General features: G+C 41.0%; 3 protein-coding genes across 8 annotated transcripts; 1 reads left to right on the forward strand and 2 right to left on the reverse strand.

Moving 5' to 3' along the window:
* Positions 1 to 1,063: 1,063 nt before the first annotated feature.
* Positions 1,064 to 31,178, reverse strand: ttl (tubulin tyrosine ligase). 2 transcript variants are annotated; one of them, XM_063040688.1, is made up of 7 exons: positions 28,891 to 31,178; positions 24,997 to 25,075; positions 22,498 to 22,730; positions 17,308 to 17,443; positions 13,956 to 14,225; positions 7,848 to 7,991; positions 1,064 to 2,913 (listed from the first exon to the last, which is right to left on the reverse strand). In XM_063040688.1, the coding sequence occupies exons 1-7, from the start codon at positions 29,045 to 29,047 to the stop codon at positions 2,793 to 2,795; spliced, it is 1,140 nt and encodes a 379-aa protein (XP_062896758.1). In that variant the 5' UTR covers positions 29,048 to 31,178; the 3' UTR covers positions 1,064 to 2,792. The 2 variants fall into 2 exon arrangements, with proteins under 2 accessions (XP_062896758.1, XP_062896759.1); XM_063040689.1 differs by lacking the exon at positions 28,891 to 31,178 and adding an exon at positions 28,134 to 28,302.
* Positions 31,179 to 53,501: 22,323 nt separating this feature from the next.
* Positions 53,502 to 91,749, reverse strand: LOC134342492 (zinc finger CCCH domain-containing protein 6). Its single transcript, XM_063040690.1, has 12 exons — positions 91,300 to 91,749; positions 72,719 to 72,905; positions 71,785 to 71,901; positions 70,683 to 70,926; positions 69,153 to 69,283; positions 66,576 to 66,704; positions 62,922 to 63,033; positions 61,778 to 61,887; positions 60,833 to 61,176; positions 59,220 to 59,842; positions 58,308 to 58,550; positions 53,502 to 55,986 (listed from the first exon to the last, which is right to left on the reverse strand). The coding sequence occupies exons 1-12, from the start codon at positions 91,392 to 91,394 to the stop codon at positions 54,500 to 54,502; spliced, it is 3,822 nt and encodes a 1,273-aa protein (XP_062896760.1). The 5' UTR covers positions 91,395 to 91,749; the 3' UTR covers positions 53,502 to 54,499.
* A 307-nt stretch (positions 91,750 to 92,056) lies between these two features.
* Positions 92,057 to 107,934, forward strand: LOC134342493 (ADP-ribose glycohydrolase OARD1-like). Of its 5 annotated transcripts, none has more exons than XM_063040693.1 (6): positions 92,057 to 92,127; positions 101,862 to 101,925; positions 102,599 to 102,758; positions 104,676 to 104,734; positions 105,542 to 105,654; positions 107,393 to 107,934. In XM_063040693.1, the coding sequence occupies exons 2-6, from the start codon at positions 101,890 to 101,892 to the stop codon at positions 107,493 to 107,495; spliced, it is 471 nt and encodes a 156-aa protein (XP_062896763.1). In that variant the 5' UTR covers positions 92,057 to 92,127; positions 101,862 to 101,889; the 3' UTR covers positions 107,496 to 107,934. The 5 variants fall into 5 exon arrangements, with proteins under 5 accessions (XP_062896763.1, XP_062896762.1, XP_062896761.1 ...); XM_063040692.1 differs by lacking the exon at positions 92,057 to 92,127 and adding an exon at positions 92,191 to 92,622 and having other exon boundaries at positions 102,605 to 102,758; XM_063040691.1 differs by lacking the exon at positions 92,057 to 92,127 and adding an exon at positions 92,192 to 92,622.
* The last annotated feature ends 36,245 nt before the right edge of the window (positions 107,935 to 144,179 follow it).

Raw genomic sequence — 144,179 nt, forward strand, 5'->3', positions numbered from 1 at the left:
TCCACTTTTAATCAGGGTAGGTCTTACACAGTGAACAGTCGGGCACTGAGGAGTTTGGTTGAACAAAGGGATCTGGAAATACAGGTCCACAATTCATTGAAACTGGCATCACGAGAAACCAAAGGAAGCTTTCGGCATACTGGCCTTCATCTTTCAAAGTATTGAGAGCAGAAGATGGGATGTTATGTTGTACAAGACATTGGTGAGGCCTAATTTGGAGTAGTGTATGCAGTGTTAGGTCACCTACTTACAAGAAAGACATAAATAAGGTTGAAAGAGTACAGAGAAAATTTGCAAGGATGTTGCCAGCTCTAGAGGACGTGACTTATAAGGAAAGTCTGAATAGGTTAGGACTTTATTCCTTGAAACGTAGATTGAGAGGAGATTTGATAGAAGTATACAAAATTATGAAGGGCACAGATAGGGTAAAATTTAAGCAGGCTTTTTCCACTGAGGTCATAGGGTAAGGGTGAAAGGTGATAAGTTTAAGGGGAACATAAGGGGGAACTTCTTCACTCAGAGGGTCGTGAGAGTGTGGAATGAGCTGCCGGCACTACTGGTGCACGTGAGCTCAATTTCAATGCTTAAGATTAGTTTGGATATGTATATGGATGGTAGGGGTACGGAGGGTAGTGATCCTGGTGCAGATCAATGGGAGTAGGCAGTTTAAATGGCTCAGCATGGACTAGATGGACCAAATAGCCTGTTTCTGTGTTGTACTTTTCTATGACTCTACAGCCCTCACTTTACTTCCAGTGATCTGCTGATGAAAGGGGACATCAAACAAAAGAACCAAACTCTTGCCTACATTTCTCCTCCCCAGCCTGATAATATTCCTGCTGCTGCCACATTTGGCAAAGGTAACACAGTAGATCAGAGATGTGAACAGGTACTCCTCTAGTTTTCATTTCTTCACTACACCAAGCTTCAATCTGATTTGCAAAGGTACTTGCAATATTGGTTGGTAATACTCAAAAATTGAGTTTTGCTTTGCAAGATTATTTTTTAATAACTGTAAATGCTGAACCTAAAAGCAGTCAGAAGGTTTGAAAAAAAAGAACAGCCATTGGAAAACAGGTTAAGCACAGGGTACAATTTAATCTCTGGTATCTTGTTCACAACCTGATGAATAGAAGCCTCATTTGGTTGTGTTGCTTATTTGTCTACTGAAATTTCTGTGCAAGCTTGCTGTGTTTAAACCCACATTAAAGTTTTAGTACACCAACCCATTGGCACTTGGCTCTCAAAATATTACCTTACGAATAATCACTCAAGAGATTCACAGATGCAAGGAAGTGTCGGCTATTCTGTTTATTCCTCATGATTGTGTTCTGAAGTTAGATACCATACCAAAAACATGCACTAATTGTAACATGTTGTTACAAGAACCTGTCCACAGTATACAGTGCATATTATATACTCCATAGGGAATATTCCAGGGGTAAACTCAATTTGAATGGCACTCCATAATAACAATGGAGTGATAATCAGCTCATTCCCTGCTGAAGGTTAACACTTTAGACAGGAATGTGCCTCCATCTTCAGTACTGGACAGAATTTTACTCTCAGACAGGAAGTGGATGCATAAATAATGAAGTAAAATAATAACTGACTTATAAACACACTCGAGCATTTGGCATGACATAATAAAATTATAGTGATGATCTGGACACACAGGTGTTCAATTTGGCAAGAAAACAAAACAGAAAGCCATAAACAGAAAATAATAGGTCGTAAGAAGCTTACTAAAAAGACCAATTACTTTCAGAGGCCATTCTTGTTATGATCATTAAAACCTGCAAATTATGACAAATGCATTTCATGCATGCTACCAATTTATCTCGTATTAAGCTTCATCAGTTTTGTAAATGCTTCTGTAGGGTGCAAGCAGAATGAATTGGAACTTGTGCAGTACACTTCATTTTGCAGAGTTCTGAACACAAACAGCAACACTTGGACACAGACAAAAAGCAGAAAAGGATTTTCATTCCTTTCCCTTCATAAAACTTGCTTAAAATTCCACTCCCACCCTATCCCAACTCCTCTCAGAGGATCAAGTATTTGCAAAATAAAAACAATACAAGCAGAGCCCCTTGCTTTCGTTTCAGGTGCATTTCAGAAAGCACCACAGTGTAGATAATTTGAATGATAGTAGTGCATGATGTCCTCCGTGGGTTCCAAGGCATTTACAACTGCTGAAACAGTACGACTGTATACACAGAGTGAGATGTGCATTAAGGAGTTAGTTTCGGCCATGTGTGATCACAGTGACATCCATCTCTATGCATCACATTATGAATGATCTTGGTAGAATATGGACATTATGAAAGATGCCTCCACTTCACTCGCCAATATTGCAGCATTCAAGCTGAAGTACTATCGAGTACTTCAATAAAACCTCTCAAGGTCCATAAGAGTAATCATATAATCCATAAGCAGATTACGTCAAGATAGCTACTGTGCAATGCCTGGTAATCGTGTATAATAAACAGAGCAAATGCTTGTAATATTTCCATGGTGTTTAAAAACAATATATTAGGCATAGGAACTCCTATCAGGGCTTGATTGTAATTTTCCAACAAGAGTCTCAAAGCTGCACACACAAGATGTTGGTTCATACAAGTGATCAACCTCAGCTAAAATTTCCATAATTCCCTAAATGTTGTTCCATCATATCTGCACCAGATTATTGTTGTTTATGGGCGGAATCTCTCTACATGATTTTAAATGCTCAGGTGATACTGTTACATATATCATTGGTCTATGAAATTAATAGATGATGACAGGTTCTGTTAACTTCCCAATTTGATGAAGACAGACTGTTGACTTGGCTTCTGTGATGAATCGCTCAACGGAAAGACACAGGAAATGGCTACGTCCACTATTCCTTGACAAAGTTCAGCGTAGAGCTTCCTGAAAAAAGCAAGCACAAAACATTTCAAAGATACAGCTCAGAGAGTGAAGTGGTTCTAGCCAAACCTCCTGTACAGGAAAGATTACAAATGTGCCATTAGACTTCCTACTTCATGTAACTAAACTGTGTTTTTGTTGCTTTTCCCCACTTGTCTCACAGCTTGACTCTATTCTCTAACCCAGAGGACCTTGACTTGCAGGTGACCTTGGATTGCTATCACATACATACATAACAGCACATACAAGAGGAAACTCAGTGCCTGTGTTACTTTGGTGGACATGTTGAACTGTCGGCCAGAGTAAGACTGAGACTATTACCTTCAATGTAGATTCTCCTGTCAAGGCACATGGCATTGACTTACCCAGCGTCGGCAGATTCACCTACCTGGGCAGCATCATTCAGCGGGATGGTGGGAACAAGGACGACATCCAGTGCAGACTAGGCAAAGCTAGAACCGTCTTCAGATCAATAAGCAACATTTGGGGATCAACCAATTACAGCATCCACACCAAGGTGAAGCTGTACCAGAGCCAAGTTCTATCCACACTCTTGTACGGGTCAGATTGCTGGTGCACGATAGAGAACAACCTTGCCAAACCATCATTATTCCACACCATGAGCCTCCGGAAGATCCTCCGTGTTTTCTGGTCAAGAAAGATCTCCAACCATGCCCTACCTCCTTCAGTGTTACCACGACGACATGGCCACCATCATCATGAGGAAACTTTGGAGATGGATTGGATATGTGTTGAGAAGCGAGTCCAACTCTATCATCTAGACAGTACTTCACTGGACCCCTGAAGGGCAGGGGAAACGCAAGAGACCAAAGACAACTCAGTGCCTTACTGTAGAGGCAGAAATGAGAACCCTGAACCACACCAGGGGCACAACAGAGATGGCCAAGGACAGACAAAGATGGAGGGCCTTCACTGCTGCCCTGAACATGAGGCATAACAGGCAATAACTAGATATAACACAGAATTCCTACAGTACAGACGGAAGCCATTCAGTCAAGTAGCTCCTAGTAAAGCAATTCAGTCAGCATGTAATCCCTACCACTAACTGTGGATGAATATATTTAATATTTGGCTGCAACTGTCTTTTAACAGCAGAGAATCCCACAAATTCACTGTTCTCTGGAACAATAAATTTTCCATCTTAACCCTACATGGACTATCCTTATCCTCAGACTGTGGCCCTTGGCTCTGGACTCCCCTACATATGGAACATCCTTCCTGTTCAGTCCCGTTAGAATTTTCTAAATTTCTATGAGATTAACCCCTCATTCTTCCAGAGCAAATAAAAATCTGAGTCAATCAACCTCTCTTCATGTCAGTCCTGTCACATCAGCAATCAGCCTTCCATAGCAATAACATCCTTCCTCAGGCAAGACCAAAACTGCACACAATACTCGAGGTGTGGTCTTGGGATGCAAGATGGTGCCTGAGCGTGGCATCTTGTTGCAAGCTGCTCTCTGCAGATCTACCCTTGACCAATTTACCATGGTCATGTATAATTGCAGGAAGAGATCCATGTTCCTGTACTCAAATCATCTCAGTATGAAGACCAGCATATAAACATTGACTTGTTAAAACAAGCATCTCCAGGCTTACTTTCAGTGACTGATGCGCAAGGACACCGAGCTCCCTTTGCACCTCCCCTTTTCCTAAGCTACATGTCCTACCCAAGTTATAAACATCTGATGCACAGATACCCTGTAAATGTGAATGTGTGGTTGGGAGACTATTGGGATGGGTTTGCCTGCTACTGCAGGCACCTTTCACCAGGTAGGAGCAGGGCATTTCCACCTTCCTTCTGTGTGCCCCCACAGCCACAACAATGGGGGACTGGGAAGTCTGAGCTGAGCTGATCCATGCCAAGCAGAGCAGACTCACTCACTGAATCAGCGAGCCCAGGTGGCAGCTGCTATTCCTGCATCTGCTCACTCTCCCATTGCAGCTGTTTCTGTCCATTTCCAAACTTACAAACAGTTCACAGGAACGAAACCCTGTCGTAATCTAAGGACTGACTGCAATAAGTTATGTCTCACCAGAGGGCATGCATTGAAGGTGAGAGGAGGTAGGTTCAAAGGGGATGTGAGGGGTCAGGTTTTTTTTACTCAGAGTGATGCATGCCTGGAATATACCGCCTGGTATGGAGGTAGAGGCAAATACACTAGAGGCTTTTAAGAGATGTTTAGATAGGCACGTGGATGTGAGGAAGATGGATGGATGGATATGGACATTGTGTAGATAGGAGGGATTACCTTTTTGGTTTTTAAAAAATTTACTTTTTAGTTGCTTTGGCACAACATTGTAGGCTGAAGGGCCTGTTCCTGTGCTGTACTGCTCTACGTTCTAAATTCAAGCAACTTCATTTTGGATACCGTGTTGTGAAAATGCTAACGTAACTCAGGTTAGAGATCACAGCGCCAAGAGCACCGTAGGCCACTATACTGTAAAAGTTCACGACGCTTTGGCTGCACAATATGTGCAGCATTGGGCCATTTCTCAATTAGTCTACTGAACATACAGAAAAAGCATAACTTCAGACTCATCATCATTATGTGCCGTGTCGTATGATGTGGGTGATCGTGGTCTTTCTGTGACCATAACTGTTCTTGGCAAATTTTTCTACAGAAGTGGTTTGCCATTGCCTTCTTCTGAGCAGTGTCTTTACATGACAGATGACCCCATCATTGTCAATACTCTTCAGAGATTGTCTGCCCGACATCAGTTGTCACATAACCAGGACTTGTGATATGTACCAGCTGCTCATACAACCGTCCACCGCCTGCTCCCATGGTTTCATATGACTCTGATCAAGGGGCAAAGCAGGTGCTGTACTTTGCCCAAGGATGACCTGCAAGGAAGGAGCACCTTACACCTCCTTTGGTAGGGACGCATCTCTAGCCTAGACAACAAGGAAATAAAGACAGCCAAGACACAGTGTAGTTTGAAGATGGAAAAAACACCTCATCCCAAAATAGAAAATTGCCCACAGAAATAAAACTTTGTACACTATCATTTATCAATATTGGTACTGGAGTATTTTTAGAATGATCATTGTACTTTCAATTAAGTTCATGCACAAACAGTTGACTATTACTAAAATGATCACTATCTATCAGGTGTTTTAAAATATCCTGGTCATGAAAATTGTTGCTTTTCTGTATCTGACGGAAGAAGATTAACAACCTAGCTGCTATTCAAACCATGAGATATTTAATACCTCCAAGAGAACCACAACCTTGGCGTGGTTTAGAGGCTTGCGTGCTTCAATGACCCGGACAGCTATGTTGGCTGCAGTCAGGGCTTTATGCTTTGGCTGTTCGTCGAGTCACCCATGCCAAACAGGTCAAAGGGTAGAGACCAGACCAACAGTGGCCCACCGGTCCTCCTGGTTTGGAGGTTCCGCTCAGGGCTAACAACCTTGACTGGTAAAACAAAACTGTTACAGAAACAGCAATGAAGAATCCTTCTACATCTGAGTGCGACAGCATTCCTGAGTCTCCACCCAGGACTTGCATGACCGACAGTAGTGAAAACTGAGAAGAAGCTACTGACATGATGAAGGAAGCCCTGTGCACCACCAGAGATGGAGGACCTTCATTGCAGCCCTAAACACCAGTGGCATAATGGGCAGTAAGTAATGACCTATTTAATAGATGCGATGCACTAGAGTATCACTTTTGCCTAAAGGCAAACAAATTGAGTTCATGCTCAGCTCATTTAGAATGAAACTCAGCTATATGCCGACCTAAAAAATGTGCCACAGATCAGTGAAAACAAATTATACAACTGGCAACCCAGCGGCACAGATTCTCTTAATATTGAGCAAAACATTTTAAAAACTACATCTTCAAGGAAAACTTTAGACTGAAGGCATTTGATGTATAAATTTAATTGCGGACTCTGTTCTGGGACCCCTGCTCTTTTTGAGTTTTATAAATGACTTGGATGAGGAAGTGAAAGGGTAAGATTAGTAAGTTTGGACATGACACAAAGGTTGGAGGTGTGGCGGATAACGTAGAGGGTTGACATAGGTTACAGTTTTACAGGGTGTGGAGCTGGGCTGAGAAGTAGCAGATAGAGTGTGTAGTGATAACTTTGAAAGGACAAACATGAAAGCAGAGTTCAAGATTAATGGCAGAATTCTTCACGGTGTGGAGGAACAGCAGGATCTTGAGGTCCACCATAGGTCTCTCAAAATTGCTGCAAAAGTTCATAGGGTGGTTAAGAAGGTGTATGGTTTGTTGGCCTTCATTTGTCGGATACTGAATTCAAGATGGCAAGGTAATAATGCTACACCATAGAACTCTGGTTGGACCGCATGGAGTATTGCATTCATTTCTGATTGGCCCATTAAAGGAAGGATGTGGATGTGGAAGCTTTAGAGAGGTGCAGAGGAGATTTACCAGGACGTTGCCTGAATTAGAGAGTATGTCTTATGAGGAGAGGTTGAGCAATCTAGGACTTTTCTCTTTGGAGTGAGGGAGGATGAGATGCAACTTCATGGAGGCGTATAATAATAAGAAGCAAAGCTGGAGTGATGGAGACTCTTTCCATCCCAGGGTGGAAGTGGCTAGTATGAGGGGACAAAATCTTAAGATGATTGGAGGAAAGTATGTCAGTAGTTTTGTTTTAATATATATATAGAATGTAAGTGCATGGAACTCACTATCAGGGTGGTGGTAGGAATGGGTACATTCAGGGCATTTTAGAGACTCTTAAATAGGCACACAGGTCAAAGAAAAATGGGCAGTTATGTGGAAGGGAAGGGTTAGATTAATCTTGGAATAGTTTGAAAGATCAATACAACATTGTGAGCCGAAGGGCCTGTACTGTGCTGTATTATTCTATGTTCTACCATAGTAATGAACTATCATGTAAAACTGCTGCAGGAAACCTTCCTTAGGAGATTTGTAACTCACTGGGCACAGGCTGGAGCTCCATTCACTTCAATCAGCCAGACTTTGAGATCTTCATCAACCATAAAATCAAATCCAAACAGCTGAAAGCTGTGGTACGGGAGAAGCTTAGTGCCAATTGCAGGTTCTATGCACATTAAGCAGCTCCTAAAGATAAAATAAAGACAGAAAATCTTGTACTCATAAAGTTCACAAAACTTAAGGGATTGCACACAAAATTGAATCCACAACCACTCTCCCATCCCAACCATCTCTTTTATGCTTTACAGTAAAAGTTTTGGTAGAGGTGACAAGTTTATATCCTTAATTTGCTAATGTTATAATAGAAACATAGAAACATAGAAAATAGGTGCAGGAGTAGGCCATTCGGCCCTTCGAGCCTGCACCGCCATTTATTATGATCATGGCTGATCATCCAACTCAGAACCCAGCCTTCCCTCCATACCCCGTGACCCCTGTAGCCACAAGGGCCATATCTAACTTCCTTTTAAACATAGCTAATGAACTGGCCTCAACAGTTTGCTGTGGCAGAGAATTCCACAGATTCACCACTCTCTGTGTGAAGAAGTTTTTCCTAACCTCGGTCCTAAAAGGCTTCCCCTCTATCCTCAAACTGTGACCCCTCGTTCTAGACCTCCCCAACATCGGGAACAATCTTCCCGCATCTAGCCTGTCCAATCCCTTTAGGATCTTATACGTTTCAATCAGATCCCCCCTCAATCTTCTAAATTCCAACGAGTACAAGCCCAGTTCATCCAGTCTTTCTTCATATGAAAGACCTGCCATCCCAGGAATCAATCTGGTGAACCTTCTTTGTACTCCCTCTATGGCAAGGATGTCTTTCCTCAGATTAGGGGACCAAAACTGCACACAATACTCCAGGTGTGGTCTCACCAAGGCCTTGTACAACTGCAGTAGTACCTCCCTGCTCCTGTACTCGAATCCTCTCGCTATAAATGCCAGCATACCGTTCGCCTTTTTCACCGCCTGCTGTACCTGCATGCCCACTTTCAATGACTGGTGTATAATGACACCCAGGTCTCGTTGCACCTCCCCTTTTCCTAATCGGCCACCATTCAGATAATAATCTGTTTTCCTATTTTTGCCACCAAAGTGGATAACTTCACATTTATCCACATTAAATTGCATCTGCCATGAGTTTGCCCACTCACCCAACCTATCCAAGTCACCCTGCATCCTCTTAGCATCCTCCTCACTGCTAACACTGCCACCCAGCTTCGTGTCATCCGCAAACTTGGAGATGCTGCATTTAATTCCCTCATCCAAGTCATTAATATATATTGTAAACAACTGGGGTCCCAGCACTGAGCCTTGCGGTACCCCACTAGTCACCGCCTGCCATTCTGAAAAGGTCCCGTTTATTCCCACTCTTTGCTTCCTGTCTGCTAACCAATTCTCCACCCACACCAATACCTTACCCCCAATACCATGTGCTTTAAGTTTGCACACTAATCTCCTGTGTGGGACCTTGTCAAAAGCCTTTTGAAAATCCAAATATACCACATCCACTGGTTCTCCCCTATCCACTCTACTAGTTACATCCTCAAAAAATTCTATGAGATTCGTCAGACATGATTTTCCTTTCACAAATCCATGCTGACTTTGTCCGATCATTTCACCGCTTTCCAAATGTGCTGTTATCACATCCTTGATAACTGACTCCAGCAGTTTCCCCACCACCGACGTTAGGCTAACCGGCCTATAATTCCCCGGTTTCTCTCTCCCTCCTTTTTTAAAAAGTGGGGTTACATTAGCCACCCTCCAATCCTCAGGAACTAGTCCAGAATCTAACGAGTTTTGAAAAATTATCACTAATGCATCCACTATTTCTTGGGCCACTTCCTTAAGCACTCTGGGATGCAGACCATCTGGCCCTGGGGATTTATCTGCCTTCAATCCCTTCAATTTACCTAACACCACTTCCCTACTAACATGTATTTCGCTCAGTTCCTCCATCTCACTGGACCCTCTGTCCCTTACTATTTCTGGAAGATTATTTATGTCCTCCTTAGTGAAGACAGAACCAAAGTAATTATTCAATTGGTCTGCCATGTCCTTGCTCCCCATAATCAATTCACCTGTTTCTGTTTGCAGGGGACCTACATTTGTCTTTATCAGTCTTTTCCTTTTTACATATCTATAAAAGCTTTTACAGTCCGTTTTTATGTTCTCTGCCAGTTTTCTCTCATAATCTTTTTTCCCCTTCCTAATTAAGCCCTTTGTCCTCCTCTGCTGAACTCTGAATTTCTCCCAGTCCTCAGGTGAGCCACTTTCTCTGGCTAATTTGTATGCTACTTCTTTGGAATTGATACTATCCCTAATTTCTCTTGTCAGCCACGGGTGCACTACCTTCCTTGATTTATTCTTTTGCCAAACTGGGATGAACAATTGTTGTAGTTCATCCATGCAACCTTTAAATGCCTGCCATTGCATATCCACCGTCAATCCTTGAAGTGTCATTTGCCAGTCTATCTTAGCTAATTCATGTCTCATACCTTCAAAGTTACCCCTCTTTAAGTTCAGAACCTTTGTTTCTGAATTAACTACGTCACTCTCCATGTTAATGAAGAATTCCACCATATTATGGTCACTCTTACCCAAGGGGCCTCTCACGACAAGATCGCTAATTAACCCTTCCTCATTGCTCAAAACCCAGTCCAGAATAGCCTGCTCTCTAGTCGGTTCCTCGACATGTTGGTTCAAAAAACCATCCCGCATACATTCCAAGAAATCCTCTTCCTCAGCACCTTTACCAATTTGGTTCACCCAGTCTACATGTAGATTGAAGTCACCCATTATAACTGCTGTTCCTTTATTGCACACATTTCTAATTTCCTGTTTAATACCATCTCCGACCTCACTACTACTGTTAGGTGGCCTGTACACAACTCCCAGCAGCGTCTTCTGCCCCTTAGTGTTACGCAGCTCTACCCATATCGATTCCACATCTTCCCGGCTTATGTCCTTCCTTTCTATTGCGTTAATCTCTTTTTTAACCAGCAACGCCACCCCACCTCCCCTTCCTTCGTGTCTATCCCTCCTGAATATTGAATATCCCTGAACGTTGAGCTCCCATCCCTGGTCACCCTGGAGCCATGTCTCTGTGATCCCAACTATATCATAATCATTAATAACAATCTGCACTTTCAATTCATCCACCTTATTACGAATGCTCCTTGCATTGACACATAAAGCCTTCAGGCGCTCTTTTACAACTCTCTTAGCCCTTTTTAATGCTTGCCCTGGATTTGTCGGCCTGCCACTTTTACTTTTCCCCTTTGTACTTTTTGCTTCTACGCTCACTTTACACTCCTCTGTCTCTCTGCACTGGTTCCCATCCCTCTGTTGTGAACTAACCTCCTCACACCTAGCCGCTTTAATTTGATTCCCACCCCCCAACCATTCTAGTTTAAAGTCACCTCAGTAGCCCCCGCTAATCTCCCTGCCAGGATATTGGTCCCCCTAGGATTTAAGTGTAACCCGTCCTTTTTGTACAGGTCACACCTACGCCAAAAGAGGTAACAATGGAATAACATTCAACAAGTTCTCATCCAGACCTGGATTTGGATCCTAAAATATTAACCTAAATTCATCAGATTTTGAAGACTAATCATCTCAGTGTCCAAGCAACCCAGGAGAAACATCAGGAAGGAACAAAAATGAAAATATTGGAGATTGGGAAAATAGGAGGTATGGGAGATATATTCACCAGATGTTTATTAACCCATTTTGTCAGTCAACTGTCCCTGTTACATTAGGCCTGAGGGACGGATCAGTGGTTGGAGTTGGGTGATTTGATGAGGGATGTCACATAATCAAATCTTCAGGAACACATCCAACTAAAATTGACAATTCTGCCAGGCCCATCATTGAGAAAGCTGCCAATAACTCTGGACTGATAAACCAAAAGAATGGACTGATCCACATGACCTGCAGGTTTCTCTAAAGGAAATTATGTAATTGCACCTTCGCTCTTTCTCCCCTGAAGAAAGGGACAAGGCAATAAACTTGGGAAAGGAAAAGAATTCTGGACAGTAAATAATATCAGCCAAACTTTATTACATCAAAAGCTCTTCTACCAGGATGTGAAGAACAGGAAGATGACCACAGTGAGGCTAGGACCAATCAGGGAAAGAAGAAGAAACATGTGCCTGGAATCAGAGGAGGTAGGGGTGGTCTTTAATGAATACTTTGCTATGCCTTTGGCCACAGAAGTAATACCAGAAGACTGGAGGGTGGCAAATGTTATTCCTTTGCTCAAGAAAGCGAGTAGGGCTAACCATAAGAATTATAGGCCAGCAATTCTTACTTCAGTGGTGAGCAAATTACTAGAGAAGATTCTTATAGACAGGATTTGGAGAAGCATAGTATTGATTAGGGGTAGTCAGCATGGTTTTGTGAGGGTCGAGTCATGCTTCATGAGCATGAATGAAATTTTTTTTTTTGAAGATGTGACAAAGTTCTTTGAAGGTAGAGCACTTGATGCGGTGTACATGGATTTTAGTAAGGTGTTTGATAAGGTTCCCTATGGTAGGTTCATTCAGAGAGTCAGAAGGCATGGGATACAGGGAAACCTGGCTGTGTGGATTCAGAATTGGCTTGCCTATAGAAGGCAGAGAGTGATAGTATGTCTTGAACCTCTGCTAGTTGGGGCACTGAGTTCAAGAGCCAGGAGGTAATAATGCAGCTCTGTAAAATACTAGCTAGATCACACTTGGCATATTATGTTCAGTTCTAGTAACCTCATTATAGGAAGGATGTAGAAGCTTTAGAGAGAATACAGAAGAGGTTTACCAGAATTCTATCTGGATGAGAGAACTCGTCTTATGAAGGAAGGTTAAGTGAGGTAGCATTTTCCTCTTTGGAGCAAAGGAGGACAAAGGGAACCTTGATAGAAGTGTAAAGGATGATAAAAGGCATAGATAGAGTGGACAGTCAGTGCTTTATCCGTCCCAGGGTGGCAATAACTAATACAAAAGATTAATTTTAAGGTGTTTGGAGGAAAGTATGGGGCAGCGAAACAATGTCAGGAGTAGTTTCTTCCTCTTTCTTTAAAAACACACAGTGAGTGGTAAGAGCATGGACCACACTGCCAGGGGTGGTGATAGAGGCAGACACATTAGGGACATTTAAGTGACTATTAGATAGGCACATGGATAAAAGAAAAAACAGAGGGCTACGTCAAAGGGAAGGGTTAGATTGATCTTTGAGCAAGTTAAAAGATTGGTACAACATCATGGGCTGAAGGACCTGTAGTATGTACAGATTAGGAGAATGGGCAAAGTGGCAGATTGAATATAATGTAAGAAAAGTCATACAATTTGCTAGAAGGAATAAAGGCATAGATTATTTTCTAAACAGGAAGCAAGTCAGAAATCAGAAGTGCAAAGGGACTAAGGAGCCCTCATGCACAATTCCCTAAAGGTAAACTTGCAGGATGAGTCAGTGGCAAGGAAGGCAAATGCAATTTTAGCATTCGAGATTACTGGAATATAAAAGCAAGGATGTAAGGCTGAGGTTTTATAAAGCATTGGTCTGACTACACTTGAAGTATTGTGAGCAGTTTTTGGCCCATTATCTAAGGAAGGATGTGCTGGCATTGGAGATGGTCCAGAAGAAGTTCACAAGAATGAAAGGGTAAACTCGTGATGAGCATTTGATGGCTCAGGGCCTAAAATGAAGGAGTCTGGGTGCAGCCTAGGAACAGGAGAATTTCCCTTTAAAACTAGAGATGAGGAGGAATTTCTTTAGCCAGAGGATGGGTGGATTTGTGAAACTCATTGCCACAGGTAGCTGTGGAGGCCAAGTCACTGGACATATGTAAAGCAGAGGTTGATAGGTTCTTGATTAGTTAAAGTGTTAAACGTTACAGGGAGAAGGCTGGAGAATGGGATTTAAAGATAATAAGTCAGATGTGATGGAATGGTAGAGCATACACAATGGGTTAAATGGCCTAATTCTGCTCATATTCCTTATGGCCTTGTTTCCTGATCATTTAAATTCTCAGATTCTCAGTTAAAAGAAAGCTAAGAACAGTCCTTAAAACCCTATGTAACAAACATGCTGGAATCAGAAGAGTTAAAAATGCACCTTATGATTTGTTTGATTTGCGGTAAAATACTGTTTTCCAAGGTAACATTGTAAGTATTCATTAAGTACTGATTGAATTCTTCAAAGAACATTTCATTGCCTTCTTCGTATTTCCCATAATTCTTGGAGAATTCTTTCTGAATACAGTGATTTGTCAGGTGACTAGTTTTATCCTGAAAATCAGTGCTATTGTATGGTTCAGAGGAAGTTCGCAATACTCCTTCCTTGTAGAGGTAAATGTTATATTGATGGTCAAGAAGAACCCAGCTTCTGCAAACACAATGAAGAGAAAAAGGGATCATACACACTATAAGGATGGCACATCAGGTCAACAGCAGGCAATACAAACTAATTTCTCTGAAAATGCTGGAAATAGTAAATTCGCAGCACGCCTGAAGAGAAATGCAGAGTTAATCAATCAGATTAATGACCTTTCAGTAGAATTTCCTATCTACTGTACTCACTTTTCCATATTTAATGCTCATCTATTACGTTGCAGGTCTCCAGGAAGGAAAATATATTCTAGTTTTTTTATGTTGCTAGAATGCTCCAAAGTGCTTTAAAGAGTCTTAAATGATTTCAGAAGCTGTAATACAGCTGCCAGTTTTACACATTATTTTGCACCACAACTTGTCATGAAATAATGACCCCCTATTTATTACAATACGGGAGGCAACCAGTCAACCCACCAGGTCATCCCAGCTCACATGAAGCAATCCTATTAGTCCCACTCCCTCCACTTATTTCTCTATAATCCACACATACAACCAACTCCCATTTCATTCCTTTGCCATAGACTACATATTGGAACAATTTACAGTAGTCAAGTAGGGCACCATGGTATTGTAGCAGTTAGCGCAACAGCTTGGCGTGTTCCAGAGTTTAATTCCAGCGCTGTCTGCACGCTCTCCCCATTAACATGTGGGTTTCCTCTGGGTGCTCTGGTCTCCTCCCACAATCCAAAGATGTACCGGTTAATAGGTACCACTGTAAATTGTCTTGTGATAAACAGGTGGGTTGCCCATTAAATAGGTGGGTTGCTGGGCGGTGCACTCTTTGGGCCAGAAGGGCCCAGCCAACTAACATAACAGCAGATCTTTGGGATGTGGGGAAAAAACTGGAGCACCCAGTAGAAACCAACACAGATCACAAGGAGAACATGCAAACTTCACATAGACAGCGTTAGCGGTCAGGACTGGAAACAGGCTCTATGGAACTCTAAGCAAACACCACTAAGCATTGGGCCGCTCTGCTTCCTGATGGTATAGACTGACGAATTAATATTCTCCTAGTCAGTTGCTCTGTGATCATGCCAGTCTTATATTAAGATATCTGGGACAGCACAGTGGTCCACATACTGGAGCTGCAGCTCCACAGCTCCAGTCAGCCAGGCTCAATCCTGAGCTCTGGTGCTGTCTCTGCCGAACTTGCACAGACACGTGGTTTCCGTTTCCTCCCACATCCAAAAAAAAGCGACTTGGAAGATTAATAGGCCACCTTTGATTGTCCCAAGAGAGCAGGTGAGCGGCAGAATCTGGAGGATATAGATGGGAACATGAGGGGAATAGGATTAGTGCAAAATGATAGCACAGACTTTGTGAGCACGCAGTGCAACTTTGACGACATCTGAGAGGGAAGGAGTAAAAGGTGCTGAACTGCCAGTAGGGCGTTTCATTTAGTTACTCCTCTAAAGCACAAGCTTAGACTTGATGCTCAAATCCTCCGAACTACCACTGAGTTTTGATTGTTGGAGGACAACTGCATTCACCTGAGTGGAGTTTTACAGGCACCTACAGCCCTCTGATAGCCAATATCCACGGTTAAGCCTGGTTAGAATTTATAGGAAACTAGGCTTGATACGAGATGACCCCAAGCTCAGCAGATGTACAGTTTTCCATAGTCAATACACAGAAATTAGAGTAGAAACCCTCAATAAGATTCATTGTTCATCCGGGCACTGCAGTCAAGTCTTAGCTATAGGGTTAAAATAGAGAAACCAAAACCATACTCTGATAATCTCTATCCAATTATTTAAAGTTCCTGATGGCTCATCATCTGGTGCACTGGGTACCAATTCAAACGCTCACTGTAGCTCCAGTTCCTCAGTTCCTAACTCATCCCAGGGACTCGATTCCCAGGCTCCCTTTAAACTTTCCAGGGTCTCAATTCCCGGACTCCCTACTTGCGACACTCCTTATACATTCACCAGAGCCCTGGTTTACCACACTAACTTTAAACTCACTGGGGCAGTGGAAGCTGTGGCAAGGCAATGTTAACACAATGTTCAGGCAAGGGTAGATTGCAGATAGCCCTGACAAGGAAGATCTTTGAAGAGCACAGCTTCTCCTTGCATAGCAGTTTATGCTTTCTGGATACGATACACGAAAGGATGGGAAACACACAGGCCTGGTACGATTTGGAAGTTTCCTGTACTTTTGTGGGAGGTTTTATAGCTCACTGGTCTCTCCATGCCTCTAAGGGAATATTGCTTTACTAACTTCAAAGTATTATCGATTGTCAACTTAATAGTTTCTATTGACACTTACACCTCTATTGTGAATGGCAATTGATCTTACCAGTAAGCATTTTAAACATGCAGTTTACCAAATGTTCAACATGCGTAACTGCTAGTTAAAACGGCTTTTTTCTGTTCTGACTTCAGAACAGTATGGTTTCAGGGGCCATGCTGTTCCCCTCAAGCACAAGTAAAATATAGTTGAGAAATGAGCGCTTGTGTCCAGTTAATCAGCAACAACAAAGCCCCTTCCCTGCACTCCCATTGAACTCACCAGGACCCCAATTCCCATACTCTGAAATTTTATCAGGCACACTGGAAAATCGTTGTACTGTACTACTGTGCGACAGCCAAAAAAAAGTAAATTAAAATTGTGTTGGGGGATTAATTGGAAGAGTATCCAACAGCATGGAAAATCTGGCAGTATGCCACCAAAGTCCTGAGCATGTGGACTAACAGAGTTTTATTCTATATATTAACCACTGAGACAAGGGTAGAAAGTTTGCAAATAAGAAAAATTACAGTGTGGATGACAGGGAGGACACAAGCTTTTGACTTTGGGATGATGTATACAGTCTGGTCAACTTGACAGAGATGTTTATGCAAACATCATTCAAGAACGTACATAATAAATGGGAGGATTTTGAGAGGCCCCGAGAGACTGGAGAGCAATAAAGCTTCCCACAGATATACAGGAAACAGACAAATCATACCAGGGTTGGAGGAGGCTTACTCATAAAAGTTAGACAAGCAGAAAACAGTTTATCACCTGCTACTGTGCACGATCAGAGTAATGGGAAGCAAAGTCATCTAGAGAAAGTAATTTCAGAAGCTGACCTTATATCAAATTTGCGGTGACCTGGTTCTAGCAGTAATGGTCTCTCGAGGTATTTTTGAATCACATGAACTTGACCTTGATTATCTATATAGTCCAATAATTCATTGGCATCAGAAGAAATCAAAATTCCGGCACCTGAAGAAAGATTTTAATATATCAGTTCCAATGGAAACATATGACATGTAGAAACAAAACATTTCTTGTTCTGATCAGGACAAGGAAGAATCTATTTCAAAGATCAAAAGTTCATAGTAAATTTTATTATCAAAGTACATGTGCATATACAACCCTGAGATTCATTTTCATGTGGGCAGATTCAGCAAACCTACAGAATAGTAACTATAACAGGAGCAATGAAAGATCAACCAGAGTGCAGACGACAAACTGTGCAAATGCAAGTATAAATAAATAGCAATAACTAACAAGAGCATGAGGTAACGAGATAAGGAGTCCTTAACGTGAGATAATTGGTTGTATGAACATTTCGATGATGGGGCAAGTGAGAGTAGAAGGGGTACAGGGGTTTTTTATAGGATATGATGAATAAACAGGAATAGGATACTAGGATGGTCAAAGATGGGAGGGTGAAGTGTAGGGGTGTGTGTGTGTGCGCGCGCGCGCGATTGGGTGAAGGGATTTAGAATGTATGTCTAGTGCACATTCCGGAGCAGAGGGTGGCAGTAATGCACCATTAAGCTGGATGCCAACCGCCGTAAAACAAGATACAGACAGACAAGTGAGTGTAGTTATCCCATTTTATTCAAGAGCCAGATGATTGAAGGGTAGTAACTCTTCTTGAACCTGGTGGTGCAAGTGCTGAGGCTTTTGTACCTCGGATTATAATCAGAGTGTTCTCAGAATATTTAATACCAAGCAAGAGTTTGGCCTTCAAAGTAAGAGACAAGTACAATTGCAGCATTTACAGATACAAGCATAGAATGGTTTTGAGGGAAATGGGCCAAGCACAGGCAGATGGGACTAACTCAGTAAGGCAATTTGATTGGCTGGACAAATTGTGCTGAAGGGCTTGCTTCCATGCTGTGAAACTCTCTAACCAATGATTACAGTAGACAAAGTACACACAGAGACACACGTGCAAATTAAAATCTCAGCATTGACAGCATTTCCGTCAATGCAGTGTTCAATGATGGACTATGTTTTTCATCTGGATTATAGATTATAAGTATGCAATTGAACCTTGAATATAGGATTAAATCCAAAGTAGTTTGTGAAGCTTCAGAGGTAGCTAAAAGCATCCTGCCTGGACTAGAAAGCCTAGCCCATCCTGGACCTTTATTCCAGTGAACATAGGAGAATGAGAGCTGACCTCACAGAAGTTTATCAAATCATAAGGGAATAGTTAGGGTGGACAGTATAATCTTTTCCCCAGAGCTGGAAAGTCCAAAACTAGATGACTCAGAAGCCGGGTAAGAGAGGAGATACTTTAAAAAAAGACCTGAGAGACAGCTTCTTTACACAGATGGCAGTGAGTATCTGGAACGAGCTGCCAGAAAGGTGGTTGAGTGAGTACAATTGAAGAGGCATTTGAATAAGTATGTTCTGACTAAGATTGAAGTCACTGGAGAGACACTGAACCTGGTGATATAAAAGTCTTAGTTCATTCAACAAGCAGGCATTCTCTTGGAGACACTCTCCGTAGAGGCTCACAAACCAAAAGATAGATCACATCTTTAGACCCTTAAGATCAATAAATGATTCAATACAGTTTCAATTGTTACAATAACATCACCTAGTTCAATACTTTGGGTTGACGATGCTTCCTTTGAACTGCATATCTACAGTAGGGGGCCTCTGAACGTTCAAATACCTTCCCTGAATTTATTTACAAGGCTTCACTGTTACAATGATGCAAATTCCTTAAATCCATAGTTGATGCAGGGCAATTAAACCCATTGTCTTAACGTTTGGCTGATGCATGTGCAATCTCTTAGTCTGTGGGCCAGCTTAACTTCAAATTACTGCTTGCAATTTACAGTAAGAACTGAAGACTAGTTCTTGCTTGAATTAATATCTGCTCTATTCACAAAGCTCCAGAATATTCCCTAACAAGGTAGCTGGAGGGAAAGGGTTTGGAGGTTCATGGGCCAAACATGAGCAACAAGGACTAGGAAAAAAACCAGTTGGACCCAAGGATCTGTTTCCCTGCTGTAGTACTCCACTCTGACTCATGTTGAGATAGTTCCACAGTGCTCACTTTCCAAAACTACAGGTAGTCATGATCAATACAGAGCAAAATTTCTTTGCAACATCCCTTTCAAGGACCACTGCAAGCCTGCTACAACCTGACATTCATCTTTGTAAGATGAAAGCAGGCAAAATGCTGGATGATCTCAGCAGGTCAGGTAGCATCTATGGAAGGGAATAAACAGACAACGTTTTGGGCTGAGATCCTTCATCAGGACTGGAAAGGAAGGGGATAGAAACCAGAATAAGGGGAAGGAGCATAAACTGGCAAGTGATAGGTGAGAGCAGGTGAGGGGGAAAGTAGGTGGGTGGGAAGTGGGGGGAAAAGTAATAGGGAGGCGATAGGTGGAAGAGGTAAAGGGCTGAAAGAGGAACCTGCTAGGAGAGAGAAGAGGGGAAAAAAAAAGGACGGGAGTGCCAGAGGAAGGTGCTGGGTAGGTGAGGAGAAGGGGTAAGAGGAAAACCAAAAAATGGAAATAGAAGAAGAGAAATCGATGTTCATGCCATCAGGTTGAAGGTTACCCAGACAGAATATGAGGTATTGCTCCTCCAACCTGAGTGTGGCCTCATTGTGCCAGTATAGGCCATGCACCAACATGTCAGAATGGGAACGAGAAGTCAAATTGAAATAGATGGCTACAGGGAAATCTGACCTTTTGTGACAGATGGAGCAAACGTGTTTGACGAAGCAGTTCCCCAATCCACGTCAGGTCTCACTGACGTATAGGAGGCTGCACTGGGAGCGCTGGACACAGCAGATGACCCTGGCAAACTTGCTGGACAAGCGTCACCTCACCTGTGAGGACTGTTCGGGACCCTGAATGGTGGTGAGGAAGGAGGTGTAGGGCCAGGTGTAGCTCTTGTCATGCCTTCAGTAAGCTCAGTGGGGAAGGATGAGTGGACAAGGGAGTCAGGTAGAAAGTGATCCCTAGGGTAAGTGGAGAGATTTTTATAGAACATTGCTGGAAAAAAGGTCCCAAGACCATTTATAGTTCGGAGTCGGTCCAACTGTACAAACAATGGGCAAGCGCTAGACTTTAAGAATTTTCAAGGAGACAAGTTGTGATCAGACAGATCAGCTGAAAGTCCGGGTGCTGAGTAGACAAAGCATATTAGAAAGTTGAGCAGGGAGGGGGCACAGTACCACAGCAGATACCGTCACAGCCTCTCATTTTCAGGGAGCTGAGTTTGACCCTGGCTTCTAACGGTGGTGGGAGTTTGCACGTTCTCCCTGTAAACTCCTTGCCACCCTCCCCCCTCACCCACTGCACTACACTCTGGCCTCCTCCCACATTCCAAAAACATACTGGTTGATGAGTAATTTACAATGACTAATTAATCCGAATACCGGTGGGTGGCAGACGAATTGGAGAACTGGGGTGGGAGAGGGAGAAGGTTACATGGAAATTACTGGCAAAAAATGGGGATGATGGGCTTGCTCAGAGAGCTAGCAAAGATCCAGTGGGTTAACTGGCCTCCTAGGTTTTAATGAAATATGAAAAGTACAAATTATGATCTGGAATCAGGACATTTACCTGAATTGTTGCCTTTTAGGTTTTTAAAAATCAGACTACTTTTAATATCGACTAGTGATGTTAAACTCGATAGCTGCAGCACCTTAGAGCCAGAATAAACCTCTCCCCCTTTTGGAGCGATTTTTCAGTTCCACACCAGCCACCTACATGTCTTCCCTGATTAATTCTATCAAGTTGCAGCTCATTAAGTTCAAAGATTTTGTTTCCACTAGGAAGGGAATGGAGACTGTCCAAAGCAGAATATGGTTCAAGTAGCCTGTAGCCTACAGAGTGAAAGGCCTTGCAACGTCAGCTGATCCTATGGCTGACGAGATGTTCATCACACTGCACGAACCAGCTACCAAATAGTGTGTTAAAAATCCATCACTATTAACTTGTAACTGATTCTTTCTAACGCCTTGGTAATGAATGAACCCAAATCTTTTCCAGTCCTGAAGAAGGGTCTCGGTCCGAAATGCTGACTGTTTATCCATTTTCATAGATGCTGCCTGACCTGCTGAGTTCCTCCACCATTTTGTGTGTGCGTGTGTGGCTTTGGATTTCCAGCATCTGCAGACCTTCTCTCGGTTGTGATAATGTAACAATCCAGAGAGGTAGAATGAAGAGTATAGGAATGTGGCTACACCATCGGGAAGGGATGTAAAAGAGGTGATTGAACCGAATTAAATTTGAATTGAATTGGTTCAGAAGTCTGACAGCAGTGGGAAGAAGCTGTTCTTAAGGCTAAAGGTCTAGGCTTCCGAGCTCCTGTATCTTCTCCTGGACAGCAAAAGGCAGAAAATGGAACGCCAAGGATGGCAGGCATCCTCGCCAATACTACGTACTATATATTTTAAACATGACTTTACAGGTCTTTATCCCCTTCCCAAAAATTGGGAAGCTCCCAGCAGTGTGAAGTCAGACCTAAGAAGCCAGAGTCTGTAGCTAGCAGGAAACATCACAGGTTGGATTGTTAATAAAGGAGGTTTGGGTAACTGGAAGGAACTGGCAGTTTTGGGAATGCTGTGATGTAAATTGGGATGTGGGGAAGAGGAGGAGGATTAACCATGCTCCAAATTCACTGCAGATTTGCTTGATTAAACAAAAAACCAGGCTGCTGTTCCACCTGAGTGCTGGGAGCAGCACTCATATGCTGATTTGGATGCTCCCATGTTTTTCCAGCTGCTGAATTTCTCCAGCCCTCAGATTTAACGGAAGAACAAAACACTTTTCACATTACGTCAGACCCACCTCATCAGCAGATCCGGAATGCCTAAATCCATCAAGGTGAAATCTACTAACTTAAATGTACTTTCGTGTCCACACATCTCACTGCATGTCTGAAGAAAGTAAAAATCCTCTGTACTGTGTTCTTCTCAATGATTTAGTTCTAGCAATCCAGACCACAAAAATCATCACACAATAATCTAACAGAGATAAAGCAAAACCTCCTTTCTCCTTCAACATTACCTTTGGCTCCAGCAGAAGATTTGGCTATCCACACATTCCTTTCTCCATTCGCTTGCCTCTTCTGGTAAGATGCTTGGAATGCTTCCCGATCATCTGTCCTCACGTTATTTCTTTGTGCTTTTATTCCATTCTGCGTGGGACTTGCTGTGGTTTGCAGCCCCATGGGATAGATGACATAGGATTCAGGAAACCAGGTGCATGATTCTATTAGTTCTGGAATTGACTTGATGAGCCTGTTTTTTTTTTTAAAAAAGCACATCAATTCCGTGAGAAGTTATGAAACAGAGTAAAATCTTCACTTGTGAAAGAGAAAGTTTCACAATCCCTTGGCTAAACGGTGAACTTTTGATCACCCAATCTACTTTGCCGTGGCCCTACACCTTCCCTGCAATATTAACACCATACCTCAATGTACGGAATGATCCGTCTAACAAAAAGCCGTCCACTACTTCAGTACGCGTGACAATAGTAACCTAATTCCTGAAAACTCATTTCCCGTTGCACTCTAGTCTCGACATTCATCGCTCTCATATCAAGACAATCACCCAAGTAAATTAGTCTCTTCCTCACAAGTTTTACAATACTAACTTTCTTTTTGACATTTTTCTACCAGCTTGACAGTATTGACTTTTTACTTGAGTTGCAGTTGTTTATGTGGTACCTCTCACAAAGGTAGTAGGAATAATCTTTTTTAAAATGACAGAGAAGATAGGTTTACAGTGTTAACCAACATGTCCTAGACTTGACCAGTACCATTTAATTAAATACGTCATTTAATCAAAAGCTGGTCTCGCTGCTTCCTCGGCATGGTGGTTGCAAAGTGCATTAGATTGTAAAATGCTTTTATTATAACTGGAATAATATTCAAGTTGAGTAAAACCTAACTGAATAAGTCAAGCATTTCCCCAAGAACTGCACAAGTTATGTTGCTTATGGTTGTTGACAATTTGGAGTTGGTATTCACCCAATCAAACATGACAACCGGGGAATTTCTAATGTTTGTTTGTTTATTTATTGAGGTGCAGCTTGGAGTATGCCCTTCTGGCCCATTGAGCCGTGACACCCAGCAATCCCCACTTTAACCCTAGCCCAATCACGGGACAATTTACAATGACCAATTGACCTACCATCCAGTAAGTCTTTGGACTACGGGAGGAAACTGGAGTACCCGGAGGAAACCCACGGGGAGAACGCAGCAGAAATTGAATCCAGGTCACCTGTACTGTAAAGCGTTGTACTAAACACTACGCTACCGTGCCGCTCCAGCTGATTTAGCAGAAGCCAGAAATCAAGTCGTGTTCTTTCCTGATTGCACTGCTCTGTACTGGTCCGTCCACTTAGCAATAGCGAGATGGCAAGTGTGGCTGGCACAGATGGGATGGGAGGGAATCAAAGGAAAAGGACAGAACACCAGAACAACCTAAATTACTACAGGAATAACACACTGCACAAAATTGCACGCACACAGTTTAGGCAACATCAGTTACAACCAGGTTACTGCAGGCTTTCATACATTTCCTCAGACAGATGCATCGATATTCACAGTAGGGTGCAATAACAAAGTGAGGTCACTTTACCAGACCAGCACTGCAGAGATGTGGTTAAGTGACCAGGACAGACAAATTCAAATCCTGCACAATAAATTAAATTAATCTGGAATCTAACAAAATTCAACTGAAAACCCCTATTAGACTACCATCTTGTTCTCTTAAGTCCTTCAGGAAAGGCAATCTGCCATTCTTGTCTGACAGATCTACATGAATCCAGGAGTGTGTGGGGAGATGGGGGGAAAAACATCAGACTCCTCCCAAGAAAAACAAGTAATTAGCAAAACTAAAACCTACTGAACATGAAGTCAAAGACAAGCATTCCTTTCAACCCATAACATTAAGGACATGCACTTGCATCCTTTAAAAAGGTGGCAAATTGAAGATCCAATTAATCCCTCTGCAGAGGGGTATCATTGAGCTTTACTCACTATGAAACACACAACACCAGTTTATGTTTAAATAACATACACTGAACTATTGTCCTGCACCTACACTATACCAGAGCGTCAGTAACAGAGCTTTGGAAAAAATATGAAAACCTTCCAATTCATGGCAAACCTCTCTAAAGTAGCATTAAGAAATATAACAAACAGAAGTGAGAGTTTTAATTTTCATTACCACCAGCAACTTGCTTAACTTTGAGCTCGTATGTAACACAACACAATGAAGGTGATGCAAGAACTAAAGGGGAAGGGCAAACTCATCTCCATTTCTGTAGTGCCTTTCACAACCTTAGAGCTCTGCAGACAATGCAGAAGTTCTTGCAGTGTAGATGGTACTGTCATTAGGAAACACTGCAGCCAATATGACCATAAATACTTCTCACAAACAATGTCAACAGGAATAATTTTTCATTGAGTTTTCATCAACAGCCTCAACTTGCAGAATGGAAATCCTGTGACTGAAATGAATTCTGCCATAACAGGCAATGAGAGAATGTTTTACTTACTTGACTAATGATGCCTTGCGGCAGAGTTTGTCAGCTCCCCGATAATAGTTCACAAGCTGTGCGAGTCCTGGTTCATGACCTGTAAATAACCAGAAAATCTATTATTAGATCACTCACTGATGAACAGCATTGTGCAAAACAAGGCCGCACAGTATTGCTTCCACTTCCTGAGGAGATTGAGCACACTCACACTCACACACACCCCCACCCACCCACACCTTAACTGAATGTTACAGGAGCACCACTGAGAGCAACCTGACAAGCTGCATCTCCATCTGGTACGGGAGCAGCCAAGGATCGGACCGCAAGTCCCTACAAAGGACTGTGGGAACAGCTGAGAGGATCAAAAGGGTCTTTACCACCATCCATCAGGGACATTTATCAGGAGCACTGCGTACACAAGGCCTTTGGTATTATTCAGGATCCCACTATACCTAGCACCCTCTTTGACTTTCTACCATCAGGTAGGAGATTCCGATGCATAAAGACAAGTATGGTCAGGATGGGAAACCATCTCCCTGCATCATTGCATTTGAAGTATCACAGGTTAATTTGTTCTGTACCCTACAATATTTAATTTATGCACTTTAGTTTATTTATGCATAATTCATTAGTAAATTTTGTTCTCACTTTTTTATTGCATGTTGTGTGTACTACAGTGCTTTACACCCTGGTCCGGAGAAACGTTATCTCGTTTGACAGTATACATGTATTTAGCTTAAATGACAATAAATTTGACTTGACTTGACAGATGCAGAAAGTTAATCTGTAACTGTGGACAGCTCAAGGGGACCATCCATTGTGTGTGGCAATGAGAGGAACAAGCTGGAAATGTCAACTCCCATTCCAGAATTCAGCCAACGGTTTAATTTCAGTCCAGGTCCCATAAAGGATACAGAATTGTGAAATATGGTGGGTGGCTGTAAGGCTTGCTGTCTACTAGAAACCAAAATCAAAACCACTGCAAAGAAAACACACCCTTCAATATTCATTTTTCAATGATAATTCCCTGTTGGTACGGAAAATAGAAATCACTGAAATGTACTGCAGTAGTGCTCTCCTTGACCTCAGGATAATCCAAAACACTTCATGGTCCTGAAACAGTATTCTCTTTGTCATTGTTATGACAGAGGAAAGGAGGCAGGCAGCCAATCCACACATTGGATCCCACAAACGATAATGTAAATTGTATTGATTACTCATCAATTTGACGCAGTAATTCTGCTTTCCCATCTTTCCACATAGATGCTGCCTGTCCTGCTGAACATTTCCAGTGTCTGTGTTCACCTCTGCTTTGTCATCAATTAAGAGACAAATACTGGCCAGGAGAGAACTTTTTCTTTCAGAAGCTATATTTGGGCACCATCATCAAAGCCGGTATTGATGCCCGCTCTTAATGACCCTTGAGAAGGTCATTGCTTCCTTCACCCACTACAGCCAATGTGAAGGAACAGTTGACAGTGCAGTCCAGTAGGGAGTTCAGAGTTCTAACCCAGTGCCAGCAATAACAATACATTTCCAAGTCAGTACGGTAAACAACTTGGAGGCGAACTTGCACATGATAGCATCACCTTTCTCCTAGTTACCTTGTGCTTCTCTGTGGCAAAGCTCGTAAGTTAGGAAGACACTGTCAGCGATTTTTGCAGTTCAATCACCTCCTGTGAAGTTGGTCATTGTCTGACACAGAAACAGCATGAATACATTTGCTATTTATCATGCCCCGAGGGGAAAAAAAATCTACTCTTCTTTAAAACAATGCTATTGGATGGTTTAAATCCACCTGTAAAGATTAATGGGGCCTCAATTTAACGTGCTTCATCCAGTATTTAGAATGGAGGAAACTGAACTTTTTTTTCTTAAATTTAGTAGTCAGAAGCAGTTCCTATTAAATTTTAAACAAGCCTGATGGCTACATAATTACAACCATTCGGATTTGATGCACAATGTAACTATATAACTGCATAGGGAGATACGATGGGATTTACAGAGTTTTTCAGAACAGGAGATCCAGGCAAGTCAACTCGAGCTAAATTGGTGTGCATTTATTCCATCCATCACAAAACCCATTTATTACTATGAACAGATGTGCTAACCAAGAGAACCTTTAACTAACCAGTACGACAACTAATGTTTTGTCCTGGATGGATTTACAAGGGGGGGGGGGGGAATAAAGAATTCTCGTTTCGACCTCAGGATAGTATTTTGCTTCCTTTTGCTTAAAATAAAATCACTATCTCAAACTGCTTGAGACATTTAATTGGTCCCTCAGTAAGATGACTTAATGTGCAGACTTAATATAAGCTCACCTTTCTATTCGTCTTATTACTTATCTGGATATTTTCATCCCTGTTCTTCTAACCCCCCACCCCCCACCCAACCCCGCATTAAGATTTGCTGTAAGGGTACTTGCAAGATCAAAAGGCATGGTCCTGGCATTTCTGCAGAGTGCACCACTCTGCCCCACCTGCTAGGTAACACCAGATTTTTCCAGCACTGTCCCCTACCCATCACCAGGCTTGGAGGCATCGTCAACTACAAGACGGACAAAGGTGTAGTGACGTGACTTGTTTGTGCAAATCCGCAGGGCAGACCTGATCCAGCGTCTTGTCACACTGCAATGCCTGGACTGCAACACCTCCTAATCAATTCACAAACAGTGGACTGGCGGAAAGCACCTGGAAGAGGTCACTGAGCTCTCAGTGCAATATGTGGAACCTCCTCCCACCCTGGATTTCTTTACCTCCCAGCTTTTACACTGGGCATCTCCAGGGGTTAAGTGATTTCACGTTGCAAGTACTGTCTGCTTGAGGAGATATAGTGCCTCAAATGATAAGCAACCCTACCCTTTCCGATGTCAAGAGGGGTGCATCAACTTTTCCAGATCCACCTTTTACCCCACTCAGCCTCATTAATACCAACTGTGGAAACATAACACTCGTAAGTTAAAAGCCCCTGTAGCTATACCCTGTGGCTCTCTGCAAACCTGGATATGCAACACAACAACAGACTTGGCTTGTAGCACGATACAGGTAGTGACGATGCTTCAAGTGACCTGAGCGTACATAATGCGTATTTCATATCATATTTCAAGGTCTGAACACACCCAATATTTGTGAGGGAAGAGGGGATGCACAGACCTGCTGGTGCAAAGCTCATACATGTGTAAGCGCCAAATGGAGAAGCCAATGCAAGTCATTGCTTCAGCAGGCCCAATGAGGCATCAAAACCTTCAGATGAAGTTGTGACACTTGGGAGGGAATGGGCGGAATGAAGAGGACAAAAGAGTTAAAAATATATACAAGATTGAACACCTCAGTTTAAACAGATATTAAAATAATGAAACTAACTAAATACTTCCCAGAAAAGCACCGGTTGAAATCAAGTTTGTTCGGAAAACCTACGTCATGAAAAGCACTGGAGGTATCTTTGCTCATCTTAGTGCAGTGAATGGCAGGGTCAAGGTTTAAAAAATAATAAAATGTCCACTATCACTTTAAAGTTATTTCAATATTAATAATAAAACCAATTCTTCCCTCCCCATCTCTCCATACTAGTTACATTTATTGGATTTATTAACAATTTTGGAAAGAGGATGGGGAATGTTAATTATGAAGCTGGTACACTTGACCACGTACATTTGGGGCAGTGGAGACTGCACTCCCCAGTGTCCTGATTTTGGATAATGTAGTACATAATATTAAAAGAGATAATCAAGAGAAGACAACGCCCAGATCTGCAGCGCAACCCTGCACTGATCTGGGGGGGGGGGGGTGACAAATTATAAATCCTTCTAAAGTGCATGCTTCCTTTCTTTTTAAAAAAAGTATGATCTTCAATCAAAAAATTCACAATCAGAAAGATTCATGCAGTCTCTCCCTCATGAGCCGGTCTTACCCAAGGTCCCGAAAGGCAGTTTGTTTCTCTCCCCCAGCATCAGGTTGAACCTGGGATTGTCCCTCTTGAGTCTCCGCCATTGTCCCGTGGAGATCAGCACCTTGCCAACTTCTGCGTAGATTGAGCTGTTCCGATCCCGCAGCACAAACGTGTACATAATAGAAACGGGAATAGAGCTAGCACCAGCTGGCACCCACCTGATACTGCCAGTCTCACAATGGGCACCCCACAACTATCAGCCCACCAGAGGCACTTCCTTGCAATCTTACCGGGCAGCGACTAACAAACCATCGGGGTACTGAGGAGCATCCCAACACCAGCTACCAACTAGCAACCTTCCTGGGCGTTAGTAAGCATTCTCCGCTATAGGCACTAAACTGTAAACCTAAGTATAAATAAACATCCCTGCGATAGCCACTACTAGCTAGCAAACATAGGCACCAATTAGCAGCCCACAATAGTTACTAAAATGGTAACTATAAGCAGCAGCCCCACTGCAGGCACTGAGTAATGGTACTACCCCGGCCAGCCACTCCTTACGCCCCACTTGCTACTGGAGGGGAGAGCAAGGAGACCGGAGCCGCCGAGCAGACATCGGACACTGGGAGGAGCAGTGCGACGCCTCCGTCTCTCTCCGGGGAGGTCGCCTCTTTGCCGGATTTACTGCTCTTTGTCTGCAATGGCCGAGCGGCCCGCTCTCGGGACTAGGGTCTTGGATTTCGTGTCAGCTTTGCAGCTGGTCCCATCCCTCACCCGAGCGACGCCTGACCCCTGCAAGGCTCAAGTTTTTGCTGCCGCTCCTCCTTCGCCTTCTCTGCCCGATCTCCGCTTCTTCATCATCGCCGCAGCTGACGCCTCACATCGATCCCAACCAAAGGGGTGGAGTCAGCGGGGGGAGGGGTAAGGAGCAGGACGCATTGCGCATGCGTATACTGGCGTTCGCCCAAGGCCTCTTGGTAATTGTAGTTTCTCGGCGTTTACTTCCCCCCCCCCCCCACAAAGCGGCATTAAACGAGGTCTGGATTCTCAACGGGAGGGCTGACGGTTTTGTTAGGACTTTGTAATTGTATTATGTGCAGATTTCGCATCGTCTCATAATGATTCGTGCAAAGGATTTCCAACCGCTCCAGCGTAAACGCAAGTTTTTTGTTAAGGAACATGCTACAGGAATTGGTTCTGGCACCACTGCTAAAGTTGACAACCCTGCAAAGGATGTCCTACATTCTTCATTCGCGAGAAGAGTATTTTTAAAAAGGGCTTAACGGAGAGCGCGTTTTCTACGCGGTGGCTGCTGGGACCCCTGATACACTGGAGTCCGTACTGTAACTGCTGTCAGGAACCGAGTGCTTTATGGTGCTGCAGCGTGCTATGGCGATCTGGGATGTACAGGATTTGCTTTACTGCAAAGAAGGCCGAAGGATATTTGCTCAAAATCATAAAGAGTCAGTAAAGAAAATGAAATCGTTCCTCCTGGCAATAAGGTTGAGAACCGAAGGACAGTTATTGAAAAGTATTGGTTTAAAAAGTGGGCATGGTGAATGAAGTACGTGAAATAAGGGGGGAAAAAAGATTGTGAGAGGTCATGATTTGGGCTTGAAGACTCGAGCATTCTTCTGGGCACTACCTAGCAGCCCCCAAAAAAGGTGGAACTATTATTACTTAGTAGGTTGCAGCTTTGGAATGAATGACTTCCAGAAGCTCAATGCTGTAACCATAGAATTAATATGTTTTTGCCATTCTCATTAAATTCTTTTCAAACTACCAAATCAGGATTTCAGGCTTTCGGCCAACCCCGAGTTTACGTACACAAGGCAGATGAATAAGCAAGAAATACACAAATGAGACAAAGTAAATTTGTCTTCACTCCTCCATTTTCCTCTTTTTCTCTAATGTAAGCTTTAAAGGGGAGATTTGGAAAATTTTAATTGACTATAACTCATTTAGACAATTGAAATGTTAATTAAAATACCTGTACCAGAATTCTGGTAATACACAGCAGAGCAAAGGTGCTGGAGGAACTTAGCAGGTCAGATAGCATCGGTGGAGAGAACTGGACAGTCGACGTTTCAGAGCCTTCACCTGGACTGATTTGGGCAATTGCAATCTTTTGTGCCGCCAGGGCCCAATGCGGGGGTTCCCAAACTGGGGTCCATGGATCCTTCAGTTAATGGTAGGTGTCCATGGTATAAAAAAGGTTGGGAACCCCTGGTCTAGTAGGAGATAGCCATCTCAAGTCCATGGCCATTCATCAATGTGATGAACTTCTTTGCTCTCATTAAAAGTCATCAACCTTAAGTATTATCCTTGCTTCTACAAACATTCTGAATATTCCCAAAATATATATACTTTTTAAATTTCAGAATCATTGTATATTGCTTGTAGGTCATTTTGAGTATTTCAACAACTTACTGACTTAGTAATGGGACACAGTGACAATTATCAGTAATTCTATACAGCCTTTAGTATAGTTACAGTTGTGAGGGCATTCCACTTTATTTCAATTGACTTTATTACTTACATCCTTCACATACATGAGGAGTAAAGATCTTTACGTTATGTCTCCGTCTAAATGTGCAATGTGCAATTTATAGTAATTTATAATAAATAGTATGTACAACAGAACAGTCAATATACATAGAAATACAATTGTATCAGCATGAATTGATCAGGCTGATGGCCTGGTGGAAGAAGCTGTCCCGGAGCTTATAGGTTCTGGCTTTTATGCTGTGTACCATTTCCTGGATGGTAGCAGCTGGAACAGTTTGTGGTTGGGATGACTCGGGTCCCCAATGATCCTCCGGGCCCTTTTTACACACCTATCTTTGTAAATGTCCTGAAGAGTCCTGCAATTGAGGGAAGTTTAGTTTCCATTACAGGCAGTGATGCAGCCAGTCAGGATGCTCTCAATTGTGCCCCTATAGAAAGTTCTTAGGATTTGGGGGCCCATACCAAACTTCTTCAACTGTCTGAGGTGAAAGATGTGCTGTTGTGCCTTTTTTACCACACAGCCTGTATGTACAGACCACGTAAGATCCTCGGTGATGTTTATGCTAAGGAACTTAACGCTGTTCACCCTCTCAACCCCAGATCCATTGATGTCAATAGGGGCTAGCCTGTTCCCATTCCTCCTGTGGTCCACTACCAGCTCCTTTATTTTTGCGACATTGAGGGAGAGATTGTTTTCTTGACATCACTGTGTCAGGCTGATGACTTCCTCTCTGTAGACTGCAGTCTATTATTATTTGAGATTAGACCAATCAGTATAGTGTCATCAGCAAATTTAATTAGTAGATTGTAGATCCACATGTTAAAACTGGCACCACATGACCACTAGGAAAAAAAGCAACATTTATAAGAAGAATATTGATACAGATTTAGCATGTGTAATGTTTTTTTAAGAGCTGATGATATTCGGAAATATCTTTGATTATGAGATTAATATATTTGGTTTTCTGCCAATGGGCGAGTGTCCCACTGTGCTATTATTATCCTGTGTGCTGTTAGAACTGGCTAGCAGAACAAAATCTGATTAGCTAGGGTTATGAATAAACACAGTAAATACTTAAAATTCAAAACTAAAGATAAAGCACAGGAAGCATTCTAACTGGCACCATCACTGTCTGGTGGGGGAGGGGGGTCACTGCACAGGATTGAAGTAAGCTGCAGAGTTGTAAACTCAGTCGGCTCCATCATGGGCACTAGCCTCTGTTGTATCCAGGACATCTTCGAGGAGCGATGCCTCAAAAAGGAAGCATCCATCATTAAGGACCCCATCATCCAAGACATGCCCTCTCCTCATAGCTACCATCAGGTAGGAGGTACAGAAGCTTGAAGACACACACTCAATGATTCAGGAATAGATTCTTCCCCTCTGCCATCTGATTTCGGAATGGATGTTTAAACCATAAACACTACCTCACTACTTTTTTTATTTTTGTACGACTCATTTAAAATATTTTATATATTTACTGTGATTCACATGTTTCTCTATTATTATGTATTGCATTGTACTGCTGCCACAAAGAACCAATTTCATGACGTATCAGAGATTACGGCGGGACATCAATAGGATGCAGAACTGGGCTGAGAAGTGGCAGATAGAGTTCAACCCAGATAAGTGTGAAGTGGTCACAATTTTGGTAGGTCAAATTCGAAGGTGCTTGGAAGTACGTACAAGGGGAATGTCAGAGGTAAGTTTTTCACACAGAGAATGGTAAGTGTGTGGAATGTACTACCAGCGACAGTAGTAGAGGCGGATACAATAGGGTATTTTAAGACACTCTTAGATAGGTACATGGAGCTTAGGAAAACAGAGGGCAGTGCGGTAGGGAAATTCTAGGCAGTTTCTAGAGTGCATGGTCGGCACAACATTGTGGGCCGAAGGTCCTGTAATGTGCTGAGGATTTTTATGTTCTATATGCTGGTAACATTAAACCTGATTCTGATTCTGGAATAATAAAGTCTCATTTTTAACCAGGAGATACTGAGGGAACCACCAATGGAGAGAGTAACAGTGTTGGCAATTCAGTTAAGAATAATTGTACTCTTTATTGAACAGAACAGTAGTTGTATGGCTTGCCAGTTCCATTCAGATAACCCTTCATCTCCTGCTCTGAGAGACCCGCTCTGTTCCGGTCCATTGCAGGCAACGCTGCGGCACCCTGGCTTCTCGTCACCATTCAGAACATCGCCCGGAGTTGCGCGGCAAGATGATTGGCTGTTGCTAGGAGATGCGAACGCGGTGTCACCACGCACAGGGTTTCACCTACAAGTCCGGTTCCGGCTGTACCCCACTGAAAAGCGCATATCTCTTTGTTGGCTGGTGCCCAGAATTAGTAATTAGAAAAGTAACTTAGTTTTGCAAAGCAAGCGATTTTGGTAAGGTTCACAATTTATTTGTCCACTTTCTTGTCAGTACTTTCATCCCCGTTATCAGGCATAGATCTCTTGCAGAATTTGTAACTCATTTATGAGTGTTCAGCCAGCTATCAAATCCAATCCTAGTTATTGTCTGAATCCATGGAAAATATCACTATATGTTATGGCAGATTTTTAGTTTGATATTTATATTAAATCCGCGAGTGTTGTTCAAAGTTCAAAGTAAGTGTATTATCAAAGTACATATATGCAACCCTGAGATTCATTTTATTCCGGGCATTCTCAGTAAATCTAATAACCATAATAGAATCAATAAAGAATGCGCCAACTGGGCGTACAATCAGTGCGCAAAAGACAATAAAACGTGCAAATACAAAAAAAAATTAAGTAATAATAAGAAATAAATAAGCAATAAATATCGAGAATAAAAGATGAAGAGTCTTTGAAAGTAAGTCGACTGCTTGTGGGAACATTTCAATCACTGGGCAAGTTAAGCTGAGTGAAGTTATTCCTTTCGGAGCAAGAGCCTACTGGTTGAGGAGTAATAACAGTTCCTGAACAGGTGATTCAAGTCCTGAGGCTCCTATACCTTCTTCCTAATGACAGTAGCGAGAAGAGAGGGTCCCTGTGCTCAACTGTGGGAAGGCTTTACCCGTGATGGGACTGGAAAGTATCCACTGCATTTTGCAGGATTGTCCATTTAAGAGAACTGATGTTCCCATACCAGGCCGTAATGCAGCCAGTCAATATACACTCCACCACACATCTACAGAAGTTTGTTGAAGTTTTAGATGACATGCTGAATCTTCACAAACTCCTAAGTAGAGGTGCTGCCGTGCTTTCTTCGTAATTGCATATACGCGCTGGGCCCAGGGCAGATCCTCTGACATTTAACACAGAGGAATTTACAATTGCTGATACCCCTATCTCTGATACCCCAATGAGGGACTGACTCATGGACCTCTGGTTTCCTCCTCCTGAAGTCAATAATCAGTTCCTTGGTCTTGCTGATATTAAGAGGTTGGTGAGGTGGCCAGATTTTGAAGGTTTTATATTGAGGGATGGAATTGCTCTAATGAGATGACATAAACTCAGTGGTCCCCTTCTATGTCGTAAGTATATTTGAAATTTGGTTTATTATTGCCACGTGTATGAAGATAGAGTGAAAATCCTTTGACAGCATACCATCCAAACAAATCATTCTCATCTCTTCTGTACGTAAACCTGTACAAAAGGGACAGGTTGCACCTGAACCCGAGGGGGACCAATATTCTCACGGGCAGATTTGTTAGAGCTGTTGGGAAGGGTTTAAACTAATTTGGCAAAGGGGTGGGAACTGGAATGAAGGGACTCAGGATAGGACGTTTGGTTACAAAAAAACCAAAGATAGCATGCAGTCAGACTGTCAGGAAGGGCAGGCAGATGATAGGACAAAATTGAAGTCGGCAGAGTGAGTATCAGTGCTTTCAGGATGCAAAATCAAAATACAGGACTCAGTGTTGTATCTCAATGCACAGAGTATAAGAAATAAGGTGGGTGATCTTGTTGCACTTTTACAGATTGTCAGGTATGATGTTGTAGCCATCACTGAATCGTGGCTAAAGGATGGCTGTAGTTGGGAGCTGAATGTCCAAGGTTACATGTTGTATCGGAGGTTGGCAGAGGGGGTGGTGTGCTTCTGCTGGTAAAGAATGGCATCAAATCAGTAGAAAGATGTGACATAGGATCAAAAGGTGTTGAATCCTTGTGGGTTGAGTTAAGAAACTGCAAGGGGAAAAGGACCCTGATGGCAGATATATACAGGCCTTCCAAAAGTAGCTGTGATGTGGACTACAGATTACAACAGGAAATAGAAAAGGTGTGTCAAAAGGGCAATGTTATGATAGTCATGGGAGATTTTAACATACACTTCGATTGGGTAAATCAAGTTGGTAATGGATCTCAAGAGACTGAGTTTGTTGAGTCCTTACAAGGTGGCTTTTTAGAGTAGTTTGTTGCTGAACCTACTTGAGGACAAGCTATGCGTGTTATATAATGAACTGGAGGCAATTAGGGAGCTTAAGGTAAAAGAGTCCTCAGGAGCCAGTGATCACAATATGATTGAGTTCAACTTGAAATTTGATAGGGAGTAAGTAAAGTATGATGTAGCAGTATTTCAGTGGAGTAAAGGAATTTAGAATTTATTTAAATTTTACATCTATCTCACAATGTGAGGGAGTAAAAACCTGCGTTATGACTCTGCTGCAATGTCCAGACGTGTAAATTTAAAAGTCTAATGGCTTGTAGAGAGAACTGTTCTGTAGCCTGTTGGTCCAGGCGGAAGCAGCTGCAACAGTTCGTGGTTGAGGTGATTGGTATCTCCAATGATCTTCCAGGCCTTCTTTCTGCACCTGCTGCTATAAATGTCCTCAGTGGAGGGAAGTTCACATCCACCGATGCTCTGGGCTCTCCATACCACTCTTTGCAGTGCCCAGTGATCATGGTTGGTGCAGTTTCCATACCAGGCAGTGATACAGTCAATCAGGATGCTCTCAATGGTGCCCTGTAGAAGGTCTTGAGGATTTGGGGGCCCATGCCAAACTTCTTCAGTTGCCTGAGATGGAAGAGACGCTGTTGTGTATTTTGTGCCACATATTACAGTAGTATGAGAAGAGGAGTTGGCCAAAGTAAATTGGAAGGAGCTGCTGGCAGGGATGACAGCAGAGCAGCAATGGTGAGAGTTTCTGGAGAAAAATGAGGAAGGTGCAGGACAGATGTATTCCAAAAATGAATGAATACTCAAATGGCAAAACAGTACAAACATTGCTGACAAGGGAAGTCAAAGCTGTTGTAAAAATAAAAGAGAGGGCATACAATAAAGTAAAAATTAGCAAAGATAGAGGATTGGGAAGCTTTTAAAAACCTACAGAGAGCAACTAAAAGAATCATTGGAAGGGAAAAGATGAAATATGAAAGCAAGCTAGCAAATAATATCAAAGTGGATAGTAAAAGCTTTTTTAAGTGTAGAGAAAGTAAAAGAGAAATGAGAGTGGATATAGGATCACGAGAAAAAGAGGCCAGAGAAATAATAATGGGGGACAAGAAGATGGCAGATGAGCTAAATGAATGTTTTGCATCAGTCTTCACTGTGGAAGACACTAGCAGTGGGCCAGATATTGTAGTGTGTGCAGGAAGGGAAGTGGGTGCAGTTACTATTACAAGAGAGAAGGTGCTCAAAAAGCTGAAAGATCGAAGGGTACACAAGTCACCTGGACCAGATGAACTGCGCCATAGGGTTCTGAAATAGGTGGCGGTAGAGATTGTGGAGGTATTGGCAATGATCTTTCAAAAATCAATGGACTCTGGCATGGTGCCAGAGTACTGGAAATTGAAAATGTCACTCCACTTGAAGAAAGCAGGAAGGCAGCAGGAAGCAAATTATAGACCAGTTAGCCTGACCTCAGTGGTTGGGAAATGTTGGAGTCAATTGTTAAGGATGAAATTATGGAGTACTTTGTGGCACAGAACAAGATGGGACAGGTCAGCATGGTTTCCTTAAGGGGAAATCTTGCCTGACAAACCTGTTAGAATTCTTTGAGGAGATTACAAGTAGGATAGATACATAGAACATAGAACATATGAAATAGGAGCAGGAGTCGGCCATCTGGCCCGTCGAGCCTGCTCCACCATTCAACAAGATCATGGCTGATCTGGCCATGGACTCATCTCCACCTACCTGCCTTTTCCTCATAATCTTTAATTCCCCTACTATGCAAAAATCTATCCAACCTTGTCTAAATATATTTACTGAGGTAGCCTCCACTACTTCATTGGGCAGAGGATTCCACAGATTCACCACTCTCTGGGAAAAGCAATTCCTCCTCATCTCCGTCCTAAATCTACTCATCCGAATCTTGAGGCTATGTCTCCTAGCTCTTGTCTCAGCTACCAATGGAAACAACTTTCCTGCCTTTATCTTATCCATCCCTTTCATAATTTTCATGTTTCTATAAGATCTCCTCTCATTCTTCTGAATTCCAATGAATACACTCCGGGCAACTCAGTCTCTCCTCAATCTCTGGAATCAACCTGGTGAACCTCCTCTGCACTCCAAAGTCAGTATATCCTTCCTCAAGTAAGAAGACCAGAACTGCATGCTTACTCTAGGTGCAGCCTCACCTGTACCCTGTACAGTTGCAGCATAACCTCCCTGCTCTTAAATTCAATCCCTCTAGCAATAAAAGCCAACATTCCCTTTGCCTTCTTGATAGCCTGCTGCACCTGCAAACCAACCTTTTGTGATTCATGCATAAGTCCCTCTGCACAGCAGCGTGCTGCAATGATTTACCATTTAAATAATAATCTGCTTTTTCAATTTTCCTTCTAAAGGGGATGCAGTGGATGTTGTATATTTGGATTTTCAGAAGGCCTTTGACAATGTGCCACACATGAGGCTGCTTACCAAGTTAAGAGCCCTTGGTATTACAGGAAGGTTATTAACATAGTTAGAGCATTGGCTGATTGGTAGGAGGCAGCTAGTGGGAATAAAAAGATCCTTGTCTGGTTGGCTGCCAGTGACTAGTGGTGTTCCACAGGGGTTAGTGTTGGGACAGTTTCTTTTTATGCTGTATATCAATAATTTAGATGATTGTTGCCAAGTTTTCAGATGATACAAAGATTGGTGCAGGTAGTGCTGAGGAAACAGGTAAACTGCAGAAGGACTTAGACAGATTAGGAGAATGGGCAAGAAAGTGGCAAATGAAATACAATGTTGGAAAATGCATGGTCATGCAGTTTCGTAGTAGAAATAAGTGTGCAGACTATTTTCTGAACGGAGAGAAAATCCAAAAATCTGAGATGCAAAGGGACTTGGGAGTCCTTGTGCAGAACACCCTAAAGATTAACTTGCTGGTTGAGTCAGTGGTGAGGAAGGCAAATGCAATGTTAGAATTCATTTCAAGAGGTCTAGAATACAAGAGCAGGGATGTGATGCTGAGGCTTTATAAGGTAATGGTGAGGCCTCACCTCGAGTATTGTTGCTGGTGAACGCAGCAGGCCAGGCAGCATCTCTAGGAAGAGGTACAGTCGACTTTTTGGGCCAAGACCCTTCGTCACTGCCTGGCCTGCTGCGTTCACCAGCAACTTTGATGTGTGTTGCTTGAATTTCCAGCATCTGCAGAATTCCTCGTGTTTGCCTTGAGTATTGTGAACAGTTTTGGGCCTTTCATTTTAGAAAAGATGTGCTAGCATTGGAGAGGGTCCAGAGGAGGTTCACAAGGATGATTCCAGGAATGAAAGGGTTATCATACGAGGAATGTTTGACGGCGCTAGGTCTGTATTTGCTGGAATTCAGAAGGATGATAGGAGGATCTCATTGAAACCTTTTGAATGTTAAAAGGCCTGGACAAAGTAGATGTGAAAAGGATGTTTCCCATGGTGGGGGAGTCTAGGACAAGAGGGCATAGCCTCAGGATAGAGGGGCATCCATTTAAAACAAAGATATGGAGAAATTCCTTTAGCCAGAGGGTGGTGAATTTGTGGAATCTGTTACCACAGGCTGCTGGGTGTATTTAAGGTCGTTGGGTGTATTTAAGGCAGAGATTGGTAGGTTCTTGACTGGACAGACCATCAAAGGTTACGGGGAGAAGGCCAAGGAGTGGAGCCGAGGAGGAGAGAAAAAAGGATCAGCCATGATTGAATGGCAGAGCCGACTTGATGGGCCAAATGGCCTAATTCTGCTCCTATGTCTTATGGTCTTAGTCCATATACAGTATAAATATGTCAAGGTAGTAGAAACGGGGTTAAAATGCAGAATATAATGTTACAGGTACAGAGAATGTACTCAAATATTTTTAAAAACCAAGTTTTTGCATAAGCTGCGCTGGAAATCTAGAATTGCAGCTCCATGTTGAAGTGAATTCTTTACTAATTAAAATTTTAGGAATAGATCTGCTGTGGTTTAATTGAAGTACAGGACAGGTTCAAGGAACCAAATGGAAAATGCCTTTCCCATATACAGTTCTTCACTGTCAGGGGACTTTGAACACAAAGTGCCATCTCTGTTTGCTCACCAGATATCCTTTTCACCCTTGGAAGGGGATAACATATAGTTTTATTTTGATTTTGCTTTTGATCGTACCAACCATTTAGTCGTGCACTAATTCTGAGGTGAACACACAGAAACCAGTCCTTCAGCTCATCATTCCCCGCCCCCCCCCCCCATATATACTAATCCCATTTTCCCACGTTAGGGCTGATTCCTTGCCTTGCCTTTCTAAGTTTCTGTCTAGGGCAGAGTATACAAAATTCGAACCACCAGGCTTAAGGGCAATTTCTATTAGACTCTTGACCAGACCTCTTGTACACTAAATGTTCTAATCTATCTCACTGTGGCCCTTGGATTGGATTTATCTCTGTGCACCACACTTTCTCTGTAACTTTAACACTATATTTCTGCATTCTGTTTTTCTTTTCACTGCCTCAATATATACACAAATGGAACGATCTGTCTGACTAGCTCTCCAAGCTTTTCGTCAATAAACCACTACCAGCAGCCAATTGCATCTGGTTCCACTCACCACCTTCGTTTCTGGTAAAGGGGACTGAAAGGTTAATTCTGCTTTTCATTGCCACTTCACCAAGGCACTCTAGGGAAGAAATATTGACACCTAAAATAGAAACAGAAAATGCTTCAAATATTCTGCAGATCACGTTGCATCCGTGTGAAGAGAAACGGAAAACGCTCTCCTTCAGAAGTGAGAAGGAGACAAGATAAAGTTATAAAGCTGCAGGAAAGGAGGTGGAGGGGGTGTCCCTCATCGAGTAAAAAAATGGAATAATCATAGAGGCAAGGTTATCAGGTCACTGAATGTTTAGGAGCAATCAATGGGTGAGAACACATACAAAACAAGCAAAAGAGCAGTGAAATGCTGACCAAGAGGTCAAGCTGGGTATGTTCTCTCCTTCCAGAGAGAAGACAAAAGAAACACGGAAGCTGAGCCAGTATCACAGATGGATGAAGGATAGTGATAGGTGGCGCTGTGGGCATGGTTAATTTCAGCCTTGATGCCTGCCTTTGTGGGAAGGTGGCTTCCAAGATACAAGAGACGCTTCACTTTTTCCAGGGTCCTGCCGCAAACGTTTGTTGCCTGAAGGTATTGTTATACAATGGGGCAGGTTGGTAGAGGGCCTTTGTCTTGTATGCATTGAGTGTAAGGCCCATGCTTTGTGTTAGTGAGTGATTTGGTGATGACTCAGCAACTGCTTTGAGTTGACATATGTTTCTCAGAGTAAACACTTGGAATGGATGCTTTGTTTGTTCTGAGCTCTGCAATGAACCTGGAAACTAGAACAGCACCACACAGGAACAAACCCCTTGGCCCATGGTGTTATGCTGAACTAACTAAACTAGCAATTAAACACCTAACTAAACTAATCCCTACTGCCTGCACATACCTCCATTTTCCAAACATTCATGTCTCCATCTAAGAGCCTCTTAAACATCTCTGCTCTATTTGCCTCTACTACCACCCCTCACTGGGCATTCCAGGCACCCACCACTCTCTGTGTGCAAAAAAAAATGTCCCGCTCATCTGCTTTGATTGAACTCTCCTTAAATGCATGCCCTCTACTAGTAGACATTTCCACTTTGGGAAGAAGATATTTGCTGTCTCTCTGTGCCTCTCATAATCTTATATACTTCTATCAGGTCTCCCCTCAGCCGCCGCTGCTCCAGACTAAACAACCCAAATCTGTCCAACCTCTCTTTGTACCGTCTAATCCAGGCTCTTCTGCACCCTCCCCCAAAGCCTCAAATGATGGGGTTATCAGAAACGAATGCAATATTCCAGATGCAGTCTCACCAGAGTTTTACAAAGTTGCAACATAACTTCCTCACTCTTGAACTCAGTGACTCGACGAATAAAAGAAAGCATGTCATATGGATACTAGAGAGAGAGTGCAGAGGAGATTTACAAGGATGTTGCCTGGATTGGGGAGCATGCCTTATGAAAATAGGTTGAGTGAACTTGGCCTTTTGTCCTTGGAGCGACAGAGGATGAGAGGTGTCCTGATAGAGGTGTATAAGATGATGAGAGGCATTGATCGTGTGGATAGCCAGAGGCTTTTCCCCAGGGCTGAAATGGCTAACACGAGGGGGCATAGTTTTAAGGTGCTTGGAAGCAGGTACCGAGGGGACGTCAGAGGTAAGTTTTTCACACAGAGAGTGGTGGGTGCGTGGAATGCACTACCAGCGGCGGTGGTGGAAGCGTATACAATTGGGTCTTTTAAGAGCTTCTTAGATAGGTACATGGAGCTTAGAAAAATCAACGGCCATGCACTAGGGAAATTCTAGGCAACTTCTAGAGTAGGTTACAAAGTCAGCATAACATTGTGGGCTAAAGGGCCTGTAATATGCTGTAGATTTCTATGTTCTATGTTCTATATGACTTCTTTAACATCCTATCATTTTCAGGAAGTTACAGATTTGGAACCATGACTGTGTGGCTAAGTACAGCTCCAATACCATATACAAGTTTGCTAATGATACCACTGTTGTGGGCTGATGATTCAGCATACAGGAGGGAGATTGAAAACTTGGCTAAGTGGTGTAATAACAGCAACCCCTCATTCAGTGTTAATGAGACCAAAGAACTGACTGTAGACTTCAGGAGAGGGAAACCAGAGGTCCATGAGACAGCAATCATCGGAGGATCAGAAATGGAGTGAGTCAGTAACTTTATATTCCTGGGTATCACTATCTCAGAGGACCTGTCCTGGACCTATCATATAAATATTATTGTGAAGAAAGCACAGCAGCGACTCTGCTTCCTCAGGAGTCTGCGGAGGTTTGAAATGTCATCGAAAACCTTGGCAAGCTTCTATAGATGTGTGGTGGAAAGTGTGCTGACTGGAACACCAATGCCTTTGAGTGGAAAACCCTAAAAAAGGTAGTGGATTCCGCCCAGTACATCACGGGTAAAACCCTCCAAACCATTGAGCACATCTACATGAAACGTTGCTGTATAAAAGCAGCATCCATCATCAAAGATCCTCACCACCCAGGCCATGCTCTCTTCTCACGGCTGCCATCAGGTAAAAGGTACAGGAGCCTCAGGACTCACACCACCAGGTTCAAGAACAGTTACTACCCCTCAACCATCAGCCTCTTGAACAAAAGGGGATAGCTACACTCATTTAAGGATTCTGTTATTTCATGCTCGTTATTTATTTAGATCTGCATTTGCACAGTTACTGATCTATAGATTTGCTGAGTATGCCTGCAGAAAAAGAATCTCAGGGTTGTTTGTGGTGACAGGTATGTACTCTGATCATAAATTTTACTTTGAACTTTGAAGTCAGATTGCTGGGAGGATTGGTTATGGGGAGGATAGAAGAAATGATGCAAGGATGCACTCAAAATCACCATGAAAAACGAGCTTCTACAGCTGAGAATGAGATTACAGGATGGCATGTTACCTTCCTGCTACCAGGGTCAAGAATATCTTAGGGTGGTTGCAAAACATTCTTGAGGACAGGTCACTGTAAACCTTGCTAATGACATACTGCAGGTAGAAAAAGTGACGGGGTCCTACAAAGCGGAGATAGGGGGTTCGCTTAAAAATCAGCACATTAAGGATCGTAATCTTTGGATTGCTACCTGTGTCGTGTGTTAGTGAGGATAAGAATAGGAAGATAGGACAAATGAACTCATGGTGCCAGTGAGAGAGTTCAAATTTCTTAGACCATTGGGAATTTTTTCCGGGGCAGAAGTGATGGCTTATATCCAAAATGAAGGGAGACCAAATCTCTGGTGGGAAGATTTGCTACTTGGGTTTTTTTTTATCTAGTGTGACAGGGAGATAGTAGTGTAGTAGATGAGCAAGTTAAATAAATATAGAATTTAAAGCAAACATTCAGTAGGCAGGAGCATGACGGGGAGCGAGGAAGGTCAAATAGGTAAACTGCATTTATTTTAATACAAGAAGCCTGATAGGTAAGGCACAACTCAAGAGAATGGGTTGGCACATGGGAGTATTATATTTCTACAGGGGCACAGTTGAGAGCATCCTGACTGGCTGCATCACTGCCTGGTATGGGAACTGTACCTCTCCTAATTGCAGGACTCTGCAGAGAGTGGTGCGGACAGCCCAGTTGTGAACTTCCCATGATTCAGGACATTTTCAAGGACCAGGTGTGCAAAAAGGGCCCATAGCATCATTGGGGACCCAAGTCATCCCAACCACAATCTGTTCCAGCTGCTACCATCTGGGAAGCGGTACCACAGCATAAAAACCAGGACCAACAGGCTCTGGGACAGCTTCTTCCACCAGGCCATTAGACTGATGAACTCACCCTGATTTGAGTGTTCTCTATATTACATTGACTGTTCTGTTTATTATAAATTATTATAAATTACTATGATTGCACATGGCACACTTAGATGGAGATGTAATGTAAAGATTTTTAGTCATGTATGTGAAGGATGTCAGAAATAAAGTCAATTCAATAGTTATTATGAAAACACAATTAAAGAATGAGCAGGTCTGTCAGCTTAATGTTCCACCGTAAAGATGGTACAAGCATGACAAAGATGGAGGTAAAAGACAAGGGGGATCGCAATATTGATTAGGGAGAATATCATGATATTTTAATGACATGAGGATATTTCTTGGGGTATGTCCAGTAAGGTTATATAGGTAGAACAGAAACAAGAAAAATGTGATCATTATAACAGGATTATTCTAGAACCCCACCTCCCCCATCCCAATAATCCACAGGAATTAGATGAACAAGTATGTTGAGATGTTGCAGGTAGGTTGTGGCAGTAATAGGTTTGTAATAGTAGGTGATTTTGACTTCCCTAATATTGACTGGAACTGTCATACTGCTAAGGACTTGGATGGGGTGTCTAGGAATGTTTTCTAAAGCAATATGTACAGTAGATGACCCTACTGGGGGGGCAAAACCCAACAATCTCTTAAGAAATGAGGATGGGCAGGTGGCTGATGTGTCAGTGGGGGAGCACTTTGGGACCAGTTACCATAATTCTATCAGTTGCAAGGTTGTTATGGAAATAGATAGGACTTGTCCATATCCATCTAACCCTTTCCTATTCAAGTTGCTTTCAAATGCTGTTAATCAGTTCAGCTACTTTCTCTGGCAGTTCATTCCAGGTACAGACCACCCGCTGGGTGAAAAAGTTGGCCCTTAGCTTCTTAGTAAATCTCTCCCCTCTCACTCTAATTCTTGATTCCACAAACCTGGGAAAAGAACTGTGTGCATTCACCCTATCAATGTCCTTCATAATTTTATACACCACTATAGTATCTCCCCTCATTCTCTTAGGCGCCAAGTCCCAACCTTCTCAGCCATTCTCCTTAACTCAAATCCCAGTGTTTAATTGTAGCCTATGAGGGCAAATTTAGTGGTCAGGGTAGCCAGGAGCGCAGTAAGGGGGAAGGAAAGACCACTAGTTTCCATGCAAGAGGCTTAACAGATAAGGCAGATGAACTCCAACTGTGGATTGCCTCTGGGAACAGGGATAATGTTGCCATAACCGAAACGTGACTGAAAGAAGGATAGGACTGGTGTTCCAGGTACAGATGCTAAGGGTAAGAGAGGAAGAAGAGTTGCCTTTTTGATGATGGAGGATGCAACAAACGTGTTTTGTGAGAATATTCTTGGGGGAGTCATCCAGTGAAGCTATGAAACAAAAAAGTGATAGACACTATAATGGGACTGTATTGTGGGAATAACTTCCTCCCCTCCGCACCCCACCCCACCAAATAGTCAATGGAAATTAGAGGAGCAGTCACAGAGAGAAAGATTGCATGTACAGTAATTGTAATTAGTGACTTTTTTTTACTTCCCTCTTACTGATTGTGGGTAGGAGGGCAGAGATATCCCTCTACCAAAGGAAGTGTAAATGCTCTTTCCCTCTGTTAGCCTGCAGGTCAGCGTTGGGCAAGGTGCAGCACCTGCTTCGCTCCCCTTCCTCTCCCTCATCCTGATCGAGGTCACATGAGGCCATGGGAGCAGGTGGTGGATGGTCGTACGAGCAACTGGTGCATATCATAAGTCCTGATTGTGCCACCACTGACACCAGGCAAACAGTCTCTGAAGAGTATTGATAATGGCTGGGCTCCCCTGTCTTGTAAAGACACTGCCCAGAAGAAGGCAATGGCAAACCACTTCTCTAGAAAAATATGCCACGACAGTCATGGTCAACACCATGATCGCACACAGCATACAAAACAGCACATAATGAATGAATGGATATTGACTGGGCCACCCATAGAGCGAAGAACTTAGAGTGGGTGGAACTTGTTAAATGTGTCCAAGAAATTTTCTTTAATATAAAGAGAACACAACTCTGGACCTCCTTTTGGGGAATGATGTAGGGCAAGTGACAGAAGTCTTAGTTGGGGAGCACTTAGCGCCCTGTGAGCATAATTCTATTAATTTTAAGATAGTTATGGGGAAAGATTGGAAATGATCTAGAGGTCAAGGTCCTAAACCGGAGCAGGGCCAGTTTTGAAATTATTAGGCGGGATTTTGCAGAGGTCAATTCTGTGGGACCATTTTTTGGTAAAAGGACAACTGGCAAGTGAGGGGCTTATAAAATGTCATTATCAAGAGTCCAAGAAAAGCATGTTCCTGCAAGGGTGAAGAGCAGACCTGGTAAGTTTAGGGAACCATGGATGATGACGGTTACCTTTCTGCCAATACATGGCTCCTACATGGAGAGAGTTAAGTGCACCAAGTTCCTGGGAATTCACGTCACAGATCATCTCACCTGATCTCTTAATATCACCTCTCTGAACAAGAAGGCACAGCAGTGCCTGCACTTTCTGAGAAGATTGAGGCAAGCAAGGCTCCCACCCAGCCCATCTTAACTGTGTTTTGCAGGAGCACCATAGAGAAAATCCTGAGAAGCTGCATCTCCATCAAGTATGGGAACAGCTGAGCATCGGACCAGAAGTCCCTAAAAAGGACTGTGAGAACAGCTGAGAGGATTATAGGGGGTCTTCCTACCATTCAGTGGGGACATTCATCAGGAGTGCTGCAAACACAGGGCCCTTAGTATTATTAAGGATCCCACCCATCCATCCAGCATCCTCTTTGACTTTCTGCTATTAGGCAGGAGATTCTGATGCATAAAAACAAGAATGGTTAGAAAGAGAAACAGTTTCTTCTCCCAGGCCATTAGGTTTCTGAACTCCCTGCGGCATCATATTTGAAGTGTCACTGGTTAATCTGTTCTGTATCTTAACAATATTGAATATTAACACACTTTAGTTTGTTATTTATATGTGATTCATCTGTAGATTTTATCCTTGCCTTCATAAGTCATCATGTGTAATGTGTGCTATGTGTCCTTCTGTGCTTTACACCCTGGTTTGGAGAACATTGTCTCCGTTCTATATATGTTATATGGTTATATACATGCATGTAGTTATCGAGAATAACTTGACTTAATACAGAGGATTTAGGCAATCAGGAGCAAGTGAATACCTCAATGATTATGAGTGTAAAAGTACATTTGAGAGAAATAAGGAAGGTACAAAAAAAAATGAAATGGATCTGGCAGGCAGAGTTAAGGATAACACCAAGAGGTTTTATAAGTCTATTAAAAGAATGACTAGGGAGAAAATAGGACCTGTAAAGATCAACATGGTCATCTATCTGTGGAGTCACGGATGAGATTTTTAATGAATAGCTTTCACCAGATTTTACTGAAGAGAAATTGTGTCTGCTAAAGAAATGAGGGAAATAAGTAAAGATATCTTGGACCACATGCAAATTACTGAGGAGATATCGGTGGCTTTAAAGCTCATTAGGTTGGATAAACCCCCAGCTCCTTGAACCTTGGACCTTGTGGGAAGCTAGGGAAGGAAGTGTGGAGACTCCTGCAGAGATATAGGCTTCACCTATGAAGTGAAATTCTGAAAGACTAGGGGTAGCTAATGTTGTACTGTTATTTAAGAGCAGCAAACACAAGCCAGGGAACTACAGGCCAGTGAGTTTAACATCAGTAGTGCTTAAGTAACTGGAGTGGATTCTGAGGGATAGGATCTATCAGCATTGGCCAGACAAGGTTTGAGTAGGGGTGGTAAGCACAGCTTTGTGCATGGAAAATTGCATTTGACAAATCTTTTAGAGATTGGTTGAACGTAGGGCAGAAGACATTGTCTATGCAAATTTCAACAAGGCTAGTCAAGAAGCTTAGATTGCATGGGATTCAGGCAGAGATGCTAATTGGTTTCATAATTAGCTGAACAACAAGAAGCAGTAGTGGTTTAACACACACAAAATCCTGAAGAAATTTAGCAAGTCAGGTAGCATCTACAGAGGGAAATAAACAGTTACCATTTTAATCTGAGACCCTTCAGCAGGTCTGGAAAGGAATGGGGTAGACAAATAACAAACAGGAGAAAATCTGCAAACACTGGAGGGACTCAGCAGGCCAGTCAGCATCTATGGAAAAACAGTACAGTCAATGTTTTGGGCCAAAATCTTTCGGCAGGACTGGAGAAAAAAAGGAGTAGATTTAAAGGGGGGGGGGGAGGAGAAGAGAGATACTTCAGGTTATAGGTGAAACCGGGAAAGGAAGGATGAAGTCAAGAGCTGGGAAGTTGATTGGTGAAAGAGACAGAAGGCCATGGAAGAAAGAAAAAGGGTGGAGCACCACCAGAGAGAGGTGATGGGCGGGCAAGGAGATAACGTGAGAGAGGGAAAAGAGGATGGGAATTAGTGTGGGGGGGGGTGGCGGTGGTGGTTGGGGGTGTTACCAGAAGTTTGAGAAATTGATGCTTATGCCATCAGGTTGGAGGTTACCTAAACAGAATACAAGGTGTTGTTACACAAACCTCAGTGTGGCCTTATTATGACAGTGGAGGAAGCCATGAATGGACATATTAGAATGGGAATGGGAAATGGAATTAAATTGGGTGGCCATTGGGAGATCCTGTTTGTTCTGGCGGACAGAGTGGAGATGCTCAGTGAAGTGGTCTCCCGATCTACGTCGGGTCTCACTGATACACAGGAGGCCACACTGGGAGCACCGAACACAGTAAATGACCCCAACAAGCTGTCAGGTGATTGGTGAAATCAGGTAAGGTGAAGGTGAGTGGGTGGGTGGGGAAGGAAGGAAGGAAGGGGGAGATGAAGCAAGAAGCTAGGAGGTGATTAGTAGAAAAGGTGAAATCCCTGGGAAGGGATGTCTGGGGGATCTAAGTGTCCTAGGAAGTAATAAAGAAGGGGTTGGTTTAAGACTCCCTGGAAGAGATGGGGGTGGGGTATGGAGATTATATGGGAAATCGACAGGGAGGGGTGAAGATTCCCTGGAAAGTGATGGGGAGGTAGGGGTGAAGATTCCTTGGAAAGTGATGGGGAGGGAGGGTGAATATTCCTTGGGAAGTGATGGAGAGGAATAGGTGAAAATACCCTGTAACTGTATCACTTTATTCTGAAAGACACCAGCAGTATGCCTGAAATTTGAGTGTTATATGGCAGAAATGAGTGTCACTATTATTATGGAAAAGGTGCTTGGGAAGCTGAAAGGTCTGAACGTAAACCCGGACCAGGTGGACTACTCCCCAGCATTTTGAAAAGGTAGCTGAAAAGATGATTGAGGTAGTAGTGATCTTTCAAGAATCACTAGATTACAGAATGGTTCCAGATAACGGGAAAATTGCAAATGTCATTAGAATATAAATAGGAGCAGGAGTAGGCCATCTGGCCCATCAAGCCTGCTCCACTGTTCAATAAGATCATGGCTAATCTGACCATGGACTCATCTCCACCTACCCACCCTTTCCCCATAACCCTTAATTCCTCTAGTATGCAAAAATCTACCCAACCTTGTCTTAAATATATTTACTGATGTAGCCTCCACTGGTTCAGTGGGGAGAAAATTCCGGATTCATACTCATTGAGAAAAGCAGTTCCTCCTCATCGCCGTACTAAATTTACTCCCGCAAATCTTAAGGCTATGTTCCCTAGTTCTAGTCTCACCTACCAGTGGAAACAACTTTTCTGCCTCTATCTAATCTATCCCTTTCATAATTTTATGTGTTTCTATAAGATTTCTCATCCTTCAGAATTCCAGCGAGTACAGTCCCAGGTGACTCAATCTCTCCTCATAGTCTAAACTCCTCATGTCACTCCATTCCTCCAAGGGAGGGAGGTAAAAAAAAGGAAATTTATACGCCAGTTAGCCTGACTTCAGTGGTTGGGAAGATGTTGGAGTCCATTATTAAGGATGTGGTTTTAGGTACATGATAAAGTAGGCAAAAATCACCTTAAAGGGAAATCTTACTGACAAGTCTGTTGGAATTCTTTGAGGAACTAACAGTCAGGATAGTCAGTAAATGTTGTTTATTTGGATTTTCAGAAGGCATTTGACAAGGTGCTGCACATGAGCCCATTGTAGTACGGGAAAGATACTAACATGGATAAAAGTTTGGATGACACTCGGGCAAAGATTCAGAATAAAGAGGGCCTACTCTGGTTAGCTGTTGGTGATGAGTGGTGTTCTTCAAGGTTGCTATTGGGACCACTTCTTTTCAGATATATGTCAACATTTGAATGATAGAATTGATGGCACTATGGCCAAGCTTGCCTATAATATAAAGATAGGTGGAGGGGCAGGTGATGTTTAGGAAGCAGGGAGTCAGCAGGACGACTCTGACAGATTGGGGAAATGGGCAAAGAAGTGGTAGATGGAATATAGTACAGGGAAGTGCATAGTCATGCACTTTGGCAGAAGGAATAAAGGCACATCTTATTTTCTAAGTGGGAAGAAAATTCAAAACAGAGTTGCAAAGGGATTTTGAGTATCTTCGTGCAGGATCCTGAAAAGGTACAGGTTGAGCTAGTGTTAAGGAAAGCAAATGCAAAGTTAGCATTCATTTTCAGAGGAAGAGAATATAAGAGCAAGGATGTGATGCTCAGTCTTTATAAAGCATTGGTCAGACTACACTTGGAGTATTGTTAGCAGTTTTGGGCCCCTATCGAAGAAAAGATATACTGGTATTGGAGAGGACCAAGTCATTGAGTATATTTAAAGCAAAGGTTAATAGGTTCTTGGTTAGTCAGGGCATCAAAGGTGACAGGGAGAAGGTAGAAGGACATGGTTGAGAAAGATAATACTCAGATTTGAATAGGAAATACTGTCAGGCTCGGAAATTAGGAAGGACTAGAAAAATTTTAAGGTACTGATATATAATTAAATATTTGCTCTTTTGAGCTGAACAGGTATAATTTTATACTTTGTGTTTAAGCCCAAGTGAGTTGAATTCTCAACAAATGCACATTCCATTGGCAAGGATTACACGGGAAAAGCAGCACAATAGCTAAGTGGGAATTAAAGATACTATTACAGTGCCTATAAAGAAGTATCCACCTCCTTGGAAGTTTTCATGTTTTATTGTTTACAACATTGAATCAGTGGATTTAACTTTGCTTTTTTGTCACTGATCGACAGAAAAAGACTTCCATGTCAAAGTGAAAACAGATCTCCACAAAGTGATCTAAATTACAGATATGAAACACAAAATAATTGATTGTGTAAGTGTTCAATCCTTCAAGTCGGTATTTAGTAGATGCAACTTTGGCAGCAATTACAGCCTTGAGCCTGTGTGGATCAGTCTCCATCAGCTTTGCACATCTGGACACTGCAATTTTTTTCCCCATTCTTCTTTACAAAACTGCTCAAGCTCTGTGAAATTGCATGAGGATCATGAATGAACAGCCTTTTCAAGTCCAGCCACAGATTCTCAATTGGATTCAGGTCTGATCTGACCTGGCCACTCCAGGACATTGTTGTTTTTAAGCCATTCCTGTGTAGCTTTATGCTTGGGGTCATTGTCTTGCTGAAAAAAATCTTCACCCAAGTTGCAGTCCTCTTGCAGACTGCATCAGATTTTCCTCCAGGATTTCCCTGTATCTTGTTGCCTTCATTTTACCCTCTGCCTTCACAAGCTTTCCAGGGCCTGCTGCTGTGAATGATCCCCACAGCATGATGCAGCCACTATGCTTCAGAGTAAGGATGGTGTGTTTTTGATGATGCAAAATGTTTGGCTTATGCCAAACACAGCATTTAGTCTGATGGCCAAAAGACTCCATTTTGGTTTCACACCATAGCATCTTCTTCCAGCTGTCTTCAGAAACTCCCACATGCCTTCTGGCAAACTCTAGCCAGATTTCATGAGGGCCCCCCCCATGACTTTCTCTTTGCACTCTCTCATAAAGCTGACTGGTGAAGTACCCAGGCAACAGTTGTAGTATGCGCAGTCTCTCCCATCTCAGCCACTGAAGCTTATAACTCTTCCAGAATTGTCATAGGTCTCTCGGTGGCTCCCTCACTAGTCCCCTTGCACGGTCATTCAGTTTTTGAGGTAGATTTTCTAGGCAGATTACAGCTATGCCATAGTCTTTCCATTTCTTTATGATTGGCTTAACTCCAAGTAACTTCCAAATTTTCTTGTATCCATCTCCTGACTTGTGCTTTTCAATAATCTTTTCATGGAGTTACTTGGAGTGTTCCCTTGTCTTCATGGTGTAGTTTTTGCCAGCATTTGGACTTTCCAGATGCAGGTGTATTTTTACTTCAATTAATGAAATGCCTTGACTGCACACAGGTATCCAAAAGCCAATCTCCATTTAACTTCTGAATCCAGTTGGGTGCACCAGTGATGATTTAGTGTGTCATATTAAGGGAAGGGGAGAGAGAGAGAGGTTTGAATACTTATGCTAATCGATTATTGTGTTTTATATTTGTAATTAACTTCCATCACTTTGTAAAGATGTTTTCACTTTGACACGAGTCTTTTTCTGTTGATCAGTGTAAAAAAGCCAAATTAAATCGACTGTGATTTATTGTACAATAATAAAACATGAAAACTTCCAAGGGAGGTGAGTACTTTTTATAGTCACTGTACATTAAGAGACTTAACATTCACAAAAAGTTTAAGAATATTCAGTAATGAACTAACCAATTAATCTAACTGGAGATAGAGCATAGAACAGTACAGCACAGCCCCACAATGTTGTGCTGAACTAATTAAATGCCAACTAATATGTTAAGCCTATACAATGCCCATACCCCTCTATTTCTCACATTCATATGCCTATCGAGAGGTCTCTTAAATGTCTCTAAAATGCTTTTCCCTCTACAACCACCGCAGGCAGCACATTCCATGCATTCACCACTCTGTAAAAAAAAACTTGCCCCACACATCTCCCTTGAAATCAACCCTCACCTTAAATGCAAACCCTCTGGAATTAGACATTTCAACACTAGAGCAGACAGAAAATATCTTTCAATCTATGCCTCTCAATCTTATAAATCTTGATCAGATCTCCACTCAGCCTCTATTCTCCGGAAAAAACAACCCAAGTTTATGCAGGCTCTCATTATAGCTCATGCCCTCCAATCCTGGTAAACCTTTTCTGCACCCTCTCCAAAGCCTCAACATTGTTTCTGTAATGGGGCGACTAGACTGTATGCAATGCTCCAGATGCAAGATATTTAAGAAATTAATTAGAAATAACTACAGAAACTTTGTGTGTATGTATGTATGTATACACACACAAATTGATGGGCATTAAGTGATTATAAGTAGATGAGTTTTGAAAACTGCTTTTCAAAAAGAATGATCATTTTTGCAAAGAGAACATAGATGAGTTAAACTGAGGACTACTTAACACTACATAATTAATAATCAGATACAAAAGATACATTAAAAGGTTTTAATACATTTGTACAAAAACTTTTACATTAGGCTTTGTTTATAAAGCTCTCAGTAGCTCAATATGAAAATACGGTGCCATACATAACAAGTTCATAAACTTTTATTAATGCACAATAATCCACCATTAGCTCCTTGTATTGCATGGATGAGTAGTTGTTCAAATTTCAGATTTATTCTAGAGCAAATAAAAAGATTCTCACTAATGTTTTATAGATTGTGTACATTGATTTTCAGTAAATTATGACATGATTCAGGTTGATTTTTCAATTTAAAAACAGACGATCAGCTAAACAAAATTAAATTGAAATACTTAAGATGTACAGTGCAATATTTGAACAGTGTAACTGTTATGGTTCCACACTTGATGGTGACAAAACTTCAAAGCAACTTAAAAATTGCAGTGCGAGCATGACAGCATTAATAAACAATGAAACAAATTGGTTAGGATCTTGACTAAATATACCATCACTGGAGTGGTACTATTTAACTATACAATATAAAAGTGGCAGTCATTTTTCTTTTAAGATTAACTCTCAAAACAACAAAAAAAGTAATTACTTAAGGTACTAAAAACAACACATTTTTTTTTTCAGTGTACTACTTTGATAATACATAATCACACAATACCCAAGCAGGAAATAACTTAGAATGCAAGAACTGTACAATAGGTTTTAAGCAATTTCAGTACACGGAAAAACAATTACTTCACCGGGAAGAAGTTTAAATGTGGTCACAGGTATATTCTCTCTATACATACAGTATATATATATCATAAAAAATAATTCATTCAAAATGTAGTTCTTACATACTCAGACCAAAAGAAAATTAGCGCACAGCCTGGCATGTGCCTCTGCATGCATTTCTTTGAACAGTTAAACAGACTGTACATCGTAAAAAAATAAATAAAACACTATCAACAAGCCAAATAAGTTAAGAACCAGGACAAGCTACAATATACACACTGAACATCAGTCTTTCAGAACTAAAAGTGGATGCTAACAGAAGGGTGATGCTGTTGGATCGAAAGTCTTGAACATTTCCTTCAGTGGTTTTTTACCCTTTTTACTGTTTAAATCATCTTCCTCCGCTTGGTTAGAAGGTCCAGAATGTTTAGTTTGTCTTGGGTCACTGTACTGTGGTCTGATAAGGCCAGCTAAAGCCTGGATTGGTAGGTTATGCACCGCAGGAGCAGAGGCAGTAGATGCTTGGACAGCTCCCGTCTTTGACTGTGATCTGTACATGTCTGATTTCTCTGGACCAAGATCAGTTATATCCTCTGCACCAGTGCTTTCCTGCACCACTGAAGATTTATGCAATGATGATGAATCAGACTGAACAATTTCTGGTTTTATGGGATCTTTAAGCACATTAAGTTTTTTTACTTGCTCTCCTTCCTTAGAGGAATCTGCTTGTGTAGTTAAAACTGAAGTCACTAGACTTTGAGAAGTCTGCGTCCGTGGATCATAAAGACTAATGCCGCTGAGCAACGTGCTTGGGGATCCAATCCCAATGCCACCTGCAGATAATTTGGGAGCATATGGAGGAAGTGTGGTCTGATCTATCTTAACAGAAACTTGTGTTAAACTGCTACTTGCTTTCGATAAGCGAGGATCTACTCGTGTAGAATGGGATTCTCTTGTAGCAGTATCGGTGTTGTTTTTCTGCAGTCTAGGATCTGATGACTTCTGTAATCGTGGGTCTAAAGGTCTTTCAGAAGCCCTCATGTCCACATTCTTCTCTGTACTTTTTATTGCACTATTCTCCTTAGACCGTGCAGACAACCGTGGGTCAGCAATTTGTCGAGAATCACCTGTTATACTCATAGCTCTATTCAGGCGTTGATTGGCTATTAGTGGAGGGAGAGGCAAATTTATTGAAGAGACAGGATCTGGTTTTGGCAAGGGTAAGGGAAGGAGATCTTCAGGTGTCCAAATAACAAGTTTTGCAAAGTTAGGTTTAGACAGAGTTATGTCCATCTTGATGTGGCTAAACTGCTTCAGCTGACAGCGTGGATCCCGCAAGGTTGCACCAGGAATAGTCTCTAAAGGTATTATAGCAGCCTTTTCCCTCAATTCTCGTTCTGTGTCTTCATCATCATCCAGCCCTTGTTGCTTGTTTGATATAGGATGAGACTCCTGTTTCGGACTCTCACTGACAGACAAACCTATACTGGTATTCTCATGTACTTTCATTTTTCTTGGATCTCTTGCTAATCTTGGATCAGCAGAGACTTCCGAAGATTTCTTGACTTCTCCTGCCTTCCCTTGACGCAGGTCAGGTCTTGATCGAAGATCTGTGTGTTTATTTTCAGAAGTCTTATCTTTCCCAAGTCTGGGATCCATGTAAATGTAAGATGATTGTTCTGCTGTAGAAAGCTGTTGGTTCTTCATAATCTCACTTTGTTTCTTCAGTGTTTTCAATATAGATTTTACACTGCTGCCATCCTCCTCTTCATCACTTGAATACCAATTTACAGTCTCATCTGAAATGAATTAGAAAGAGAGATTCTACTAGGAAGCTTCAAATACTTATGATTAACCCATACCAAAAAAAATATTCAAGCAGCAATTTGGAATAATTCTGCCACTTTTGAACTTGAGAATGCTGCTCCAGACGCAGCCACAAGGAGGATCATAACAAAGGCAACGGTTAAACAGCCAAATGTTGTACCTGCGCATAAATGCTCACGCCAATAGAATCAAAATGAATAAAGATTTTAGTGCAGCAAATTTAACAGTATTGTAGCTAAATGAGAAATTATAGAATAAACATAACTTCTTGAATTTCTGTCTTGAAGGCAGAAATCTTTCCACTCCTTTAAATGTTTTTATGAGGTTAACTTTCCACCTCTTCAAGAACCCTTGTAAAATAGTTACAAACTTTCAGATTTGCACCATTTTCCCCTCATGCCTTTGTATCTTTTAACACTAGATCATAACATAGTACTCCCAGCAATGGAATAAAGGTTCTTTGAAATCTATGGCTAAGATGTCAAAACAAATAATTTGCATGTACCTTCACTAAAGACAACAAAAAAATCTTAAACTGGGAACAGAGGTAAATTGAGTGATGAACAAAATAAATTTAAAAATAGCAACAGAAATTACTGGGACTAAAAATTAATTATCCAGTTCCACTGGAATTGATGATCCCAGTCTTCCAGGAGAGTACAGTGATATCAGAATCATTCAATCTCACATTCTAAAACAGACCTAGTATTTTTGGAGGTAATAAATGCAACTGCTGGAGCGTAGACAACAGCTCCACTATCTGTGCCTGTGTCATCCACCAAAATATTTTATCAATTTTAGAATGTTATAACCATAAAAGTAGATGCAGTGGGATCTGACAGCAGTAATAAGATGCCTCACAATATTGTTTCACAAATCAAGAGTCCTTGGGGTTAGAAGACATTATCATATACAAAGCCTATGGAAAGAAGATTGTAGAAGCCATACTTTTCAGCTTTTAGTCCTGTTGGCTATGAAGATTAACTACCTACATTGAAACAATATACATTTATGAAGTATCTTCATACAAATGTGGGCTGAAGGGCCTGTATTGTGCTGTAGGTTTTCTATATTTCTAAAGCTGGCAAATTATGAGGATGGCACAACAGACTTGTTAAGCAAATTGGAAGGAATAAAATGGCATTTTAATGGCCGGGGGGAGGAGATGAAATAGCGAGAAATCATTATATCTATTGTTAGAGATCTGGGTGCGTTTGTACATGAAACAAAGTTAACATTCAAATAGAGAAGGAATTATATTGGTGAATATACAGGGTTTTTAAAAAATATAAATGGTTGCTTTTAAATAGTGCCTTTCACTACCTTAGGATATTCTGATAAACCCAGTGAACCCCAGTAATTGGGATTGAGATATTGTTGTAATGTAACCATCTCAACCCCAAACAGTGCAATGTGATAACAAACCTGCAAGAATCAGATAAATATTAATGACCAGGCCAACAAAGATAACTGCTTTTGTCCTCCGTGTAACAGTACCTTGGGATCGCAGTATCACGTTACATCTGAAAGTTAACACTTCTGACTATGCACATCATTTTCTATACTGCACTAGAATATCTGTCTAGATATTTGTGACAAGATTTCTCAGACAGGCAGCAATTCAGAAGTGAGAATACTACCCATTGTGTTAGAGCTACTAAGTGGACGTCTTGCTTTTAATTGTACAGGTCTTTTGAAAGATGGCACATGGAAAAATGTGCAAACTTATTGTCTCCTTACCCAAGGTACTTGCTAGTGAAATACACATTCACAGAAACATGGGGATTAACCCATAAAGAGAGATTGAGGATACTCTATATCCTCCATCATTAAGAATGAGGCAGTCAGTAAACAAGTGATAGGGGGTGAAAGGCTGAGAAATATTTCCCCTGGTCCAAGATTCCTAAAAAAAAACTTGGCTGATATGGTACACTACTTAGGACACATGAGAAATTTCATCACTCAGAGGAATGTGAATCTTTGAAACTCTGATAATAGGTTGAGGGTGCAACTCAATTGTTTAAGGTAGAGATGCACTTGGATAAGATTGTTGTTTAAATTCAGTTGCAAGATGTAGATGTTGCTCATAAGGCCATTATTTATCATCCATCTACAAATAGCTACTCAACTCAGTTTCTTACTAGAACATCTCGGTGGACAGACAACAGTCAACAGCACTCAGGCCAGGCTGGATAGATGCAAATGTTCTTCCCTTCCTAAGTGCTTAATAAATCAAAATAAAGCACCTGATCATAAACAAAGACTCAAATTAACAGCATCTTTTAATACTAACCTTCATCTCTGTTCTGTAGCAACTGTGACTGTTTATTGTCAGAACCTCCCTCTTCCTGCTGCTTCTGCTTAATTCTGAGAAACAGAGCTTTCTGTTTGGCTGGAAGGAAGTCTGGAACATTAACAGTAGGCTTACGACCTGTTGAACTGCTGGCATCAGATTCAGTGTCACTTTCTTTTGAATCATCTGTGCCCAAGAAAGACTGATGATCTCTCTGCTCAGATGCTGAATTTGATACTCCATCTGCATATTTTTAAAAACAAGAGTGTTTTTGTAAGTCGGTAAGACATTGCCAGTGGATAATTAACTATTTTGATTTATGTACAAACATCTTTTGCAGTTAAATTATTCAGATTAATCTCCACATCATCTTCTACCAGGAATCATATACCATACCTTAATATGATGCAAGATTAAAAGTTAAAATTGGTTGCCTTCATATTTATTTACAAGGCAGTGAAGGCACACAATTACAAAAGTAGGATCCTTTCTTCTATACAGTGGTGCACCACACCCTCACAATGCGGAATTAAGAACAAACTACATTAACTCAAATCGCCTTCCTAAAGGGCTAAAAGAGATGTATCAAATTGCAAAGATTATAGGACACAAGAACATGCTATTCATTAACAACATCCATGTTATTCACACTCCACCTGAACCTGTTCTCACCTAAACCTTCATTCCTTCTCTTTCATGACACAGGAGTTTCAAGCAAAAATAAATAACATTGAATTCTAATTGTTTTATTAACTTTTGCTAGAGCAATTAGCCCAATGGCAAAATTTGTTTCAACTGTAAAAGAATCCCTGTATATAGTTGCAAGCAAATTTATAAACATTTTGCTCTCTCAACACATTCTGAAAAAAGGCTTACACGACATTTTTAATTAAGAAACAATTTATACCGTACCTCCCATATGATTTTCTTGCTCTACATTATGAATTGATGGCTGCGAATAATAAGAGCTATAGAAGTCTCCCGGGTTTTGGATTTGCTGGTATGGGATGTCTTGCTGATATGCCACATCTTGCTGGTATGTCATATCTTGCTGGTAACTAACTTCTTGCTGCATTTGTTGAGATCCATCAGATGGAAACTGTGGGTGAGCTTGACTTTGCGATGGTGGTGGTACCTGATGCTCCATGGGCATGTTCATCATCGGTCCCTGAAATCCCATCTGACCTGGAGCTCCATTTGGTCTCTGATTTATTGGTGGACCTGGAAATCCTGGTGGAGGAGGCAAACCTGGATGTCCTGGAGGGACTGATGCTTCAGCTTGGTCCTGTAAAACTTGCTGTCCAGATACATTTGGTGGTACGATAGATCCAGGCATACCTTGTGCACCTGACATATTATGTGGAGCTGCAGGGCAAGAAGGACCAAAACCACCTGGAGAATCTGGAGGCCCGTTGGGTCCGGGAGGCATCATGTTTTGATCAGGACCTGGACCTGATCCATACATCTGAGAGGGAGGTGGTTGGTCTTCATCAAATGAAGCATGGGTAGGTGATGTACTATTATAAAACTGGGGCCTAGAAGAAAATGACTTAATTAGAAAACATTCCTCGCAGAAGTAGTGATGACAATTTAAACTACTGATTAATATCTTTGTTACCATCCAAAGAATTAAATTTATAATTGCATCACATCTATTCTAAAAAATTTACTTCAGCTCCCTCAAGAATAATCTAGTTTACTTAGCACCACCCCATTAAAAGAAATATACTGATAGTGATTAGTATATAATTGTAAGCTCATACACAGAAAATAAATATAATTTGCTGCAGTTTTAAAATGAATGCACACCAGGACACCCAAGTTGTGTGACTTCTTAGCTTTTGAACTTGATGAGGGAAAACAAGAAATTTACATAAAAAACAAAACATATCCAAAATTGATAATTTCAAATTGCTCAACAAACAATTTAACAAGCAATGAGGGCAGTGCTTCCATTACAGCATTAAAATTCTAAACCCTAGTGTTTTCTAAACAAATATACACTGCACATGATAGATTTTATAGAATGAAATATAGTGATGTGATGTCAGTCATTAATATAAACTACAGAACATTTTCTCTACAAAACAAATGGTTGATGTTTTAAATAAAGCTACAAAATAGTTGAGGTAAACAACTTTGATCTTGCATTATGTAAAAAAGGAACCAGCCCCCATATATTCAAAAGTAACATTTCAGGGCTCCCTGCTACTTTGTTTCAAAGTTAAACTGCATTTTAATTCCCAATTCGCTAATATCTATACATAGTCAATAACTGAATTAATATGAACCACTTCTAGCACTAATGCATTAATCTTGGTAATAAGCTGGGTAACACATATTGGAATGAGGAAACTTTTAACTCATGCAAACAATTACACACAAGTGATAACTGAAGAGTTTTGTACAGCTGCTAAACATCTATACAAATAGGTGTAGATATGCAGAACGCTTACAGAGTTGCAATCTCTTGATCCAAATCACTAGCTTATATTTCAAGCATTGACATCTTAAAATATACGTACCTCAGTCCCATCTTATGAGCAAAAACATCTGTTGGTTGTACAACAATATCAAAGATGGAGGGAATCTTTCTTCCTGGTGAAGAGGGCGGTTGTGGCTGGTTGTTAGGTGGACCCATTGGTAACTGGCCAGGAAAGTTTGGTGGCTGTGGAGGAGTTGGTAATAAACCAACCCCAGGTGGTGGTTTTGGGAGAGGACTAATGCCTTGTTTTCTAAGCTCTTCTATTTCAAGTTTGTCATCATCTTCATGATATACATAATCATAATCATATTCATAATGATCAAAGTCATTGGTATTGCTGTGGTCTTTGTTGTCATCATAATTTACATTTTCATTGTTCAGCACCTGACAAAATGCAGTGAATATTTAGTCATGCAGGCATGGGCTCATGCATGCAATTCATAAGCATACATTTCCAACAGTCAGTTAATATAGATTAAGAATACACATTTTTAAGAAAAATATCTCCAGAAATTAATGCTATTGCAGCAGCAGTGGAAAACTTCAACCACTACTATCATTCCTTCCTGGGTATGTAATGTACAATCACAAGAACATAAAATAGGCAACCTTTTCGGAATAGTCAATGAATTAGTTTTCAACTTGTCCACAATAAATGAATCAGCAACTCAATTTTAGCCGAAAAATTTTAGTTGAATATGGAATTGATGATTCTCTCTACCCAACTCTGCTATCCTGTTTTATATTTAATCACTGACAATTCAAATACAAAATATAATTAATACTTAACTATTCTAGTATTTAATCAAGTACCAGAAAATATGGACAGCAATAGAAATCAAAACTGTTTTGAAACTATATTATTACCATTGAATAACTGAAATTGGGATCTTCCTGCTGAATGGCATATCAGACTGTACATTTGTTCATAATAGCCACTGAAAGGGCAATTTATGATACATTTTGCTTTTAAATTGACACTAACCTTATCTAACAATTCCCTCGTTTCTTCAGTTAGTGGAGCATGTGAGAACTTGCAGTTATCACCTTGATAGCACTTTGCTCCTGTATGGTAGAATTTACATGGATATTCACGTACATTAAATTACATTAAGGAAAGTAATTGAGTGAAACAGAACATAAGAAAATGGGAATTTTTTGTACCTGAAGTAAATTTGCCTATTAATAAAGCCAAATTGAACCAATGGTATGAAATATGTTTACAGAAATTACATTACATTTTGAAAGTATACAATTCAAAAAATACCTGTTAAGTACACTCAGACCTTGCACAACACTACTCCGCACTGCGCTGATTTGTTGCATTACGGCTATTCACCATTCTAAACAACTGGTGAGAGCCTTAATAACGAAGAGCTTCGAGAATTGGTGAATCTGAGGACACGGATGGAGAAGAGGAAACACCAGCAAGAAACCTCACCACAAAATTTCTCTGCACTAGCATCACAATTACACACATTATGGACCATTTAATTGATAATGACCCTGACTGGGAGCAAAGCAATAAGACAGAGGTGTTCTCAACATGATTTCCTGCTACCGAGAACTGCTTCATGAGAGGAAACTTAAGGAAAGGCAGTCAAATCTTGGCACCTACTTGAAGAAGCCAAAGTTACAGGAGGACCCACAGCCTGGTGCCTCCCCTAAGATGTAACCACCACCCACTTCTCTCTGCTGCTGCTCCGTTGATGTACAGGTTTGGCCTATTTGCATGTTTGTTACTCCATGAATTACTGTGTATACATAAAATATCATACATTTCAGGTTTGATTTAAAAACAGACACATCCATTTATGTAATGTTATAATGACCCCACATAGCACTGATTTACATTTGTCTAGATGATTTCAAATTGCATTTTCTGAGAAACTGGATTTCAGAGCCAATGTATATTCAATTTCAAAATGGAATGGAGGGGTATAAAAAAATGCAAGTAAAATGTGAAGCATGAGGAATACAGTAAATGATAAACTTCATCAGTTTCAGCACATACATTTAACTGCATTTATCTTATTGCGTTAGTTAAAGCAGGTATTTAAGAGTACAAATTTAAATAAGAAAAAAATGAATAAGATTATGTTTTATTCAGCACAGAGATAAAAGGATATCATGCATGAAAATGCAGTTGTCTCCTTTGGTGCAAAATCCATTAAGATAGAACTTGCAGATATCCTTCTTCTTTTGTATGGCTACATCATGACTATATCTGCATTGGTCCCCCTGTTTTATAAAGTCAAAATTACATACATAAATCATGGCTGGAAATAATTGAAAAAAAAAAGACTGAAAACTAGACAATCTGAAAAATAACAAACTTGAAAAATATAGGAAAATTTGAGACAGAAGCTGTTCTAAAAGTATAATTACAATAATTCAGAAACATTAACAACCCCCATAGCCCCATTCTCCATTACTCTGAACTACTCTTCACCAGTTACAGTCTAATCACTTATTTTGATAACACTTCTGGAATTGTTATATTTCAGTATTAAAATTGAGTCAGATTGAAATCAGGAAGCCCTTCTCTTTAATAAGAGAATGCCATTATTATGGGGTTTTAAACTGACCCTCAGCTATAAAAAGTTCAACACATGAAAAAGTATGACATGGGTGTATGAGATCCTGTCCCTTCCAAAGCACTTAACAGCCAGTTCTTCCGAAATGAGTCAATGTTACATGGTACATATTTACATAGTAGTAGTGAGGTTGGGGATGGTATTAAACAGGAAATTAGAAATGTGTGCAATAAAGGAACAGCAGTTATAATGGGTGACTTCAATCTACATATAGATTGGGTGAACCAAATTGGTAAGGGTGCTGAGGAAGAGGATTTCTTGGAGTGTATGCGGGATGGTTTTTTGTACCAACATGTCAAGGAACCAACGAGAGAGCAGACTATTCTAGACTGGGTATTGAGCAATGAGGAAGGGTTCATTAGCAATCTTGTCGTGAGAGGCCCCTTGGGTAAGAGTGACCATAATATGGTGGAATTCTTCATTAAGATGGACAGTGACATAGTTAATTCAGAAACAAAGGTTCTGAACTTAAAGAAGGGTAACTTTGAAGGTATGAGACGTAGATTAGCTAAGATAGACTAGCAAGTGACACTTAAAGGGTTGACAGTGGATATGCAATGGCAAGCATTTAAAGATCGCATGGATGAACTACAACAATTGTTCATCCCAGTTTGGCAAAAGAATAACTCAGGGAAGGTAGTGCACCCGTGGCTGACAAGGGAAATTAGGGATAGTATCAATTCCAAAGAAGAAGCATACAAATTAGCCAGAAAAAGTGGCTCACCTGAGGACTGGGAGAAATTCAGAGTCCAGCAGAGGTGCACAAAGGGCTTAATCAGGAAGGGGAAAAAAGATTGAGAGAAAACTGGCAGAGAACATAAAAACTGACTATAAAAGCTTTTATAGATATGGGAAAAGAAAAAGATTGGTTAAGACAAATGTAGGTCCCCTATAGACAGAAACAGGTGAATTGATTATGGGGAGCAAGGACATGGCAGACCAATTGAATAACTACTTTGGTTCTGTCTTCACTAAGGAGGACATAAATAACCTTCTGGAAATAGTAGGGGACAGAGGGTCCAGTGAGATGGAAGAACTGAGGGAAACACATGTTAGTAGGGAAGCGGTATTAGGTAAATTGAAGGGATTAAAGGCAGATAAATCCCCAGGGCCAGGTCTGCATCCCAGAGTGCTTAAGGAAGTAGCTCAAGAAATAGTGGATGCATTAGTGATAATTTTTCAGAACTCTTTAGATTCTGGACTAGTTCCTGAGGATTGGAGGGTGGCTAATGTAATCCCACTTTTTAAAAAAGGAGGGAGAGAAACCAGGGAATTATAGACTGGTTAGCCTAACATCAGTGGTGGGGAAAATGCTGGAGTCAGTTATCAAAGATGTGATAACAGCATATTTGGAAAGCGGTGAAATCATCGGACAAAGTCAGCATGGATTTGCGAAAGGAAAATCATGTCTGACGAATCTCAGAATTTTTTGAGGATGTAACTAGCAGAGTGGATAGGGGAGAACCAGTGGATGTGGCATATTTGGATTTTCAAAAGGCTTTTGACAAGGTCCCACACAGGAGATTAGTGTGCAAACTTAAAGCACATGGTATTGGGGGTAAGGTATTGATGTGGATAGAGAATTGGTTGGCAAACATGAAGCAAAGAGTGGGAATAAACGGGACCTTTTCAGAATGGCAGGCAGTGACTAGTGGGATACCGCAAGGCTCAGTGCTGGGACCCCAGTTGTTTACAATATATATTAATGACTTAGATGAGGGAATTAAATGCAGCATCTCCAAGTTTGCAGATGACACGAAGCTGGGCGGCAGTGTTAGCTGTGAGGAGGATGCTAAGAGGATGCAGGGTGACTTGGATAGGTTAGGTGAATGGGCAAATTCATGGCAGATGCAATTTAATGTGGATAAATGTGAGGGTATCCACTTTGGTGGCAAAAACAGGAAAACAGATTATTATCTGAATGGTGGCCGATTAAGAAAAGGGGAGGTGCATGAGACCTGGGTGTCATTATACACCAGTCATTAAAAGTGGGCATGCAGGTACAGCAGGCGGTGAAAAAGGCGAATGGTATGCTGGCATTTATAGCGAGAGGATTCGAGTACAGGAGCAGGGAGGTACTACTGCAGTTGTACAAGGCCTTGGTGAGACCACACCAGGAGTATTGTGTGCAGTTTTGGTCCCCTACTCTGAGGAAAGACATCCTTCCCACAGAGGGAGTACAAAGAAGGTTTACCAGATTGATTCCTGGGATGGCAGGACTTTCATATGATGAAAGACTGGATCAACTAGGCTTATACTCGTTGGAATTTAGAAGATTTAGGGGGGATCTTATTGAAACGTATAAAATCCTAAAGGGATTGGACAGTCTAGATGCAGGAAGATTGTTCCCGATGTTGGGGAAGTCCAGAACGAGGGGTCACAGTTTGAGGATAAAGGGGAAGCCTTTTAGGACTGAGATTAGGAAAAACTTCTTCACACAGAGTGTGGTAAATCTGTGGAATTCTCTGCCACAGGGAACAATTGAGGCCAGTTCATTGGCTATATTTAAGAGGGAGTTAGATATGGCCCTTGCGGCTAAAGGGATCAGGGGGTATGGAGGGAAGGATGGTACAGGGTTCTGAGTTGGATGATCAGCCATGATCATACTGAATGGCGGTGCAGGCTCGAAGGGCCAAATGGCCTATTCCTGCACCTATTTTCTATATTTCTATAAATAGAAAGCATTACATAAATTAACTGGAAATTGTGTTGTCTACAGAACTGAATTCCTAAAATGCAATTTTTATCCATTCCAGAAACTAGGTCACACAGAATTAAGCTCATCCAAAGTTTTGGTTTATAAACAAATCTCTAATGGCATCATTCCCCTTGCTATACTGTATAAAATTCCTTACTTTAAATTACAAAGTTGACAGTTTGGAATTTAACATTTGGTGGATATTGCAATTGATGCTATTAACTCAGCAAGTTATATTGCCAATTGTAGAATGCTAAAACATTCATCTTCTCCAGATGCTTTAAATTATATTTCTATTCACAATGATGAAATTCTGTTATGAACAAAGTTTGAAATTTTTAAAAATGTAATGACCACGCAAGACAAGAATCTACCATTATAGGATTAAGTGGGTAAAGATGAGGATAATGAGGTTCCTATATGCTTTATATTTATTCTAATTAAACCTATCTACAAGAACATACAGAAATTTTGTAACGAAAGCATACCCTTGTACAACGGCCCTCCAGAAAATACTTGCAAATGCCTCCTTTCCTATTCTTTTCACCTGTGCCAGGATATGAAAAATCTTGATTTTTCCTCTTTTTCCGGGCAAAATTCACACTTCCATAACTGTCCTGCAAGATCAACAAAACTGCTTAAAACAATTTTCACCACTTGTTTATTACTTCTGAATCAAAGTATTCAACATCAGGGTGAAGAAGTCTCAATATATAATAAATAAAGTTATTATTTAAAGAACTGCAAAATTTTACATTCATGTAAAATAATTCAGCACCATGGTCCTGAAAGACGTCTCGTTTTTACTGTGTACTGTACCAGCAGTTATGGTCGAAATGACAATAAAAAGTGACTTGAATTGAATTGACTTTATTTCTTACATCCTTCATATACATAAATAAAAATCTTTACGTTACGTCTCCATCTAAATGTGCAATTATAGTAATTCATAATAAATAGAACAGTCAATGTAATATAGAGTACAGTCAAATCAGGGTGAGTTCATCAGTCTGATGGCCTGGTGGAAGAAGCTGTCCTGGAGCCTGTTGGTCCTGGCTTTTATGCTGCGGTACCGCTTCCCAGATGGTAGCAGCTGGAATAGATTGTGGTTGGGATGGCTTGGGTCCCCAATGATCCTACGGGCTCTTTTTACACACCTGTCCTTGTAAATATCCTGAATCATGGGAAGTTCACAACTACAAATGTACTGGGCTGTCCGCACCACTCTCTGCAGAGTCTTACGATTAAGGGAGGTACAGTTCCCATACCAGGCAGTGATGCAGCCAGTCAGGATGCTCCCAATTGTGTCCCTGTTGAAAGTTCTTTGGATTTGGCATCCATACCAAGCTTCCTCCACTGTCTGAGGTGAAAGAAGGAAGCACTGTTGAAACTTGAAGCTGTTTACCCTCTCAACCCCAGATCCATTGATGTCAATAGGGGTTAACCAGTCTCCATTCCTCCTGTAATCCACAACCAACTCCTTTGTTCTTGCCACACTGAGGGAGAGATTGTTTTCTTGACACCACTGTGTTAGAGATGCCTTCTTTCCTGTAAGCCACCTTGATATTGCTTGAGATAAATCTAATCAATGTAGTGCCGTTGGCAAATTTAATGAGCAGATTGGAGCTGTGGGTGGCAATAGAGTCATGGATATACAGGGAGTAAGGGAGGGGACTCAGTATGCAGCTCTGAGGGCTCCTATATTACTATTCAGTATAAATGTTTTTACTTAAAGCAATGCAATATCTACACAATGAGACAAATTTACTTAACACTTCGAGAAGAATGGGCTGATAAACCAAAGTCAACCAAGAACACATTTAACTAACATGACACTTAAGTAAACCAGGATGGAGAAACTGATTTTCAAAAGGTGGTTAAAAACACAAACAACGAAGAAACCTGCAGATGCTGGAATTTCAAGCAAGAAACATAAAAGTTGCTGGTGAACGCAGCAGGCCAGGCAGCATCTCCAGGAAGACCTCTTCCTAGAGATTCAAAAGGTGTTTGATAGCCTATGATACAATGAGTTTGCTAGCAAAATATTAATCTCATTCAATTAAAGGGACAGTGTAACGAGGGATAAAATATATATATAGAGAGCAGTAGTGAATGGTGGTTTAATTCAGATTGAAGGATGATGTACAGCTACAATTCCTAAGCTTTGTTCAAAGGGCAACTGCTCTGTGTAATATATTTTAGTGAATTTTTACAGCTTATAGTAGTTACTACATTTTGTGTTGAAATATAGTAACAGATTTTAGAAGATCAGTCTGATAGAATTTACTTCAACAAGACTTTTTCCCCAAAGCAGTGGAATGCATAACCTGAAAAAATAATTTAAGAGGAACATACAAAGAAAATGCTATAAATAATTGAATAAATATTTAGATGGCTTGGTGACTAATTGGATGGATCTACTAAAGACCCAACAAAAATGCAACTTGGCCTTTTCACATTAAAGTTCTACATCATGTGATCCAACAGCAAAACTTGTAAAAGAGGATACTGATTTAATTAATGAAAATTATGCCTTCAGTTTTTTGAAAATAATCTGCAAAAGATTTTGTGCTTTCAGTTAGGAATTAGCAGATTGAATCATCAGCTGACAAGACCAAAAATTAAGGCTAAGCAATTAATTGCTTACGCAGCACAATAAAATCTAAAGGTAAAGGTTACTTCTATTCTCAACATCTAGTGAATGCAGAAAGAACACACAAATGCCAATATTGGTGGTCATCTATTCCCATAGTTATATGTAAACAAATTAGTTCTGCACAATAAATTGAATTTTTTAATCCTTTCTGTATGAAAGATTCAAAACAAATATGCATTGGTATTTCTCATCTACTCCTTTTATTTTTTTCATAAGAGCAATATTAAACTTGGATGCCAATTTCAGTAATGAAGATTAAAAATACAGTGTAGGAAAAAAAATGTCAGAATGCCAACCAGTATGATGAACTCAGAATCTGAACAGGAGTTATAGAACAGTACAACCTTAAATTTACTTCAAAGGTGGACTCCATGCTTCAACAGGGAATGATTAGCTTTCATTTCTTTACCTCATCACAATCATCCATCACACCACCATCAGATCCTCTTCCAGGTCCCCAGGTTTTGCGCTTTTGTTTTGGTTGCCCTCGTATAGCACGGCCACGGCCAATTCCTCGACCTCTGGCCTTCTGCATAATACCTGGAACAATTTCATAACATTAATTTTTTGTTTTTAAAACTACAAATCACACACCCTTTGCCAGTTAAAGTCCTGCATTAAATATGGAATTTCAGGCTCTGATTTCCTCATCTTATGGAAGATCTGGGCAGAATCTCATGGAGGCAAGGAAAGAAATAAGAAATAACAAGCCTGACCATGCATTTCAATCCCATAATCAGTTAAAAATGAACATGCTCAAAACTTCAAAGAAACTAGCCCATCAATTGGGAATGCAAGTGCAAACCACTTACAGGCTATTCCCAGATTATGATAATATTAAATATTTATTAAGAATTATACTAATTACTAATAATTGAGTGACAATTCTTATAAATTAGTAAGCTCATATGTGGGGTGCACATACACACTTACGTACACTTCACATATGAAAGCGTACTAATTTATTAAATGCAAAAATGATACATGTACATGCATTTGTTCTACAAACAGCAGAACTAACTCTCTCTCTCAAGACCAGCACCTTATTCTGCCAGAGTAACCTGTAACATGCTGTGGTATGAATACTGAATTCTTGAATTTCAGGTATGCTCCCTCTGTCCCTTTTGTTCTCCCCTTAACCTATCTGGCTCCCCCTTAACGTAACCCTTTCTCTTCCATCTGCCCATCATCCACACACTCCTCCCATTGTTTCTTGTAACCGCCTGCTATCCTCAGTTCTCTGCACTTGTTCAATGCTCCTTTTATCAGACTCCACCATCTCATCAGCATTTTGTCACTTTTACCCATCATCTCCCAGATTCTGGTGCCATTCCCACTTGCCCCCTCCTGCCCATCAGCAACCTTCTCTCCACCCCCCACCTAGATTCATCTATTACCAGCTTCTGCTCCACCCTTTTTTACACCAGCTGTCTCATCTCTATGTCTAGAGAGGTGTCAACCCAAAACATCAATTGTTCATTTCCCTGCACAGGTGCTGTTAAACCCATTTAGTTCCTCCAGCATGTGTTTTGACCTATGTTTTCAAATCCTACAGCAGTTTCTTCTATTCACATCTTTTATTCAACCAAATCTTAAAATTTCTGAATTGAACACTTCCTTCTTTCCACTTTTCAGTTATTTTAACTGTGTGGCCTGTAGCCTCTTAAATATCTCCATCTGCCTGTCCAGCTATCTAAGATTCCAAACTTCCTATTGACCAAACTTTTTACCAGCTAACTCAAGATAAATTTTGTTCCTATGAAGCATCGTGCGTCATTAGACCATGTTAAAAGGTATAGAAAACACGTATAAATGTAGTAATTACATATAGAAATGGTCAAATTTTAAACGCTGCACACAATTCTACAAAACCTGTACTTAACTTCTAGAGTACAATGATGTTTAAAGATATATTTACAGAACTGATCCATCTAGGTACCTTTCATGCCAGGTTTCCGCATCTGTTCCATCAATGGCCCTTTCGACGCCATAACATTTGAGGCTTCCTTTGCCTGCTTGTACTGTTTCAGCTCATTTGCAAAGTCATCACACTCTTCCTCTTCATAGGTATCATACTTCTCTTCGCTATAGTCACTATAATCAGCATAATCACGATTATCAGCATTGTTGTTGTAAGATTTCTGTGCAGGGGATTTCATGTAATTCCCAGGTCCTTGTGCATGCTGAAACCAAACAGTTGCCAAATCAGTTGCAAAGAGTTTCATATCAATTTCAGCCTAGCTTTCAATCAGTACATTTTATCAACGGAGCAGAAATTCAGAGCAAAGATTTCTTAGCATGAGGGGTTTTCTTCAAATGTGTTCCAGGTATTACTATTCAAGCCATAGTACACAAATTGATATGAGTAAACTATTAACATGGTACACAATACTATTTAATACTAAATTCATCAACTTCACCTTTAATTGTGACAGAATGCAGGAAAATGGAAAGAAAGGTGACAAATACAGCAATCTGTAACTATCATTCACTGATCGGTCGGAGCTCTGTACTGCACAGCAGCAAGTGCATCCTATTAGATCATTAAAAGAAACTAGGAAATATTACAACATTCCATTGCATCCTCATCAATATAGGTGTGTGCAATGAGGTATCATTTTCCCAGTTATGAACAATAATCAAGTTGCAAGAACAGGGATCAAAAACTACCAATTAGGACACTGGACATAGTAATGGTGGGAAAGAGGTATGGGTAGAGGCAAAGGTTTAACAAACCATTATACTATTAGACGTGAGACAAAACCAGTTACTGTAATGTTATATAATTTTTAAAATAATTTGTGCTTTGAAATTGACAAAGATTCTGTAATCTTCATTGTATTTACGATCATTTCCTGGTCATCTGATAAATTTAGCGCAAATTTTCAAGCTTATGCTTTGTCACTTTCCAGAGATTACATACAACAGTATAGCTGAAGTAGCTATTCTATAAAAATTAGTAGTGGAGTAAATTATATAATAGAATCAGAGGAAAAAATAGAACTTTGGAAGCACCAGCTTAACTATACTTGGTTACCTACCGGAGGGAAAGGAGCATCATATTCCCTATAGGGTACAGGACCTTTCTTGTATGATCGCTCATTATCAAAATCAGAGTCGTAACTGAAATCTGAATCACCACTGGAGGGAGAATGCCTCTGTAAAGGAATTGAAATACATTCAGTATACTATGGCCCTACATATATAAAAAAAAAGTACATTTGGGAAGCCCAGTAAAATGGCAGCACACTCGAATGCAGCAGCTTCTATGAGGCCAACCAAAGTGATTGTCATTTTTAAAATGTATTTTTTATGATCACTAGACCCTCCTGGACATTAAGAACCTAAAATACTTCAGGTCTACCTCATCAGCGAGTTGCTCTTTGGCGGAGAATCTGAAGGAGTTGGACTTGGTGCAGACTGTGCTGCTGCCTGCTACAGAGAGGAGTCAGTAGACAAAGGAGAAATGCAATCTAACTGAATGATCTTAGTAATTTTGTAATCTCAAGGAACTGGTGGACATTGTGGAATGCTGCAAGTCCAATTAATTTATGGTGAACAGCGGCGGGGGGGGGGGGGGAGCTGCATGGCTTCAGTTGTAGCGAGGACTAGGCCTCAAACCACAGAATCACCTGTTTGCAGCTGTCCAGGAGAGAGGAGTGCTAGAGGCAGTGTGGAGTGGCATACATGCTGGCACTCAGATGTATAAAGTTTAACTGTAGACTGCTGCAACATTCATGGACTCAGGGACTATCTACTTCTTGTGTGACAACATTTTAGTGCTGTCTTATGTGCTATGTATGCCTTGATCTGTATATATAGTGTTGTACTGTGTTCTGCACCTCAGAATAACACTTTTCTTTTGCTATATTCATGTATGTTTGAATGACAATTGAACATGTGAACCTGCATTTTATTCAAGATAATCATTATAAAACAGGTCAAAGGCACAAGTTAATTATCTATTCACAATACCTTGTGCTTCTCTTTCTTCCTCTTTTTTGTTTTTTTCTTTTCCCTTTCCTTCTCTCGTTTTCTCTTCTTCTTTGATCTTCTATGAGAAGACTTGTCCTCTTTCTCACTCTCTTTTGGTTCTTTCTCTACTTCATTTCCTTCAAATCCATCATCATCAATTTCCCCATCTTCAAGTTCTCCATCCTCCCTGTAGAAACAATTATTAGCAGCATAAAAAAGTCACGCTATATTTAAGTTTCCGCATTGCTCACACAAGTTTTAGCTGGGTAGCTTTCCTTGTCATTTTAAGGTTGGCTTTTTTAAAAATATGTCAAACCTTCTTCCAAAAAAACACAAAGTGGTCCATTATACAAAAATCAAAGACTAATCACTTGCAACAGTCAAAAATTAAGTGTACAAAACTAATGCCAAGAGACAAAACAATAAGAGCTGCAATGAAAGTAGTACAGCAAAACAAAAGAAAAATATTAGACCTGACAAGAACTATGAATTACCCATGGGAATAAATGCCCAGAAGCTAGCACGAGGCCCTTCAAGCTTGCTCTGCCATTCAATGACTGACCTACACTGACCTCAATTCCTCTTCTACATCAGTTTCCCACAATTCTTAATTCCTTGATTCTTCAAATATTTACCTCACTACTGTAAATACTTCTAATGATCTTAATACTAAACCTCAGGCACTCTTTTTGGCCCATGAACTTCCCAGCTCCACACCCACCAGTCCTTTTAAAACACTGACAGAATTACAGAGATTCACTTCCCTCAGCAAAGAAATTTCTATGCCTGTTTTAAATGAAAGGACTCTTGTAGCTGTCCTCCTGTTTGAGCCTTTCTCTTAGTGAAAATATCTCAATTTCTACCGTGTCAAACCCCGTTAGAATCTTATAATGTTTGAATAAGATAAGCCATCATTCTTCTCAACTCCAAAGAATTCAGACCCAAACTGCTTAGTCTCTTAATAGGACAATCCTCTGTCCCAGGAATTAGCCTGGTAAATTTCAGTTGAACTGGATTTATGGAAATACTACACAATTGGTATGTCCATCTTAACATGTTAGGTCTGGAGGCACTCTGGTTGGCCCATGAACTTCCCAGTTCTACACCCACCAATGTTTTTGAAAGCAGCATCTCATAATTCCAGTTATACATGTAGAGTAGCTCATCACCAGAAATAGAGCAGAAGAATGAACCAGCCAGTGTATTTATCAAGGAGTTAGCATGAAATACTTTGCTAAAAATAGGTTTACACTGATCAAAGATTCTACTGAAATGAGCAGCCATTCATAATTGCAGCAAATCTGGTAACCAGAATCAAAAACATGAGAAAATGTTGGATTTTGGTGAATTTAGGATGTGATGATGAAATTATATAGTCCGGGGATAGCACAGAATTCCATTCAGTCATTTATGGGTCAATACTTTTGTGGTGAAAGTACGCTTAAATTTTAAAAAATCATACTAAATCTCATGAATACTGGCCAGTTGCCAAAAGCCTTAACTCTTAATAATGCATATGCATATAATGCATATAAGCATGTAGTCTATTTCCATTGTGTAACAACCAGTCAAGATGCTCTAACAAACCTGCCAAATACTGTATGGGAGTGGAGTAACAAAAGGTTCAGACCCAAAGTGACAAAATTGATTTAAAAAAAACTCACTCTGCCAATTAAAGTGATAATTCATGTAAACAAACCCATTATTTGCGAAGGATAAGGGCATGGACTTTCCACAGACAAAGTAAAAAAGATTGCTGGCTATGAATCTAGAAATGTAATGGCATACAGGTGTCAATAACTCAATTTTTTCTGAAGTTGCAATTTCAGCTTATACATATTTATGTTTCTGGCCCACACTCCACAACTGCAACACACTGCCCCTCCAGCCTCCAATACTCCAGCCATAAGGCTAACTACATTCTTTTGTACATAGATCCATAGGTGGTAAATCAGCAAATAATGAAGTCCTAATGTCTTCATTAAAAGATGGGGGTGTGTGTTTCATGATAAATTCTGTGGTGGTTTTGCCTTACGTGTTTCCCCCAGCCTGGAATACCGAATAATCAAATGTCCACTGTTTATTTACCGAGAGCACCTTCCTCTATGATCCTGACTGCAGTTTACATACTGCCATTGGCTGACTGTAATGAGGCACTTGAGTTACTGCAGCTGCCATCACCAAACAAGAATCAGTCCACCCCAATATGATTCAAATCAGTCGGAGACTTCAATCAGTTTTGTTTGAAGAAATCTCTGTCCAATTACCATCGGCATATAACCTGTAGCACCAGAGATATCAACACACTAGACCACTGCTATACTGTACGATGATACGGAATGGCTACGGTTCCATGCACAGACCGCACTTCCAAGAAATCTGCTCATGTGGCTATTCTTCTCCTACCTCCATACAGGCAGAGGCTAAAGAGCAAGGCTCAGGAGTTAAGGACAACATAGAGGTGGTCAGGGGGTGGGGGGGGGCAGAGGAGCAGCTACAGGATTGTTTTGAGTCTGTGGAACTGGGATGGGCTGTGTTGAAAGATTCATCAGGAATCTGAATTGTTCCAGCCTATAGATGAGCGTGTCCCCACAAAATCATTCATAGTCTTCCCCAACCAGAAGTCCTGGATGAACCACGAGATCACAAACTGCTGAGGGCCGTATCTGAAGCATTCAGGTCTGCCAACCAAGTAAGATACAAGAGGTCCAGGCACAATAATCTGACAGTCATCTCAAGGGTGAAGTGGCAACTGCAGACTAAACTTGGATCAATGAAGGATGCTCAACACCCATGGCAGAGTCTGAATGCAATTACCTCTTACAAAGTGAAATCAGGTGACATAGGTGACAACAGGACTTTGCTCCCAGATGAGCTCAATGCCTTCTATGCTTGATTTGACCATCAAAACATGGAGGAACTTGCACAACCTACCAGAGCCCCCAAATAACCGTGATTTCAGTCTCAGGCCAACGTGACAGCATCCTTCAGAAGGGTGAACCCAGGGAAAACATCCGGCCCAGATGGGGTATCTGGCCAAGTTCTAAATACCTGTGCTGATTAACTTCCTGGAGTGTTCACCAATAAATTTAACCTCACACTTCAGCAGTTTGAGGTATCCACCTGCTTCAAGCAGGCTTCAGTTATACCATTGCCTAAGAACGTGGTAATGTCTCCAGTAGCACTTACATCCACATCATTTTGAGAGCTTAGTGATGAAACACATCAACTCCTGCCTGAGAAGCAACTTGGATCCACTCCAATTTGCCTTTTGGCACAACAAGTCCACAGCAGATACCATCTCACTGGCTCTTCACTCAACCCTGGAATATCTGGACAGCAAAGATATCAGGATGCTCTTCATTGACTACAACTCAGCATTCAACACCATAATTCACTCAAAACTAATCAATAAACTTGGCCTCAGTACCTCCTTGTGTAATTGGAATATCAATTTCCTCACTTACAGACCCCTGTCAGTTTAGATTTGCAACATCATTTCCTCCACAATCTCCATCAGCACAGGTCCACCATACAAGACTGTGTGCTTACCCCCACCCCCCACTTCTCTACTTGCTTTATACTTATGACTGTGACGAAGCACAGCTCCAATGCCATACTTAAGTTTGCTGACAACACCACTGTCGTTGGTCAAATCAAAGGTAGTAATGAATCAGCATACAGGAGGGAGATTGAAAATCAGGCTGAGTGGTACCACATCAACCTTCCACTCAATGTCAGCAACACAAGAAGCTGATTATTATCTTCAGGCAGAGCAAACTGGAGGTCCATGAGCCAGTCCTCATCGGGGAAATCAGAGGTTGAGAAGGTCAGCAACTTTAAATTCCTTGGCGATATCATTTCAGAGAATTTATCCTGGGCCCAGCATGTGTGCGATAATGAAGAAAGCACGGAAATGCCTCTACTTCCTTTGAAGTTTGTGACAATTCAGCTGACATCTAAAACTCTGACAAACTTCTATAGACATGTGGTGAAGAGCATCACAGCCTGGTATGTAAACACCAATGCCTTGAACAGGGAATCCCACAAAGAGTAGTGGATACAGTCCACTCCATCACGGGTAAAGCCCTACCCACCATTGAGCACATCTACACAGAGCAAACAAGGAAGCAGCAGCACGTCAGGGATCCCCACCATCTAGGTCATGCACTCTTCTTGCTGTTACCACCAGTAAGGTGGTACAGGAGCCTCAGGACTCTCACCACCACATGAACAGTTACTACCCCTCAACCATCAGGCTCTTGAACCAGTGGAGATAACTCCACTTGCCCCATCACTGAACTGTTTCCACAACCTATGGATTTATTTTCAAGGATTCTTCAGCTCATGTTCTCGATACAGTATTTATTGCTGATTTATTTATTACTACTTTTTTTTCCCTCTGTATTTGCAGTCTTCTGCTTTTGCACATTGGTTGTTTGTACAACCTGTTTAATGTGGTCTTTCATTGATTCTATTATGGTTCTTGGATTTACTGAGTATGCCCGCAAGAAAACAAATCAAGGTTATATATGGTGACATATATGCACTTTGAACTTTAATGTACTTCTTAAAAATAGAAGTAGCAAGTGTTACTATACAGTAAATCCTTGTGCTGGTATCACAGCCAGAATTGGCATAAAGAATAGAAACAAATACACAAGCTACAGATCCTGACCAGAATCTAAACAATTTATAACCTGTCCTGTATAAACTTACTCATATAATCATCTCTCCTTTATTATCACTTGGACAAAATACTGTAATTGCTGGCTTAAGAACTGTACAAATCCTTAATTACAGGGCCGCACTGACAGCTCACTCCCATCTTCATGGTCTAAAGATGAACTGCTGTCATCAATTGCCAGCATCCAAAGATGTATATAGTCTACTCACTTTGTAACTAGCAGAAGCTGCAGTACACTTCACATTAAATGAACACAGGAAGATTAAATTATCCAACTTTATTGCCACTGCTGATTCACAGCTTGCACTAAATTTAAAGCGTGCAGCATTTATCTTGCTCTTACTCCAGCTTGTTTCTGGTTCCATAAAACAGAAATCTACAGCACATTACTGGCCCTTCAGCCCACCACGTTGTGCCGACCATGTAACCTACCCTAGAAAATGCCTAGGATTACCCTACCGTATAGCCCACTATTTTTCTAAACTCCATCTACCTATCTAAGAATCTCTTAAAAGACCCTATTTGTATCCGCCTCCACCACCGCTGCGGCAGTGCATTCCACGCACCCATCACTCTGTAAGAAAAACTTACTTCTGACATCCCCTCCGTACCTATTTCCAAGCACCTTAAAACTATGCCCCCCCATGTTAGCCATTTCGGCCCTGGGAAAAAACCTCTGGCTATAAACACGATCAACGCACTTCATCTTCTACACCTCTTATCAGGTCATCTCTCATCCTTCATCACTCCAAGGAGAAAAGGCCAAGTTCACTCGACCTATTCTCTTAAGGCAAACTCTCCAATCCAGGCAACATCCTTGTAAAACTCCTCTGCACTCTCAACAGCACCCACATCCTTCCTGTAGTTAAGTGACCAGAACTAACACAGTACTCCAAGCGGGGTCTGACCAAGGTCTTATATAGCTGTAACATTACCTCACAGCCTTTGTCATGGGTCTCCTTGTCATTGATCCCCTTCATTAAGTTCTGACAGCAAATGCTAAACTAAGATGGACACAAAAGTGGGAAATGTGTGGGAATAGGCCAGTTGTCAAGGGGTGTAGAAATCCAGCTAGAACATTATCCAAATTACACACTGATCGATAAATAAGTACAGCAATTTCTCGATTACACCAGTTCCAATTAGTGAGCCCAAATTTAGCACAATAATGCTTGGCTGAATTACAAGATAATTTATTGTCAATTTACCAAAGGGAAAGCTGTAGTCAAATTAACAAATTAAAATCAAGTTATTCTAAATATCCTGAGACTACCATTTCAAGCTATTCAGAATTCTCATTGTCACGAGACTATTTAACATTTATACACAGCTTATATTGCTTTTGTCACAGTTGACTGCACAATTCCTCCATACATTTCAGCCTTTTAATTTTTATCTTGAAAGAGCCAGAGTCACAAACAATAGATCTTCTCCAATCTATACCGTTATCCCTCGTGTCCCACAAGAAGCTATCTTCTGTCACCTTATTTTACCATCTGTTGCCCAAGTATTAACATCCAACAAGTAGTAATTTAAATAGAATCACCATTCCTGTGGGCTAAACTTCCAAAGGTATCTCCAGCACTACCCTTAAAATAGCACTCGAATCATTTAAGCACTCATTTTTAATGCTCAATTAACAATGAGATGCCAATCTCAAGTGTAACAGAGAACAGTAAAAGAAGCATGCAAAAAAAAGTTAAGCAACTTTATAACCAACAGGTCAGATTGAAATTCTGCAACCCTACCACCTGAAATTATATTCCACTGTTTATGATTGAACAGTTAATGGAAGGAGTCAGATCTCCAAGAACATCCGCAACCTCAACAGTAGTGCAGTCAACTGATGAAAAGGCAGTACCTACAATCTGCCAGAAGTATTGAATGGATAACTATTTTTGATTTCTTCTGACATCAAAGTTTGCCTTCACCCAATTTCATTCATTCTGTGTCATATACAGAATCAGCTGACTGCTGTGGATACAGCAAAGGCAATGGAATCAGATAACATCCTAGCTATACATTTAAGAACTGTGCTCCAAAAGACCCACCTTCAGCTGGTCTGTTCCTGTGCAGTTACAACTCCTGGCATCTACCCCAAAACATAGAATATCTTCGCACATATTTTCACTAAAAAACAGCACAAATCCAATCCATCCAATCACAACCAAAGCAATCTACTTTCCAACAAAGTATAGGTGACTATTGCATGATTGGGGGGGGGGAGAGGGGGGGGGAGAATCCCTAGGAAAAAAATCTGTTATCAAGATTTTCTGAAATGTGTCATTACCACACATCAAGATATCAACATATTCATTTACTTTGGCCACAAATTTCATAAGAGTGAATTTTTCTATATCCCAGATTCTTTTAGTCATGACAAATTCCACAAAGCCATATTTCTATTACTTAAAACTGTTGTGACATGGGGGTCACCTGTAATTGGTGCCTTTCTCAACAATGTAATCAAGCAGCATCTACTCACCAATATCCTGTTCACTGATTCCTAATTTGAGTTTCAACTTCCCTTAGAGACTTGGTCCAAACACAGGCCAAAGAAATGAATGTTCCACCGCTGAAGTACGAGTAACCGTCCTTAACATCAAGGGAGCATTTAGTAAAGTATGGCATCAAAGGCCAAACAGCAAAACAATCCCATTTCTGGAGTACAACCTACCCAGAGGAAGCTGGTTATCGTGCTGGATGTTAAATTCCCAACAATATTTATTGCAAGAGGATTTAGGTACAAATGTGGAGTTGCCTTGAACCAGTTTTACTGAGATGTGGTGATACCAGTGTGCATATCTACTCTCCCAAATGATATATTTGCAATAGAAAGAATATAGTGAAGATGCACTAGACTGATTCTTTGGATGGTAGATGTATTGTGCAGGGAGTTATTAAGTAGACTGGTCCATATTTTTGATCTTAAAAAGGTAAATAATCTCACTGAAACACAAGCTTTTCATTGCTCAACAGGTATCATGCAGATACCCTGGTCTCAGAATCTCAAAACAAAGGTCAGCCATTCAGAACAGAAAAGAAATTCCAGGGTCAATCTCAGGAATTTACTACCAAGTGCCATGTAATGTCAGTTACACAGTCTTTCTTCACATCAGAGATTAATGTATTTTTATTTAATGAGGGAAATCGAAGAAAACAGAGGGTTAATACAAAAGAATATCATTAAGGTTAAAAAATCATCCTTGGCAGAACTGGCATTATGAACTAAAAACCCTATTTCTGCTTCTACTTATACAATTATGTGAGGCAATACCTTTTACATACTTGAGCATGTACAGCTTGAATATCACTTCACAAGATTAACCCCATTCAGGATAAAGTACACCCTTTGCACTGAATCCCAACTACCATCCTAAACATTCAGTCCTCCACTGATTCATCGTGACAGCACAGTAATATCCAAGAAAATGTCCTGCAGTTACTTCAGGGATATTCCAAAATGAGCACCTCCCAAAGTAATGACTTGTACAATAAAGAAGCAGCATCACTTGCTGACTTCCCTTAAGTCACACCATCCTGACTTGGAAGTGTACTAACCTTCCTAAATTAATGATGAGGCTAAATCCTAGAAGTCCCTCCCTAATTGCCTTAATCTTCACCGGTATACCTGCAGTTTTACGAAGAAGCTTATCATTTTTTTCCCTCAAAGGCAATTAGAGATGCAGCATAAATACTGGTCTTGCCTGTAATGCCTACAACCTGAAACTAATACATAACATGAAAATATTAAGTGTTTACAAGAACTTGTATCATGTACAATGAATGCATTAAATACATTTGATTATTAATTAATTCTCCTTTCATCTTCAGTCAACCTTAGCTGTTTTTCTTCTTCTACTTGTTTCCATTGTCTATTTCAGTGTAAACTTACAGCCAAGAACATAAGGTGAAGAAATAAGATTAACTGAACAGATCACCGAATATTTATTTTTTCAATCCATATGTTTCATTGCCAAATTGATTGCTATCAACAGCTGTATAATATCTATCATGCCATTATTTACTCAGTCAGCCTACTGTACTCCTGAAAGGTAGCCCTGATTCATATCTTGTCTTGATGCCCCTGTGGCTGAATAGACTGATGTTAATAACTCAAATAATTGTAATGTGGGCAAGATGTACATGAACTTCCAAGTTAGAAATTCCATTATATATATTTATCTCCTCAGACTGCTTATACAAATCTTGCACTTGTCTCCATAAAAGAAGTCCTGACTGATGCAGCTGATAGTTTCTCTGTTCTGGCTACCCCTGTGCCAAGTTACTGTTAGGCATAAAGGCAAACAAAATATCAAGTGCCATCAACAACAAGACTTTACCAGCAATAAGTGAAATGCTGCAAGTACGATTCAACCAGCTACTGCGTAGTTAGTAGTTATTAATAGAATTGTACTGCAAAATGTACTTACTGCTTAAGAACTGAATAACAGAAGTTCCAAATGAAATGTACATCGAGAACTGACATATTTTCTGGTAACTACTATATCCCATAGGGAAAAAATTTACTGGCTCAAAAACAAAAATCTCATTCATTACACCGTTTACATTAATAAACACAGACCTGCATACAACTCTGTTGTATTTTCCTATTCTCTTCTGCAAGAGAACAAGGAAGATTATCCTTTGGATGAAGTGCAATCTTTCACAATCTTATTTGCTGCCACTATGCAAGAGATCTGAGAACAAAACATGAAAGCCATACTGAAGACATTCAAATATGCTCTGGAAAAGTTGGTGGAATCCAGAGATTTCAAAAAATAATCCAACCTCTCCTCACCCTCCAGCATAACAGAGGACTCTTGGAAACCTAATTTGAAATTGCCCTGAATGTATCATCCATGAAATGCTGAAAATAGCTGTTCATAAGTATAATAAAATTACTAATGGATAAGAAGGGAACAAATCACAACCAGTTTGGATTTAAATAATAAAAACCTATGTGCACATGGATAAATAGAATGAGCAATTCAGATGTTTCTATACGACTTTGGGCTGTCCATATTTTAATCCTCATTTTCATCAGTATTATAGTTATTAATAAACATTTTGTTCCAGAATTTGCAAGGAACAAATACACAACTTTATAAAAACACAGAAAGATCGATTCAGGGTTCAAAATGGACAACAATTAGCTGTTACAATGCTCAGTACTGTTAAAGGACACAGACTGGAACATTCCTGGACCCTAGAATGCAAATTCCTAAAATGAGAACCACAAGCTTGAGAAAACACAAAACAAAAAAAGGAATTCCTGAGTTATGACTTAACTCTAGAAACAAAACTATTCAAATGATCGTCCAAACATCAAAGTAGAAGCGTTTTTAAAAACAGAAAATCTGTAAGCTTGTCAAAGAAACTAAAAGCTGTGAGTTAGTCAAAATGACAGGAGAGGAATCAATGGTAAAGTTCTTACATATCTATACAGAGCACATTAACAATTGCTCTATATTTAAACCTGTACCACTGAGTTGGATTCAGAAACAGTAGTTTGCAAGAAAAGCCCACTCAGCCCAACTACACCACAAATGGCCTTCTATTCCTTTCTTCCTCATTCCCCTCAAACTGTGATAACAAATTCAACAGTTTAACTACTGTGAAAGTAAGTTTCCGATTAAATTCATTGTTAGCTACCTTATATTCATACAATTATACAGATGACACTAAACAACACAGGCAAACCAGGTAAGTCAGATGATGTATAAAATGAGATGAAATTTATACCATGAAATAAAATTTAATGAAGATGAACCAAGAAACAACATACATGAAAACTAAATGTGTTGCATTATAGAAATGAAGTTAAACAGTATTGACTCGTATCTGTAGAATGGGCTCCTGTAATATCCAATCACTGGAACAGGACACAATACTTAAGAGTATAACTATTCAATATAAAATTATGCTGAAACAGTGTGGCAATTACCCCAGTAGGACCATGCCTCCAGAACCTCAGAGATTGAGATAAAACTTACAACACAAAACTTATTTGCCTCATTGTGTCCACTTTGGTTTCCAACTCTTCCAAGAAAAATGGTTTTCCTGTTTACACTTAATTAACTAAGGCATCCGTTAGTCTTGCGAGACCATGGATCTGCGCCTGGAAAGTCTTCACTCTCCAGGGCGCAGGCCTGGGCAAGGTTGTATGGAAGACCAGCAGTTGCCCATGCTGCAAGTCTCCCCTCTCCACGACACCAATGTTGTCCAAGGGAAGGGCATTAGGACCCATACAGCTTGGCACCAGTGTCATCGCAGAGCAATGTATGATTAAGTGCCTTGCTCAAGGAACACAACACATTCCCTCGGCTGGGGCTCGAACTCACGACCTTCAGGTAGCTAGTTCAATGCCTTAACCACTTGGACACGTGCCCACACCTGTTTACACTACAGTTATCATCATTTTAGATATTAAGCCTATTCTGTGTTTTATGAAGTTGCAATTTAACATTCCACATTTTATATTCCATTTCCCAATCTAGGAAGACAAGCACGTGATCTCCCCAATTATCCTATCCACTTTGAAGGAATTATGGACTAGTCACTAGGCCCCTCTGTTCATCATCATTCCTTAATATCCCAACATTTACTGTTTAAGTCCCATCTTTATCTGACTTTCCAAAATGCATAATCACATACTTGTTAGGATTAAATTACTTCCCAATGTTCTACTCAACTTTCTAGCTGATCTATATTCTGCCTTGGAAAACCTCACTACACACATTTCCAAATCTACTAATCAAACCTCCTTCATTCCATTTCAGTCATTAATGTAGATCATAAACGAGGATCCCAATACCTATCCTACTGGGATCCTTGTTCACAGACTTCCAATTCAAAAAGCAGCCTTCCACCATAAACCTCTCTGCCTATCATTAAGCCAATTTTGGATCCAATTAGCCAGATTGCTTTGGATCCCACGTGCCTTAATCTAGATCGGCCTACCTCATGGGACCTCATTAAATGCTTACTGAAGTCCATAGACACAACATCTACCAGCTTGCCGTAAGAAATTTTATGTAGTGTTCAGGCCGTGTTCTAATTAGCATTGTGTACCATTCTAGCTTAACTTTCCTGTTCTTATACCCATGCTTCCGTTAATGAAATAAAGCATTTTTTTCTGTCGTCAAAGTTAAAGTTTATCATCATATTGATCCTTCCTGCTGCCTTTACATATCCGTGGAAATACACCCTGTTTGGCCATACCACTTAATATTCTTCTTCCAGTAACTCTGTAGGCTTGCTCACCTGAGACAAAGGTAAAACAACTAGTCGGATCCTGAATTTAGCAGACTTGATAAACAGAGGCTTTCAGCCCTTAAAAGGAAGCAACCCAGGGCAAAATCGCCCAAGTAGCTAATATAGGAAATCAAACTTGCTCGACCTGGAAGACTAACACACAGTGTAAGTAATTGTGAAATAACATATTTAAAAAAAAAGATCCAAGTCACTATGCAAGTGTTAAATATTGTTGAAATCTTGGACTTTGATTGCTAAGTTAAAATGGTAGCCATTGGAACAGAAATAATTACCAAAAGTGGTACAACAAAAATGCACTATCGACTGAAAATATTAGAGCTGAATGGAGGGCAAAAGGCAGTGGCTATAGAATTTTAGGACTGAGAATCCTAGATGTGGTCTTAGAACAATATCAGAAACAAGATTTGATAGTGTTCAGACAAGGTGAAGTTTTTCATGAAATGCATCAGCACACAACGATGAACTGAGGAAGTGAATCTGAGGGACAGATTAATAATGAAGTTATTTTGATCAAGAGACAAATGATTCTATAAACTGATGAGCTGAAATGAAATCTATATACTTCTGTCTGGACAAAAAAAAGCAGTAGACAACCATTCCCCTCAAATTTGCCTGCCATGAAATAGGATCATGGCTAATCTATGCTCGTCTCAATTCCTCGTGCAAATTTACCATCTCCTCAGTTTCTCAATCTTCCACATATTTATCTCCACCTTAAAGGTATTTAAGAATCTGGACTCCATCTCCAAGGGTAAACTGCAGAAATTCTTTAAAGATTAGCTTTATTCATCACATGTACATCGAACATGTGAAATGCATTGCTTGCATCAAGGATGTGCTGGGGTAGTCCACAAGCATTGCCATGCTGCCAGTGCTAACATAACATGCCCACAACTTACTAACCCTAACTTGTATGTCTTTGGAATATGGGAGGAAACCCACACCGTCAAAGGGAATTGAACACTGATCTTACAGCTTGCATGCTGTAAAATGTTGCGATAAAAACTACTCCATCGTGCCACCCCTTCATTATCTTCAAGAAATTTCTACACACCTGTTTTAAATTACAAGCTCTTTATTTTGTACCAATGTTCCCATGTTGTTGACTTTTCCCATTAGTGTAAACACCTCAACATCTTGCTCTCAAACCCTGAGGATCTTACATGTTTGAACAAATTCATGCTCAGTTTCTTAAACTTTAAGGAATACAGACAAAAAAATCACTGAAAGCGGGAATATGAAGTACAAGCAAAAATTAATTACTACTGGGCATACAGAAAATCTGTTGCACATTCAACAACCCTAGTCTTAGTGTTACAAATATCAGCCCAATTCCTTACACACAAAAACTCTTTAAAATAAAAAATAGTGAACTTAACTAGAAGTGGTTTAAAAGGTACAGACATTCTATAAACATTCAAAACAAAATTTACTTCAGAATTCAATATTGCAAATGGTGAAAAAAATGGATATGTTCTGATAGGTGATTTGATTGATAACATCAGATACTGATGTGTATTTATTGTAATTAGGTACATTGTGATCAAACAATGGCATGATATTATAAGGAATCCTAAGCAATTTAAAGCTTACAGTATGTTGTATACACGGTACATTTCGATCTATCAGGTGACAGATCAAACAAGTCACATCAGTTTCAACTGATGGGCTGCAATGCCATTCAGCTTAAAATAAAATTTATGCGAAAGTATAGTATGCATGGATCTATTTACAACATGGCTGAGTTACGTGTGTTTCCATGCTGTACAACTCCATGACTATATGAACAGTAAAATGAACAATTAAAACATTATTTAACCCGTGTCCATTATTCAGTGACATTCATTTCAAGAATTGAGGGAACATAATCAGATAGCATAAACTACTACATCAGTTGCATGTCAGTATCAACCCTTCTGATTAGGATAGCAAAAGCAAAAAGCACTATCATTTGCAACTGCTATTATACAAATTAACTCCCCATATGTATAAAAACCTATATATTTGGTATTCATACATTTATTGCAGTACAGGTGATAAGTCTCAGGCACAGTGGGACTCAATAAGGCCTTAAGAGCAGTGCTAATCTGAATCAGTAAATTCAGCTTTTCATGATTTTCTATTATGACAGGCACTCCCAACTTGGAGTCCACAGACCCCCTGCTTATTGGTATTGGTCCATGGCATAAAAAAAGGTTGGGAACCCCCGCATTAAGAGATATACCCGAGTCAGAGAAATACATCATGGAATAGGACCTTTAGCCCACTAAGCAAGCACCATCCAAAGCACCTGTTGTTACACTAATCCTACTCAAAGCCATATTATTTCCCCATATATTCCCATTAACTTCCCCCAATTAACCCTACCAATGAAAACAGACTCATTACTTCCAAACTTCTGGCCATTATCCAGTTTCTACTCAAGTGATTTCTCTTAAAGCAATTTTGACCGGTTAGTCACAAGAATGGTCAGATGTATTAAGTAATGATTCCAACCATTCTAATTCTGCCCTCAATATGCAAAGCTTCTAATTACAAGGGATACTGGCAACAGGGATCAGAAGCAAAAAAAATATGAATCTCTTCTCCATGCTGAGACCAACTATATTTGCCCAAGAATTGTGAGCAGAATTCAACAAATCAGACACTGAAATTAAATTTAGCAGTTTAGTAAAGAATGTCACTTATTAATTTAAATGAAATTATGGAATTCAACTTACTGGCCCTTGCATATTACATTAAATCTTGAATCCATCAGTGAAATGTGATAAATAAGTTAAATAAACTTTACTCGCAAATCAAAACTTTAACCTTTCTACACTGCTCAACAAATCACAAAAGCACATCTGTGACTAGCCAATTTACTACGTGGGCAGTCAAGGCAATGGAGGCAAACACTCCTGGGAATATGCACTGATTCCACTACTAGCAGCAAGTCATACAAAAGCATGTGGAGCCACCTCATAACTTCATCTGTTGTTTTACTAAAGAAAGCATATAAGGCAGCCAGTTTTGGGTAGGTAAAGTGTTATTTTCAATCAAGACCACGTCAATACTGTTGTGTTACAAATTTCTCACTTGTGTCAACTTGTACATAAATGAAACAAACAGTGGCTTTAAAGTCATTCAAATTGGAACTGAGTAAAATTTTTCTGACAAAGCTAATGACCAAGATTGCTCAGCAGCATTGGGCCTGAATATGTATTAATATCAATCCATCTGATAATAAGTCAATGATAAGACAAAAATAGTTTGACTGGGAGCAGTGATGCAGGTGGTAATGTCATACACTAAAACCTACATCAACATTTGACACAAAGTCTACCATATTGTAAAGTGGCAGGGGCACCCATATCGGTAAATATAAAATTTATATACCAATGACAACGTATATTGTGCATTACAAACAAGATAGAATGATTCTAATTCTACCGAAGAATTAGGGAGATTTCTGCATACTTGAAGGCAAAGTTAAAAGGTTCTTGATTTGTAAAGGTGTCAAAGGTTATGGGAATAGGCAGGAGAATGGGATTGAGAGGGAAAATAAATCAACCATGATCTAATGGTAAAGCAGACTTGATGAGCTGAATGGCCCAATTTTACTCCTACTTGTGTCATTTGTAAATGGATAAATTATTATAGAGTATCCATCCTACAGTTTTTGTTGCAGTCTACATCCACTAGATCAGTTTGGTCATTCATATCTAAATACCATGACTGATGTTCCAGACTTTGATTACATGATCTAATATTAGTTTGGAGGAATTAATGTTAAACTTTATTGCAGATTTCATTAAATTTACATAAGGAGCTAAGTGCGAAAACTCTTGAATATCATTTTCTTACAATAGTTGGTCATGGCAATTTCTCTATGCCAAGGATATCTCAGAGTTGATAACATTGTATTTTTAGCAAACAGGCTGAAAGTCAGTTCACTATTGGTTTTTGAAAAGTATGAATCCATGCTTTCAGATAATTAGAATTCTGCACTACTAGATAATTTTGTACAAAGGTCAACAAGTTATGCCAGTTGTCAATGTGGAGAATATGGCAAAGTTTGGTTTGAAGGGCACATCTAAAGAAATTTAGTGTCGTCATCTTCATAAAGAGAGATTGGGAAGCACTCAAAAATGAAAATTCTTAAGCAGGAAAGCAAAACTTTGGGAACCCATATTTTATGCACATCTCTAGTTTGTCTGAGTAACAAGGGGACAATCAGACTTTTCATCTCTAAAAAAAACTAGCTTGCTATACACCAGAATTATGGAAAAATGGCCATAATCTATTACAGTAGTATAACTTTCTAATCTCTACTCCATTTCTAACAATGTTCAACTTGAGACATATAGGCCAGTAACACAATTTTATTGTAATTTTAAACTGAAAAGTTTTTTTTCATGTAATCCCTGCACTAGAATTTATTTAAACAACAATGTGAAAATACTTTAAATATACAATACATTAAGTTAAATTGATCTAAAAAAAGCTAGTGCTTTTAGACAAGAATTCTACAGGAAGGACCATTAAAAAGGAATTTTTGCAGATATTCTAGCTGAAAATCTATAAGCTTGGACTTGATTGAACAAATGGCTGAAGTCCATTCTATGTTATAATCCAACTCAATAAAGAGACCTCTTATTGCAGGCCTAACAATTTGGCTACAAACTTGGAAGTAGGTTGAGAAAAATATGTTTTCCTAAATTAACATTACTCCATCTAACTTTGCAGTGAGCACCAGAATGATACCAACTACAAATATTGGAAGTGTATGTCCTCCCCACTGCTCTTTTAAAAGAAACACTGGTGAATGATTAAAAAGGACAAACAGAAGACAAAGGGAATGTCCTTGAGGCATGAACAAATTACATTGATCTCCTATTTAGCAAGTAGCTGGTTAAGCCACCTCAAAGGGCATTAAGATTCAAATACTAGACTGGAGGCACTTCAAGCCAGATTCTTTCTCAATTAGGATGCAACATTTGCATTTTTAAATAATGGCATGGCAGTTTGTTCTTCGAGGCTGAACAATAGCTAGATATATCTAACTCAATTCAGCAGAGACATGGAGGGACTAAGGGGCTGTTCCTGTGCAGTATGCTTTTATGATCTAACAAATCCTAGGAAATGAAACATATCTAGTTAGGGTTTAAATCCCACCATGGTAAATTTGAAAACTGAATCAGCAGATAATCAAATTTAAGGTACATTTCACTATCCTTCTCTAACCTTCACATTAGTAACTCATGCAAGCTCACCATTTAAGTATTTTGCTTTCTATAAAATACAAATTTACAGCATTGACTACTGAGTCAATGCATTTCATGAATGACACTATTCTGCAGTTTTGAAAATGGAAACTGAGATCAATTATCCTTTTACAGCACCAATGCCATAGTCAAATAATGCAAGAATCTCAAATCGAAGTCAACTTACTTTCTGCAATGACTACGATGAAGCTACTCAACTGCACCACTGGGAAAAATGCTCACATTTTAAACTTATGTTTAAAGTGAAAATACTCACTGAATCTCATGTATCGTTACAGGAGAGGGAGGTGAGAAGGGAGAGGCTAGAGAATAAAAATTATTTCTGACTTATGTTACTAAGTTCCAGTAGTCCACAACGTGAAGTACAAAAACAAGAGTAATGTACTGAACACAAAGTACCTAAATCAAACTGCCAAATGTCTACAGCACGGGGAACGTGAAAAACAACACAACTATCTGCATATATACTTAAAAACGACACGGATTATTTAAAGTGAAAACCGATTCTTTTAAAACAGCTTTCTTGTTGTTACAGGGTTGCTGGCTGAATTCCTTTTGTAATAACCCTAACAAAAAGGAACAATACCAATGCTGTTTTCGGGGGCATCCTATAAATAGTCCTGTGATAAATTTATGCAACTAGTCTGGGAGTAAACAATTCGAGGTTAACATTCGGATCGCTTTAGTTTCCCCCCCAAATTAAACCGTGTTTAAGTAGTGTTTGTTTTCCTTTTGGAAATTTTAAGTTTTTTGGGGGAGGGAGGAACTTCTTTTCTCTGTGCTCATGGGTATTTCAGCGTGGCAACAAGCTGCCTGCACGTTTAACATGTCGGTCACGCCATTGATTTACATAAAGGTTCGCTGCCAAAATGGAGGCTCTAATCCGATGAGACGACATGAAACCGGATCCACCCCGACTTCGAGAAAAGGCTTCATCGACCCAGAATAGACAAAACAATTCAATCTCGTTACTACATAATAAATCAAAATGATCTTCCCCCCTCAAACGAAAAAAAAACTCACTTATTTGTAAACTTACCACAATGAGGTGTTTTAAAATGGACAAATGAATATTGTTTTTATCTATTTTTAAAAAAGCCAAGCATGCACAACTGTTTATATCTATTTTAAAAAGGAGAAAAGCCCTACCCAGCATACATTTTTAAAAAAACTGTTAAAAAAAAGAGAATTACGAACTGTATAGTATTCACCTCCCAGGAGCTAATTTTTCCCCCGGAAACAAAGTTAAAATTAAAGTAGGTAGAGAAAGAAAGAGAGCGAGAGCGAGAGAATGGCAATGTTAAAACTTAATTTTTAAGAATTGTTGATATATAAGAATGTTACTCGACCTTTCGTTCCCTGCAAGCTCAGATTCTGTCATATTTAGAACATCATTTTTGTCAACTGGGTTTGGGGGGTTGGAGAATAGGCTTTCAAAAGCCATTTTCCCCACACAAACAGTACAAGACTGGAGAAAGTCTCAACAGAGACGTTGCTGGTGTGACTGCTGATAAAAAAAATAAATAAAAATCTCACGGTAAATTTGATGAGAGTACAGTTATTTTTTCTTTTTCCAAAAAAAAACACAAGAGCGTTCAACCTTACGCGAGTTCTTATTTGGTTAAACTGTTTGCGTATTGGTTCTAAAGAGTTTGATACCCCTCTTTTTCCGTCGGTTTTGTTCTTGGTGATATTGGTTGGCGAGAGCAACAAAAAAAGAAAAGGAAAATTTTCACACGCTGTGGTTACTCCTCACAAACATGGCGCTCGATGCTTTCTAGTGCAGCGACGGAAACAGGGTTCTTTGCCGATTTTACAAGAGAGGAAACAAATGAGCCCCGCGCCCAGTCTCAACCTAACCCACTACGCACCCGGCACCGCCCTCGGCCCGCTTCTAGTGGCCGCCCGCCTTTGACTGACACCCCCACCACCACTCACGGACGCGGGGTGAACCCCAGCGCTTGATTGACGGAATGCCAATCAGTCTCAGGTCCCCGCCTACGCCTGACGTAGTAGTTCCGGTAGCAGGTTAGGTTGACAGCAAGGTCGGAGGACTCTTCTGGAAAAGAAAATAGGCCCGCAAACCGCTCCGCGCGGATTGATATTTACCGGAGTGATGGCGGCGCGTGGGCGGGGCTAGTGCCTCTCCGGCTGATACGCAGTGGCCACTTTATTAGGTACACCTCTGCCTTGCTCGTTAATGCAAATATCTAATCAGCCAATCATGTGGCAGCAACTCAATGCTTAAAAGCATGCAGACATAGTTAAGATGTTCAGTTGTTGTTCAGTCTAAACATCAGAATGGGGAGGAATTGTGATCTAAGTGCCTTTGACCGTGGAATCATTGTTGGTGCCAGGCGGGGTGGGTTGAGTATCACAGAAACTGCTGATCGCCTGGGATTTTCACGCACGACAGTCTCTAGAGTTTACAGGGAATGGTGCGAGAAGCAAAAAACATCCAGCGAGCGGCAGTTCTGTGGGCGAAAACGCCTTGTTAATGAGAAAGGTCAGAGGGTAATGGCTACCCTGGTTCAAGCTGACAGGAAGGCGACAGTAACTCAAATAACCTCGCGTTACAACAGTGGTGTGCAGAGGAGCATCTCTGAACGCACAGCACGTCGAACCCTGAAGTGGATGGGCTACAGCAGCAGGAGACCACACCGGGTTCCAAGGTGTACCTAATAAAAGTGGCCACTGAGTGTATTTATTCGTGCGTTTTTAGGTTGTTCATCTTTTTTAAAAAAAAATCGAGTTGCAGTTTGCTGGTGATTGCGAGCTGTGTGTATTGTGCACGAAGTGTAAGATGCGAGTGCGGAACAGAAGTCGGGTGACGCTTTGTCATTGTGCTAACAAAATGGCGCCGGCAGGAAATGGCCTGGCGATTTAATTCGCGGCCTTTCCACCGAGGGATAGAGTAAAATTACTTAACGCAATGTAATTAATCTGTCGGAATAGTGTTAATTTCGGGATTCAAACTCCAAGAATATTTCTCGCGTTCTGTGAATCATTTACCCCCCCCCCGCCGCGCCCCGCAAATATGAATTTGTAGTGATAAAAGGGACATGTCGAATTATTTAATTCCATTAACAAAAAGCACATTATCTTGATGAGAGAGGGACAAATGTGTTTGAGGAAGACTCAAAGACACGATTTTCACAATGGCGATCGACATCTTCCTTTTTCCCCTGAACACACATACGCACAAATGTGTAGGTTGAGAGGACGGTAGATTGACTTTCTAATGGAACCCTAGACTATTTACTGCTGTTATCCTGCTGTATATTGAGCAATGCCTTGACTGTTAGCTATAAATTTAAACAAAAATAATCCGAAATACAAGCACTGCTCATTTTCGTTAACCCCTCCCCCCTCAAGATGTCTCCCATTCTCACTTTCACTGGCCCCACCGCATGACTTCATTTACCTCGTGAAGCCCTCTGGGTAGATTTTAAGAACCTCAAACTTGTAAACGGTTTAACATTTTTAATTTTCCTTGTACAGCTTTTTTTTTAAATGTAGCTTATCAGTCAGATTTTCCTTGTATGGTGAACGTGTTGCTTGAGAACCTCAATGCCCTTTCTGGGTAGATGTTAAATTATACAGTCATTCAAAATCATGTAGTTGTCTTGGCTTTATAGCTATCATTTAATTCTGATCCAATAAGCGAAAAAAAAAGGTGTTTCTGGGACTTTGCTCAGACTTCACTGCTGGCTTAATTTCCCAAGATTTATAGTAAAGATTATAATACAAAAATGTTTGTTTTCTTATGAGCTCTCCTATTCCTGAAAGTAGAAATCGAGTTTCTTTTAAGATTGACAGGTCACTTGCAAAGTTACTAATGCTAACTACATGCAAAATGTGCTGGTTATTAAATTGTAAGGAAGGATGCTTTGTCCAAACCATGCTCCAAGTGCCAACAAAATTCAGTAGCCAGTACTGAGCTAAATCAAAGGTGTGAGTACAATCAGTGTGGTATTGGGTATTTTTTCATTGCCAAATGGCTTGCATTTTGATTAAATATTTTTGTGGATATTAAATATTCTGATTATCATTAGAGTAATGCCCTCGTTACTCTATCCACTATGTCAACAAAAGCAGAAAATAGATTAGGATTTAAAGGTAAAAGGTAAGGATCACTCTAAGACAGGGTTTCCCAAACTGGGGTCCACAAACCCCTTGCTGAATGGTATTGGTCCATAGCATAAAAAATGTTGGGAAACCCCTGCCCTAAGGTAAAAACAGTCAATTAGTAAAGGGGAGCTTAAACTGGGATAACAACAGGTCTGGTTAGTTAGGAGTGAAACAAAAAGTGCTGGAAATACTCAACAGATCAGACTGCATCCTGGCAGAAAGTGTAAGAATGAAAATGTTTTGACTAATTGTTTTTTTATTGGGGGAAAAAAATAGAATGCAGAATGAAATGCCTGGGGAATGGAGTTGTGTTCAGACTCAATGTATTTAAAATACAAAAAAGTAGAGCTCACAAGAAAGGGTAGAGGAGTTGGACAAGCTGGTCTGCTCTTACACAGCTGCACCACAGACTCAGTGAATGAAATGCCCCACATCTATGCTGTTTGTTACCTTTCTGTGAACTAATTGTTCATCTGATTAAGTCTTCACAAATCTATGTCTGCTGTTTGTACGTAATATTGACCACTGTCTTCTAGAAGGCCTCGACCTGGAATGTCAGCTGTTAATTTCCTTCACAGATGTTGCCTGAACTACTGGAGATCTTCCAGTCTCTTGAGTCTCAACTGTGGTGGTAGCTGTCTTTCTAATTCTTTGTTGCACACAAGTTTAATATCTCCAATCTTATTATTGGCATTGCTTTATTATTGTCACATGTACTGAAATACTATGGAAAAACTTGGTTTTGCAAGTTGGGCCTAAAGATAATTTCAAAAATAATATAAAAAGATACCAAAAGCTTTTCAGGTGTATAAAAAGTAGAAGTAAATGTGGATAATGGACCAGATTGACTAGACCCCAGGGTTCTGAAAGAGGTAGCTGAAGATATTGAGGAGGCATTAGTATTGATCTTTCAAGATTCTAGAATGGCTCCAGAAACTCATTGCAAATTACACTCCGCTCTAAGAAGTGTGGGATGCAAAAAAAGGACAGGAAATTATAGCCCAATTAGCCTGATTTCAGTTGGTGGGAAGATGTTGGAGTCCAATATTAAGGCTGAGGTTTCGGGGTACTTGGAGGTATGTGATATAGCATGTCAAAGTTAGCATGGTTTTCTTCAGGGGAAACCTCTCCTGACAAATCTTGGAATTGTTGGAAGAAATAACAGGCAGGATATGTACAAAGAGTCAGTGGATATTGTTTACTTGGATTTTCAGAAAGCCTTTGACAAGGTGCTGCAGATTAAGCTGCCAAACAAGATAAGAGCCCATGGTATTTACAGAAAAGATATTGGCTGACTGGCTGGAAGCAAAAAGTAGGAATGAAAGGGTCTTTTTCTGATTGGCTGCTGGTAAATAGTCGCCTTCTGCAGGGGTTGAAGTTGGGGCCATTTCTTTTTATGTTATGTATCAGCGATTTAGCTGATAGAATTGATAGCTTTATGGCCACATTTGTGGATGATACAGAGATAAGTGGACAGGTGGGTAGTGTTGTAGAAGCAGGGAGGTTGCAGCTTAGAATGGGCAAAGAAGTGGCAGTGTAGGGAAGTGAATGGTCAAGCACTTTGGTAGAAGAAATAAAGATTTAGACTGCTGTCCAAATGGGCCAAAAATTAAGAAATTAGAGGTACAAAGGCACTTGGGAGTCCTCATGCAGGATTTCCTAAAGATCAATGTGCAGTTTGAGTCAGTGGTAAGGAGAACAAGCAATATTAACATTCATTTCAAGAGGGTTGGAATATAAAGCCTCAACAGCACATCTTTGCTTCATAAGGCTTTTGTCAGACCACACTTGGAGTATTGTGAGCAGTTTTGGGCCTTTATCTAAGAAAGGATTGGTGGGAGGTCTAGGGAAGTTCATGAGTGATCCCAGGAATGAAAGAGTTAACACATGAGGGTTTGATGACTCTGGACCTGTACTTGAGTTTAGAATGTGTGTGGTGGACGGGTTGGGGGAATCTCATTGAAACCTATTGAATATTGTGATGGAGTGGATGTGGAGAGGATGTTTCATATAGAGGGGGAGTGTGAGGGCACAGCCTCAGAATAGAAAAACATCCCCTTGGAACAGAGACCAGGAGGAACCTCTTTAGCTAGAGGGTGGTGAACCTGGAATTCATTGCGGCAGATAGCTGCTGAGGCAGTGTCATTTGGGTAGATTTATCATGGAGGTTCATGATTAGTAAGAGCAGCAGTGGTTACTGGGAGAAGGCAGTGTAATCGGCTGTAATGAAATAGCAGAGAAGACTTGATGGCCTAATTCTACTCCATTTTGGTATGGACTGAAAACACAAGTCCTTTGAAGTAGTACAGTAGAAAAGCAGTAACAGAATACAGAACATGGTGATAGTGCTGTGCAGATGCACTGTAAGGTGCAAGGGCCATGATGTAGTTGTGAAATCAAAGTACAAGAAGTTTATTCAAGAGCATTATAGCTGCAAATAATTCTGGTTTTTAACCAGTTATTCACTTTAACTGAAAATTTACTTTTGAGTCTTGGCAAGGCTATTGTTTCAAGCTGGAATCGCTGATTTTAAAAATGCATGAACTTTTCTGGGATCTGTGTTGGATATGCTTTCTTTAAGTCTCACTGCTTCCTAATCTTGATTGTCTTGTGAATTCATAGCTACTGAGCCTGTTACTCTGGTTTTTTTTGGCAACCTTGCTAATTCTTCTAACTAGGAATTCAAGACATTATAGAGGAAGTCAACTGTTCTGTTCAGTGAATTATTAATAGAAAGGCAACACATTTATTTTTCTGTGTTGATAATTTTCTCCTGCTGCCAAAGATTTACCCTTGGTTGTATGCTTAATACATCAGCTCATATAGTGGAGGCCTGATAACAGACATTCACTTACTTAGATATTAGATACTCCCTCAACCTTGATTTCACTTTAAGATTTTATATTAATATTGAAGGATAGATTGTGTGTGAAAGGATGATAATTTCCAGCAAACAAATATGAAAGTTATGAAAAGCTCCAAAGATTAGTTTTATGACCATATCTGTGCATTGCGATAGTTGTAATGGTGTAGATTATCAGATTCTGTTACTCAGAACTTAATTTATTGGTGCTGCTATATCCTGCTTGGTACTGTTTTTAAAAGAACAATGTTGTAATGCTTTTTGGCATGTACTTCCTGAGGAGTTGGTTCTATTTGAACTGTACCCAACAGTACCCTTGAAATTTTCTTATTTCCTTTTCTCGTTAATTGATAATGACTGGACAAAGTTAATAAATCAATAGCCATAATAATGCTTTGGTTTTTTAAAAAAAAATAGGCTTTTGTAAATTAGAGGAATGATGGGATCTGAGGATAAGATAGGAAATTGGCATTGTGTCTTGATTTTGTTGACTTGTAGTGCAGGTTTGAGCAGAATCTGCTCTCTTGGGGCCCCCCCCCCCCAATTGTTCTCGTGTGTGCGAGTGCGTGAAAGGAGCTTGTTTCGCTGTTGTCCTGTCGCTGCTTGTGTTGTTTTGCTGAACATGTGGGCATGCTGTATTGGCACTGGAATGTGTAGAAACACTTGTGGGCTCACCCAACTCATATTTGGGTGTGTTGGTTGATAATGTAAGCAGTGCATTTCATTGTATGCTTCAATTTACATCTGATGCACAAATCTAAAACCAGGAGTCAGATTTTGGTACTTAAGGTGGCTGACACAATTTCAGGGCAGGCAAGAAAAGGGGAAGGGAGCTAAGATGGTAAGTGGGAGTAGATTCATCTCATAAGTTAGTAATTGCAGAATTACATGCCATGTCACATTTTGCCCTTACTGGGTGTCTGAGCATTGAGTGGTACAGCATCTGGTGCTGGAGGGAGAAATTAAAATTGTCTTACTGAAGGTGTGGTGGAACAAGTCACTGAGCTGAGGAGGTATGCTCATCTTGGTTGACCAAACAAATGCGGGATGTTGCATTCTAGTCAGTATTACTAGAGAAGAATTTGCATAGTAAATGGTAGGGCCCTGGAGTTGGAGAGGAACAGGGAGCTATAAGAACCCAGGTACTTAATTCCCTGAAAGTGGCGACACAGACAGGGTGGTGAAGAAAACATTTAGCATGCCTGCCTTCATGAGTCAATAATTGATTGCTATAGTTGGAATGTCATATTATAACTGTACAAACCATCAATGAGACCACACCTGGGATATTCTGGTCCCCCAGCTACAGGCAGATAACTGTTGAAGTGAACAAACATTGTGTAAAGCAGTGATAGTGAAGGAGTAATGGAGAAAGTAAAGTTAAGGAATCTGGTTGTGATCAATAAGTTTTTTGCTTTCAGTTAAGACTGAAACAAGTCTGGTTTGTTCTCATTTTGCTGTGTCAGAAAAAGGGAATATAGAGCTAAAACTGAAGTAGACTGGAAAAGAGTTTGCTGTTTACTGTTGGGTCTGTTCTGAAAGCCTTCTGGATAACCAGATGTGTAAATACAGAAGACAAAGTGCTGTGAAAATGTAATAAAACTAAACAAAATCTAGAAAATCAGATGGTAATTTAAAATAAAATTGAGGGAAAAATTAAAAATGCAGAACTAATCTAACTACAAACGAGAAAATCTGCAGATGCTGGAAATCCAAGCAACATACCCAAAATGCTGGAGGAATGCAGCAAGCCAGGCAGCATCTATGGGGAGAAAAAGTTCGGCAGGTAACCTGCTGAAGGGTCTCAGCACAAAGCGTCAACTGTACTTTTCCCCCATAGATACTGTCTGGCCTGCTGAGTTCCTCCAGCATTTTGTGTGTGTGTGTGTTGAACTAATCTAATTACTATTTACTTTCATCAGTATGTTTTTAGACCAGAGTTGTCAAGAATCTGGTACCTGATTGTTGTTCATGTTCTTAAGGCAGACTCTGGTGCAGACTGTCATAACATTATCCTCTCTAATAATATTACTGAGCAGAGATTAAGGGCAAACTTGCATTTATATAGTAACTCTAAACCAGGGGTTCCTAACCTTTTTTACGCCATGAACCACTATCATTAACCAAGAGGTCCATTTACCTCCTGCTCTAAACCATAAGGCATCGTAAAGAGTTTTAAAGCCACGAAAAGATTTTAGTGTAGTTACTGTATAAGGAATTTAAATGCCTTAGCATTCCCTATAGAGTCACCATACTCCTAACTTGCCGATGCCATATTTCGAAGGCTGCATTTGTGATTTTCCTTCTAATGGGAATGTGGATTTGTTCCCATTCTCTTTTGTGGAGTTCATTGTGCTTTTCTTTAAGATTAAGAACATTGGTATTTGTGTTCTCCTTGTTGCGTGTCTTTTTTTTAAAGCACCAGAGGTATTCAAAAGCTATTCAGCCTCTGTGATTGCTGTGAATGGCTGCTGACTTTTGTATTAATGGTGCTCATTAAGGAGTGGTTTAAACTCTTGTGATTGTTGCAGCTGTCCAGCAGCCTTTATGCAGTGCTCCCTGGTCTTTGTGTGGTGTCATTTGGGCTTCCCAGTAATACTCTGACATCCAGTGTGATTCAAGGCTTTTGCATTTTTCCCACAGTGGTAGAAATGAATGCTTCAGCTGTAAAAACCATTTGTATGCATAATGATAATTATGATAAAATATGCACACTGAAAGCTAAACTGGCTATGAATTTCCTGATTGTGAAGACTGAGTTAACCTATGCTTTACTGCCTTCCTAGTGAGTATTTGCATAAGCATAGATTATAACGTCCTTAATTTCACTAACTTTGGTAGTACAGAATTTATTTAATGACTATCCCATAGTATTGTTTATAGTATGAGTAAAGAAAGATTGAGCTTTTGAGAATGTCTTTCTTGTCTCAAATCCTTTTTTGTGCTCTGGACTCCTTCAGGTAGATCATTTTCCTCTGTTAAATTGGCTGATTCTTGTCCATAGCTTGCCTTATACTGTATATTATAAGGTAAACTATAGACAAGATGTGGAACAGTAGAATAGTAGGTGTGAACAGCAGTAGAAAAGTGATTAATTTCCTGTTGGAATAACAGTCACAGATTGGGACTGTTGATCAAGAGACAGTTGTGAATTCCACAATAGCAGATAGGGAATTTAATTGGGAAAACTGGCAATTAAATAAAAATATACAAGTTCCTTGATAATATGAGCCCATATGATTGATGAAGATCTTATTTGCTGCCTTCATCTGATCTAGCCAGAATGTGATTCCAAATGCATCTTAACAGCTGCCTCAGTTCAGTGGTAATTGGAGATGGTCAGTAAATGCCAACATTGTTCATTTGTTTTTGGCAAACACCTGGGAGGGGAGCTGATCCGATACAGAACTTCCTTCCATAATGTTGTAGGTATTCTGGTTCCCTTAGCTGCAAGAATTCCTGCTGTCAAAGGGAGCTTAAAGGAAGTTCAAGAATAATAAAACAGCAGAAAAAGGTGGTTGGTTTATTTTGTAATAATAGACAATTAACAGGCTGCATAATCCAAATGGTGTAAGGAGAGGAATCTTATTGGTCAGTTTATTCTAGATTGGAAAATAATGTAGGATGTGAAAAGACTAATAAACATGGAAAATTTGTTTGTCGTTATTTGAAGATGTAACAGAGGATTAGTTTCAATGAACAATCTTACTGTGGAAGTGATTGTGTGGCTTCATGGGCAGCCATTGTATTTCCATTTGGAGTCTTGTATAGGCTGCAATAAGCAAGAAGTTTTAAAGACTGAGTAGAAGGGCTATAAAGAAAATTGTAGATGGGGAGCCAATTACTGGATATAATACAAGGTGAGGGCAGATGGCAGTGCTTTCAGAAAAGTGCTGTTCATAGGAGACTGACTGGGTAGGAGAATGAAAGCAATGAAGCAACAATGCTGGTTACGGTTCAGAAGCAGAATTGCAAAGTAAACAAAATACATCAAACTAAAATTTCTGAAAGACTATTGGGAAGAAAATGCAGTTGATACAGTTGAGTATTTCAAAAAATACAATAAAAATTTAAAAAAATTAAAATCTGATACGATGACGTAGTTGTATCTTACCATGCAGAAGTTTTCATAGTGTCCGAAACAGATACTATTGCTGTCTCTCTACAAAGGGAAAATAGTAGATCAGTTTTTAAAAAAAAAAACAACAAATTTTATCTGTAAGAACTATAGTTTTCTTCTCTGGATGATCAGAAGACAAAAATATAAAAAAGTGGGTTTCGGGATATTAAAAAGAAGTTGGTAACCCAAGTAGTAGATGTGTGCAGAAAGATCCCACAACACTATCCTAATTTTTTTTTCGCAAACAACAGGAATTCTGCAGATGTTGGAAATTCAAGCAACATACATCAAAGTTGCTGGTGAACGCAGCAGGCCAAGCAGCATCTATAGGAAGAGGTGCAGTCGACGTTTCAGGCCGTTAATCCTGACGAAGGGTCTCGGCCTGAAACATCGACTGCACCTCTTCCTATAGATGCTGCTTGGCCTGCTGCATTCACCAGCAACTTTGATGTATGTTGCTAATTTTTTTTTTGTTAGATTGGTTGAGGGGTAAAGCAACAATAAAACTAGAATCACCTTGGTTATCTTCAAAATAAATTAACTTACCAAGAGCATGAATGGACCCTCAACTCCAACTCTGAATTTTAGCTGAAAGCAATTCCCTCTTAGAGTTTGGAACAGCCTCAGTACAATACCTGTACTAAAGTAACAATTTAGATGTTAAGTTCAAGTCTCTTGCATATTAATTGAATCTACCTGCCTTCTGACTGAAGTTGAGGATGACACTATAGAGATGTAACAGAAAATAACAATTAATAAATCAGTTAACAAAATATTTACTTTGCCTTTTAATGAAGGACAGACGAACAGAAAGAAAAAGAAAAAATGGCTAGTTCTGCAGACAAGCCACTGGAGGGTGATGTAAGTATGGATCCCATTGACCAATTCACTGCATGATCCATATTTGTTTTTTCTTGTTCAAAGATACAGCATGGTAAGAGGCCTTTCTGGCCTAATTACACCTATGTGACCAATTAACCTACTATCCCGTATATCTTTAGAATGTGGGAGAAAACCGGAGCACCTGAAGGAAACCCATGCGGTCACGGGGAGAACGTGCAAGCTCCTTACAGACAGTGGCGGAATTGATCCCGGGTTGCTAGTGGTGTAATATTGCTACACTAACTGCGCGTCTTCGTCTGATCTAGCAAGAATGTGATTCCAAATGCATCGTGTCAGCCCCCCGCCCCCCCAACTGACTGATCTGTACTTTCTCTGTGAAGGCCACTAATTGTGTATGCCTGATCATTCTAAGTCATCTTAAGCTTTTAAAAAGTGCTAGTATTTTGAATTGAAATATATAAAAGCACAGTAAAGAAGGAACATACTATTCTAAAAATGTTTTAACGGAGGATTTGAATGAAGAAATGTTGAACTTTTTTTAATATATTCTCGTAAGTGTCTGTAGCTGTCGAATATTATGTCCCTGTGCCCCAAAATGGTCTCAGTCAAAAAGTAGTCTTCTGAAAGTAAGACATTGAGCAGGAACAATTTAAAGTACTCTGAACATGTAACAATGTCTTTTCATCGGTAGCTACAGGGCTTTAAGATCTGTTATGTGCAAGGTGATCTGTTCTCATGCCCAGAGAAGGATGCACTGGCACATTGCATCAGTGAAGATTGTGACATGGAGGCAGGGATAGCGGTCTGGTTCAAGTGGAAATATGGAGGTGTCGAGGAGCTGCAGAATCAGAGTAAGAAAACTGGTATTACTTGAAATGACCTTTCATCATAGGAATAGACAGGCTTTCCCTTTTTTCGCAGATCTACTTGGTTAATTCGTATTTCTACAGTCAGTTGAATAGTGATATTTCAGATGCTCCATGTTAATTCTCAATCTAATCTCATGTTTATTTTGTTTCTTTCGTTACCTTTTTGAAACACCTTTTTAACCTGTTAAATGTTGGCATCATTTTATTTACCCCATCACTAATTGGTAACGTTATCTACATAAAATCTTTTTACATTTGGTTCTCAAATTTTCTGGTTTTAGTCTACTATACAAGTCCCCAACTATCTTAACCACATGATAAATGATAGTACATTTTTGCCTCGAAGTTTTTTAAAATAATATTGAATTTCTCCAAAATTACAATGGGGATTGCCTGGATAGTTTTGAATTCCTCATTCAGAAATTGAAAAGCAAACAAAAATGTGAAAGGCAAAATACTGGAATTTGAATTAAAAAATTTTTAAATGACTGAAAATAGTTCAATGAACATTGGAAAGATAGATATCCATTGAGATTTCATTTCAGCATTGTGAGTTCTGATAACCTGTAGCAGAAAGTAGTTACTGAGGAGTAATTTGAATAATTTAATTCCTATGTAAAACGTGTTGCATTATAAATCAAATTTTACAATTGAACTAAAAGGAAATGGGCTTATTGGTTTAGTGGGCAGTACAAGATTCATTAATTCTAACAAGGTTTGAAGTAGATTCTGAAGGTCAAAAAGGGTTTGAGCCCTTTGCTGCACTGTTTTGTTTACTTTGGAAAAATCATAGTTTAATATTAGTTGTGGTAAGTGGGATAGATACCCACTGGAGAAGGTGAGAGTGAGTTGGAGAGTTTTTACCTAATACTGTCCTGATTGCTCAGCTATAGGAAGAATGTAATTAAGCTGGAAAGATTGGGAAAAGGATTCACAAGGATTTTGAGGACAGGAGATAGAGGGTTTATGGAACTAGAGGAAGTGGTAGAAGTAGGTACAAGTACAGGTTTAAAAGACATTTGGACACGTATGAGGAGAGGTAAGATTTCATCGAATACGGGCCAAGCACAGGGATATGGATTGGCTGTGGTCGGTCAGCATGGACGGGTTCAGCCTAGGGTCTTGTTTTTGTGCTGAAAATCTCTATAGCTTTACGAGTCATTTGACTTCCATAATAATTTACAAGAACTTCTGGTATCTCCGCAATATACCAAGCCGAATGTACAATAAATCTAAAGTAAAAGTGAAAGTATGGCCATTCAGAGATGTATATCAGATTTTGTTCATGAGGCTTATAGAAGGAAACTTCTGCTAAATCTTAGCTTGACTGACTCATTTAGACCCATTATAATAAGTGTTACACATTTTTTGTTGGATATGTATATTCCCAAATGTGAATTTCATATGTGACTCTTAACTGCTTAATTCATTTAAGATAGATTGAAAGCTTCAAATATTTTCCTAATTCACTTAAGATTGCACACTACAAAATAGGACTCCAGTATAATGCATGGAGATAAATAACTTCATTTCAATTAAAAGTATATCTTATGAGTCATGGAAAATGTTAAATCTGCTTTCACTTGTACACCCTGACCTTCTGAGCATTTCCAACATTCTCTTTCAATACAAATTTCCAGTTTACTTTTGTACTACTTTATCTGCACAATAATTGTCTTTAAAACTCCTTGTAGCTGTACTATCTCAATTTGTGCTGCACTGTGTGGAACAATCATAATACAGAAATTGGAAAATTTTATAACAAAATTGAAAATGGATCCCACTATTAAAACCTTTGGGAGTTAAACTTGTATCTGCTCACATAATATGATTTCACTCATATTGGTTTGGCATTGGGTCATTGAATTCACAGTTTTTAACTGGTATCTTTCTTTACAGAGAAAAAAATTGGGGATGTTGCAGTGCTAAAGAAAGATCAGAGGTGCATCTACTATCTGGTAATCGATCTCTTTTTTTATTAATTGTGAACCGAGATCTTAATTTGCTCAATTTATTTAGGCATTTTGGTAAGCTGCAGAATAATTTGGAAATGTAGATATTTTCATTGTGTGCCTTTTTTATATTCTATTTTCTGAGTTGTAATAACCTGGAGATGCCAAAGATTCTTCAATATTTTTGTTTAGCAGATGAAATTCTTCTGTAATTCCTCTTAAAAATAATTTACTGCTAAACTAACTAAGATTAATTCCAGATTTAAACAGAAATCCTCAAAGGCCCAACTCCTAATTACAAACATGATATTCAAGTGTTAATTTAAAAAATAGAAACAGAAATGGGTAATGCCTCTCCTGCTATTCAATATGGCCACATTTAATCCTTTTACAACAATGTTACTTCCCTGTCTCAGTTTCATATCTTTTCATTAATATCTAAAATTTATCTCTTGGTTAACCTTAACTGAGACTCTATAGGCCTTGGGTAAAGAATACCAAAAAATCACTTCTTAATGGCTAGCTTTTTTAAAGCTGTGACCACTAGGTGTAGGTAGCTGACCAAGGTGTGTGACCCTGCATCTATCAAGTCTGTAACAGTTTTGCATGTTTTAATGAGAATTGTCTTGATACCTATTAACTTAATTTTGCTAGTGAGTTTTTGGTATCTAATATTCTAATATATACTTAGGTGGTTCAATTTATTTAGACACAATTCCTAGAAAATCTTTACTTGTATACTTCCTGATCATAATTACTTATGTAGATAGTTAATGGACATTTGACTGATATTGTGATTGAATATTTTTGTAGATCACCAAAAAGCTGGCATCAGATAAGCCTACTTATGATGCTGTACAGAAAAGCCTCAAGGCCATGAGGGACCACTGCTTGGCTAATGGAATTTTGAAGATCTCAATGCCTAAGTAAGATGATGGTCACATTTATTGCTAGTTTGAGCATTGCGTTTCCTTAAGTTGTGTCTGTTTGTCTTTCTTTGTCTTTTCTGGCCTCAACCCTAACAGATTTGGGAGAGTAGGATACATTGGAGGCCAGTTTTATGAACACAAGCACCCAGCAGGTTGTGGGGGTAATGGAGGATAGAGCTGCAAAGTTATTTTGACAAGGGGAAAGGTGTATTAAGATTCAAGATTATTTAATGTAATTTTCAGTACACAAGTGTAAAGGAGAACAGTAGTTGTTACTCCGGATCCAATTCAGCACAAAATAACAAGATAAAGAACAGTGATTTTTTAAAAAAAAACAATAAATATAAATACAAAAGGTAGCTTGTATGTAGATTGATTTTATGTTCTAGGTGCAGGAGTGTTGGTACATAAGGTGACTGACAGGAAATAAGGTAGAGGTATTGATCAGCCTTACTGTTTGGGAAAAGTAACTGAATTAGAGGCATTAGTACTATGGGTCACTACTAGACTTAGAGATGGGTATTTCACAGGACGATGTGACTATGCAGAAATATAGCAAAGAAAGATCACCTCTCTACAAACTTAAGTGACTACACAGCGGCTATTAAAAAAACTTTTCAGAACCATTAACTGTGTTTCAATCACAGGAAGATGTAGAGTGCAATGAAAAAGTATTGCTATAAAATAACGGTTAGCATGTTGAGAGCTGATAGGTGCCCTCATGTAGGCTGAGCACTGATGATGCAGTGATACTAGTGGAGAGCTAGTTAAGAGCATTGTAGCTTAAAGAAAGTCAGATGAAATAAAAATTTAAAATGAGAAACCACCAAGAGATATTTGGTTCTGTTATTTCTTATTTTCCTTAAAGATGTAGTTCTGTTCACAGATATGAATGTAATGAATGCATTATTAAATATAATGAAACAACAGCTAAAGCTAATAAGAGCTGCTTGTCACATCAGTCTTTTGTTATGGCAGATGTGCCATAACATTTTAGTATTTCATATTAATATTTTTTGTTTCACTCCATTAAGACCCAAAGTTCCAAGGTTATCTTAGAATCAGGAAAAAATATGGCATTGAAGTTACTTGGCAAAAAACAAGCCATTGAAGTTATTCTGCTTCCCAGCTCTATCTGTTGCTGCTTCTCAAGTGCTGAAGTGATGAGGGTTTCTGCCTCTTTTTCAGCCAGTGAGTTCCGTACTTCCACTCCAGTTTTTACCTCAACTCGCTATTTCATCCATCAGTTAACTTAAATCTATGTTATGTCCCTATGGTATATAATTTGTATACTGCAATTTTTTTAATCTTAGTGAGTAATACAACAAACATCATGTCCTCATTTGTTCTATACATTTAGATTCAAGGGGTTTTTTTTTCATTCTATTGATTTCCCTCAGCAAAATGGGAAGATTTTTCTGGTTGCTATCCTCTGACTTAGCTTCCCTATCCAAAGTTGAGTCGGGCTACCTGCTGTTCTGACTTTAATTCCTCTACCACTGGCCACAGTTGTGGGCAACTTGGCCCTGCGCAGTGAAATTATCTTCCTACACTTCTCAGCTAGCATCTCATGCATCTTTCAGAAGCTCTGTGGTCATCTATCCTGATATTTCTGAGGCTCAGTAATAGGTGGCAGGCATTGTTTGCTTACTGCTTTTCCTTTCATTACATGTGTAGAATTTGTTTGTTAGCTTAGTATCTGGGTCTGTTAAGAGCTTTGCCATTTACTCTGCAGGATCGGATGTGGCCTGGATAACTTGGAGTGGGACAAAGTTTCTGCGATCATTGAAGAAGTCTTTAAGAGCACAAATATTGTAATCACTGTGTACTCTTTGTGAGAATAACTTTGTTATATGTACAACACTATAATTAGTATCTTTACTCGTTGTCGAGGACAGGTAAGGATAAAATGTTGACAGGTATTTTTGTTGGGTACCTGTTTGATTCCTGTTATTTGATGGTTTACATTTTTTTTTGATTCTGTTGGCAGGTCTAAATTTCCTGGTGTCTTTAACATGCTAGCAAAGCCACCATATTCAAATACAAATTTCAATGCAGTGTATCCTCATAATTTCAATAGTGGATTGTCATATATGGGGAAAGATGGGCAGTTCATTTTTGTTCAGTTTCATATCAGAAGCGTGAGGCAATTCAACAACTTTCTTCAGTCTAAGACTTATTAATGTGGCAACTGATTTTGCATGAGTTCTAACTTGCAATGTCAATGAACCTGTTCACATGTTCCCTACTGTATAAATTTGAGAATTAAAACTTTTTGTTGAAATTGCTGTTGCCATGGAATTATTGTGGTGATAGTTTTATTCCTGTTATTTAGATTCAGTTTTATTTCACTTAAGCAGGCCATTTTACCTAAACATGTCTTGTTGGTATTTGTTTAACATGGATTTTCTCCCATCCTATCACTTGGCACCCTTGACATTGCTTTCGGTTCATTCCTTCCTCATACTTTTCCATGTTAAGTTTATCAGGGCTTTTTATTTCAAGCATGCACCACATTCTCAGCACTGCAAGTAAAGAAAATTCACTCTGATTCATTACTGGACTGTTTTGTATTCATTTTATTTTCTCATGTTTTGACCCTCCACAATATAAGCTTCTTGAACTATCCTAAAAAAATCCCTTCATAATTCTAAAGATCTCTGCTGGATCATCTTTGAGTCTTTTCCAGAGTGCCAGTTTTTGCTGATGCTGTGTTTTCCTGCTTCTGGCACCATCCTTGCAAACCTTTTGTGCATTAGCTCTGTCCTTGCTGTAATATGGAGAGTACAATATGTGCACATTATTCCCAGATGTATCCAAACCAAGGTTCTATGCAAGTTTAACATAAACTCTGATCATGAATTCTAGTCCTCCCAAAGAAGAATATGCTTTGTTATTTTTAATGAATCTCTACAGAGTCTACAACAAGAAACCCGACTATTTGGATTCCATGAAGCTCACCATGACGAATTCCAGTCACGAGCAATGATGAGGCTAACCAAATTTGCTCACCTAGTAAATTGGACTGGCCTCTTCAGGCTTCAATTGCATGCAAACACAATGCACCTTAAGTCTTTAAGTTTTTTTTTGTCACATTATTTTACCTCCTTGAGGTGTGTCATTTCCCTACTTGCAGAATTCCTATTCTTCTAAACATAGAAGATTGCAATTAATGACTTGTCTGATCTAAGGCTGTGGTTGTGCTGGAGAGTGTACAGGAGATTTGTCAGGATGTTGCCTGAATTGGAAGATTGTTTATGGGAAAAGGCTGGACTTGTTTGCCCTGGAGTAAAGGAGGCTGAGGAGTGACCTGAGAGAGGTAAAAAGTTATGAAATGCTTAGAAAGGGCAGGTAGTCAAAACCATTTTCTCCCCACAGTAGGGTTAGCAAAAAGAAAAGGGCTGAGGTTTAAGATGAGAAGTAGGAGATGTAAAAGGGATCTTTGAGATTAATACAAAGGTTGGTTGACATCTGAAATATACTGCCAGAGGAGGTGGTGGAATCTGAAATGGTTGCTACACTTCAGGGTGGCATGGTCTGAGAGGATATGCTCCAAATGCAGGCAAATGGGGTCAGTGTAGATGGGCAAAAAAGTCAGCATGGACAGAATTTCCTTGCATTTACCACCCCTCTCTCCCCCTGCTCTGCTGAGTGTTAGATCTGTGGTATTGAAGCCTAGCAATTGAGCATCCTACTGGAAGTCCAGATATGACCTATGGAAGGCTATTGGGGGGGGGGGGTCAAAAGGCAACTTCAAGCTCGAGGCACAATCAGATGCATGAGAGATGTGCATACCTTTACTTCCTATAAAACAAAACCTAACAGTGTAAATGGTGATGATGCTTCACTCCCCAATTGCTCCAATGGTTTACCTGATGCTGAAAACCACTGCTGACCAACTAGCTTCAACCTCCACTCTGCAGTGTGAGGTTCCCACCTGCTCGAAAGGGCAGCAATCACACTGAGAGCAGGGTGAGCTGTCTCAACTGTAACAAAGGACTTGGAGGTTGGTTATGGTTAGAATTAACTCCTGACCTGGACCCCTTGCAATTTGCCCACTGCCACAACAGGCCAATTGCACTGGCTGTCCACTCTGATTTGAACACCTGTAAAACTTGTATTAGCCTGCTGCTTATTGATTACAACTGAGCATTCAATACCATCATCCCCTCAGTACTAATCACCAAGATTCAAAACCTGGGTCTCCTTCTGCAACAGGATCCTCAACTTTGTTATTAGAAGATGGGTAACAAAATCTGCACTTTCCTGACAATCAACACAGGTGCACATCAAAAATGTGTGCTTAGTCCACTGCTCTTTACACAAACATAACTCAAATGCCACCTACAAATTCAGCTCTGACACTACAGCTGTTGGTAGAATCTCAGATGGGGGGGAAAGGGGGAGGCCACTTTGTTAGGTAAAGGAGTGGAACCCAGTGTGGTCTTCTGCTGTAGCCTATCTACTTAAAAGTTAGACGTACTGTGCATTTAGACATGCTGGTCTACACACCACTGTTGTAATGTGAGTTATTTGAATTATTGTCACCTTCCTGTCAGCTTGAATCAGTCTGGCCGTTGTCCTCTGAGCTCTCTCATTAACAAGGCATTTTCAACCTCAGAACTGCTGCTGTTTGGATTGTTTTCTACTTGCACCATTCTCTAAACCCTAGAGACGTGTGTGACAATCCCAGGAGATTAGCAGTTTCTGGGATACTCATACCACCCTGTCTGGCACCAACAATCATTTCACGGTCAAAGTCACATTTCCTCTGCATTCTGATGTTTGGTCTGAACAACAACTGAACCTGTTGACTGTGTGTGTTTTGACTGTGTTGCTGCCACATGACTGGCTGATTAGATATTTGCAATAATGAGCAGATATACCTAATAAAGTGACCACTGAGTGTATATCGACTGGTTGAGTGGTGTTGCAACAGCAATCTCACATTTTTACGTATGCAGAATCAAGGAATTGATTGTGGACTTCACTACAGGTAGGGGAACTCAGAGGAACACACGTCAGTCCTAATTAAAGAGGCAGCATCAGAAAGGATGTGGCCTCCTGTATAATCAGTGAGACCCAACATAGTTTGGGAGTCTGCTTCGCCAAGCACTTGTGCTCCATCTGCCAGGAAAATTGGGATCTCCCAGTGGCCACCCATTTTAATTCCACCTCCCATTCCCATTCCGATATGTCTATCCATGGCCTCTTCCACTGTCATGATGTGGCCACACTTAGGTTGGAGGACAAGCACCTTGTATTCCGTTTGGGTAGTCTCCAATCTGCTGGCATAAACATCGATTTCTCAAACTTCTGGTAATGCCCCCCACAATGCTTCTTCACCATTTCCCATCCCCTTCCCCCCCCCTCACCTTATCTTCTTACCTGCCTATTGCTTCCCTCTGGTGCTCCACCCCCCCCCCTTCTTCTTCCATGGCCTTTTTGTCTCTTTCACCAATCAACTTCCCAGGTCTTCATTTCATCCCTCCCCCTCCCAGTTTTACCTTTCACCTGGCTGTTCTCTCTCCCCTCCCCCACCACCTTTAAATTCTATTCCTCAGCTTTTTTTCCTCTCAGCCTAAAACATTAACTACTCTTTTCCATCAATGCTGCCTGGCCTGCTGAGTTCCTCCAGTGTGTGTGTGTGTTGATCAGAAAGGGTGGGCAGATTCAAGTTCCTGCTTTCAACATCTCTGATGGTTGATCCTAGACCCAACACATTTATGCAATTGTGAAGAAGGCATGCCAGTTGCTCTACTTCATATAGAGCTTGAGAAGATTTGCAAATTTCTATAGGTGTATGGTGGCGGGCATTCAGACTGGTTACATCACAGCCTGATATAGAGGCTCGAATCATATCATACAAGGGGCTGCAAAGGTTATAGTCTCAATTAGTTCCATCACTGGCACAACCCTCCTCATCATTAAGAAAGTCCTTGAGAGATGGTTTTTCAAAGCACTGGTATCCATCACTGAGGACCCTTGCCATAGGGGAGATGTCCTTTTCTGATGGGGGAGGAGGTACAGTCAATGATTCAGGAATAGCTTCTTTTCCCCATCATCAGATTTCTGAATGGGCCATGAACACATTTGTTTACTCCCTCTTTTTTTGTGCTGTTTATTTATTTTCGTATTGTGGTTTTCTAACTTTTCACTATACTGCAGCCACAAAGCAGTAAGTGAATGATAATAAATCTGCTTCAGATTCGGATTCCACTACCCATGCTCCTTTTTTCTGCATTTACCAAGGATAAGATGATATCCGGGCTGGCAAAGTTCAAAGTACATTTATTATCGAAGTGCAGTACGTATACTATGTACAATCTTGAGATTCATCTCCTTACAGGCAGCCACGAAACAAAGAAACCCAATGGAACCCATTTAAAAAAAGACTATCACACATCCAATGCGCAGGAAAAAAAACAAATCATGCAGACAATAAAAGTAAGCAAACGACATTCAGATCTGAAGTTCACAAAAGTGAGTCCACAGCCGACCCAGGAGCCCGTTAGTTGCAGGCCGCAGCCTTAGTTCAGTGCAGAGACAAGTAAACCTGGCGGAGCAGTGAACTTAACACCAGGCTGCCTCTTGCCTTCAGCCCCAATATCCTGATCTTTTCAATCTGCCCTGGTGCTTAAATCAGTCAAACAGTGGGTCGTTCCTCACCCTCAGACCTGGAACCTTCCGTTTCGATATGCTCTCAGGCCTGGAGCCCGCCATCTCGATTTGGCCCATACTCATCCTTTCGAATTCGGCTCAGTGCTTAAATTGGTCAAACATTGGCTTGTTCCTCATTCTCATGAATTGATAACATGAGGTGCTAGGAATTGTCCGTCATCTATCATACACAAAATGCACTGTAGTTACCCAGTAAAGCAACTATGGAGATCACTGGCATGACTTACCATAATGGGGTGAATGGGCACATGGGAATTCCAGCTCCTGTAGCTGCATCACATACTGCACAACATTATATCTTGGAAATTATTACTTTCTAAACGCTGGAACTTCCTTCTGAGCAACACCAAAAGGATGATGCAGGTTCAAAAAGTCAGGAAACCAGCTTTTTGCTGATTGGATAGCTCATGGACAATAAATGCTAACCCTACAGGCAGTGTCCTGATGAAAAACAATCCAGTGGATACTGTGTTCACAAATTTTCTAAAGAGTTTGATGGACTTGTTGTGTACTGTTGAATGGCGAGCGGTCCAAAAAATGGTGGAAGTGATTGTCTTGTGATCGCAAGACCCTGTTGAACATTGGTAATACATAAAAACCAATTGAAAGGAAAACAAGAGAGCTGGGAATAACTCATGTACATTCTTAGCTTTACTTTTAGCGAGACACGCCTGGATGACATGGGTGTGATGATGTATCCCATTCATATTAACATATAACCATAATGAATTATTTAAAAAAAAACAAGAATGCTTAATCAAACAAAATATTTATAGTAATACTCAAATTAAACTGAAATATTAAACACACATGTTATGTTTTCCTGAATTAGTAACCATATGTGCTATTAGTCCTGACGAAGGGTCTCGGCCTGAAACGTCGACTGTACCTCTTCCTAGAGATGCTGCCTGGCCTGCTGCGTTCACCAGCAACTTTGATGTATGTTGCTTGAATTTCCAGCATCTGCAGAATTCCTGTTGTTTGTGCTATTAGTGCTTTGTACTCTGTGAGGTGTGCTTTATGCTGTTGGTAATGTTGTTTTCACTTTGGCCCTGCAAGAAAACTCTTTCGTTTGGCTATATTCATTCATGGTTGAATGATAATTAAACTTGAACTTGAAATGCCTCAAGGCTAATGGAAAAAATGTATGATGCAAATGGAAATGCAGCTAACTGCATGTTTCAAAGACTAGCTAAAGGATTAGATACAAAGTTGCTGGGTACATGTATTCCTTACACTGGATGTACAGTATTGAAGTCTAAGAAAATAAAACAACAGGTGCTGGAAAGCAGCAACAATGTTTCTGCATCTTTTGGGAGGGAAACAGCTCACTGTTCAGAGTGATGACTTCTTGTCAGATCTAGAAAATTGAGAAAGCAAGTGTGCTTTAAGTTGCGAAGCAGGGCTGAGGGAGATGGGTGGAAAGAACAAAGGGGGTGCCTGTGATGAGGTAGAGACCGGGGAATTCGGAGAACAAACGCAGTTGGAGATATAAGAGTGGAGCAACAAGCAATCTGCTGGGGGAACTCAATGGACTGATCAGCACTTGCTGGAGGAAAGAATTGTCGATGTTTCCGGTCTTGATGCAGCTCCGACCTGAAATGGTGACACTTCCTTTCCTCCAGCAGATGTTGCTCGATGCGCTAAGTTTCTCCGACAGACTGTTTGTTGAACAAATGCAGTTGGTGCTTTGTAATCAAGGCTGGCAAAGGCTCATTAATCAAAGCACTTCTGTGTGGAGAAGGAATTAACAAATAGACGAGTGAGAGACAAAAAGCAAATGAACAATGCTGGAGATACACAGCAGGTCAGGTAGCATTTGGGAAAAAAAGGGAATTTTGTTTTGAGTTGTTGGATCCCTTTTTGGCTTGCCTAGATAATTTAAATGGACGTTTAATGGACAATTTTCTTACGTCAAAAATTGAAGTCTTGTAAACTAATTTACATTGCAAATTGAAGTGCTGAAAGAGCAGGTAGTCAGGTGGAATTTGGTACTTTGCATAGATATGTGAAGTAATGTGAAACAATCGAATGGTGCTGAATTTGTGTGAATGACTAAGGGCTCCTTGTGCTTTCTGTGTCGTATGCTTCCATTTCACAAGGGCAACACCTCACCAATACAAAGACATTGATACAGGTATTATATAGTGACATTTCTGCAGAATTAACTTGTTGCAGCATAGACGAGGAACTATAACCTTTTCCAGGGTGAGAATTCCATAGTGGCTTGTTCTGATTTGGCACAGACATCCATCATTTCTTCACGGAGACACAAGAGACTGTAGAGGCTGGAGTTTGGAACAGCACACAGAGAGCTGAAGGAACTCAGCAGGTCAGGCAGCATCAATGGAGAGAAATGGACATACAGCATTCTGGATGAAGACCTCTCATCTGGACTCATTCAGGCACTACCAGTCCAGCTGAAGGGTCTCAATCTGAAATACCGTTTGCCTCCATGCTTGACCTGCTGAGTTCCTCCAGCTTTTTGTGTGTCGTATTAATTCTTAATGTTCATGAAAGTATTGCTGTTACATACACTACTGTGCAAAAGTCTTAGACACACACACACACACACACACACACACACACACAAATATATATATAAAAATAGCCAGAGAGCCTAAGATTTTTACACATTACTGTAGTAATTTTCTGCATTGAACTGGTCTGCTGCTGCAAAAAAAAAAAATTCATGTCATATATGAGTGATAATAAACCTGATTCTGATGTGGTTCTCTATTGTGGACTGGGAGTGGGAAGGGGGCAGGGAGAAGGGAATCTTGGTTGGGAAAAGGAGAAGGGAGAGGGGAGGGAGTGGGAAGCACTGGATCAATAAACCAATTGTTTGGAATCAAATGACCTTGCCTGGTGTCTCAGGGCTGGGTGTGTCTGCACCCGTGCCACCCCCTGCCCCTGGCACTCCTCCTCTGCCACCTGTCCCACACCCCTCCTGTGCCACTCCACCCTCGCCATTCCCACCATCTTTTGCTCCTGCCACATTCACAAACTCGCTCTCTGCTCCACATTGACAAATACAGTACTATACAAAAGTCTTAGGCACCCTATATATATGTGCCTAGCAATAAAACACTGATCCACATCAGAATAAAAATAAGCAACTAGAGTATTTGATTCAGAGCTAGGATCTTGAATTTCCAAGTCTGTTAAATACCATCCTTTATAGTACCAGTAAAACATACTTCTCAATTTTTGCATTTTTTGACTTGTGAAAAGTGAGGTAAATGCCAGAGAAAGAATGAGGCTGCTCTAATGATCTTGTTTGAAGAATAAATGTTGTTCAGGCATCTTGGGGATTTTATTCTGCATTGTCTTGAATCATTGTAATGGGATCAAATTAGAAGTTTAATGCTTCATTCAAAACGCTACAGTGTTGATAGTATTCTGTCCAGTTCCTCATTTAAGAGCTTGTTGATCTATGCACCAACTGAAACATACCTCATTTTCATTATTGAGGAAGCCATTATAACGTCTATCTTTTATGCCATAGAATTCAAAGGTTCAAGGTTCATTTATTCTCAACGTATGTATGCAGAATACAACTCTGAGATTCGTCTTCTCCAGATAGTCACGAAACAAAGAAAGAACATGAAAGTCGTTCAGAGAGAAATATCAACCCCCCCCGCACAAAAAAGAACAGCAACCCAATTATCAACCCCCCAAACCCTCCTCCCACACAAAAAACAAACAAAACGGAAGAACATCAACCCCAAACGCCCCTCCCCAGCACAAAATGCAACAGGAACGTCAACACCCAAACAACCTCTCCCCTGCACAAAAAAAATCTAACAGAATGCAACAAACCCCACCCCCTCCCCTCGCACAATGAAGTGGAAAAGGAACGGGCGAGAAACACAGAATATAAAAACCATGTTTGAAAAAAGTTCACAGTCCATAAACGCAATAGTCCAATCCAGAAGTGCCAAGCCACGGTAACATCCATCGACATCACTAACGTCATTGAAAGAGAGGGACACCACACGAGCGCTGAGGCCTACTTGCCTGCTACAGTGAGCCACATGGTGATAAGCCGCTCACAGACTCCTTCACTGGCAGCGATCAAAAGGCAGGCAGTCAGCACCGAAACTCTCGCTCGCCTTCCGCATTCGCCTCGATGTCTCAGTCTTCCTCGATGCTTCAATCGACGAGATGGAGTCGAACACCATGGAATCGGGAATATCTCTGGGACATGTCATGAAATTTGTTGTTTTGCGGCAGCAGTACAATGCAATACATAACAATATAACTATTAGTTACAATAAGAAATATATAAGTATAAGTAGCGTAAAAAGAGAGCAAAAAAAACAAGAAGTAGTGAGGACAGGTATGTGTTCTCTTGATTTCCCCTTCCTGAAGTCCAGAATCAATTCCTTGGTCTTACTGACGTTGAAGGCAAGGTTGTTGTTGTGACTCTATACTCAACCAGCTAATGTACCTTATACTTGTACGCCTCCTTATGACCATCTGAGATTCTGCCAGTAATGTTTGGGTCATCAGTGAATTCATAGATGACAAATGCGCTGAGCTCACCACCCCCTAAACCTTACCAAACAATGTACCTGTCCAACTGTTTTAAAAGTTGTTACTACACCTGCCTCAGTCACTTCCTCTGCTAGCTCAGTCCACATACATACCTGTCCTTTGTCTAAAAATTGCCTCTCAAGTTCTTATTAAATCTCTCCTTTCTCACTTCAAAACTATGACCCTCTGGTTCTTGACTCCCCAACCCTGGGAATAAGACTAAGTTTATTCACCAGATCACCCCTCGTGATTTTATACACCTCTATAAGATCACCTCTCAGTCTCCCGTGATCCAAGGAGTATAGTCCTAGTCTGGCCAGACTTTCACCATAACAGAGTCCCTCAAGTTATGGCAGTACCTGCACTCTTTCCTGTAGCAGGATGACCAGGACTGAGCACAATACTCCATGAGAAGCCTCACAGTGTCCTGTGCATCTGCTACGTGACCTTCCCAACTTTTATACTACTTCAAGATGCCCTTGAGGAGTTGTAAGCTTCAGAAATACACTCCTTCATCACGGCAGCACAGCAGTTAGAGCAATGCCTTAAAGCACCAGTCAATGACCAGGGCTCAATTCCCTCCGCTGCCTGTCAGGAGCTTGTTACGTTCTCCCCGTGTCCATGTGTGTGCCCCAGCTTCATCCCACAGCCCAAAGACATATGGTTCAGTAAGTTAATTGGTCACATGGTGTAATTGGGCAGCCCTGGCTTGTTGGGCAATGAGAGCCTGTTATTAGACAGCCTCCTTTGTAAAGCAAAATATCTACAGGCCAAGGAATAAGTAGCCAAGACCCCTTTACCCCTCAGACTGGAGGAGCAACACCTGATATTCCATCTGGGCTGCCTCCAAATGGATGGCATGAACATTGAGTCCTCTAACTTCTGGTAATTTCTTGCCCTCCCCGTTCTCTCTTTTTCCATTCCCCATTTGGCTCCCCTCTTGCTCCTAACCCTCACCTACCCACCACTGTTCTCTGGTACCCCTCCTGCTTCCCTTTCTCCCACGGTCCACTGCCCCCTCCTATCAGAATCCTTCTTCTTCAGCCCTCTCCCTCTTCCACCTTGTCACCTCCTGGTGTGTCACCTCAGACCCACCCATCTTCCCTCTCACCTGGTTTCACCTATCACCTGCCAGCTTGCACTCCTTCCCCTTGACCCCCCTGCCCCACCTTCTTATTCTGGCTTCCTGATGAAAGGTCTCGGCCTGAACCATCAGCTGTTTATTTCTCTCTGTAGATGCTGCCTGACCTGCTGAGTTCCTCCAGCATTTTGTGTGCGAGTGTGTTACTCTGGATATCCGCAGAATCTCTTGTGTTCATGACAGGCTAAGAAATGTAAAGATGTCCATCTCCATTTGTACTCAAGCAACACACATAAAAGTTGCTGGTGAATGCAGCAGGCCAGGCAGCATCTCTAGGAAGAGGTACAGTCGACGTTTCGGGATGAGACTCTTTTTCTCAGCCCGAAACGTCGACTGTACCTCTTCCTAGAGATGCTGCCTGGCCTGCTGCGTTCACCAGCAATTTTTTTGTGTGTTGCTTGAAATTCCAGCATCTGCAGATTTCCTCATGTTTCCATTTGTACTCTACTCCTCTGGCAGTATTTGACAGACCTGAGATCTTTCAACAAGCCACATAACTGGGAAGGCGATATTTTGTCTTGACAATAAAAGTATAGAACAAGTGGGATAAGTTCATCTGGATTGAACTGAGAAATTCATAGCTAAAGACTTGTGTTGAAACCTTTCAAGGAATAGTTAATATGAAATACCAGCCATCTCCTCTTCAATAGTTTCAATAGGTACATTTAATGTCAGAGAAATGTATACAATATACATCCTGAAATTCTTTTTCTTCACAAACATCCTCGAAATAGAGGAGTGCTCCAAAGAATGAATGACAGGTAAATGTTATAACGCCAAAGTCCCCCCAGCTCCCCCCTCCCACGCACAAGCATCAGCAAAGCAATGATCCCCCTCCCCCACCAGCAAAAAAGCACTGCTGCCCTCCCCACAACAAGTAGTGAAGCATGCAGCAAAGCATCAATAAAGACACAGACTTGCAGTACCCCAGAGACTACTCGTTCACCTCGACGTACCACAGGCTCTCTCTCTCTCTCTCTCTCTCCCTAATAAGGGAAAAAGAGATGTCCCTGTTTCACAGCGAAAGGGGAGGCATAACAAAACAATTCCCTGCTTTTAACCTGTGTGAAATAATTCTCAGATCCTGCCTAATAAAAAGATTTAAAGAAATCTCAGTTGCCTTTGGGAATAGGACAGTTTCCAAGCATTCATCAGGTCTCCCAGAAAGCTTGTTGCATAGCCAGCAGTTTGTGATCCTTACAAAGTTTGGTTGACCAAACCTCAGAAGAATGTGAGAGCACTTTGTTTAAACTGGAAACATTGAAAAACAACTCTTGAAAAAGAATCATGTAGCATGCTACTTTCTGGCCCACTTTTCAAAGCTTACATCTTCAGCAGCTGATGTAATTTCCCCTTTCAGATAAATACCGTGTGGATTTGGCAGGTGCAGATATCTGACTTTCTACATTGTAGAAGATCGCCTAAGGTCTCGTTGCCCAGGCATTTAGACAGACTAGGATAGCATGCTTATAAGGCAATTATCTGATTAAAGGACCTCCTTTAGTCAGACATCAAAGCATATTTTGTGGGTGACATAGCCCCCATTTTTCACTGAAGTCTGTGAATTTGGAATGGTTTCCCAGCTTCTTGTATCAGCAGGCAAGACTTGACAATTTTCAGGCCTTATTTCTCTTCCAAACTAAATTGCAAAAGGTTAGTTTACAGGTGCAGCAGGCTATCAAGAAGGCAAAGGGAATGTTGGCTTTTATTGCTAGAGGGATTGAATTTAAGAGCAGGGAGGTTATGCTGGAACTGTACAGGGTACTGGTGAGGCAGCATCTGGAGTACTGTGTGCAGTTCTGGTCTTCTTATTTGAGGAAGGATATACTGGCTTTGGAGGCGGTGCAGAGGAGGTTCACCAATTTGATTCCAGAGATGAAGGGGTTAGACAATGAGGACAGATTCAGTCGTCTGGGACTGTACTCACTGGAATTCAGAAGAATGAGAGGCGATCTTACAGAAACATATAAAATTACGAAAGGGATAGATAAGATAGAGGCAGGAAAGTTGTTTCCACTGATAGGTGAGATTAGAACTAGGGGACATAGCCTCAAGATTTGGGGGAGTAAATTTGGGATGGAGATGAGAAGGAACTGCTTTTCCCAAAGAGTGGTGAGTCTATGGAATTCTTTTCCCAATGAAGCAGTGGAGGCTACTTCAGTAAATATACTTAAGACAAGGTTGATAGATTTTTGCATAGTAGGGGAATTGAGGGTTATGGGGAAAAGGCAGGTAGGTGGAGATGAGTCCATGGTCAGATCAGCCATGATTTTATTGAATGGTGGAGCAGACTCGACAGGCCAGATGGCTGACTCCTGCTCCTATTTCTTATGTTCTCATGTTTCTTATGCTTTTCTCCTGTTTTTGTCTTGTTTGCTCTTTTGTCTTTCTCTTTTTTTTCTATCATATGTCTCACATCTGATATCCTTCACTTGGACTTCCAAGTTTCTTTTTGTGAACTAAGTATGTCTTATTTCATAACGCTGTACTTGCAATGGTTCTGTGGCTCTCATTAAGACTGAGGTGTTGGGATACTTGGAGGCACATGATAAAATAGACCGAAGTCAACAAGGTGTCCCTATGGGAAATCTTGCCTGACAAACCTGTTGGAATTCATTGAGGAAATAACTGGTAGGATAGACAAAGTAGAGAAGTGTCAGTCGATTTGCTTACTTGGATTTTCAGAAGGCCTTTGACAAGGTATGAGGCTACTGAACAAGGTAAGAACCCACAGTATTACAGGAAAGACAGTAGCATAGTTAGGAGATTAGTTGACTAACAGGAGGCAAAAAGTGGTAATAATAGGGTCATTTTCTGGTTGGCTGCCGTTGACTAGTAGTGTTCCTCAGGGGTTGGTGACGGGACAACTTCTTTTTACATCATATATCAATGATGGTTTTGTGGCCAAGTCTGCAGATGATACAAAGACAGGTGGAAGAGCAGGTAGTGTTGAGGAGGCAGGACGTCTGCAGAAGGACGAAGACATGAGGAGAATGGGCAAAGAGGTGGCAGATGGAATACATTGTAGGGAAGTGTATGGTCATGCACTTTGGTAGATGGAATAAAGGCATAGACTACATTCTATGTGGGGAGTAAATTTAAAAAATCAGAGGTGCAAGGGGATTTGGGAGTCCTTGTGCAATGGTCAGGCTGCACTTGGAATATTGTGAGCAGTTTTGGGTCCCTTATCTAGGAAAGGATGTGCCGGTATTGGAGAGAGTCCAGAGGAAGTTCATGAGAATGATCCTGGGAATGAAAGGGTTAATGTATGAGGAGCATTTGATAGCTCTGAACCTGTAATCAATGGAGTTTAGATCAATGGGGGGGGGGCATTGTATCTCATTGAAACCTTTTGAATATTGAAAGGTCTAGATAAAGTGGACAAGGAGATGATATTTCTAATAGTCGGGGAGTCTAGGAGCAGAGGACAGAGACTCAGAATAGAAGGATGTTCCTTTAGAACAGAGGTGAGGAGGAATTTTTAAAGCCAGGGGGTGGTGAATCTGTAGAATTCATTGTCACAGATGGCAGTGGAGGCCAAGTCATTGGGTATGTTTAAAGCAGAGATTGATAGGTTCTTGATTAATTAGTAAGGGTGTCAAAGGTTACAGGGGGAAGGCAGGAGAATGGGGTTGAGAGGGATAATAAATAAGCCATGATGGAAAGGTGGAGCAGACTCGATGGGCTGAATGGCCTAATTCTGCTCCTATGTTTTATGGACTTATGGTCTAATGGTTTTCAGGCATTTGCTGACTAGTCACAGAATGGGTACTCATGGAAGGCATCCGTTCTACTCACTGTGTCTGTACTGTCTGGGTGTAAGAACAGTCCTGCTGGACCCACTTCCCTGTCCTCTCTTCATGGACCTGTCAACTTCTTTCATTTCAGATACATCAGAGAGGTTGGATTGATGAGAGGTCATGCTGCCGGGTTACAAAAAGGTGAAAACCAAAAGATGACAAGGAGGATACTCTTGGCACGGTGAAGGTTGTTAGTTGTTATGTTGTAACTTGCGAGTTTGTGTAACTATGTACTGAAAGCACTTTATATAAGGTAGATCTATGAAAGACTTAGTCCTGAGAGCAGTGGAAATGGTGTGGGTTGGGGGGCGGGGGTGTACAAAAGTTCGGGCACCTTATTTCAGAAAGGATATAGTAGCATTGGAAGCAGACCAAAAGAGGTTCAATAGGCTAATTCCAGCAGCCAAAGAAGTTGGATCAGTGTCTTTTGGAGTTTAGAAGAATGAGAGGTGATTTTATTGAAACATATCCGTACAATCCAAGGTCTTACCTTTCAGCCCAACTGGTCTTGCCGGTCATCCACTGCATGACACGCATCTAGGTGTACCTTCCAGGTTCATGGTAAATTATCTTCTTCCTCCTTCACATACCCATCCAATTTCCTCTTAAAGAAATCAGTGGTGATCACCTTAATTATTCCGTGTGACAGCATGCTCACATACAAACAAGTTAAACAGAGGATGGATGGACGTTCCTTTATTTGGGGAGTCCAAGGTCAGTGGTTGTTGTCAGTCTAAGGGGGAGCCATTTATGACTGACAACACACATAAAAATTGCTGGTGAATGTAACAGGCCAGGCAGCATCTATAGGGAGAGGTACAGTCGACGTTTTGGGCCCAGACCCTTCGTCAGGACTAACTGAAAGAAGGGATAGTAAGAGATTTGAAAGTGGGAAGGGGAGGGGGAGATCCAAAATTATAGGAGAAGACAGGAGGGGGAGGGATGGAGCCAAGAGCTGGACAGGTGATAGGCAAAAGGGATATGAGAGGATCATGGGACAGGAGGTCCGGGAAGAAAGACAAGGGGGGGGGACCCAGAGGATGGGCAAGAGGTATAGTGAGAGGGACAGAGGGAGAAAAAGGAGAGAGAGAGAAAAAATTAATAATAATAAAAGATAAATAAATAACTGATGGGGTACGAAGGGGAGGTGGGGCATGAACGGAAGTTAGAGAAGTCAATGACTGAAATGGACAGGAGCTTCTTCTCCCAGCAGGTGGCGAATCTGTGCAGAAAGCAGTCGAAGCCAAATATTTAAGAACGAGTTAAACATTCTTCTTCGGGCCGGAGAGGCCAAGAAATATGGCACGAAAGCTGGAGCAGGGACCTGAATTTCTGTTTGTCCTCCAAGGGTTTTTTATTGTCTTGGTGGTGGTTACAGTTGCAGGTACTCTAGATCTAGACTGGTTTAATTTGTCACATATGGTGAAATGCACCATTGCGTAAGAAATCAGATCAGCGAGGACTGTGCTGGGGGGGGCAGCCTGCGAGTGTCACCACACCTCCAGCGCCAACACAGCTCACACGAACTCGAGCCCTAACTGTATGTCTTTGGAATGAAGGAGGAAGCTGGAACACCTAACGGGCAGTGGCGAGAATCGAAACCCTCTTTGGTGATTACTGGTGCTGTAAAGCGATTGCGCTAACCACTACCTTACTGTGCGGTTTTCATTCTCGTGGGAGGTGCATTTTTAAAGTCACAACTTAGTCATAGTGTGAAAGAGTACAGCAGAATGAAAAAGCCCCTTTGGTCCATTGAGTCTGCCCTGCTAATTACATTTTACTCCCCACATTCCTGTCCTCACGTCCCAGATTCCACCATTCATCTACATACTTGTCGCAATTTACAGTGGTCAATTAATCTCTGGGACATACGAGGAAGACAGTACGCCCGGAGGAAGCCCACGCGAACTGCGAACAGACGGCATCGAGATCAGGACGCTGGCTCTGTGAGACTGCGGCTCCCGTAGACTCAGCACAGTGAGCTCCCTGTGGTCCAGCAGGGTCTGACATGAATGAGAAATGCAGCTGACCTGGAACCACATCAGTGAACGTATTAAATGTAACTACCTTGCAAAAGTGGTTAACTCAAAAAAGTGCATTGTAATGGACTATAATACAACCAAAACAGAACTAGAATATAACAGGGGAAGTTTGTTCTGAATGAGGATTTTGTTGCCATGCCTAAAATTCCAACATTTTAGATAATGTGCAAAACACCCATTAATTGGATTTGGAGCTAGAGGTGACAAAGTTTTCAAAAGGAATTACTTTTGAGGAAACGCGCACTAAGCCTTTCGTTAGGCAATTTCCTTTTAAGTTTTTCTAGTCTGTACCCGGACAAACGCGCACCAAGTATACCGTTTCCTATTCACTTGTTTCCTGTGCGCATGCCCAGTAGGAGGAGATTCGCCCAAATATCCGTTCTAACGTGGACGGAGGTATTTTCAAAAAAGTCTGGTGTGGACGCCTATCGTTTTTACGCGAAATTGGCATTTTGAAAATTATCCGGTCTAGTGTGGAGGTAGACTAAGCCTACATTGCTCCCTGTACTATTGATGGTGAGGGTGTGGATATTGTGGGGACCTACAGGTACCTGGGAGTGCACCTGGATGACAGACCTGAGTGGAGCACCAACACAGAGGCTTGTGTACAAGAAGGGCCAGAGTCACCTCTACTTCCTGAGGGGACTGAGGTCCTTTGGAGTGTGCAGGCCTCCCCTTCACATGTTCTACCAGTCTGTTGCCGCCAGTACAATCTTCTATGCGGTGGTGTGCTGGGACAATGGCATCAACGCGAGTGATACCAACAGGCTCAACAAGCAGATTAGAAAGGCTGGTTCCGTTATAGGAGTCAAACTGGACACAATGGAGGCTGTGGTAGAACAAAGGACCCTACGGAAAATCCTGGCAATTCTGGACAAGTGATGCTCTGCCATGTCTCCTCCTTTCTCTACATACTCTCTGATGAGCAACTAGAGAACGAGAGTTAGGGTGCACTAAAAAGCCCAAAACTAAATCTAAAGATTCAGTAACTTTTCAGCACCTCGGTGAGCTAATCAACAAGCTACTGATTATGAAGGTTTAAAATTTGATATCTTTCTGTATTAGTGGATGGTAGTGACGATGAATTTGGCTCATTCTGAGTTTATTCATTCATTCATTTATAGAGATACAGCGTGGAACAGGCCTTTTGGCCCTTTGAGCCACAACCCGACCAGCAATCCCTGGATTTAATCCTAGCCTAATGACCAATTGACCAACCAACTGGTATGTCTTTGGACTGTGGGAGGAAACCAGAGCACCTGGAGCAAACCTACGCGGTCACGGGGAGAACGTACAAACTCCTTACAGGCAGTGGCAGGAAATGAATTGAACCTGGGTCGCCTATACTGTAGAACGTTGTGCTAACACTGCTCTACTGTGCTGCCTCAGTTTGGTAATACAATAATGTTTGACAAGATCAACATACCAGCAAAGGAGTTCTTTGTTTTTCTTTTAGCAAACAAGGATGACATTTTTACAAAATCTGCTGGCATACTTAATTACACGTTATTTTAGGGAGGATATACCAGCACAGAAGAGATTCACAAGACTAAAACTTCCTTTGGTGAGAGTGTTGTTCTGTCACAAACAGCTGTAAAAGTTGGACTTGTATCCTTTCGAGTTTTGAAGAATGATGCTTTGTTTATCTTCTCTTGATCCACCTTCACTGGTTTGCCGACAGAGTCAAAGAGCATCTGTGGAAAGAAAAACCTGTCAATGTTTCAGGTCAGGAATCTTTCATTGGAATTGCATGAAACGTAGAAGGGCATTAGTTTTGATAGCAGACGTAGCGGGAGGAGAAATAGGGAAGACAAAAACTTAACTGGAGATTGGTTAAGACAGGTCAGGTGACAAGGAACATAAGCACTGACATGATTGGTCTCTTCTCAGTTCTTAAGTGTTTCTGACCTCAAGAATTAAGTCTGTTTCTCTTTCTACAGATGCTGCCTGACCTGCTCAGTGTTTCAAAGGTCAAAGGTCAACAAGTTATACACTATTCTTGGTTGGGGCAACTGTAACGAAAATCAATTTCCCTTGGGATCAATGAAGTATGACTATGACTATGACTATGTATTAGAATTAGAATTAGGATTTATTTTTATTTTTTACAACATCTCACAACATGAAGGAGTAAAACTCTTATGTTGCATACCGGTCGCAATGTACAAGCAATAAGGAAGGGAGATTTGGGAGGATATTGCCCAGACACTAAGATTGTATATGTAATTGTTTTGTATAAATGTACATACAGTCAGATACACAATCAGATCAATGTATAGTCAGATCAGTGCACAGTCAGATAAACAATCAGATCAGTGTACAGTCAGATATGCAATCAGACCAATGTGTATTGATAAATCTGATGGCCTGGTGAAAGAAGCTGTCCTGGAGCCTGTTGATTCTGGCCTTAATGCTGCGGTACCGTTTGCCAGACAGAAGCAGGTGAAACAGTTTGTAATTGGATTGGCTGGAGTCCCTGATGATCCTCTGGGCCCTTTTTACGCACCTGCTGCTGTAAATAGAAACATAGAAACATAGAAAATAGGTGCAGGAGTAGGCCATTCGGCCCTTCGAGCCTACACCGCCATTCAGTATGATCATGGCTGATCATCCAACTCAGAACCCTGTACCTGCCTTCTCTCCATACCCCCTGATCCCTTTAGCCACAAGGGCCATATCTAACTCCCTCTTAAATATAGCCAATGAACTGGCCTCAACTGTTTCCTGTGGCAGAGAATTCCACAGATTCACCACTCTCTGTGTGAAGAAGTTTTTCCTCATCTCGGTCCTAAAAGCTTCCCCTTTATCCTCAAACTGTGACCCCTCGTTCTGGACTTTCCCAACGCCGGGAACAATCTTCCTGCATCTAGCCTGTCCAATCCCTTGAGGATTTTATATGTAATGTCCTGAATAGAGGGAAGTTCACATTCGCAGATGCACTGGGCTGTCCGTACCACTCTCTGCAGTGCCCTGTGATTGAGGGAAGTACAGTTCCCATACCAGACCATGGCACAGCCAGTCAGGATGCTCTCAATGGTGCCCCTGTAGAAAGTCCTGAGGATCTGGGGACTCGTGCCAAACTTCTTTAGCCGTCTTTATTCGCCACTCAGCCAGTATGTCCAGTCCAGGTGAGATCCTCAGTGATGTATATACTGGGGAACTTGAAACATTCACCCTCTCAACTACAGTCCTATTGATGTCAATAGGGGCTGGTCTGCCTTTGTTCCTTCCTTAATTCTCGATCAACTCCTTCATTTTTTTGGCATTGAGAAAGAGGTTATTTTCTTGGCACCACTGTGTCAGGGTGTTGACTTCTCCTCTGTAGGCTGTCTCATCTTTGTTGATGAGTACATTTATTATCAACCTTGAGCTACATCTCCTTACATGCAGCCACAAAACAAAGAAGCCCAACAGAGCCCATTAAAACAAAAGAAGACCGTCGGACAACCGATGTGCAGACAGAAAACAAAACAAATCATGCAATCAATAAAAGTAAGCAAACAGCATTGAGAACTGACGTTCACGAAAGTGGGTCAGTTGCAGGCCACAGCCTCAGTTCGGTGCTGAGTAAACCTTGCAGAGCAGCGAGCTGAACACCGGCCCAACGCTTGCCTTCGGGCCTGACACCCTGAGCCTTTCAATCTGGCCGGGCATTTAAATCATCCAGGTTTCGGGTCTTTCCTCGCTGTCGGACCTGGGCTCTGACTTGACTCTGCCTCGCCTTCTCTCGTCTCTCCTCGGTGCTGTCTGATCCAATTGTGTTCAAGTCCACTCCAGCACAGGCCAAACATTGGCTCACCCCACTGCTTCAGTCTGGCCTGAACACGCTTTACTGCTACCGTCCTCAACCTTCGAGACTTCAGTTCCCACTGCAGAAATGCCAGGCCGTACAGACCCTTCGAAAGCTCAACTCCGACGGTGAAGTTACAGGCTATCGTTTACCAGAAAAAATGTGATTAATAGAGTAGTTAGTTGCCTTTGTGTTGCCCTTAAGGCATTTATTTGACTTTGTCGGGTCTACATTTTAAATGGTTTGTTTGGTAACTATTTTCTAGTTAAAGTTAAAGGTTGATAATTATGTTACAGTATAACAAAGGTAAATTCATTGTCTATGGTATAGTGCGGCATGTGATGACGTCACCTCCGGTTTCACCGCGTCTTATGCGTAACTTCCGGTTCGGAGAAGGTGTAAAGGCTGGTGCCATGCATGCAGCATGATCGTGAAGAGCTCCGTTTCTACCCACAGAGAAACATAGAAGCAACGCTGTAAATTCATAAGAATGTATTTGAAGTAAAAATATTAACACGGTTTCTGTTAAGGAAGAGGTGGTTCGGGAGGCGCGTGTGCTGGCTTTTCAATTTCAAATGCGGGTGGGCTCGGGCCCGGCGGTGGTTTGACGCGACCCCCCCTCGCCCGCTACTCGGGGCGGCTGGAGACACTCGCTAAAAGAAAAGAGCGCGCGTAGTCTCCAGAATGGAAACAGACGCTGTATATGTTTGTATTTTTTTTATCAACAGTTTTCACCATACGATGTTAATGTGGAAGAGTGAACAGTAAATGGTTAACCTTACTACGACTCTGTCCTCATTGGCTCCGGGTTAACTTGGTGTTTAGTCAGAGTTTCAACACACTGCACGAGAACACTACAGTCTTCTTTCTTTTATTTGCCACCAGCAAGTAGTCGCTGAGCTTCACCAGCACCTTCTTAAACCAAACCCATATTTACAGTTTTTATTTCAGATTTCCAGCATCTACAGTTTTTTAGAAATCACAATCAGAATCTCACTGACATACGGTGAATGGCACCTTTCTGAGGCATCGTCTTTTGAAGATGGTCTCAGTAGTTGGGAGGCTATTGCCCATGATAGAGCTGGCTAGGTTTACAACCCTGTGCAGTGCGCCCGCTGTACGAGATGGTACTACAACCAGTTAGGATGCTCTCCACAGTACATCTGTAGAAGTTGGGTAGAGTGTCTGGTGACATACCAAATCTCCTCAAACTCCTAATGAAGTCAAGCTGCTACGGTGCTTTCTACACGATTGTATCAATATGTTGGGCCCAGGATAGACCTTCAGAAATGTTGACACCCAGGAATCTGACTCCTCGATGAGGACTGGTGTGCGTTCCCTCGACTTCCCCTTCCTGAGGTTCACAATCAATTCCTTGGTCTTGCAGATGTTGATTACGAGGTGGCTGCTGTGACACCACTCAACCAGCCAATATATCTAGGCTGTGTAAGTTTCTGGAAGGGACAACTGACTATGTGAACCAGGATAAATATCTGGCTGTGACCCTGTGTAAGTTTGGTGGGAGACCACTCATGCCATCTAATTTCTGAGCAGGAGAACAGTTGATGGACAGAGTGAATACACTTGAGCTCTGGCAAACTGTAGAACCACTGAGAGACAAATACTTTGGGACTGTGCGAGTTAACCTGCAATAGAAATATATGATTTTGGTGGCAATTTATATATTCCTTTCTAAAACATTCCAGAAAATTTCAGGAAAACATAGACATTAACTGATATGTATTAATGTAAACAAAAGTGTTACAGTAGTTTTACGAACAACTAGAATGTGTAATGTCTGCATTTCAGTTAAAGAGCTTCTGAACAGTGTTTGGTTTGGCAACTGTTCTGTTTACAATGTGTGAATATATGTGAATTATCTTCAGACCAGGAACCCAGGCAGTGATTAGTCTGACTTTTTATGGGCAGTGATTGAAAGATTCTAGAACGATGATTTATTTTCAGAAGCCGCTATGTTAAGTTTTTCACTTTTGGTGTACTGGCCAAAATAGTTACCGCTCAACAAACTCAATGAGAAAGAACAGATGACCTGGCCGTAATCTTCTTCCCAATTGTGGAATCTTACCATGTGCAAATTGGCTGTTGTGCTTACATCCTAACAACAGTAGTTTTGTTTCAGTTAAATGTCAAGTAAAAAGGAAAATAATAAACCACCATGGTATTGTCAATTTTATTGTCCTTCATGTTGATTCACCTTTAAAGGCTTAAAGTAATGAATTAAGTCCTACGTGCAATCATTGAGTGACCCACTCCTGCTTTGAGATTTTACATCTTAATGAAGAAGAATGTTGCCTGGGACATCTTGTCTATGCTCAAACATTACACTAACTAAATGACTGCTGAATTAAATTGCTTATTTGATACTGATGGTTGGATTTGATCAAAGTAGGATTAAATAGGCCTTTCCTGGGTTTAGAAAATGGGTGCTATACGCTTCAGTGCACGAGGGCTGGCTGTTCAATGTGTCGGAAGAGGGGATGGTGCAATTTTCAAACTAAGACAATCACGGATATTGAGAGTATAAGCCTAATCGGAGTTAAGTAGTAGATAAGGCTAGGAATTAGAAATAAGGACAAAACAATCTGACTGCATTTAGAATTCAAAACAATACAGAGAGAGAACCGAGAGCACTAATAGACATGTTTAAGTATAATCTAATGGTCCTTAAAGAGTCATAGAGTTTTAGAATTATACAGCACTGAAATAGGACTTCAGCCCAACTATTTCATGCTGCCCAACATTCCCAGCTAAGCTAGTCCCACTTGCTTGTGTTTGACTCAGATCCCTCTAGATCTTTCAAATTGAAGAAGGAAAGACTTAGTGCCTCTTGAAGACCATTTTAATTGTTGTTAATGTACCTGCCTTGGTCGCTTCCTCTGGCAGCTCATTCCATATGCAGTATCTAGGTGAAAAGGTTGTCAGCCAGGTTCCTATCAAATCTGTCCCCTCTGATTCATGATCCTCAGCCCAACAGGACTGAGGCAGCAGAGTCAGAGAATGCAGGAGGGCCCCGGCAACAACGTTTGCCACAGCGTCTTTCCCACATCCCCACCGTCCCTGAGTGTGCACCTCCAGGGTCTGTCTTACCAGCCCCATGTATGCACACCAATGAACACTGCTCAGATAGCAGGTCAATGGATGGACTGAATGGTCTGTGACATTTACAAAGAAGCGGAGGGTAGGAAAAATGGGGTGAGCATCACCAATAATCCGTCCTTGTCCGACTATGTTGATGCCATGTCAAGATGCAAAGAGTTCAATGTGATTCCCCCTTGGTATGTACAAAAATAAAACGGAAGTTTGTAAATCTGTTAGCCTAGAGTGGGATTGCTTTTAGAAAGTTAATGGAGCACAAGTACACTATACAGCCTTGAGAGTACATAATAATGAATATATATTTGGCTAGGGAAGGCAAGATCCTTGGGCAGGTGCAGGTACCAAATGGTGCCTTATCATGGGAGTGTACTGGGATAAGAGTGATGTCAGAGTTTTGAAGGGATCTTGAAGGGCATGAAAAGGGATACTGCCTTTGTACAAAGGGAATCTTCTCTTAGGCTAGATAACGACCAGTGCCAGAGCTGATTTGGAGAAGATAGTGACAAGTATGTCGAGAGGGTGAGAGAAAGAAAGAAAGATGCTGGATGAAAGGTTTTGGATCTGTGGTACCCTCTGGTGTTCTGCAGATCAGCTCATTTAGTGGATGATAAGTATTAATTTATTGTCTATATTGCTACCTCATTAACCATGTGTTTTCCTTTCTGTATTCCATGTGTTATACAACTCTAACAGGGTACTTTCTTGTGGTTTAACTCATGTACAGTGACTTCTTTGTTTGTGAATACATATGTAATTCATACACAAATCTCCCTCACTGAATCAGAAAAGAACACAGAACGAATTTTAAAATATTTTCATTACATGCCATACCCGAGAAAGCATACCAGTGCCGCTACTCCTACAGCAGGCTAAAGAAATTCAGTATGTTCCCTTTGACCTTCACCAATTTCTACAGATGCATCACAGAAAACATCCTTTCTGGATTCATCACAGCTTTGTATGGCATCTTGCCTCTTGACTTTACAATCTACCTTGTCATGGCTTGGCACCCTGTAGACTGCTGCACTGCCCTTTCTCTGTGACACTTCATTCTGCATTCTGTTGCTGTTTTTATCCCTGTATTGTACTACCACAATGTACTGTTGTCATGAAATGATCTGCAGGGAACTACAGGCTAATCAGCCTGACATCAGTGGCGGGGAAGCTGCTGCTGGGACTTCTGAGTGACAGGGCATACCAGCATTTGGATAGACAGAGTCTGCTTAGGAGGAATCTGTATGGCTTTGTGCATGGATCCATCATTGAACTGTTCCCACAACCAATGGACTCGCGTTCAAGGACTCTTCATCTTATGTTCTTGATATTTAATGCTTATTTATTTATTATTATTTCTTGCTCTTTGTATTTGCACAGTTTGTTGTCTTTTGCACAGTGGTTGAATGGCCAAGTTGGTGTGGTCTTTCATTAATTCTGCTGTGGTTATTAGTCTGCAGATTGACTGAGTACACCTGCAAGAACATGAATCTCAAGATTGTATATAGTGACATACAGTATATGGATATTGAAAATAAATTTACTTTGAACTTTGAACTTTGTTTAGAACTCCTTGAAGAAGTAACCAAAGAGCAGGGCAGCAGATTAAGTCTATCTGGACTTTAGCAAGGTCTTCAACAAGAGCCCACGTGGCAGGCTGGACTGGAAGGTTACATCACGTGGAACTGAGTGAGAGCCAGTAAGGTGCATTCAAAATTGGTTTAAAGGTAGGAAGCAGAGGGAGGTGGTTGAAAGTTGTTTCTGGGAATGGAGACTGGTGACTAGAAGTGTACTGCACGGGTCAGTGTTGGGACCCTTGTTATTCATATCAATAATCTGGAAGTGAATGCATAATGCTTGATCAGTAAATTTGTGGATGACACTAATTAGGAGGCGTTCCCGATAGTGAAGCAATTTATCACAGATTAAGAAGCCTCACCATCCAGCACGTGCCCTCTTCCCACTGATTTCTGAATGGTCCATGAACACGACCTCATTATGCCTTTTATTTTTTTTTTGTAATTTTAACCATTTTATGCCTTTGCACTTTACTGCCACTGCAAAACAACAAGTTTCACATCATATAATAGATCTGGTTTTGTTTCTGACTCTGAGCAGTAGGGAACTGGGACCAGGGAATGGTAAGTGGATTTCAATACAGATACGTGTGAGGTGATGCATTGTGAAAAGTCAAAGCAGATTAGAGTTTATGCTATGAATGGTCGGGCACTAGAGAGTGTAATGGAACAGAGTGACATAGGAGCACAAGCACATAGTTCATTGAAAGCGGCATCACATCCAGACAGAATGGTGGAAAAAGTGTTTGACTATCTGGTCTTCATCTGTCAGGTTATTGAGTATAGCAGCAGGGGTGCCATATTACCATTGTACAAGTCATGGTTGGAATACTATGTATAGCTTTGGTCACCTTGTCATAGGGGAATGTGGTTAAACTGGAAAGAGAGGCAGAGAAAACTTATAAGGTCGTTGGCAAGATTAGAGAGTCTGAGTTACTAGGAGATGTTGATGAGGCTACGTCTTTATTCCTTACAATGTAGGTGAATGAAGGGTGACTTTATGGGCCTGATGGAAATGTTCAAAACTCTGAGAAGCATAGATATGGTGAATGGTAACAGTCTTCTCCCCAGGGTGTGGGGGTGGGAGGGGTTCTAAAATTAGGGGGCATAGCTTTAGGAAAAAGATTTAAAAGTACCCGATACAACTTTTTCATGGTGGTGAGGTTGATGAGAACTTGAAATGATCTGCCAGAGGAATTGGTTGGGGCAGGTAGCATAGTGTCATTTGAGAATCACTTGGATACGTACATGGCGGGCAGGTTCCTAGAGGGATATGGGCTGAATACAGGAAATTGGGACTAGCTTGGACAATATGTTTGGCCAGGACAAAGGGCCTGTATCCGTGCAGTACTGTGCTATGACTGTGCTCTATGAGGATATGACTATGAATAACATGTACAAACAAAGTTTTTAATTGTTCCTCAGTATTGTGATAATAATAAAGCAATAAAGATAGAGGACTCATTTTGATGATCGAAACGAGAGAACCGAAGTTTAGAAAACCATGATGTTGGACCATTTTGAATGAAGACAAAAAATAATAAAGGCAAGCAGGCAAATGTAATGATTGCCAAACTTAAATACATGGTCCAACCAAGGAAGAGAAAATAGGGAGTTTGTCAGAAAGTTAAGAGTATAATCATGGCAAATATTAATCTACATATGATCTGGAAAAATTAAGTGGTCAATGATACCATAGAAGATTTTCAGAATAGTTTTCTTTTATTTAGAACAATATTTAGTCTTAAATAAAGGCTGTGCGAGGGTGTACTGAATTGGATTAGTAAATCAGGTGAAGGACCAGTCAGATCAGATACAATGACAGACATTTAAGGGGATTTTTCAAAATAAAAAGAATAGACACACCAATAGGAAAGAAATGTTCCTATGAGAGGTCCTAGCACCTGTGGTTCATTAAAAAGTTTAAAGTAAAAGAATGGACATCTAATTGTGTAAAGATGGATGAAAGATCGGAAAATTGGGAAGATTTGAAAAAAGTAGTAACAAATGACAAAAACAATTAATAAGTAAAGAAAAAAATTAAAAATGAGTGAAATCCACTAGCCAGATGGGACAGGAGGCTCAGTTACCAAGTCTAAGTCCTCCCCAGGTTATGCCAGGGTTCTGTTCTGAAAACCGTTCATGAACAGTTCACAAGTCAGAAATTATGGCTGCTTGGCGGTATATTTAAATAAAAACAGGGATCAAATCAAGGGCAAAGTATAGTTAAATCAGGGTGTTTAAATCAATTCCTCAGAGATTACTGTGAACTCAGTTCCCACAGAACAGAATGTGCCTATGGGCTGTACATACCTCAGGTGTTTGTTCACTGGGAGAGACCTGAGAAATCAGAGGCTGGTAGATGTTTGAATATTAAGGGATTTGAGGGATATAGGGTTAATGCAGTAAAGTGTTGCTGAGGTAAAGGATCTGCTATCTTATTAGATGACAGAGCAGATACTTCAGTTCCTTTTGTTTACATTCTTCACAAAAAGATATTTGATCCAGGCAACTGTTAATTTTCTGTTCTTCAAATTCAAAGTAGTTGATTTTTACAGTACTTTTTCAGAATCCCAAACATTTTTAATGTAATAGTGACAGCAGAGACTGGCGAAGTTGAAAATCGGGAACAACACACAAAGGCACCGGAGAACTCAGTGGGCCAGGTAGCACCTATGGATGGAAATGGACAGACAGCTTTCAGATCCAGACCCTTTAAATATCGGCTGTCCACTTCCCTCCACTAATGTTGCCTGACCAGCTGAATTCCTCCATTGCTTTGTGTGTTACATCTGATCCATAGACATTGGCATCAAGTCAGGTTTAAATGTTGCGTACATAAATACAGTGAGCAGCACGGGGACATCGATTCAGCCAAACACACGCTGAGCATAAATTATCCAGAAATTATTGAAGACAGTGAAGACAAAATGACTGTGCAAACCATGACATTTATTGTAAGGAAAATAGAGGCAGAGACAAGTCCATAGTAGTGCAAGAGGTGGTCTGTAGTGTCCCATTGCTGAGGTAGGGTTAGAATTGTGCAGGCCAGTTTACGAGCCTCATGGCTGTTCCCGGTGGTGTGGGACTTCAGACTTTCTGAACCTCCTGGCCGATCAGCAGCGAGAAGGGAGAATGACCCAGGTAGAGGGGATCCTTGATGAAAGATGCCACCTTCTTGATGAAGTACCTCCTGAAGATGCTGTCAGTGGTGAGGTGAATGTGGCTGTGAATGAAAGGCCTGTGTCTCTGCAGCCTCGTGCATTCCTGTGTGTTGGAATTGCTGTATGCGGCTGTGATGCAACCAGTCAGGGTTAGACTATTTGGTAACAGCAGCCAGTTTTAGGATAGACAATAGGTGTAGGAGTAGGCCATTCAACCCTTCGAGCTAGCAGTGCCATTCACTGTGATCATGGCTGATCATCCACAATCAGTACCCCGTTCCTGCCTTCTCCGCATATCCCTTGACTCTGCTATCATTAAGAGCTCTATCTAACTCTTTCTTGAAAGCATCCAGAGAATTAGCCTCCACTGCCTTCTGAGGCAGAGCATTCCACAGATCCATAACTCTCTGGATGAAAAAGTTTTTCCTCAGCTCTGTTCTAAATGGCTTACCCCTTATTCTCAAATTGTGGCCTCTGGTTCTGGACTCCCCCAACGTCAGGAACATGTTTCCTGCCTCTAGTGTGTCCAATCCCTTAATAATCTTATATGTTTCAATCAGATCCCCTCTCATCCTTATAAATTCCAGTGTATACAAGCCCAGTTACCCCAATCTTTCAACATATGACAGTCCCGCCATCCCGGGAATTAACCTCGTGAACTTACGCTACACTCCCTCAATAACAAGAATGTCCTTCCTCAAATTTAGAGATCAAAACTGTACACAATACTTCAGGTGTGGTCTCACCAGGGCCCTGTACAAGTGCAGAAGGACCTCTTTGCTCCTATACTTAACTCCCCTTGTTATGAAGGCCAACATGCCATTAGTTTTCTTCACTGCCTGCTGTACCTGCATGCTTACTTTCAGTGACTGATGAATAAGGACACCTAGATCCTGTTGTACTTCCCCCTTTCCTAACTTGACACCATTCAGATAGTAATCTGCCTTCCTGTTCTTGCCACCAAAGTGGATAACCTCACATTTATCCACATCAAACTGCATCTGCCATGCATCTGCCCACTCACCCAACCGTCCAAGTCATCCTGCATTCTCATAACATCCTCCTCACATTTCACACTGCCACCCAGCTTTGTGACATCTGCAAATTTGCTAATGTTACTTTTAATCCCTTCATCTAAATCATTAATGTATATTGTAAATAGCTGCGGTCCCAGTACCGAGCCTTGCGGTACCCCACTAGTCACCGCAAGTTACCATAACCACAATGAAGTAAATTTCTAGATAATCTGTCAAGTGGATCTGGTGAGCCAAAAGATTTTAACTCTATGATTCTAATCTGTTCTGTGTGTTGATGTCTGCTGGGTGATCATTGCTGGCCAGGGCATCTTACCCAGTTCTACAATTCTCCTTCAGATTACACAGCGTATATTTTTAATATCTGCCTTGGGTATAGGCATCTCAAGTTGCAGAGCATGAACCAGTACTTTTAGCCCATTAAGTCTGTCTTGTTTACATCAAACCTACCCCAACCCTAATTTATTCTCCCATGTTCCACAGTAGTGTAGCGGTTAGCATGGCGCTATTACAGCGCAGGGCATTCCAGAGTTTGCAGTCCAATTCCAGTGCCTCCTGTAAGGAGTTCGTACGTTCTCCCCCGTAAACTGTGTGGGTTTCCTCCGGGTGCTCAGGTTTCCTCCCACGACCCAAAGATGTACTGGTTGGTAGGTTCATTGGTCGATGTAACATGTCCTGTGATTAGGCGAGGGTTGAATAGGTGGGTAGCTGGGCAGTCATCTCATTGGGCCGGAAGGGCATGTTCCATGCTGTACTCCAAATAAATACTACAGTATTGTGCCAAGGTCTTAGTTATGTACATATATATATATATATATATCTAGGGTGCAGAGTACTGTAGTAATTTTATGTATTGCACCGCACTGCTGCTGTTGCAAAGAAAGCACATTTCATGACATGTGAGTGACGATAAACCTGATTGTAATATGGGTCCGTATTGTGGATGAGCATGTAGCCACGTGTTACAGCGGCAGTGTGCAGAAGAGCATTTTTGAATGCACAACACGTAGAACCTTGAAGAAGATGGATAACAGCAGAAGGCCACAAGCATACCCCTCAATGGTCACTTAACTGGATACCACATAAAGTGGACACTGAGGGCCTGTCCTAATTTATGTGACTTCCCAAAATGCATCACCTCACGCCAGATGTGACTAAATTCCATCTGTCAATGCACTGCATTTCCATCTGATCCACATCCTGTTGTCATCTTAGACAGACTTACTCACTATCCACCCCCCACGCCACCGACTTTCATGTCATCTACAAACTCGAAATTCCTCTTTGAGTTAACTTGTTATCACATGATACACGCTTTTGTATGCAGCTGACTGTGGGGAACGCTATCATCCATTGTTTACAGGTGTCACATCTTGAAACAGAATGAAAGGAGTAGGGTCTCCACTTGATACTTTGTGTTGTCTACCTTAACATATACAGTACGCAAACCAAAGAATGAATCTACGTGTTAAGGCAACCTTAATATGTGCTGGTTCATATTAAAGATTTTGAACATTATTTCTAGATTTGGTAATAATTTCCCAGGAAGGAAAAACCTTTTTAGGGTTGAGTACTGTCTTTCTTAAAAGTCCTATACCTGATGCTGAGATACATCCCAGGATACGCTGGCACACATCATCAGTCATGTAACCTGGGGTCATCGGGTGTTTCGGGTATTTCAACATCAGACACACTCACCCAGGTGACCCAGCCAGGGTTGATCAGGCCCCGGCTTGTGTCCCAGCAGCTTTGCTTCACGAATCACACCCCTTGATCCATAGCCAAGTTGAGCCTCGCTCAGCAGCCTCTGTGACGGTCCTGATGGCTCCTTTCTTTGCAGCCCCTATAATGCCAAGGAGAGAGCAGGTTCTGCACATGTTCTCCTCAATCTGCAGCCAATCCCTCCAATGGCTTGCTGGAGGCCACTTAACCCACACCAGTTTTCTGCTAACAATAGGAATTCTGCCGATGCTGGAAATTCAAGCAACACACATCAAAGTTGCTGGTGAACGCAGCAGGCCAAGCAGCATCTGTAGGAAGAGGTGCAGTTGACGTTTCAGGCCGAGACCCTTCATCAGGACGGAGTTCTGCTACTCTGCTTGGAGCGGAAGTTTCTGGTACCGTACACGGAAGACATGTTGGTGGTTGTTCGGAGATGACACAACCACCAACAAGGTTCCATTGTCAGATGGCTCGCAACCTCTATTTATCACCCCTGTCTTTGAAATGGCAAGACTTGTAAGTCCTTCATATTTTTCCTTACTTTGAACTGAATATGATCACAGACCAAAATGATGATGCAATTGTTGACTTGAAACTTTTTGCTGGCATTAATCTGAGGTAGTTATATGCTCAAAATATGTTTTATGGTAGGTGCCAGAAAACGGTTACTGCAGCTGTAACAGTACCTTTTTGTATTTTAGCATTTTGCAACCAGGCTAAACCCTTAGGGATTGTAGTACTCTGAGGGCAATTTTCACAATTTATGCACTATGTTCTTCCAGCATTCATCATCTCCCACCAAATTGGTCTTCATAAATCACATAGTTTTTTTAAACCTTCGCTGTAAGAGAATGATCTCAGAGTAAAAATAATAAAAATCCCCAAAGAGGTATATTCTTTTATTTGGCAAAAGTGGGCAGGAACTAATTTCAGTGAGTTGGCAATTGCAAGTACATTGTAACTTGTAGCAATTGTTTTCTCTCAGTAAACTCACTGTGAGATTTCTGCATCGGTTTAGCTAAGTAGCCTCCAAGAGGACCACAACCTTGTCACTGTTTGCAGGATGCCTGTCCCAATGACCCTGTCTCTATGCTGGCTGGAGTCAGGGCCTGATGCTTTGGCTCTCGGTAGGGTCACTCATGCTAAACAGGTCAAAGGGTAGAGGATTGGCTAAGAGTGGTCCTCCGCTCCTCTAGGTTCAGGGGTTCAGCTCAGGGCTAACAACCCAGACTGGTAAAACAGAATTGTTACAGAGACAGCAATGAAAAATCCTTCTACATCTGAGTGTGATGGTATTCCTGAGTTTCCACCCAGTTCTTGCATGACTGACAATCGTGGAAACCGAGAGGAAGCTACTGACATGATGAAGGAAGCCCTGAACACCACCAGAGGTGGAGGAGCTTCATTGCTGTCTGAAACGCCAGCAGTCCAACAGGCAGTAAGTAAGCTGAGTGGGGAACAGACGCATTTCAGAGGCAGGAGCTTTAGTGTTCAATTGCCACTGCTTACAATGATCACAAAATCTAGGTTAACATCATGGTGCAGTTTTGAGCAAATGCTGCACTGTGAGAAATGCCGTGGTATCGGGCACAGATGGGGCCTCACAACTTCAGCATCGTGGGTTCAATCCTGACCTTCGGAGCTGTCTGTGTTGAGTTTGCCTGCTCTTCCTGTGACCCTGTAGTTTACTCCACGCCTCCAGTTTCTTCCCACCTTCCCAAACAAGAGCAGGTTGGCTTGTTAATTGGCCACTGTAAATTGAACTGGGGGGGGGGTAGCTGATGGGAATTTAAGGTACTGTGCGAGAGTCTTAGGCACCTTAGCTACAGTACATATATGCGCCTAAGACTTTTGTCAATGGGAGAAGACAGCGAGTTTGTAAATCTGGTGGGAGCAAAGGATGGTCGGAATGGCGAGGGCGAAGCACCACAGGAGAGGAGTGGGACAGGTGGCAGGGAAAGACTGCTGGGGCAGAAGGTGGTGTGGGTGCAGACTCACCCAGCCTTGAGACATCGGGCAGGTCTCTCTGGTGCTTCCCTCTCCCTTTTCCTTCACCCAACCATGATTCTTCTCTCCCTGCCTCCTGCCCACTCTCAGTCTACAATAGATTAGATTATGAGGACACGCAGTCCTCTTTTCTTGTCATTTAGTAATGCATGCATTAAGAAATGATACAATGATTTTCCAGAATGATATCACAGAAACACATGACAAACCGACTGAAAAACTGTCAAAAACCACATAATTATAACATATAGTTACAACAGTGCAAAGCAATACCGTAATTTGATAAGAACAAACCATGGCATGGTAAAAGTCTCAAAGTCTCTCGAAAGTCCCATCATCTCACGCAGACGGTGAACCTCCAGCGCCGCAAACTTGCCAATGCAGCATCCTGGAAGCACTCGACCATAGTCCAACTCTGAGTCCGTCCGAAAACTCCGAGTCTCCGACTAGCTCTCCGACACTGAGCACCGAGCACCATCTCTGCCAAGCTCTTCGACTCCAGCCCCAGCAACAGGCAATAGGCAAAGCCGAGGATTTCGGGCCTTCCCCTCCAGAGATTCCCAATCGCACAGTAGCAGCGGCAGCGAAGTGGGCATTTCAGAAGTTTCTCCAGGTGTTCCTCCGTGCTTCTCACATCTGTCTCCATCAAATCCGGATTGTGCACAGCCCCCTAGTTACACATAATCGATATTCATTCGGAACGGCCGCGTGCGCTGCGTCACATCGCCGTCTTCTCCTCCCTGCTCCTTTGACCCATATCAGAATCAGGTTTATCATCACTCATATATGTCATGAAATTTATTTTTTTTTTAATTTATGACAGCAGTACAGAGCAATACATAAAATTACTGCAGTACTGTGCAGAAGTCTTAGGCACCCTGGCCATATATATGTGCCTAAGACTTTTGCTCAGTACTGTTAATCGATGAGAACATTGACAGGGTAGATTGCTGGTGTTTGTTTCCGATGGTAGGGGTGAGTAAAACTACAGGTCATAGCTTTATTCTGAGAGCAAAAGGTTTAAAGTGGATCTGTGAGTTAAAATGTTCACAAAAATAATAGTTGGTGTTTGGAATGAACTGCCAGAGGATCTCGTGAAGGCAGGAACAGTGAAAACATTTAAAAGGCATTTGGACAAGTACTTGAATGAGCCGGGCATGGAGGAGGATGGAATTAATGCAGGTAAGTATGATTAGTATATACACTATGGACATGATGGCAGGCTGGAGGGCCTATTTCTATGCTGTTTGACTCTATTTCATACATCTTGCACCTTCTGCTTTTATTTCTACTTTCCAGCAGTTTTTAGCTTCTTTTGCAGTGATATTTTTTTTCCAACTGTGAGATCCAGACCTATGTGTGGATTGGCAGGCATTGAGTTTTTCTTGTGTCTCTGAGACACGAGGTCAGGTTGCAATAGTTACTGGCTCAGGTACAGCTTTAGCTTTGATCAGTTAGTAGAGCTTTAACAACAGGGAAAATGACCACCTTTAATAATTGCAGCAAGTGACCAAATCCGTAGGTTGTTCCAAAAATTGTTTTTGCCTATCAAATCATAAGAACATAAGAAATAGGAGCAGGAGTAGGCCATCTGGCCCATCGAGCCTGCCCTGCCATTCAATAAGATCATGGCTGATCTGTCTGTAAACTCAGCTCCATCTACCTGCCTTTTCCCCATAACCTTTAATTCCCCTGCTATGCAAAAATCAAAATTGAATCAAATGGTTCAAACAGTTCGACTTAATATCAGAGAATACGTACAGTATACTACCTGAATTTCTTGCTCTTCGCAGACATCCATGAAACAAGAATTGCCATAAAATGAATGATGGAAACATCAGAATCCCAAAGTGCCTTCTCATTGCATAAGCAGCAGCAAAAACATTGACCCTCCTTCACCCCTCCCCTTCTCGCACCCCTCTTGCACTCCCTCAACCCTCCCCCTCTCGCGCCAGCAGAATCATTAAGCACCCCCTCCAAACAAGCAAGCAATAGCAGAAGCCCCCCAAAGGAGACATTGATCCATCAAAAACTACAGTTCACAACCCAGGCTCTCTCCCTCTCTCCACCTAGGGAGAGTGAGGTTGCTCCTGCAACAAGGAGTAAACCACCGCAAGATTGTGGTCTCCCATCACAAGATGTTTAACAAAATATTGTGGATTCTAGCTTGAATCATAAATTCTTTTCCATTATCCACAAGAAAGTTATCAAGTCAGTCACAATAATGGAACTGGTAGACCTCTGAGAACATCTCCACATATGTGGCATGCCACATAAAACATCTCAACTTGGTTGAATTTGAAAAACTAATTCACTATCACAGGTACACCTCAGGGCTGTGTACTATGCCCCCTCCTTTACTCTCTGTATACCCATGATTGTGTCACCATCCATAGCTCCAATTTGCTGACACCACCACACCGATTGGCCTAATCTCAAATAATAACCCTGACACAGTAGTATCAAGAAAACAACCTCTCCCTTAATATCGTTGGTTGTGGTCTACAGGACGAATGGAGATGGGCTAACCACTATTGACATCAATGGATCTGGGGTTGAGAGGGTGAACAGCTTTAAGTTCCTCTGCATAAACATCACCAAGGATCTCATGAGATCTGTACATACCGGCTATGTGGTGAAAAAGGCACAACAGCACCACTTTCACCTCAGATGGTTGAAGAAGTTTGGTATGGGTCCCCAGATCCTTGTGCATATGAAGGATGTAAGTAGTAAAGTCAATTCAATTCAATATCCCCAAAGGTGAAAAATGACAAACACTAATTTCTTTTCTGTACATATCTTCAGCTTCTAACTTTGGACACAGCACAGGAAATTTCAACAAATATCCCCTGGCATTAACTATCCAGCCCCCCCATATTCTTGCCATTGATTGGACAATAAATCCATCTTCATGGAATGCCTCTTCCTTTGCTAATTAGAACCAACTAACTGGTTGAGTGGTGCCACAACAACAAGCTCTTACTGAATGTCAGGAAAGGTAAAGAGCCAATTGTAGACTTCAGGAAGGGGAACGGGGGGGAACATGTGCTGGTCTACATTGGAGATTCGACGGTGGAGAGGGTCAGCAGCTTTAAATTCCTGGGTGTTAATGTATCAGATGACCTGTCCTGGGCCCAGCGCATAGATGCATAGAGAAGGAAGGCACATCAGCTTAGATGGCTGGGGAGATCTGGCTGTCACTGAATACTCTAACAAACTTCTACAGATGTACTGTTGAAAGTATCCTGACTGGTTGCCTAATGTTTTAGTAGAGCAAACGGAATGTGCAGGAATTTAAGAAGCTGCAGAGTGTATAAGGCTTTGCCTGAAACATCACAGACAAATCCCTCCCCACTAAGAGAATCTAAGTGAGGCAGTGCCTTCAGAAGGCAACACCTGTCATCAAATGTATAGTACCTCCAACCAGGCTATGCCATCCTCTTGCAGCTACCATCAGGCAGCAATTACAGAAGCCTGAAGTCCCACAGCACCAGGTTCAAGAACAACCATTTCCCTGCAACCATTGGTTCAGGGAAATAGTTCTTCTTGAACCTAGTGCTGTGGGACGTAGAAATTAAGGTGGGGCAGATTTTGGTCTATAACCATGTGGTTCTTGACCAAAATCTGCACCACCTTAATTTCTGCATCTATATGGTAACAGTATGTCCAATGCGGATCGACGTGGATTTTTCTTTTTGGTCTAGTTATGTCCTTTCTTGTACAATTGGTGCACAATTCATGTTTTTCTTTGTAAATGCTGCTTATCTGATGCTATATAACTACAGAACAGTGCCGAACAGGCCATTCTGCTCATGATTTTGTGCCAATTTTGATGTCAATACTGCCTGACTTACTGACTTCCACCAGCACTTTGTAAATGTTGCCAGTTCATACAGAATGTTCACTTCTGGTGC

The sequence above is a fragment of the Mobula hypostoma genome, chromosome 2 (genome assembly GCF_963921235.1).
Source record: "Mobula hypostoma chromosome 2, sMobHyp1.1, whole genome shotgun sequence".
NCBI lineage: Eukaryota > Metazoa > Chordata > Chondrichthyes > Myliobatiformes > Myliobatidae > Mobula > Mobula hypostoma.

Excerpts from the sequence above, each read along its gene's own strand:
- ttl (XM_063040688.1), bottom strand. The coding sequence starts at position 29,047 with ATGTACACGTTTGTGCTGCGGGATCGGAACAGCTCAATCTACGCAGAA. Across the intron at positions 25,076-28,890 it reads ACTGCCTTTCGGGACCTTGG|GTCATGAACCAGGACTCGCA; the intron begins GTAAGACCGGCT and ends GGTTATTTACAG. Across the intron at positions 17,444-22,497 it reads ATCTTCTGCTGGAGCCAAAG|GTGCCGGAATTTTGATTTCT; the intron begins GTAATGTTGAAG and ends ATCTTTCTTCAG.
- LOC134342492 (XM_063040690.1), bottom strand. The coding sequence starts at position 91,394 with ATGGCTTTTGAAAGCCTATTCTCCAACCCCCCAAACCCAGTTGACAAA. Across the intron at positions 59,843-60,832 it reads GCTCATAAGATGGGACTGAG|GCCCCAGTTTTATAATAGTA; the intron begins GTACGTATATTT and ends ATTTTCTTCTAG. Across the intron at positions 58,551-59,219 it reads GCAAGAAAATCATATGGGAG|ATGGAGTATCAAATTCAGCA; the intron begins GTACGGTATAAA and ends AAAAATATGCAG.
- LOC134342493 (XM_063040691.1), top strand. The coding sequence starts at position 92,252 with ATGGGGAGGAATTGTGATCTAAGTGCCTTTGACCGTGGAATCATTGTT. Across the intron at positions 102,759-104,675 it reads CGAGGAGCTGCAGAATCAGA|AGAAAAAAATTGGGGATGTT; the intron begins GTAAGAAAACTG and ends CTTTCTTTACAG. Across the intron at positions 104,735-105,541 it reads AGAGGTGCATCTACTATCTG|ATCACCAAAAAGCTGGCATC; the intron begins GTAATCGATCTC and ends ATATTTTTGTAG.